Source organism: Eulemur rufifrons, chromosome 21, assembly GCF_041146395.1.
Source record: "Eulemur rufifrons isolate Redbay chromosome 21, OSU_ERuf_1, whole genome shotgun sequence".
In the NCBI taxonomy this organism is placed as follows: Eukaryota; Metazoa; Chordata; class Mammalia; order Primates; family Lemuridae; genus Eulemur; species Eulemur rufifrons.
The window spans coordinates 21,948,044-22,088,831 of NC_091003.1; the positions used below are offsets into that span (position 1 = coordinate 21,948,044).

Below are 140,788 nucleotides of genomic sequence, written 5' to 3' on the forward strand. Positions count from 1 at the left end.
CCCACCGTGGCCCGGCTCTCCCACCCTGTGAAGCTTTCTGTTATGCCCTGCATGCCGGGTCTTCCCCAGCACACCCCTGATGCCATCTGCACCCCCACAGGCTGCAGCTAGTGGACCAGGCTGGGGGCCACAGTCCAGAGAAGCGCCCAGCAAGGCCTCTTTTGGAAATCTTGAGTGTGCAAAGCTCTAAGTACGAGGATGGCCACTGCAGCACCATGGGTATAAGCTAAAAGCTGGATACAGACTGGATGACATGTTGGGCGGGTCAAATGAAGGTGACCTCCCATCCACATGGAGGAAAACTGGCCGCTGCTAAAGGAACACGTAGGCTCTGCGTGTGCCCACAGGGGGAGGGTCCGGGGGCAGTTCCCTAGGCAGGCCGCCGGGCAGTGTGTGAGCACAACGTCACTCCGGTGAAACGACAAATGAGCCGGTAACACTGCGGGGGGGGTTTCCACTCTGTATTTTATATGCTTTGTACTGTCTTGTTTCACAGGAAGCACACAACAACTTTAAAAGCAATTTGCATAAAGAAGTGTTTTATATATGGAAAAAAAAAGAGAGAGAGCTAAAAATACAGTGAAGCAGGAACGAACAGGAAGAGATACCAGTGTTTTTCACTAACTGCTATTTGGCGATCGCTGTGCGGCGATGGGCACTTGCGGGCACCGGCAGCGTGCCAGGCGCCGGGAGGGCGGCGCTGACCTGCGGGCTCCCTGCAAAGTGCTCACCATCTACAGGATGCAGGTGGGGACACTGGACGTACCCACCCACCTATGGCACGAGGTGGGTGGGGAGGAGACGGCATAGCCAGGGTGACAGGACCATGGGGCTGGTTCACAGCGGTGAGAAGACAAGCACTCTGGGCAGAGGGTGCCCCTGCCTGCTGTGTGTGCAGGAGGAAGCAGTGGAGACGGGAACATGCTAGACTCTGGAGGCCTCCGGAGCCTCCAAAGATGTGTGGACGCCATTACACAGGGCCTAAGAGACATGCAGGCCAGCGGGAGAGGGGGATGGGGAGGCGGCAGTGGGGACAGGCCTGGCACCAGTGCCAGGGCAGGGCAGGGCCACGCTCAAGGGCTGCAGAGGGAGTTAGCCCAGGGCAGCTGTGTAGCCCTCCTCCTGCAGGAAGGCGGGTAAATTCACCATCCAGATGCCTGTCCTGCCTGGGGTCGCCTAGAGCCTATGGCAGAGTGACAGTGGACAGCGGGGCTTAGCGCTCCAAGGCCCAGAACTACAAGCTTCCTACAGACAACAGAAAACTCGCGGGGGGATGGCAGGTGGGTTCTCCCTCGGGTGCCGACTTTGACAATGGCAGGTGGCCTGGAACACGGTGACGAGAACGGCTGTGAGGCCACACGCCGATGGCTGGGAAAGAGTGCTGGGGTCAACTGCCAACACGGGCCATGGGTGACGGGTGTGGGCCGGGGCAGGAGCATCCCCAGTTAGCAGTCCTGAGGCCTTTCAAGACCAAGGGAGACCGTCTGATGACCCTGCAGGTGGGACCAGCCTTTCAGGGGATCACTGCAATACCCCACCCGCCAGGCTGTGTGGGACCCCAGGCAGCCAGTGGGGGCCTTTCCTGGCTCCACGACCTGCCAAAGAGGAGTGGCCGAGCCCTGGGGCTCTGTGCAGTGGGGGGTGAAGGGCCCAGAGCACAGGCCCCCCCACCTCGGGGCAGACATGCCTCGGCGCTCGGGCTCCACGTCACCCCTCCACAGGTTCAGAAGTCGCTGTCCATGAGCGTGGGGGGTGTGGAGGCCTTGGACACAGGTCCCAGCTAACAGCAGCCCAGGCTGGAGAGCCCGCTGCCCTCCTGGCTCTCAGGTAAGCTTCCCTTCACTCCTGCAAGGAGGGGAAAAGTAATCTGGCATCAGCTAAGTGTTAGGGGCCACCCCAACCCTGACAGCCAGAGCTGTGAACTTGGGCTGTTGGTCAAGGCCTAGATGACTTGGCACAGGCCAAGAGGCCTAGGGTGCATTCCGGGTGGTGGAACAGAGTGGGCAAAAGCGCAGACTGGAAGAGCCAGAGCCAAGCCGTGTGTGCGGAGCTAGGATGTCCAGCCAGCCCACGAGGAGGCTATCAGGAGGGCCAGGGAAGGTGTCTGAGCTGGCAATGGGGTCAGGGAGGCTACAGGCCTGAAGGCAGGGTGACACTCAGAGAGGAGCATCAAAGGACAACAGAGGGAGGAAGTGGCAGGGTCACAGGTGACAGGAGAATGGTGGATGTGGATGTTAGACCCCGAGCCTGCCCCCCACCCGGCCCAGCCAGGCCTGTACGCACGGATGACGTCTCCCTCGCCGACCTGGAGCTGGGTGCTGCTCCGCCTCTCCAGGTCCTGCAGCACCGAATGCTCAAACGACAGGGCGGCCACTCGGCTGAAGAACGCCTTCACGTTCTCCCCTGTGGGCCCGCGAGACAGCCATGACCCCATCCACCTCCACCCTCGCCCCTGGTTGCATCCGGTGCAGGAGCCAGGGCGGCCCACCCTGAGGCCGGCTCAGCGCCCCTCCCAGAGCACGCGACAGTAACAGTAAGCACAGCAGGGTGCGGCCCCACCCGCCCTGTTAGGCAGGGCCCGCCAGCCTGACCTCCCACCTGGCTCCATCCCACTCCCACCCCCGAGTTACCTGCCCAGGCCGCTCCCTCAAACCTCTGAGCCTTCATTTCTCAGCATCTACTCTTCCAGCCAGCTGCTACTGAGCACCCGCTATGGGCCAGCTGCTGGGACGTGTGGAGCTCAGGACAGACATGTGCCTCTGCGCTCTTGTCACTTTCCATAGCTGCCCAATGGGGCCATGAGGATTAACGCGTTCCCACAAGGAGCCTTTGTGTCTCCTCCTCCAGGTGGAGGCGCTGGCCATCGGGGAGCAGGCTGGGCTCCAGCCCCCAAACATGCACAGTGCACACTGCCCTTGTGCAGCCGGCAACCCGAACATCTGCACGGGCAGGCCTGCTTGGCCCATAACAAGCTCTCTGCAAACTGTTACTCTGACAGGGGAGAGTGGGTTCTCACAGGGAAGAAGGGACAGTGTCGGGAAGGGCAACAGAGGGCACCAGGCATGGCACTGAAAGGTGTTTGCACTGGGCTGGAGGTGGCATGACCCTCAGTGCTCACTCAATCCCTGGCCTGATAGTCACTGTGCCCCCTTGCCTGGGGCAAGGACCACTGGGCCTGATTCCCGAGTCCGCAGAGCCCCAGGGCCCACTACGTGCTGGGCACTGCCCGTTATTTCATTTCATCCCCCAACGACCTGTGTTTTCAGTCTGCTCTTTGCGTCTCTGCATTTTCTAACTTTTCCTCAGTAAGTACGTGTGGATTTTTGTGATTCAAAATATGCTTTTTCGTTAACAAAAATGAGAGGGACAGCCTCAGCCCACTTCCCAGATGAGGGGATTGAGGCTTGGAGACGCTGGGCATCTTGCCAGGGGCTGGGATTGTAGGAGCCAGCATTGTAGGAGCAGACCGGGTGGGGAGTGGGACAGGTGAGAGCTGGGGGCCACAAGCCACAATGACACCCAGGAAGGAGCAGGAGCACCCCCTTACTGGGCCCTTCTGCATGTCACGCAGTGTCACACACCCGGCATCCGAGGGGCAAGGGTAGGACGCTGCCGTGGTTACAGGCGTTTGGATCCTGGCCCTGTCACCTCCTCCCCTGTGTTCCTGGAAGTGACTTCCCAGGGATAAAAGGAACCTGCCTCACAGGTGGCTGTGGCGGTTGCCTTGGAGAACATGCCAGCACGGCACGGGGCCAGGGTCGCTACACCCCGTCCACGAGGCAGGCCTCCCAGCCTCCTAGAGAAAAGGGGCGGCCTCTCAGGCAACAGAAGGCACTGCCAGTCACCAGCACGGCTGGCCTGTGACGCCAGCATGCGCAGGGCCACGGAAGGAAAAGCCCAGCGTTCTGCCCCCCCCACGGCGACAGCCCGGGCCCCACTCACCGGTCTTGGCGGACACCGACCAGTACTCAGCCTGCATCTCGTTGGCCAGGTGCACGGCCTCCGCTTCGGCCTGCTCACACGCTGCCCCTGACTGGAGAAGGGCCCTCGGTGACCCAGCGCTTGGGTGGCCCTCCTGCAGGGAGGCCCCTGGGGGCAGGCGATTGCCCACTTCCCACTGTGCAGGCTCCCTTCCTCCCTCCCTCCTCAAACGTGGGCCGAAGGTCGAGGCATTCCACCCCACCACCCCACCACCCCGGCCCGCCAGCCAGCCAGGGCTCGGCCCCTCTGCTCACCAGAAGGTCCTTCTTGGTTCCCACGAGGAAGATGAAGCAGGAGTTCGCCGCGTTCTCCTGCAGTGCGTCCGCCAGCCACTGCCTGGAGTGCGGAGGGGAGACAGGCTGAGACACGCCCCCCCCCCCCCCCCCCGCCCACCCAGAGCAGGGCACAGGGTCACAACTCCCCAGGGCTGGAAGCATCGGGCCGGGAGGTGCAGGGGGGGCGCCTTGGCCCACGCTGGCCGAGCAGGACGCTGGTCCCACAGAAGGGCCCTGGCCGGACAGGAGGGGATGGGAATACTAGAGCACCGGTCGGGGGTGGTGAAGACCCCACCCTGGCCCTGGCTCTGCCCCCACCCTGTGAGACCTTGGGTGAGTTCTGCACTTTTATCAACTGGAACGATCACCCCCGCCTCCCTCTTAAGGTTTGGAAGCTGCTGGATGCGAATGCCCCAGACAAAGGTAAGGTGAGAGGGCTTTGATCCATCAGCCGGACAGCTCCCGGCAGAAGCAGGATGGCCTCCCAGAATTGGTCACATTGCCAGTTCTCTCTGCCCAAGACAGCAAGTGCCAAGTTCATGTCCCTTCTGACTAGACTGGCTATAAAATTTTCAGGGCCCAGAGCAAGGTGACCATGTGGGGCCCCTCATTCAAAAATAGTTAGGACTTTCGAGATGGTGAAAGCAGAGCATTAAAGCAAGTGTGGGCCCTTTGGAGCACGTGCCCCAGTGTGACTGCGCTAGCCTTGCACTCACGGGCTAGGGTCTCGCCCAGCCCGATGGCCTCGGTTTGGGGGGCCCCGTCAGGCACCTTGCTGAACCCGGGGGGAGCGCGGGGGCCGCGGCGCCCGGACTTGCCTGGTGTGTGCCAGCGTCTGCACGTCGGTGAGGTCGAAGGCCGTGACGATCACTGCACACCCGGAAAAAGCCAACAGCCAATCAGCCACCGGTGAGGCAAACAGTGTGACAAAGCAGGGCTCTTTGTCAAAGGAGGGGCCCAGGGGGAGCCTAGCTCCTGAGGAACTGGCAGGGCAGCCCCCAGGCACTCAGCTCCAGACCCCACGATGGAGGCTGGGGAGGAGGCAGCCCATGGCCGCCCCCCAGGCCCCACCTCCCCACCGCCCCGTGATGTGATCTGCGCCCAGCAGCCCGGCCTCAGGGCAGAGCCCAGGGAGGGCGGATGAGGCGGGCGTGGGGCACATGGGCTTAGGCGTCAGAGACCCTCTGCCACTTACGGCTAAGGGGGCCTTAACTGCTGACAGCCTCAGTTTCCCCCTCTGTGAAATGGTGAGAATGATACCTCTAGCTCTCAGGGTTGCTGTGAGGATTAAACAAGAGTGGCTGTTTTCAAAAGCGATTAGTCCAGGGCCTGCTGGGGGCGACTTTCAACAAATGGCAGCTGTGGCTGTGACGATGACTAGCAACAGCCAGCTTAGGAGACTTCTGTGGAGCTGGGTGGGCAGGAAATGATGCAGTCCCCGCCCTCAGCTCCTGTGCTGTTGGGGTCCTAGGGGAGCCCCTTGTGGAGGACATGCCAGGAAAATGGCTGCTCTCTACTGCCCCCTGGGACGTGAGCGGGGCCGGACAGGGGCTTCCTCTGCACTTGGCTGAAGGTGGCAGGAGAGGCCGGTCCGCTCCGAGGCAGAGGGGAAGGGAGGGGAAGGAGGAGACCGAGGACAGGGATGACGGCAGCCAGGCGCCTCACGCCCCGTCCCCAGGAGAGGAGCACCCCCTCTCCCAGAAGAGAGAGGCCCGGGAGGCGGAGGGTGCAGGCAGAGCTGAGCTCCAACCCGAGGCCGAGGCACTCAGGGTTTGTTTCCTGATTTTGCTTCTTTCAAATGGTAATGAAGGTGTTGTGATTTTTTTTCTTACCACTACTGAGTAGACATAATGGCACCCTGTAATTTGAGTCTGGTTTTGGAGGCGTCTGGCAGTTCTCTCACATCTCCCACTGAGCTCCCTCTCTGCCTCCCCACCCCGCCCCCCCAGAAGGCGCAGCGGGCAGGGGGGCTTGCCCTTCGGCCTCCCGACGTCAGCCCTGCCGGTGCCTGGGCTGCCCTCGGCCCTGGAGGTGGGGGGGGGCCCAGCCCCACCGGCCCCCACCAGGGACCTGGCAGTCCTCGCGTGGCACCCCTGTCACTCCTCCGCTCCAGCCCAGCCACCTCTCCCCACCCCCGGGAGTCCGATGTGGCTCTTCCTTCCTGGGGCCTCTGGACAAGCACTTCCCTCTCTCGGGGTCTTTCTGAGCTGATAACTGGGGCTGAGACTTAAAGCTAGCACCCACCACCACGGGGTCCCCAAAGGATGCGACTGCCAAAGCCAGCCAGGCGTGAAGGCAGCGTCCCTGTCCCCAAACGGCAGCCCAGTGTTTTCTCAGCGGTTCTTGGAGGCCAGAAAATGGGTAGCTGCGCAGAGGACCTGGGCTTCCTGCTGTGCAGCCGAGCAGGGAGCCCCGCTGCATGTGGCTGAGGGCCCCGACATCACACGCTGCTCACCCTGGGCACCCCGGTAGTAGGTAGCCGCGATGCACTTGAACTTCTCCTGCCCGGCTGTGTCCCAGCTGTGCAGTGGGAGAGAAAGGGAAAGCGGTGGCAGGTTAAGCAGTCGAAGGGTCCTAAGCCAACAGGCAAGTGGGATTGTGGGGGGGAGAGCTGGGGGCCCACGCCAGTCTGTGGGCTTCAGGAAGTGTCTGCTGTGACCCTCTGTCCCTGCCTCCAGGTCCTCATGATCCTTTCCTGGGTGCCCGGGTGTGGGGGGGACTTCTCTCACTGCAGTCACAGAGCCTGGGGGCCGGAAGTTATGGCATCCGCTGCCTGGATGAATGGAGTTGCAGCTCAGGCTCTCCTGGCTGGGACATTAAAAAGGAGCATATGGGCCTGGCATGGTGGCTCATGCCTATGGTCCCAGGACTCTGGGAGGCCAAGGCCAGAGGATCACTTGAACCCAGGAGTTTGAGACCAGTATGGGCAGTGCAGTGAGACCTTGTCTCTACAAAAATAAAAAAATTAAAATAAAATGAGCCAGGCATGGTGGCATGTGCCTGTAGTCCCAGCTACTTGGGAGGCTGAGGCAGGAGGACGCCTTGAACCCAGGAGTTTGCAAGGTTACAGTGAGCTATGATTGCATGTGATTGTACCACTGTACTCCAGCCTGGGTGACAGGGAGAGAATCTGTCTCTAAAGAAAGGAGCATATGGCCTATGATGTGACTTGCTCTAAAGATGTGGACAACCACCTGCAGAGGAGGCTCTGTGAATGGCGCTGGGGCTCCAGGCCGGGCCTCTGCCACTTGCTTATGTGTGACTGGGGCAGTGCTTCACCTTCTGCCCTTCAGGTCCCAGATCCCTAACGGGGCACCAGCAGGTGACTCTGAGCAGTTAGCCCCAGCTCTCTGGAATACCCTGCTGAGAAGGACTTAGGAGCCCTGGATCCATGGAAAAGAATGCAACAGTCGATTAACGATGCCTGCCATGGGCACAGTCTAGTTTAGGGAAAGGCCCATGTGCTGAGATCTACCTGCCCTGGTCAATATGCAGGGATGAGTCTGAAAATCCATCCTATCTTAAAGTAAACAGATCAGAATTGAACTTTTCTCAGTAAACTGAAAAGTAGACAAACCACAAATAAGACATCAATGGTCTGCAATCTTTTTGAAGGGATCCAGCATGATGCAGAACTTTTTCTGCAGGCTTCGTTTCTTCTTTAATTCACTCATATTTTCTTTCATTTCTGAAGAAGACTCTGGGGGGAGGAGCTGGGGGTGGGGCCCGTTGGGAGGTTGGCAATGGCCTCAGTGTCAGGCAAGAGGCTGAGCTGGGACCATGTCCCTGTTTTGTCCTGGGCCCTCTGATGAGATACAGCCTGTGGTCACAAGGGTGAGCCCAGCCACCAGCCACTCACTCTCGTTCCCCCAGGCTGCCCCCATGGGTGCTTGCTCTCCCAGCTGTCCAGCTGCCACTGTGTTTTCACAGCCTCTTTTGCTCTGGACTGACCCTGTACTCTCCCTTGGGCAAGATTTGGTATCCCCCGACTGCAGGACCGTGCAGGGGCTGCGGAGGTCCTGAGCTAGGGGGGTGCTGTCCCGACAGAGTCAGGAGCTCACGTCCACAGGCTCCGCGGGCTCAGCCCAAGCAGGGCCAGAAGGCTGAGGAAGGACCCTGGGAGACAGAAAGGGGAAGGGGACCAGGACAGAGGCCTAGTGATTGCCAGCAGGCAAGTGGGGGACAGGGGCAGTCACGGAGGAGAGCACAGGGAGGGGAGGGGCCCCTTGGAGAGCGAGGTCAGGAGCCTGCGCATCCTCTGGGTGCTGGGGGAGGGCCAGGCCAGGTGCAGAGCAAGGTGCCAGCCGGCGTGGGACAGGGTGAGCCCTGGGGGGAGCCCTGGGCCCTTGTGAAGGAAAGCAGGGGGAAGGGAGGAAGCCAGTGGGCCACTAAGAGGCAGGTGCCTGGGGCTGCCAGGGAAGAAGACAGACAGACAGGGGTGGAAGGGAAGCGAGACGGAGGACTGGGAGCCAGGGCAGTGGTATTAGGAGGAAGATGAGCATGTCAGGCCGAGGGCTGTGGACGGTGCTGCCTCCACTGAGCCCTGCCTGCCTGAGCCTGGCACACAGGGACTGGATTTGACCATTTCACAGGTAGGGACAGAAGCTCAGAGCTCAGAAGGGACTTACCACCCTGCTGGCCTGGAGAGTGGGATCATGGGAGGCCTGGGGGGGAAGGGCCTGAGCCTGGGCACGGGGTGGGGGCACCAGGGGAGGTCAGGGGTGGGCGGGCAGTTCAGGCTGTGAGGACCTTCCCCAGATGTGATGACAGTGTGTGTCAGGATGGCCGAGTGGTCTAAGGTGCCAGACTCAAGCGTTACACTTCCCCAGATGTGATGACAACTGTGGGGACCGAGGGGCCTCCAGGAACTGGGGGAGCGGGAAGTCTGCTTTGTCCGGACGGGTCCTCACTGAGCAGCGTCACGGGGCGCAGTGGAGGAGGAGCTCCCCAGGGTCCCCAGGTGTCCCCTGGAAGCCCACCCACAAGCCACGGGAGAGCCAGCGACTTACATCTGGAGGCTGTAGGGAATCCCTGCGATCTCAAAGCGCTCGATTTCGAAGTCCACCCCAATGGTGGCCTTATAGTCTCGGTCAAACGCATTCTTGCAAAACCTGTGGGAGCGGGGAAGGCATCAGAGCAGTGTCCTCACAGAAATGTGCACAGAAGCTTCGCTCAGGACAGTGTGAGTCTGGAGCCAAATGCGGTCCACCCATGGAGGACTGACAAGGAAGTGACGGCCCAAGTGTCCATGGACAGACAGAGCAGCCACCAAGAATGGTGTGCGGGAAGGCAGGCTGCAGGAGCCCCGAAAACACTGCAAGTTAGAAACTGAGTGAATCTGAGCGTCCACTCATAGACAGGGCAGTGGAGGGTCAAGCCCATGGCCTCAGGGGGACAGTGTGACAAATGTCTGCCTCCTGGGATGCCCCACTGTCTGCCCAGCCCTGCCATCTCCCCGATTTCTTGGACCCCCTCCCATCTGGCTCCCACCAGGCTGAGCCACAGTGGTTTCGGGCAGCCACACGGTTCCCACATGACAGTGTCATCTGGGCTGCCCAGGCAGAGGTGTGACAACCTGGTGCTGGGAGGTGTAGCCGACGGGGCCTAGGAAGCTGCGTACCTGTGGATGAGGCTGGTCTTCCCCACGTAGAGATCGCCAACGACAACCACCTTGGAGAGTCTGAGCCTGTGGGAGACACGTCAGTGCTGTTCTCAGGCAAGGTCTTTGGACACTCACAAAAGGCCCTTCCTTTCCTGAGCTCCAGGACACAGGACAGGCCACCCTGCTGAGACACTCTGTCCTCCAACCCCCCGGCCCTCAGAGGGGAGGGTGTGAGAGCCTGCGTTTGTTCTGGGGACTCTGATGCCTCTGGGGTACACCCCAGACCCCACTTGGCCAAAGTCCCGGTCCTGAGGTGGGCATGACAAGAGGCTGAGTCACAGGCTGAGGGGGCAGAGGCAAAAGCGCAAGGTGGGCTGTGGGAACCGAGAGCTGTGGTCATGTCCAGGCCGGGGGGAGCTATGCGGAGGGTGCAGACACGCGGCCTGTGTGCAGGGAGGCACCAGCGCAAGGCGGGTGAGCAGCCCCTGCCCCTTCTATCCGGCCCTGGGGCTGCGTGCCGGCCTGGGCTCTGGCTCCTTGCAAGCAGGCACTCCCTGACCAGGACACCACTGTCACCTGCTCACTTGGAAGTGTCTGAAGGGTCAGAAAGGCCAAGGGGCATGGCATGGGCAGGACTCGGGGTTGATACATCTGGGCTGCAGCTTGAGACAAGTTGGCTCTGAGGTTCTTGGGCTCTCTGGGGACACCAGCCTCACCGAGTGCATCCTGCACTCTGTGCAGCAGCATTTCTGGGACTGGTTTGTTTGGAGACAGGGTCTCGCTATGTTGCCCAGGCTGGTCTCAAACTCCCGGGCTCAAGTGACCGTTCGGCCTCAGCCTCCTGAGTAGCTGGGCCTGCAGGTGCGCACCACCGCGCCCAGCTTCCTGGGACTTAGACTTGAAGACTTTCTGCTGCTCAACCCAAAGGAGCTCAACAGTTGCAGCAACCAACCTGGGTAAACAGCTGACAGGCACTTCCTGTGCCTGCAGACAGCAAGGGGGCACCTCTGTGCCACCTGGTGACCTGGCCTGCAGTTCACCTTGCCATGTCTGTGAGGGCGAGGGCTGTGTCTACCCTGCTCCCAGGCAGCTCTCTCGTTCTGGAACAGGCTGGCTGTCACCCCATTTCCCAGATGAAGGAATAAAGGTGCTGGCAAAGGTCTTGAGGCAGGGGCCCTCTGTGCCTCAGTTTCCCCACCTCCAGCGCTATTGTGCGTGTCAGAGAGATGATCTGCACGCAGCACTGGCTGTGGCACCAGCACGTCCAACTGGTGCCATTACTCTCATCCCACGACCACGGCCCCTTCGGCCATTCTGACCTGAGCTCTCCCTTACTCTGTGCAGTTTGGGGACCTCCGAGCTGGGCTGTCTTCCAGCCTCACCACCCCGTGTGACACCTGTGAGCTCAGCCAACTCCTTGAGCAGACTGAGCTCCTCAGGATGAGCGGCACAAGCAGGCCCTTGTACTTGTTTGTTAAAAGAAGGAACGAGCGTTGAAAAACCCCTGTGCTGGTGGTGGCAGGTGGTGGCAGGTGGTGGCAGCTGCTTCGGAGGCAGGAGCCCTCTCTGGCTAGGTCTAGCGAGGAATCCAGACAAGTAAACCTCCAATTCTGTGAGATACGCCTTTGGGGCACAAGAGCACACAGCCCAGGCTGGGGACAGCAGTTGTGGGGGGGTCAGAGAAGGCTCCCAGAGGTCCTGACATTTATGCTGAGACCGGAAGGGGAAAGGGACAGAGGAAACGAAGCTGTGCGGTGATCCCAGGCTGAAAAAATCACCTACAGGACTTGCTGGCAAAAGGGAACGTTGTTCCCCACGGCAGAGGTGTGTCAGGTGAAGCCAGATAAACCCAGCTGCCTTCAGGCCTGTAGTGGGTCGCACTGGCCTGGTCTGTGTCAGGGTTTCATTTGTCCACTCTTTCATCACGCATTCATTCACGTGCTCGTCCCTTCCTGCCCTCTTGTCCCCCATCCGATGCCCCGGGGCTCACCCGACAGTCCCCGTGTTCCTGCGCTGGCAGGCCGCGCTGACCTGCCCGTGGAAGTGCTCCTTGTTCTGCAGGCAGGCTTCAGGCGTGTACCACTGCAAAGAGACAGACGCACAGACAGACAGATCGGAACATCATCCTGCAAAGCTGCGGCTCCATCCCCAGAGCCGGGCAGCGAGGGGTGAACTTACTTCCCAGCCCTCCCTCCGGAGCCTGTGGCAGGCAGCCTCGTTAGCTTTCCCCACCCCCTGTCATGTCTGTCCTCGAGGCTCCAGGGTCTTGGGAGTCCAGAGGAGCCAGGCCACATCGAAGTGCCTAGGTGGGGACTGGGAGATTTGGGTCTCACCTGGGGGATTGTCCCCCTTGCTGCATACATGTGACAGGTCTCTGCCTTCTCTGGGCCTCGGCCCTCTTGGGATAAAACAAGAGGGGGACAATGAGGGCTCTTTTGGTTCCAAGATCCTCCCATACTGTCTGTGGATCTCTGATGCCATTTTTGTTTATAAAGTATGCATATGTGTGCCTGGAAAATGTCCTAGGAGGCACTTTCTGTCTCCCACATTTCTTGGAAGGTAGAACCGAACAGTGGTTTAAGAGCCTGGGCTCAGGGTCAGGAAGAACTGCACACACTCCACCCACCCTTACCTGCTTTGCCCGATTCCTCCAAACTTTAACTTCCCCATCAGAGACTTGAGGGCATAAAATGAGATAATATTTGTAAAGCCATCAGCACACAGCCAGCCTGGCATATACCAAGTGCTCGATAAATGTCTGTGGCTATTAAGACGTGATCACATGTGTTGAATGCACATTTTTTGTTTTTGTTTTGAGACAGGGTCTTACCCTGTCACACAGCTGGAGTGCAGTGGCACAGTCATAACTCACTGCAGCCTCAAACTCCTGGGCTCAAGTGATCTGCCCACCTCAGCCTCCCAAGTAGCTGGGACTACAGGTGTGCCCCCTCATGCCTGGCTAATTTTTAAATTTTTTGTAGAGACGAGGTCTCGCTATGTTGCCCAGGCTAGTCTTGAACTCCTGGCCTCAAGTGATCCTCCATCCTCCTGTCTTGGCCTTCCAAAGTGCTGTGATTACAGGCATGAGCCACCACACCCGGCCCACATGTGTTTATAATTAGAAAAAAATGATACTAACAAATTAAAGGTGACCGTTATTTTTTGCCATCAGATTGGCCAAGGCTAAGTATGGAACGTGGCAAGGGTGCGGGGAGAGTTTGCTGGTGTGATCTGTGTACGGCCGTGGTCCCCCAACCTGCTCTGTCTCTCTGGGCACTGCTTGTATCCACAGCTCCCTGACCCAGCCCTAGTGTCTCTTCCAGGTTTGGGGGCATCAGTCGGGCTCTGCCATGGCCCAGCTGCCCTCTCAGCTCCAGCTGTGACAGAGGCAGCAGGGACGGTGGAAGGAGCTTTGCAAAGGGCAAATGACAAAACCTCCCCGGGCCTCGGTTTCCTCATCTGTAAAACGAGATGCTCATCCAGCACCTTTTCATGTGGTCTTTGGAGGAGTAACTGAACAATGCAGGTGAACAGCTTAGCCCAGTGGTCTACTCTCGTGCAGGGGAGCGTCAGCGATCTCAGGAAACAGTTGGCTGCTTTTTCTTGTCAACTTCTATGACAGCTTTGAGCTGGGGGCAGGCCCAGACACAGTGGCCAGTAGAGGAATCTCAGTGTTTTGGACTAACTAGAGAATGTGGTAAGGAAGGCCACAGGATAGGAAATGTGAGCCACTTTTAGAGACAGGGAAACTGAGGCACACTGAGTGAAGGGAAGGACTTTCCCAGACAGCACGCTATAGACCCAGCCCAACCTGACCACAAATTTCTCAGGTCTGAAGCGGTGTGGCCCTAGGAAGCAGGATGAACGTGGCCAACAGTGGCCTGTGACCCCTGACTCCTATAGATAGGAGGGAGAGAATCTCACCTTCTGTGCAAACAGGATGGATGCCCTAGGCTGCCTCCCGGGGGCAGAGAGCTCTAGAGCCAGACACAGCCGGGTCAGATCCCGGCTCTACCACACCCAGCTGTGTGACATCATGCAGCCCTCCCTACCTCTCTGATCCTCACTGTCCCACTCTGTCAATGGGGTCCTTTGTCCCATGAGATCTGGACTGTTTTGTGCCAATCACGCTTCCTTTCCTTTTGGTTCATGAAACACCAGTCTCCGTCATCCCTAGTTACGCTGTCAATTGCCTGAGCCTCTGCTGAGATGGAAAGTCCAGAGGGAATTGTTCACGGATATGAGACACAAAGGCTTCCTCTGTGGGCGTGCGAAGAAGGAACTTAGGGAGGAAGGTAAAGACGGGGGAAGGAGGAATGGCCACAGAGCCCAAATACCCAGGGTCTATGGTCACCTCCTCCTCACCAGCCTGGGTACAGGATCCAAAAGATACAAAAGACCATTCATTCCACGGAGAGGCTCTCTCCCTGCCTGGCCCCAGCCATATGGAGGCAACCGCTGATCTTACGGGCTTATGTATCATTTCAAAAATATTTTCTGCATGTATAAACAGACATTTCTCCCCCCCCTCCCGTTTTGACACACACGGGAGTGTGCTACACACGCTCTATGGCACACTGCTCCACTCTTTGCATTCCTGCTTAACAATTTACTTTGGCTGTCACCGCACGGCAGCCCCCGAGGAGGTGCCCCCTTCTGCCTCGCGTCTGTGCCAGGAAGCAGCGTTACTTGTTTAACCAGCCTCCTCTCAGGGGACATTTATGTCGTGTCTGACCTTTTGCTGTTACAAACTGCTGCAACACCTGTCCTTGTGCACATCGTACACCCGTGCCAGGGTATCCACAGAGAAAATTCTCAGAAACGGAATGGCTGGATCAGAGAGCAGGGGGCAGCTGCAATGTTGGTAAATATTGGCCCACTGCCCCCTACGTTGCACTGATTTGCATCCTCTGCTGCAATTAACAGTGGATTTTAATAAAGACAGAAGAGAGCTATGAGTTTTCAGCAGAAATTGAAGGCAGAACGGCAAAGGGAGAGAGCCCTGGATTTGGGGTCAGGAGACTAGAATGCTGTCTTGACAGCAGTAATGACAATGAGAACAACAGCAGCCATGATTGCAAGGCAGCTCCTGTTTACCACGGAATTACCCTCACGTAGCAGGTCTGAGAGGCCGAGCCGCCTGCCCATGGACACACAGCTTAATGATGGAATCGGGATTCACACCCAGGACTGTCTGACGGCTAAACCCACGCCCTTATAAACCTCCTCGCCACACTGACACCCAGTGTCACCATCCACTTGCTGGCCTGCCTTGAGCAAGTCAATGCCGAGTGTCCCAGCTTCTCAAAGAGAAGCCTGGTAAATCTGGCGAGGGACAGACCTCCCTTGTTCATCTGCTTGATTTCTCGGGGTGAGTGCAGATTGGGGAGAGCTGGCGAGGCCGCGGCGTCAGGAGAGCAGTGCGGGCATAATATAATGACTGTCTACCTTAGGGAAGCTGGCGATGACGCGGTCCCGGCTCACAGGGAGCCCCATAGGAGACAGGGAGGACTTCATCCTTCCAGAATCCTATGGACACAACCAGGGGAGAAGGACAGTTAGGGAGCCATGCAAATCCTTGGAGACCCACCCACGAGTTTCTGCCTCGCTTCTCACCAGCTTTCAAACCAGATCCAGGCCCCCCGTCTCCCATTCTCTAAAGGACAAGGCTCCGGCTGAATCCCGGCGCCTTACACGTCAGCCCGTTCCCTGACAGCCCTCGGCCCTCCCAGCGTCTGATCCCTCAAGCCTGCTCAGCCGCTCCTTTTGCTGTCGGGCCCTTCTGCGCATTCGGCGGCGGGCCTCGGCCAATGTCTGCTGTAGTCCTCGGCATCTGACCGGCTCTCCTCGGGGACCTGCGCAGGCCTCGCTCGGCGCGTGAGCTCAGCAAATGTGGCGGCCCCGGGGCCGCAGGCCGCGCTCAGGTTCTGCGGGTGGGCAGCGTGCGGGCGACGCGGCGCGCTCGCGACCCCGCGCCTGGTGGGCCGAGGCTCCGACAGAGGGGGCGGGCGGACTCGCTCGCTGAGGCTGCCAAGGAGGGGGGCTGGGCGCGGCCTGGTCTGCCCAAGGCCGGCGGCGGCGATCACCATGGCAACGAGGGCCACACGGGACCGGCGGGCGTCTGACGGATCGCGGACGTCAGAGGCGGGGTCTGGGCGGGACTACAGCGGAACGAGTCCCGCGCGCCCCTTGCACCGAAGATCACCATAGCAACGAGAACCTTCCTGAAGTCCCAGCGGGGTGGCCGGAACGCCGGAGATCACCATGACAACAAGGGCGGTGCTGGATAGGGGAGTGGGCGGGCCCAGGAGGCCAGAGGGTGGAGGCTGGGCTCCGTGCGGGGCTGAGAGCATGCAGAGATTCGCGGTTCGGGCGCCCCTAGACTCGGAGCGGTGGTGGCACTCACGGTGTAAGAGCTCTTGCTGTAGTATTGGAGTCAAGCACCCTGCAGCGGCAAGGGATGGACATGTCTACCACCTACAGACCTTAATCTGCACAGTTCCTGAACCTCGGACCTCAAGCGATCCTCCCGCCTGGGCCTCGCAAAGTGCTGGGATTACAGGCATGAGCCACCGCCCTCGGCCCTAATCTGCGTAGTTCTGAATCCAATGTTGTCTGAATATCACATGCCTGGCTTCTAGAGCTCATGCTTCAAAATTGATTTCCGTAATGAATGGCTATGGAAAAGCTGACCCAAGTCACTGAGCTCCTCTGAGCTAATTTCTGTTTGGACAGTGAGGTATGTGAGGCCAGATGGCCTCCAGAGACCCTTATAAAACCGCGGAACCAGATTCAGAGAGGTCCTCTGGGGTTCCCAGCTTTGAGAACCTACTTGATTCGGCTGCCTTATTTCTCTGTATCACAATGTGGGATCCTTGGCACACAGATCTCAGTCAGTCATCTTCAGTTCAAAGCCAAATGTGCTAGAGGCTGATGTTTGATGCCTTTTAATGAGTTTCTCTCCAAAGGTCGCAGGCTTAGAGGATGAACTTAGGTGAGCTGCTCCACCTCCGGTAACTCAGTCTGCTTAGCTATAATATAGACCTGATTAACTACTTCAGAGGTTTGTTGTGAGATTCACGTGAAATGGTGAAAGTGCTTTTAGATTGTAAAACTTGATTCAAGTCCATTAACCACACATTTGTTCTACATTGACCGAAAGCCTCCTGGTATGTGCCTGGCACTGGGGAGGCGAGGAACTAGAACTGACCTGGTGCCCACCCTCGGGGAAGTTGGAGTCTGCTGGCGGAAACAGAGAAGTAAATGGAGAATTAGGAGGCGTGCCCACGGGGATTTAGGAGAAGGGAGGATTAAGCTCAGGGATCACTTACTAATTTGGATCTGGGGATGTAGGGAGACACAGATCACCTCCAACCCTCCTTTAGCTCTTCGTGGGCTCACCGGCTGGATTTAGGAGCCAGATTAACACCAGGCAGATTAACAAGAGAAGAGCATACAAATTTTAATAGTTTTACATATACGTGGGGATCTCACAAGACAGTGAAGTCCAAAGGAGTGGCCAAAGCAAGAAGCTTTTATACGTTTTAGACAAAGAATGATAAATTTGAGAAGAGATGACAGGACAAAGAAAATCTGGCTAGGGACAGTAAATTGCTAGGAGAGTCAACCAGGAGATATGTGAGGGGGTGGGAAACTAGTGGCAGATAAGGATTACTTTGGCGAGTGTTTTTTCAGGTCCATTGAAGCCCCCAACCCCCAGTCTCTGGTGATAAGGGCTGTTTTCCCTCCCTGGTGCAGGGAGGGCAGCCCTCCCAGAGGAATCTTTATGGCTTGCTACTGCAGGAGGAGGCAGGTCAGCTAGCCCTTTCTGAAACTGCAATTTCTCCTGTGTTGTCAATTCAAAATAATACATCCGTCCAGCATATTTTGGGATGGCATGTCCTTCACTCCTTCAGGGAGGAGGAAGGCTTCATGGAGGAAGTGTTCACCAAGTTGCATACTGAAAGACAAAGAGGTAGTTAATGTTACAGGCAGCTCAGGCCGTGGGAGAGAACTGGCCATCTGGGGGATTAAGAGAGAGTCCAGCATGGCTGGAGGAGGCCACCACCCAGGACCTTGAGCAGTAGGCTAGGAGTTGGACCCACGTCTGACATCAGTGGGGAACCGTGGGAGGGTTTGATGCCGGTGGTGGTTGGGTCTGGCTTGCTTTTGAGAACCACCACTCTGGCCAGCTGTGCGTAGAGGCCACTGTAGGAGCCGACCATTGTCATTACCAGGCAGTCAGCCTGCAGAGCAAGGAGCGTGGGCCAGGACTAGGAAGTCCTGGGATCAGGCCTGTGTGATTTGGGGGAAGCTACTGAACCTCTCTGAGGTTCTTGTCCCTAAACTGGATAATGCGACCGCCTCATGGGTTTACTCTGAGGGTCAAAGACATGCGCAAAGTATCCAGTACAGAGAAAGACATAAATAAGTCACTTCCCTTCTCTTCTGTACCTTGAACAAAGCCGAGACGTCTTTGTTCCCCACCGTAACCGGGTAAAGTATTATTGTTCCCACTTTGCAGCCGGCCCCAGCCTGGGGCCCTTCGCGCCTGCGCTGTGGGCGCTGAGTATGCACAGCGCGGCGTCGCTTCCGCTGCCTGCCGGGGTCGCCTGGCAACAAGGTCGCCTGGCAACGGGCGCGCGCTACCGGTGCGCGGGCGCTCAGGCAGGTGAGGCGGCGGCGGGGGGACAGGGCCCGGGGACAGGGGGACCCCGTGACCCACCCAGTCCCGCTCAGACGGGGCCCGTGTCTCCACACCCCAAGTCACTGTCTTTCATTCCCCGTGGGACTCCTGCAGTCCACGCCCCTTAGAGGAGGGCAGGCCTGGTCCCCAGCGCCCACCCTCCCCTGTGAGGGGAGCTCAAATCCGACATGGCCGCGCCCCTCCCAGCCCGGCCCCCTCCTCCCCTTGTCCTCGGTGTCAGCGTACTGCTCACCTTTTACTAGAGTAGGATTCCTGTAGGACTGGGGCCTGGACACAGGACCAAACGCGTAACAACCGTGATAATAACCACAGCCAACATATCTGGAGGCCTGGTATGCCAGGCTCGCGTGTTTCATTACTATGGCAACTCGGGGAGGGAGGGAAGGAGGAACTGTCATCACCTCTCCTTTGCAGAGGAAGTAACTTGTCAAGGGCCACCCAAGGCCTGAGTCTGGAGCCGGTTCTTTTAACTGCTAACCCACACTGCCTATAGTTGCTCAAAGTGTGTGTGTGGAATAAAAATAAATCACCCTTTAACCTTAATTCCTTTTCATGGATGTACTGCAAATATCTGAATATGGGTCCCTGGTGGTGAATGAGCTAAACCTGGCTTTGAACTTTGGCCCCTTGTCTTACCAGTTCTATGGTCTCTAGCAAGCTCCTTGGCCAAACCTCAGATTCCTCGTTTGTAAAATATGGTTAATACAAGCCCCCTCCTTATGGGATAGTTAAGTTGGATACTAGTTATTGTTGGCACAGGACAAGCACTTAATGGAGTGATCATCTCTGGGTTTGCTTGTTTGGTTTGTTTTGTCTTTTCAATGCCTTTGACTGAAGACCCAGCCTGTAAAGTATCGGTGGTTTCTTAAACACTATTGCATGGGAGAGCTCTAGAGTTTGCAGTTTGGGCTGCTACTTACCTTCACTGTGACCTTGAGCAAGTTTCTTCATTGCTCTCAGCCTCAGTTTGCTCATCTGTAAAATGGCAGTAAAAATACTCACCCACCTGGCCTCACAGCTTTGAAGATCAGATGAGAAGTAGCTTCTAAATTACAATAGTAATTACAATAGGTTTTTTTTTTTTCTGGTTCTTTTAATCAGTGGTTTCTGCAGAGCTTCACTTTGAAAGCCCTTTGCAGGTGTGGAAAGATGGCTCAAGCCCGGATCTCCATGTACCTGCCCCCCGACATCAACCCCACCAAAGCTGCCATTGCCCATGGCTGTCGGGCCCTGCCAAAGCTGAATGAGGAGCTGCAGTCAGAGGACCTGACGACGAGGCAGAAAGCCCTCATGGCCTTGTGTGACCTCATGCACGACCCCGAGTATGTCTACCAGGCCATTGACATAGGTGAGAGTGTCACAGCCCGAGCAACCATGACTAGGGTCCTAGCATGGCCTCAGACACTGGGTGGAACTTCGGTTATAAGGGTTGATATTGGTTGAGCCTGACCTGGGCCAGCTACCCTGAGTGTCGTGCCTGGGTTACCTTAGTCCTCATCGTGGCCACCTGCAAGGGAGGGAGCATCCCTCAACCAACACATAAGAAAACCAAGGTTCAGGGAAGGGGTGTGAATCTAGGGTTTCCTGATAAATGAAGAAAGCAGGATTTTTTTTTTTTTTTTGAGACAGAGTCTCACTCTTTTGCCTGGGCTAGAGTGCTGTGGCATCAGTGTAGCTCATAGCAACCTCAAATTTCTGGGCTCAAGCAGTCCTCCTGCCTCAGCCTCCCTAATAGCTGGGACTACAAGCATGCACCACCATGCCCGGCTAATTTTTTCTATATATATTTTTAGATGTCCAGCTAATTTCTTTCTATTTTTTTTTTTTTAGTAGAAATGGGTTCTCACTCTTGCGCAGGCTGGTCTCGAACTCCTGAGCTCAAATGATCCGCCCGCCTTGGCCTCCCAGAGTGCTAGGATTACAGGCATCAGCCACTGTGCCCGACCTAAAGCAGGATTTTTATTTGCTAATACTGGCCTCCCTAGGTTGTAACCCATTCAAGGTCACGGGACCAGTTTGGGACAGGGTTTTAAATTGACCCCATTTCTCCTGGGGTCAAAGACATGGCAAAGGCCATTTTCTTGGCCCCATGACAGCCTTTGAGAGAAGGCACTGATAGAAGTGTGCAGGGAGAATCATGCTGGGAGGGTGAGATGAGACGGTCCCTGGGTGTGAGCCCCTTCAGTGATTCTGAGATGCTGTGTAACTGACATGATTCCAGAACTCCCCAAAGCAGCATGACTTCTGGTACCTTCTTGTTGCCATGTTGGCTCACTTGTTGACTTCTGGGTTAGTTGGTTTCTGAGACTGGCAAATAGTCTAAGTTGTGTTTTTGTTTTTGTTCTTTGCCTTGTAGGCTGCCTGGAGAGCCTGAAAGCTTTGCTGAAGGACATCAACGACTTAGTGCGGATAAAAGCCACAGAGGTGCTCCACATCATGGCGACCCATAACGTGGGCAGGTGGGCAGCTGTTCTGCAAACCAATGTCACGCTTTGGAGCCACGCTTCTCCCCCTGGGTGGACGCCCTCAAACCACCTTGAATGCTCTGAATTTTTGTCTGTAGCATGGTCTTTGGCAGGACTTCTATTTGGCCAGAGCAGGCCTCTTTGTCGGATGGTTTGGTTGCCTCTGTGGGTATCTAATGGGGCTTTCTGTTCCATACTAATTTTTTATTTTTTGAGACAGGGTCTTGCTGTGTTTCCCAGGCTGGAGTGCAGTGGTGTAATCATAACTCACTGCAGCCTTGAACTCTGGCCTCAAGTGATCCTCCCGCCTCAGCCTCCCAAAGTGCCAGGATTATAGGCATGAGCTACCGCACCCAGTGCAGACTAATTTTTTTGTTAGTTCCTAGCTCTGAACTTCCCACTTTGAAGGTGGAAAGAAAGTTCAGATCTCGCATCTGCAACAATTTTGCTTTTTCTTAGCTTTTCGTGGGGAGCCCAGTTCCCTGTCCCAGACCTCCACAGAGCCTATAGCTTTGGCTCCTAGCTCCATGCTTGTGTTAGAATACCAGCCTCAAAGTGCACATCTGGTCTGGGCAGGTGGCCTCACCTTCTGCTCATGACCTTGAAGTTCTTGGTTTCTGGCACCTGGAAATGTCCCTTTGCATTTTATACTTAAAACCTATTTCAAGGCCGGGCGCGGTGGCTCACGCCTGTAATCCTAGCACTCTGGGAGGCCGAGGCGGGTGGATTGCTCAAGGTCAGGAGTTCAAGACCAGCCTGAGCGAGACCCCGTCTCTACTAAAAATAGAAAGACATTATATGGACAACTAAAAATCTATATAGAAAAAATTAGCCGGGCATAGTGGCACATGCCTGTAGTCCCAGCTACTCGGGAGGCTGAGGCAGTAGGATCGCTTAAGCCGAGGAGTTTGAGGTTGCTGTGAGCTAAGCTGACGCCACGGCACTCACTCTAGCCCGGGCAACAAAGTGAGACTCTGTCTCAACAACAACAAAAAAAAAAAAAAAACAAAAAAAAAAACACCTATTTCATCTAGCATTTTGGGTAGGAGTCAGGGCGGTAGAGGGAGGAGGGGTGGGAGGTACTTTCCCCCATCAGCTCAGCTCACTGCTTGACCAGGGATCACTAGTCTCACTTTGTGTTAAAAATAGAACCCCACATCACTAACACCCCCAAGCCCTGCCCTAGGTCTCCTGCAGAAAGGAGACCACTGCCAGTATGTGCAGGCCCAGAGAGAAGGGAGGATGACAGGAAGGACAAGATGCTGACCGCCTTCGGGCTTCTTTGGTGTAAACAACAGACACCCACTCAGGGAGGCTTCAAATCATGTGAAGAGTGCCAGGGCGTCTCTCAAAACCCAAAGCTGCCCAGCCCTGCCAGTCCCCAAGCTCTCGGTACCTTGGTACCTGACACCGTGTACATCCCCTCCCCCCACCCCGCCTCAGTTGGACACGGTGAACAGGGTATGTGTGGGGAGGTGGTGCCACACTTGGTGCCCTAATTCACACACTTTGCACCAAAAGGGCAGGCCAGTGCTATGGACCTACCACTGGAGTGGGGGCACGATCCCTGTCCTCTTGGGGGGCCCCACTGTTTGCTACTCTGTGACCTGGGCAAGACCCCTGGTCCCAGACTCACTTTGCTCATCTGAGATGACCCAGGGAAGGTGCTTTCAAACCTGTGGACACAGAGGAGTGAAGCATCTCTCATCCTTCCTGTTGTTTCTCCCTCTTTTCTGGACTCGATATGGACAGTAGGTAACCCCCAGTGAAGCAGGGACAGATGCTGAGAGGAGAGATCCTTGAAGCCTGAGCAATTATAACAAAACAAAATGCCTGGGGAGGGGATCAGAGATTGCTTCCAGCACCAGGAGAGCCTGGCCCAGGGGTCCTGGCTGTGCCCACATTAGTGAGGCAGGAGGACGTGGTGAGGAGACCGTCCCTGACCAAGGACCTGATACGGCCTGTACACTCCTTCAGTGTTCTCAGAAATGCGGCCAACTTTTAAATTTCCACAGAGTTCAGAGGTGATCTTATAACTAAAGCCAACAGCTTTCGGAGCCCATCAAGCTCTAAGGAACTGCCCGGAACTGCCCAGGTTGAAACCCCTCTGCCATCGTCTACCCACACAAGTAGTGACGGGAAGGGGGAGTGAGGATGGCAGCCCTGGGCTAGGCATCTTGTCACCTTGAGGAGTTAATTCACAGGACATCCTCCAAGCAGGAGAGCTTCCTGGGCAGCCTGGCCTCTGCCCTTTTGCTTGCCTCTGGTAAGGGGGCACACGCTCTGTGGGCAAACAGAACCGGCTTTCGGAGCATGAGTTACGTGGGGTGGGTGACTAGGAACTGACCAAGGAGGACCCCGAAGTCAGGGAGGCCCCTGCAACTGGTGTGTTCCACTGTGACTTTCTTCTTCCAGAATGATTCAGAACACACCATAAGGTTAGGTTGCGACCAATGCCACGGTAGCACAATTGGCCGGGCACCTCCTGGGTGCCACCTGGCTAAGGGCTTCACACGTGACTTCTCATTTATTCCCAAACCCAGCCCTAAGAGGTGTGACCTCAGCAGCCCTCTTTCCAGATGCATGTGGGCCCAGCAGTCAGTTGATTAATCAAAAGAAATGAAGAAATGATATATTTCCCTGAAACAGTTCATTTTAACCCCCAAAACACAAATGACAAGGCATTCACACAATCCCTGTGACATGGGTCCACTGGTTGGCATTTCCCGTCATCTTTTTTGCTTAAACCACACTCATAACATCATCTGATTTGCAGCTTTGGTCTCTTTAAAGTAGACCAAGAACTCAAAGACATTAATGAAATCATCTGTATGCAAAATACCTTCTAGAATCCTTTATAATCATCTCACTTCTTCTTTTTTTTTTAGAGACTCACTTTTGAGTCTTTGCAATGCATTCAACTTTTTCTCGTAAGAAAATAAAACACCTCATCTAGTTGGCTTGCCTCATATTTATTAGTCTATGAGGATAGCAACAAGCACAACAGGCATGCGTAGGCGTGGGGGCCGGGGCGACGAGGACGGTGAGGCACTGAGCTCGCTCCCCTGCCGCTGCAGGTTCAGGCAAGGCAGGTTCTGAGCTTCTGCTTGTCGTTCCCATTTCACAGACGATAGGACTGAGGCTCAGAAGAGTGACAATAAGGATCCAGGGCCACAAAGGGCCTCAGTCTGAGTTCCAGCTAGGAGGAGGCAGAGCTGTGTGATCCTTGCCACCACACAAGCCATACTGTCCTGCTCCCTGGCCTCTCAGGATCCGTAAGGTGTCGTCCACTTCTGGCCTTCGTCTGCTCCCACAAAGCCAGAGGAAGGTGGTCGGCCCCAGCGAGCGCGGAGCAGACCCCAGCAGGTTCTCATTTCCACCTTCCTTTCCCTAGGGATGGCTTTTTAGAGCACGGCATCATCCCTGCCCTGTCCCTCCTGCTGAACGACGCAAACCCCATCTGCCGGGAGAACCTGCACAAGGCGTACAAGCACCTGGCCCAGGTGCCTGCAGGTAGGCCTGCGTCCCCCGCGGACCCGCTGGACGTGCGGGTCACACACGTGCCAGGCTGCAGATCACAGCCAGAGCACCGTTTTTTAAAAGTTTACTTTTTATGAAAGTACAAAATGTATTTAAAAAGAACAAATCATAAACGAGCATTCGATTAAATTGTACTCAGTGAACGTGCCGTGTAGCCACTACCCAGATCAAGAAATGCAGAGTAGGCCGGGCCCAGTGGCTCACGCCTGTAATCCTAGCATTCTGGGAGGCTGAGGAGGGCTGATTGAGCTCAGGAGTTCGAGACCAGCCCGAGCAAGAGCGAAACCCCGTCTCTACTAAAAATAGGAAGAAATGATCTGGACAGCTAAAAATATATATAGAAAAATTAGCCGGACATGGTGGTGCATGCCTGTAGTCCCAGCTACTCGGGAGGCTGAGGCAGGAGGATCGTTTGAGCCCAGGAGTTGGAGGTTGCTGTGAGCTAGGCTGACGCCACGGCACTCACTCTAGCCCGGGCAACAGACTGAGACTCTGTCTCAAAATTAAAAAAAAAAAAAAAAGAAATGCAGTGTATCTCCAGCCCTCCAGAAACTTCCCACGTGCACCATCCCGGGTACCACCCCTCACCCAACGGTAAACAATATCTTCAAATTACAAAACCGTAGATTATGCCTCTTTTAAAACTTGACATAAATGGAAACGTACAGCCGGTACTATTTTGCTTCTAGCTACTTTTGCTTAACATTTTGTTTTTGAGATTCATGTGTGTTATTTATTACTGCTTTCTGTTGATTTGTGCTGGAGTATGGTAATTTGCGTTATGTGAGTATATCACAGTTTATTTATCCATTCTGTTGCTGATGAATGTTTGAATTGTCTCTAGCTTGTGGCTACCAAGAATAGAGCGCTATAGACAGTCTTATAGATGTCTCTTTATGGATTCGCACGTGCATTATTTTGAGATACACCTAGGAGTAGAATGGCTGGCATAGGGTAGGCGCACGTTCAGCCTTCAGAAGGAACTACCAAATGGGTTTCTAAAACGGCTGTGCCAGTTTACACTCCCACTGGCAGTGAATGAGGGCTCCAGGTGCTTTGCCATCCTCACCAGCAGTTGATCTTTTCTGTCCTTTAGCTACTTTGGTGGATGTGTAGTAGTGTCTTGTTTTGGTTTTAATTTGTATTTCCCTGATGCTTAAAAGGGGAGGCCCTTTAAGTGTCCTCTTTTGTGAAGTGCCATAGCACATTTTTGAGGAATGAAAAAGGCCCGCCCCAAAGGCAAGCTCGCATACAGTCACTGAGGGTCACCCCACCCCCCAGCCTGAGGTCCCCCTCACCTGACTGCTCCTGCTAATTAGATGGGGAGTCCAGAGTAGCAGCCATCGCCAAGCACAGCTAGAGGGTTGCAATTCCTGTCGCACTGACATCCGCCGGGTCTCATGATGCCATGAGCACTTTCAAACAAGGGGTTGTTCCAAGAGGCATGATGGGAGCCCGAGGTATGGACGAAGCGAGCAAACGTCTGCCACGTGTACAGCACAGCACCCTGCGCAAAGGATGTAGCATAAACACTCACAGCCAAGTGTGAGCACTAGTGTGAAGCCTGAGGCCCACACAGAAACGGCTCTGGGGTCAGGCGCGGAGCAGAGCCCCTGAGGGCCCACGGTTGCGGCCTGGCCTCCAGCTGGGTGTTGGGATCACAGTAGGCCTGCGGTCTTTTTAAAAGATCACTATGTTCCTAGTCCTATCCCAGCCAGGGGGATCCGTCTCTGGGAGTGCTTCTGAGATGCACCTTGGATGATTCTCACGAGTGCCTGGGGTTGAGAGCTCCTGGGGTATCGGGGTGACCAGTGGGGGACCAGTGCTGGGGCTAAGCTAAATGAATGTACTGTGCTCAGCACGCAGGAACCCGGGGACTGGGCGAGGGTCTTGTCCCCTCATTCTTGGGGTGTGAAGAGAGAAAAGACCCGCTGCTCTCGCTCAGGGCTCTTACAATTACTGTGACCTATTTAAAACATTCAGAGAAGTATGGAGACCATGAATGAACATTGGGTACCGTCCCCCGGCTTTGCCAAATCTAAACAGTCTACATCCATATTTCATACTTGCTTGAGACTCACAGGTGAAGTCCAAGCACCCTGTGAACCTCCCCCACCCAGCACCCTTCCCCCTGCCCTCCCGTGAACCACCCATGACTTGGTGACTGTATCCCCAGATGTATGTCTTTATATTTTACCATAGATGTAACTGTATATAGACTATAAATATAAAAATCTTGCTTTGCATATTTTAAAACTATATAAATGGATCTTGCTGTATGTATTTCTCTGCTACTTAAAAAACCTTGAAAAAAAGTAGTGTTATAATTTTGAGATTTATCCATGTCTCATCACGAGCTGTATTTAATTTCTTTCGACCGCTGCATGCTGTTCCCGCGTTTTAAGAGTATCATGATACACTCGCCCGTCCCCGGCTGGCAGGCACATCGGCTGATTCTGCTCCTGGGCCGTGGGAGGAATGCGCGGTGATCATTCCTGCCCAAGGCTTCCTGGCGCGCGCAATGGGGCGTCCCCCTAGGCCCTGTCGGGAGGGCATCGCCGGGCCTGGAGACAGCACCCTCACCCCAGCGTGGCCGGATATTGCAACTGCTTCCCCGCCAGCCTCCCCCAGCCCGCCGCATCCTTGCCAGCAGCCTGTGACATTTCACTGTTGTGTGGCTTTGCTGTCCCCGGTGACTGGTGAGGAGGAACAACTTCCCGCTGCCTGGTGCCTCCTCAGGCTCTCTCCTGCCCAGTGCCGCTGGGGCGCCCGCGCCCATTCTGCCACGGAGTTGTTCCTGCATGCCTTGCTGATTTCAGGGAGTGTGTCATTTATCCTGTACCCCAACCATTTGTTGGTGACCCACACGGCGAATATCATTTCCCGGCTGTTTGCGTGAATTTTCACTGTCTGTTGATTCATTGGTCCAGCAGTTTTCCGTTTGAATAATGTAGTCAGTTTCATCAGTCTTTTCCTTGGTGCATTTTGGGGGATGCTGTGTAAGAGAGTCCTTTATTCTGAGCGCATGAAGCTATTCTGCCAGATTTTCCTCTAAAACATAAGAGTTTTGCTTTTCACATTTAGCTCATGAAGGTGCCTGGGAGGGATTTTTGTTTGTTTGTTTTTAGCCCTTGCCAACCAAACCCTGCCCCAATTTTGAAAGCTCTGTGGTCATCTGGGTTCTGGTGGACACCCCATGTCCCCCCTGTGGGCTTTTCTGTAACGCACAAGCCCTGGGTGCATCTCAGGGGGTGGTGGTGGTACTGACAAGCCTCACGGGGGCCGGGTGGTGAGCCCCGGCCCCGGGTCACAGGACTGCCAGGTGCTGCTCACTGTGAAGTGTCCACAGGGAGGCCTGGGACACCTGTGAGGGCTACAAAGGGGTGGCTGGATGACAGATGGACACAGGGTGGGGGTCCATCCTGGGGGTACTCTGAGTGCTGTGGCCTCTGGGTCAGCCAGTGTGGCTGTGCCCCAGGTGGTGTCCTTGCTGGGCATCTGGGTGTGGTGAGGACATCTCTTTCGGTGGTTCTACTCGTACCAGCGTGTGGCCTTGGGCGGCGGGGTTGCCCATGGGAGCCTGTGTTTCATCACCTGCGTGGCTCGGCCGGGACAGTCTGCACACGGGGCTCAGCCAGCTCTCAGCACGTGCTGGTGGTCGTTAGTAGGATTTCCTATCCATGCCACACCAGAAGGGCATTTTTCACCATGGCATCCTCTGCGCCTGGCATGGGGCTGGCACTCAACAAATACTGGTTGTTTAGCAGGTTTTATGTCATATTTTAAAGAATCATTTGTTGTTTTCTTGCTACGATTCACTGACTCGCTTGTGCATTCATGCATTTGACAAATATGTGTAAGGCCCTTGCTCTGTTCCAGCCACTGTGCCTCAGTTTCTTCCCTGTAACATGGGGTATCTGCGGGAGTGTTTCCAAGGTCTTCCTCTGAATCCTCATTCGGGGTGCGACTTGCAGCATGATTTCCCAGAATGACCAGCAGGGGGCGCTCCACGACCGAGGGCCGCTCCAGGAGGGCCGTGGCCCGGCAGGGGACAGGGCGCTCGGCTGGCTTCTCTGGCCCCACCGTGGTGCCACACAGGAGAAGAGAAACCAGGATTGTGTAGGCAGAGGCCACGCAGGGGCTGCCAGCCCGGCTCTCCATCAGCCCGGCCCGAGTGACCAAGTAGGATTCTAGCCCCCTGGGAAAACAGGGCTCATTTTGTGGCCAGGCGTTCTAGTAATTGAAGGTTCTTCTCTAACCAGATTTTGGGGTGCAGCAGACAGCCCCCTGGAAGTGTCCCTCTGGCAGCCCAACGGGCCCTGACTGGGCACACCTGTGTGTCGACTGGGCCTTTCCTCCTGTCCCCCTGCCTCATGCCAGGCTCTGAGAGGCCAGCCCAGCTTTGGCAGCAGCATGGGGGGACCTGCTGTGTCCCTGAACGCACGTGTGCAGCCTGGGGGTGGAGGACAGCGCCGGCTGGGGAGGGGAGGGGCCCCGCCTGTGGAAACTGGCTCCTTGGCTTCAGAACGGAGCAGGGCTGGGCTGGGAGGGGCAGGGCGCCATGGGGGTTGGGTGCAGTTTTGATCCCAGTTATTCTGAAGCACAGGGACATCCCTGGAGTCATAGGGTCTGGGTTAGAGAAAAATCTGGGGCATTTATGGCCGTACTAGCCTGAACGCACACGGTCTCGCTTGATTCCCAGGCAGGGGGGCTGCTGCAGAAGCAAGGCAGGGGCTCTCCCCCTGCAGCGGGCCATGGCCCTCAGCCTCAGGTGGGCAGCCTCGGCCAGGCCCACTGCTGCACCCGCCCCTCCTCAGCAGCCACCTTGGAGGTGGCCCAGAGCAGTCCCCTGCTCCTCCTGGCCCTGACACAATGGGGCCGAGGGAGGAGGGCTGCTGCGGAGGGCGGGCCTCCTCCTTCCCCTCCTGCCCGCAGAGCGTGGGGTACCGGGACCCCAGGCATGTCCTCAGCCTGACAGCTGCCCTCCTCCCTGGACTTAGCAGGAACGATGGCCACCAACAGGGACACTGCCCACTTGGTTTCCAGCCCGTTGCACCTCCTCAGTGCCTTCTCCTCTCCCCTGCTCACCCACCTCCCCATGCAGCGGGAGAGCCTCTCCCTGCCTGGCCCCAGGCCCAGCAGCCATGTCGGGGAGGGCAGCCTTCCTCAGCCTGCCCCACGAGGTTTTCCTAATATTCCCAAGCAGTTGGGGACAGCTCGTTACAAAGGGAATCACCAAAGGGGACACGTCTTCCCAGGGGCACGCACTGGGCTGAACCAGCTGGCACTTGGCCTGCCACCTACCTCAGCATCGAAGCCCCTTGCCAGGCTCGTCTCGATGAAGTGAGTCCCCCAGGGTGTCATCCAGCCTCGGCGTGGCGCCGTCGTCCACCTGGTGCAGTGCGGCCCTTCTTGGGACTTGTCCCGTTTATCCTGGACGGCCAGCATTGGAACAGGGTGCCAGGGCCTGGCATGTCCGCTGTGGGGGTCTGGGGAGTGTGGGCAGAAGGAGCAAAGCCCCTGTGGTCCCGGCCTGGTTGGGTCACTTGTGACACATTGTGTGATGCTGGGAAGTCATCCCCTCTTCTTCCTCTTCTGTAAAACAGAATCACTAATTTCGGCTTCTCAGCAGTGTGGTTGGCAGTGAGCAGCCACTGAGGGGAGCGAGGATTGCGGTGACCACTGTCATCACCCTGTTGTACCACCTCAGTGACCACACAGGGAGCTGCATGTGGCGTGTCCTGGGAGCGGAGCCTGAGGCTACACAAATGGGACGGGGGCTGGAGTTAGTCACCTGCAGAGGGCGGGGCCCAGCCCAGCCGCCCCCAGCTCCTCCCTGCCTGCTCCAGCCTCTTCTCACCGGCTCCGAGTCCTGTCAGTCATCTCCCCTGGCCAGGCCGTCTGGACGTTTGCACTCAGTAGGCCTCTGCTGGAACCCCAGCTCAGCACGCGTCTTCCCGCCAGGTGCCGCATTTGGAGGTGGGGCAGAGCTGCTCAGCGGAGTTTGCCAACACCCCCTCCCACCCCAGCCTGGAGTGGGCGCCCCACAGGTGGGGTGTGGAGCGGGAGGGGCTTTCAGTGAGGCCACCCAGGTGGCTTTGGGCTGAGGCGGGGGAAGGGCTTGTCAGGCAGAGGGATCAGCGGGAGAGAGAGAGACCCGGCCAGACTCCTGCGCTGACTGCGCGCTGCGCTCGAGGACGCCCTTTCCCAGGGAAGGCCTCCTGTGATCCTTGCACTTGTTAGGAAGGGAGGCAGAATCCTTCTATTAATACTTCCCCTTTAGCTGTGTATTTTAAGGTTAAAGGTGCTCACGGTGAAATTACTGCTCTTTTCACAGTTGGCATTAAAAGCACAAAATTAAGTCTCAATGATTTTAAGTCACATGTTATTTCTTCTGAAACAAAAGCCCCTGTGGGTTCTTGCTGTTTGGTGACATGGGAAGGTGTGAAGGGAATCCCCGCCTGGGCTCAGGAGTGGGCGGGGACAAGAGAGCCAGGTCCCTGTGTGTCTGGTAAGTGTGTGCATCTGCACGTGTGCACGTGTTTGTGGGCATGCGTGTGCACGTGTCTGCCGCCCGCCCCCCACTCAGGGTTTTGCTTGAGGTCCTGCTTTGAGGGGGAGGCTGCAGGATGGCTCGGTGCTCCCAGCGGGCTCCTGCCCTGTCCAGGTGCAGAGTGACCGAGGGGCAGAGCCAGGCAAGGATCTGTCCTCGGGAAGGCACTGGGCCCGCGGCTCTGCTCCTCCCGGCAGGACAGCTCCTTGGCCTGGCAAATCCTGGCTCACCTGCTCCCTGACCTTGACCTTGGGCAGCTTCCTCATCTGTAAAATGGGGTGGGTCAGCTCTGATAACCTGCCGAGGTGGAGTGTTAAATAAAATGATTTGTAAGCGCCTGGCTCGGTGTCCGGCTCGCGGCAGGCACTTGGAGGAGGGCACCTCCTTGCCTTCTCGTCAGCACTTCCCCGTGACGTCAAGGCGCCTCTGACCACACGCCAGGCAGTGAGCAGTGAGCCTCGGTGTCCCCTCCTCCCCGGCACCCTGAAGGGTCTGCTCTACACTAATGGGGGTGCTTGCCTCCTTCAGGCTCTCGGGCGCCCCTTCCGCTGTGTGGGACGACCCTGACCTTGGCAGGTGTCTGCAGGGTATGAGGGGAGGGGTCCAGGTGATGGCACAGCCTGGGCCAGTGCTGGGCAGGACCTTGGGGACAGTGGGATGGGAGGAACCGTCACCTCGCCCTCAGCCACACAGGCCTGGCAGGTCTCCCCTCTTTTGTAGCTTCCTTCCTCTCTGGAGGTCGTTTATTCTTGATGTTCCCTTCAGAATGATTTTACCTGAACATGTGGAGGTGTGGGGATCGGGGGCAGAAAAGGAACCTCAGTGCACAAGGTCCCTGGCTGCCCTCCCAGGTGGCACCAAGTCAGCCACACGTCGGCCACACACACAGCACACTGGGACGAGGCTCGGCTCCATTCAGGGTATTTTATTTTCTTAAAGTAGACAATCTTTGACTTTCATACGACCACCAGCTCCTCTCTCCCTCTGTGCATCTCTTGAAGTCCTTGGCTGTGACTCTGCACACTGACCTCGGCTCACAGGTGCCGCACAAAGGGCGAGAGAGATCTGGCAGGGCTCCGCCTCCCCTCAAGGCTTCCTATGTACACGCAGCCCTCGGCCAAGGTTCCACGGGCCCTGGGGCAGGAAGGCCCATGTGCGGTCCCAGCAGGGCCTCCCCCGGGCCACAACGCCGGCTGTGCCGTCACAGGAGTTGGAGGCGCTCCCAGCCCATCTCAGGTGCGGGGCGTGTGGGGGCCAAGGGGCGCCATCTCTTGCTCCCCTTCTTTCACTCAGCAAAGCCACAGATAATTTACTCTTTAAATACCAAGACGTTTAGCTATTGTTCATTCGCTCTTAGGTGAAGGACCTTCTTTAAATACATCACATTTATTTTCTTAAATAAAAACAAAGCAGAAAACTGCACCAGTAACAAGAGGACGCTGCAGAGGCTTATGTACAACACGTGCCCCACGAGGCTGGCGCAGGACTGCCACCTACCCTAGGATTTCTTTGGAGCAGAGGGACAGAATCGTCCGGATAACAACTTTTACACTCAGCAAGCCAGACACAAAAAGGATCACCTAAAAAAAAATATGTTTTGAAAATCTGCATTTAAAAAAGAATACTCAACTGCGTTTGAAATTTTCTGTATTTTTTGTTTTTCTGCGAAACACCACGAGATTTGGCCAAAAAAAAGGATGTCAGAGAAGAAAAACCAGGTTTTGATTTATAAAACATCAGACTAGTAGAAGAAAAGCTGGAAGCCCAGCTGGCCTAGTTGGAAATAAATCGTGCCACTCGTTTTATTGTGTCGATTTTTGCTGCATATTTAAAGCTGTTTAAAAAGAGCTGTGAGTGGCTGGAGGTCGGGTTAGTGCTGCCACCTGGCTCCCGAGGTCCCAGGTCGGGAACAGATGTGGTGCAGAGCAGCCACGTGTAGGCCAGCAGCAATGTCCCCCGGCTGGGGCTCGGGCGGCAAGCTGGCCTGACCCGGCCCCAGCCCACGGCCACTCCCGGACAGTCCGATGCAGACCCCCATGCAGAGTAGGGCCACCTCAGGACGGCAAAGTGAAGGGGCAGGATGGGCATGTAGTGACCTGGTGACAGCTTCTTGCGTCCCCAAGAGACCTTGGCGCTTCGGAGGACTTTGCCATCTCCAGACATGTGCGTGTGTGCGTGTGTGTCTACCTACCTAGCAATCTATCCATATATTTTAATGTTTGCAGAAACACGGGGCCAAGGAGGTGGAGGCCGAGGGGCGGGGGACATTCCATAGACCCCCATTTGCTGACCCCGGTGGCCTCTCTAGCACGAGTCGGGGCGTGACACCCCACGGTTTCACCACAGGCAGGCGGGCCGGGCCGGCTGCTCAGCAAAGGCCAATGTACTTGAGATTGTTCTGTATGATGACGTCTGTCACCGCATCAAAGACAAACTGGATGTTACTGGTGTCGGTGGCGCAGGTGAAGTGAGAGTAGATCTCCTTGGTCTCCTTGTTGCGGTTCAGGTCCTCGAACTGCCGCTGGATGTAGACGGCGGCCTCCTCGTACGTGTTCTGGCCCTTGTACTCGGGGAAGCAGATGGTGAGCGGGATGCGCCGGATCTTCTCCGCCAGCAGGTCCTTCTTGTTCAGGAAGAGGATGAGCGAGGTGTTGATGAACCAGTTGTTGTTGCAGATGGAGTCAAACAGCCGCAGGCTCTCTGCCATTCGACTCTGCGGGAAGGAAAGTGCCGGCGTTAGGCAGGCAGAGGGCAGAGACCCCAGACCCGCAGCCCTGCCGGGAGGAAGTCCTCCCGCCGGGGTCTCCAGCCCAAGGCGGGTCCCCGCAACAGCACTCCCTTCTGTCGAGGAGGCTGTCCTCTGTCCCGTCCAACCTGCCTTCACCCGCCTCCCATGGTACCGCCGGCACCACCCTCCTTGCTCGTGACACGTGTTTGGAAGAGGCTCTCTGGCCCTTCTGGGTCCCTCTGGGTCCCATGGTCAGTGACCTCAATATGTGGCTTTGGGGCTGCAGCCATGCTGAGCACAGCCTCCTCCAACCTCACCCTGAGCACCCTGCGGTCTTCCCAGAGCCCACCCCCGCCTGCCCCACACCCTCACGTGAGAGCTCGTCTTCGCCGTCTCCCTCAACATGCGTGGGCACCCTTCTGCCGTCTGGGTTCTGGCCCAGTCCTTTGTAGCGCTGTGGGTCCAGAGTCTGTGAGGGGGTGGCCTTCCCTTCTGTGACCAAAGCTTCCAGCTGGGAAGGAAACGCCAGCCTGGGGCCAGGCTCCGTCCCCGCCCTCCCTGGCTGCGGTGTCCCCACCAGCTGCTGTGGGGCTCCTGGCTCCCCCATCCGCCCAGGGCAGGATGCTGGCTCTGCTGCCTGGTGGCCTGGGCTGAGCAGGTGCTCGGGATGTGCAGAAGACAGGAGGCGGCAGTGGCCATAACGGAGCCTGGCACCAGGCCACTCTTCCATCCTCTTTCTGAGGATCTTTAAATGTGCTATAGTAACTCTGGGTTTTTAAGGGCCACGAGGCTTTTGTCTGACTCTCCAACCCACCATTTCCCCACAAAACTGACAATTCTAACTTTTAAAAGAAGAAACTGCCTGGAACTACCACTCGGAATTGCTGCTGGTGAAAGCTGCCCCTCCTTTTAAGATAAACTGAGCCAAGTTTCCGGACAAAGTGTGGAACCAGTTTGATTTAGATCTGAGGGTTCAGATCTGAGGACTTTTCTGAGCAGATTGCATCACCCATGACCATGGTGATGACAGTGCTAACGCTGTTGGTATTGATAGCTTGGGCACGAGGCAGCAGCATTACCAACGACTGCGGTGACAATGACAATGGTAACCACAGCTGGACATGCAGTAACAGTCTGTTCCCTCCTCACATCTTCCTATTCCTATTTTACAGATGAGGAAACTGAGGCTTGGAGAGGCAGGAAATGTGCTCCAAGTCCCACGGCCAGGAGCCCTAGGGTGGGGTGCCCAGGAGGAGGCCGCAGAAACCTGCTCCCAGAGCCCCGGGTTCTCTGGCGGCCTGTGTGCTGAGGAGCCAGGTGTGGGGCAGGGAAGGATGCCCAGAGGTACCTGTCATTACGCTGGGACGCTGCGCTCCACCTGGGAGACCATGTGTTTCAAAACCAATTTGTTCCTTCTTTAGAATGCGCTTAGGAATAATGGGGGCTCTGGCAAGTGGGCAGTCTCAGGTCTGGGGGGAATGGCCCACTCTGCAGAGACAAACAGGGTGCACGATCCCGCCCAGCAGTGCCCGGAGCAGCCGGCACCTCCACAGCAGAACCAGTCCTATGTTCCCAAATGTGAGATAAGTGGTGGTCTAGGAATGTCACATCCTACCGAGGGACTAATTAGCTCTAATGGATTCCTGGAAGCCACCTCATAAAGACCGTGGTAATGGAGCTGTCATTTTTTGTAGAAATGATGTCACAACTGGGGGCTGTGCTTGTGACCCCAAATTTTGCATCTGATAAATAATAGATATGGCCATTTATACATGTTCATTAATTCATTCAGCAAACACTTGCTGAGCCCACCCTGAGTCCATAGGCCACCGACGGGTCACCAGCTCATGTGCCAAGTGATGGAGCTCCAGCGACGGGAGCCCTGGGGCTGCAGGGACAGAGGCCAGGCAGGGATGGCAGGAAGCTTCCCCCAGGGCCAGGAGAGGGGTGGACTGGGGCTCAAAGGTAAGTGAGCAAGCAGAGATGGGGCCAGGGCCTGCCTCCCTGAGCCCTGCTGGGTCACTTGGGGGTGACAGCCAGGGGGTTCTTGCACCCAGCTCAGTCCAGCAGCACTTGGGCAGGCAGTGGAGTCTGAGGAGGGGCAGGAGGGCCGCCTCAAAGATGCGGAAACAGTGCGCCTGTACTGGCTGCCAGCCACAAAGGGCCCGCAGGCCGGCGCTCTGCAGGGCACACGGGCACGGGAAAGCACAGCTGCTGAGCCCTGGGGAGCAAGCTCTGCAGGGCAGAGAGAGGGGCCGACAGACCACGTGCCCAAGGCCATCTCAGCTGCTCTTCCTGTTCACCACCACCCAAGACTCCTGACCCAAGCCCCCATGAGTCCCGGCATCCACCAAGCTGTCCCCAGGCACCATGAGCGCTTCCCCCGGTCCGAACTGCTTCCCTGCTGATGCCTTTGGACTTAGGGGACGTGGACAACTCTCTGAGCCTCAGGTTCCTGACTCAGAGATCACGGAATGAGGCACTCACAAGGCGGCAGAGGGCAGAGGAGGCGGGGCACGCCGCCACGCCCCCAACTGCTGTGGCTGCCTCCACAGGACAGGCGTCGCCTGAGCTCCCGACCCTCCGTCATCTCAGGCCCACGCTCCCGTCCGGGGCTCCTCTCGCTCTGCTGGCATTTTGGGGCTCAGCTTGCTGGTTTCTTCTCTATTCCTTGGGACAAACCATAGGGAACTACCTTGGCCATGATTTAGTGGGCGTCTGGGAGATGACGGGCCTCAAAGAATAACAACAAAACCAAGCTCTATGTGTGTAGATTCCCACTTCCCCCTCCCATCTCTCGGTCGGCCCCACCTGGCAGGAGTCGGGAGAGCCTGTGGGAGGCACGGACCGGCGGCTTGGGCTTAGAGACACGCGCTCCGCACCGCCAGGCGGATGGGGGCCCTCGCCCTGGGCTGGGATCCCTACAGGCCGGGAGGGCTGGTCAGCAGGCCCGGCCTCCAGGACCTGTCCACGTTCTGCTCACTCTGCAGTGCCTGGCTCAAGGCCCTTTCTTCCCAGAAGCCCTGCCCACCTTCCTGCAGCATGTATCTGGCTGTGCCCCCCGAACCTGTCTGGCCTGGGGGGCTCCCCTGGCACACTTGCCCTTGGTGGGTGTGCGTAGCCTGTGGCACACGCCAGCTGCAGCTCCATCCTCCTTCCCAGCCCGCCCCGGCCTGGGTGAGGTTTTTCCCTCACACCCAAAGGTGGTGTGGCAGGGCTGGGCACCATCCTCCCACAGCTCAGCTGGGCCCCTGGGGCAAAGCGGAGGCCGCTCTGCAGTCATCTGGCCCTGCCCCCTGATAGCGCATCCCCCGCTCTCCTGCATTGAGTCCCCCTCAGGCCTGACACGCACACCCTCCCCTCAGGCCCCGGAACCGGAGGAGCTGCCTCTGCAAACCACGGGCCCACTGCAAGCGGGAGGGCTTCCCACTCCACACACGGACCAAGGCCTTGAGCGGGGCTGACTCCCCAGGGCACAGCTGAGAACCAACTCCCACGACATCCTGGCAGGAAGCCCTCCCCTCCTCGCTGTCGCCTCTCCAGCTGCCAGGGCAGCAGCAGTCCTGGTGGAACAGCATCTGCCATTAGTTGCCCGCGATGCCAGCCCAGGGCTTCGATGCCCACCCAGCTCTCTCCAGGGTCTGCTCACCAGCGAGTCAGTACCTTCTAGGAGGCCAGGGTTTGTCTGCACAGTCATTTATGTGAACACGCAGAGCAGACGCCTCCCGTCAGAAGCCTCTGCAACTGGCGGGAGTCTCGCCGCGTGGCGGTGGGGACCAGAGATCTGTAACAAGGAGCATCAGCTGCTGGGCAGCTGGACACAGTCCCCATGAAAGTCATTGCTTGGCTGTTTGCAAAAAGAAAGCTCCTGCTCAGACCGGTCCACGTACACTCAATGCCCCAGAACAGACTTTATCTCGGGCCTTGGCTTCCTCACCACAGGAGGGGACCTGGGGGCCCAACCGTAAGGGGCTTCTCCACAGGCGGTGAGAGCGTCACCTCCCTACTGCTTCACGCAGCCCAGCGTCACACTGGTTCTGGACAGCCATATGCAAATACCTACTCACTCAGAACTGGCACCCTCGGCTAAGAGCCTCACCACGTGCTGTAGCCAGGTGAGGGCCCTGTGCTGTGCTGGGAAATGGGCAGGTGGTGGCCGTGTGGCTAGGGGAGGCTCCACACTGACCCGTCCTGTCTCCCTGTCCACTCACTCTCCACCAGGGCCCCACTCCACAGGGCGAGGCCAGCTGGCCCAACCAGGGTCTCAAGCTCGAGATCTCACATAAAACGAGGTGACATCAGGTTTCAGCTCTTCCGGAACCAGCATAAACCCTGGGGCAAGGGCGACCTGAAACCCCAGCCCTGCGGCAGCTCCTGATGCCCAGACAGCCCTGCTCTCGCCAGGGTGGCCGGCACAGGCAGGACCCAATGAAACACCAGAGCTGGTGGCTGTGCAGTGGCCAACGAGGGCCCAACTGCCTGCCCTGCCAGCCACCACCTCCGAACTGTTCTGAGCCTCAGTTTCTCCACCCGTAGAACAGATATGTAAGAGTACCTCCCTCACAAGGTGGCTGAGGGCTGCAGTGGGACATATGTGGACAGCTAAGTCCCCACACCCAGGCATAGGTGACTGTGAGCAGCTGGCACTGCCGCAGACAGCACCAACGGCTACGGCTCTGAGAAGCCACGCACTGCAGGAACGCAGAGGGGCGAGGAGGGGCAGAGGGGCGCGTGGGCGCTGCAGCTGGGCCTCGGCGGCGGCAGCACAGAGGGGAACGGAGTCGGGAGAGGGGCCAGCAAAGGCCCAGCGGTGCGGAGACACAGCTGGGCCTGCTGGGAGCGGGTGGGGCTGGGGCGGCTCTGTCCCTCCCTGGGCCTCAGTTTCCCCAGCATAGGACAAGGTCTCGGTCCTGTGACAGTCTAGAAAGCTCCAGTCGGTTGTGGAGAAGCCTGAGAGTTTGTTCGTGGGAACTGAGAGCTCCGCTCTCACACTGAAGCTGTGGACATGAATGAGCCCATTCACCGCGGACGAGCCACCCTGAGGCTGCCCGACCACAGCTGGGCCAGCAGGCCTGGGCTGGGCCACAGCGTGCCAGGCTCTGAGGGCGCGAGGTCAGTGCCCTGACTGCAGGGCCAAGGCGGAGGTTTCACACGGGGATGCGCTTCATGTCGACAACCTTCCAAAGTGACAGCCAAGCCCCTGGCCAGGAATTCCTGAGTTTACTCCTCTTTTGGGCTCCAAGCTCGTCCCAGGGGAGCTGGGAGGTACCAGACCCTGCCTGCACCTACCATCAGGCCAAAAGGGTGCGGCAGGAGCGCCTGGGAGGCAGCTGGAGGTGGTGGTGGCAGCTGGGAGCCTGGCTGTGCACGGCGGGCAGGCCTGCGACACAGGGAGGCAGTGCTGGCCAGAGTGGGGGTTGCCGGGGGGCAAGGGACTGGCCAGTCTGAGGACGGGAACCTTGGCGCCGGACTGCAGGCCGGGTGCCAGGCTTCCCAGGACTCGCTCCCAGGGCCATGCTCCGTGACTGGAGGCTTCTGGTCTGGAAGCAGGAGCGTGTGGCTCTCAGGACAGCCCACTGCCTCTGGTGTCTGGGGGCTGCTAGGGAGCAGCGCTGTCACAAATGGGATTAAGTCTCAAGGGGCTTCTGTTGGGCCACCTGCCCTGTGGGGCCTGGCTGCTCTCCCACGGCCCTGCCGTCTCCCTAAGGGGCCTAGGAGGCGCCGGCCGATCCGGGTTCTGGACCTCGTCCCACCACCAAAATGCAGTGGGACCCTGGGCATGCCACCTCCTCCTGAGGCCACAGCTCCTGCCTCGGTAAAATAAGCTACTCAACGCATAATGGTCACTACGTTCTACTGCAGTGACCCAGGGGACCCCGCAGTGGCCTGGTATCTGTGCCGCTGGCACCAGTCTGAACCTCGCCGCACCGGTATTCCTTGCCCTTCACCTCCTGGAGAGGCCTCTCCCGACGCCTTCCTGCCTCGGGTCCTCCCAAGCCCCACGTGGAGGGGCCAGGTGCCCCAGGCACTCAGGACGTTTCTGGGCCTCCCTTTGTCGCCAGAGGGGGCTGAGTCCAGCGTACTTGCCTCCCTTGCCTGGCCTGAGATTTGCAGCCATAGGCCCTGCCCAGTGGACAGCCGGCCCTGTCACCGCCCACCCTCCAGTCCTCAAGGAGCCTACAGTGCGTGGGGGCAGTGGCGAGGGGAGGCAGAGGGGCAGGACAAGAGCCAGCAGACAGCGAGGCCATTCCCTCCCAGCAGAGGCCTGGCGTGGGGATCGCCCTGCTCGCACTCATGGCCGGCGCTCAGGCCTCCCCAGCTACTGATGATCTGGACTCCCAATGTTATCCTGTCCCCTCACTGCAAGTGGCTCCTGAGGGCAGAGCCCTGTGCTCAGCTCACCCGGCACGTGGATGGAATCACAGCTGAGCTCGTGTGGACAGGAGGACAGACGTGGTTATGGTCCAGCTGCCCACAGGAAGACGGTGGGCAGGGAGGCCTCCGAGCTGCCCACCGTGTGCTTGCCGTCCCTCGGGTCCCTCCTAACACTGAGCTGCTGGGAGTCACTGACAGCAGCTGCCACCAGGGCCAGCTGTTCCCTCCCTCTGCTGAGCTTAGCACCCAGACTCTCCGTAGACTCACTGCCGTTTCCACGACAACCGGGGAGGACGCCTCCACCCTCAGAGCCTCACACAGCAACACAGACCAATGGCAGCAGGAAGCCGCTGATCCTCACGCTGGGCCAGGGGACCCTCCACAGGGGCGTGTGGGCCTGGCTGGCCAAACGCTGTCCACCGCCCATTACTTGGGGCGGTGGGAGGCTTCTGGAAGTTGGGGCACCCCACTCTCCCTCAGTGCCCTGAAGGACAGTGCAGTGGGTAGGGAAGAGGGGAAGGAGGCCCTTTTGGTGACCTGCTCCTAGCTGGGGTGCCAAGGGACTCTCAGGGCAGGGGAGGCTCCTTGTTACTAAAAGAGCATTGAATGGAGAGCCCCAGGGCATGTCTCGCCCTTGTCACCTACAGCTATTAACCTCCAGAGTTGCCCCGATGGCTCTGGGCCTCAGCTTCCTCTAGTGTGTGGGGGATGCCACGATGCCCTCCAGCTCTGCCTATTGCAGAGAAATGGCTGCCAAGGGCTCCTGCACCCGGCAGGGAGAGGAAGCCACGGTGGGGCTCAGAGGGGTTACCTGGCACGCTGCTCCTGCCTGAGGAGAGCCCCCGACAGCCTGAGCCACCCCCCAGCAAACGGGGAGGTATCTGGGGACACAGCCAGTTGTCAGGGTCACTTCCAGTCCAATCTAGTTAACACTCCCCCCTTCTTCCTCCTGCAAACCTAAATGCTGCCATCATGGACGGGAGAATTGGATTAATGAAGCTAATGACTCAGTGAGCCCCTGTCTGCCCTTGGAGCCGGTCTGCAGGGACAGCAGAGGGGCAGTGCTGGCAGCAGGAGAAATGGGGGTACCCGGGAGGTGGGGGCTGCTGCCGGTCCATGCTACAGTCACCCGGCATCCGCCGCTCCCACAGCTGCTGGCCAGGGCTGTGGCACCCACTCCCCAACCCTGGCCTCTGCGCCCACCAACCCCTGCTGCCCCATGGTTCTGCAAGCGCTCGGGATGCTGAGGCTGATGGCCGGCCTGGCCTGGCCACCACAGCTCGTGGCCCCCACGCCCCTCCTCACCCGGATCCCAGCCACACAGTGCTGGCGGCTCACGTCCTGCCTCATCCTGCGTCTCCTGGCCCAGCCGCAGGCTCCTCACATGCAGGCCCTGGGCACCCCTGCTCTCACGGCCTCCTGGTCCTGAGGCCCCCACTCAGCTTGGCGCCCACCCCTCTTCCGCCTGAACCCCCTTCTCACTTCAGTTTCGTGACTCCTAAAAGCCCGGGAAGGAGCAGCAGCCGATCCCTTAGCAAGGCAGGACGCAGCCCCAAAGGGAGGGGGCAGAGCAAGGGCCCCTGGGAGGGCAGGCCCAGGCCAGCCTCTGTCCCCCCGCAGGGCCGGCTCCCAGGGCTCTGCTGCCAGGCCCACCACGGGCTGCTGTGCTTCTCCCTGACCTCCCCCCTGAGACGTGGGTCCTGGCAGCCACGAGACAGCGGTTATTTGGGGTGACTGTGAAATGAGTCACAACAGAAATGTGGTCAACAGGCAATAATGAGCTGGGGCCAGTGCCCTCTACCCGGCAGGCACTGGCCAGGCCTCGCGAAGACACTGCTCTTCCTAAGAGGACACACTGGACTTGTGCTAGGATCAGGGCCAGCCTCTCTAGATACCGCACATGTCCCTCCAGCGTCTTTCCTCTGGACCCCAGGTCGTCACTCAGAGACACCTGCTAAGCTCCTTTTGTATGCAGAGCATTCTCCTGCCTAAAGGGAAAGACAGGAGTGAGGCACAGTCCTGACGTCAGAACACTGAGCCCACCAGGGGAGGGACACCTGTGCCACCACCCTTCCAGCAGGCAGAGGACATAAACACATGGGGGGGCCAGCACCACGCCATGCCATCAACGGTAGCTGGAGCCGACTTCTGGCAAGGGGGAAGGCACCCAGACTGCAGGCACAGCCCATGGGGGGCAGCCCGGTCAGCATGCTGGGGGTGCTGGTCCCAGGACACGGCGTGTGTAGGGCCCAGGGCTGGGCCAGGAGCTCTGCCTGGGTTCTGTCCTGTGACGGCATCTCTGGGACACTCTCCTTCCTGCTGCCACCATGGTTGTGTCTCACCAGGACCCATCTCCCTGCTTCTGTGGCAGGATCACGCCCCCGTCCCCCATCTCCTGCTCCACCCCCCGCCCCACAAGGCCCGTGCTGTGCTCTTTCCGCGTGGACTGCTCTTCCCCTGGGTTCACACAGCCGGTCGGCTTGCAGACCCCCCCTCTGAAGCACCCCCAGTGTCAACCTCGAGCCTGTCTTTTGATTCGCTGCACAGCTCTTAGCACCACCTGACGCAGGTCTTGTTATCGCTCGCCGTCTGCCCGGAAACACAGCTTGGCCTGTCTGGGGACTGCCCGCCCCCGCTCTGCCCAACCCGGGGCGGACGGCAGGCAGGGCAGGGCCGCGGTGGGCCGCAGGCGCTCAGTGTGGCAGCCGTGAACAGGGGCCGGGTTGCCTGGCTGCCCCCTTCTTCCCCTGTGTCCCCCTGCACAGGCGCAGCCACCCCTGGGGCTGCCCACAGACGGTCTGAGGGGGCCGGGCGGGCAGGGCCCTTCGCGAAGAGCCTGAGGTGTGGCTGGGGCAGGTGACGGGCACCCACTGGAGGCTCTAGGGGGTGGGGCTGCGTCTCTCCACCCCCCCGCAGGCCCTGGCCTGGCCTTCCAGTGACAGCTGGCCTGTCCTTGTTCACTGCTGCCTCGTGGTTCAGTGGTCAGTCTGGCAGAATAGACTGGAAAGGTGCTGAGAGATAAGCAAGTGCTCTTTGGCCTTAATGACCAGGAACTCTCTGAGCCTGCACTTCGGGGGAGGAAGCCTTGGGTTTTATCTTCGTGATTTAGCACCCTGGGGTCACTGCCCTGGGGTTCTGTGTCCCAAGGCCCCCGGCCCCGACGTCACTGCTGTGCTCCCCTGTGGGCTTGTGTGCTTCTAGGAGGGAACGCTGTGCGTGGGTCCCGCCCTGGCTCTGTCCCCTGACACCCCAGCCGTGACACCTGCAGGCAGAGCCCGGAATGCACAGGACTCGCCTGGCTAAAGCGGAGATTATGGAGTCACACAGAAAGATTGGCAACTTGGGGTGGCTGCACCTCGAGCCCCCAGGCCTTGGGTTTTCATGGGGCCCTTGACCTCTCCCCAGGGATGAGCGGGGAGGCCCAGGCCTCTCCCTTCCCCACCCGAGGCTCTCACTGTCAGCTTTCCCCCCGGCCCCTGCCCACCCCAGGCAGGGAGGAGCCCCCTTTGCAGAGTACTCAGCCCTGCAGCACTCAGGCCAGCGACAGAAGGGAATTCTCTGTGGTGGGGACTGGGGGAGGCGTGCGTTCCGCAGCGTGGAAGTCAGAGCCTGTGCCCCCCTCCCCCACGACTGTGCCTGGTGACAACTGCAGCGCTCATAGTAACAGCAGGGGCCAGGCTGCCACTTCAAACAGCAAGGGCTGTTTAAACAAGATAACAGGCTGCTGCTGAAGCTCAGGCCCCAGTGGCCTGAAACGCCCTTGCTCTGAACCTGCCAGAAACAGCAGGGCGCTCCACTTCCTGCCTCCCGCAGCGGTTCAGCCTTGGGTCGCCTCGGCGTGGAAGGGGCTGGGGTGAGCCTCAGTAGCAGCAAAGGTGGCTGCCTCCCAGCCCGCCCAGCACCCTGGGCAGGGGCCAGCCAAGGGTCCTCTTCAGGAGACAGTGGAGGGACCTCCAGATCGGCAGGCCCCAGCTTTGCCACTGGGGCAACTTTTCTTACAAGCAGTTTCCTCCTCCGTGTGGTCGGGGACCCTCTGCCAGGCTTGGAGGCTTAAAGGTCACGCACGCAGTGCCTTGGCCTGCCCTGGCCGGGCTCTGTGCCGACGGCTCCCATCTCTGGCCCTCCCGCTGCCACCTCTTCTGTCGTCAGCCAGCACACGTGCGCCACTCCACAGCTCTGAGCCCACAATGTACTCAGAATCACTAATTCCTCAGGAGCTGGGAGGGTAGGGGGCCCAGGGCTGTGCTGTGGGGCTGACCTGGACCTGGGCAGTCCAGATGGACTCTCGAAGGCCCCTGGGGCCCTCCATGGCTCCCAGGTGCTGCTGGGACTGTGTGTGTGGTACGGGGGCGGCCAGAGGCTTCATCCAGCCCCGAGTGCAGCAGCTGGCTCAGGCACGAGGGGCCCTTTGGAGGAGCTGTCAGAAGTGCATGGAGGGGTCACAGTGCCAAGGACAAGGGCTTCCTGCCTTTCCTGAGCAGCTGCTCCAGGAGAGAAAACAGTTTCTGCATCCCTGGACAACGATCTGGTCACAAGATGTACAAACAGTAGCTAAGAGGTCACTTGGGGAGGCCAGTGCACAGCTCGGCCACTCCCAAGCCCTCACCAGCAGCAGGGACCGCCTCACTTGGGATGGCCCCAGACTGAGGACTCCTGGGCTGTCTCGTCCCCTCTCTAGGCCTCAGTGGCAAACAGGCACCTGAGCCAACTGGTGACTATGGGACGAAACCTTCTAGAGAGTGACAAGGCTTAGACTCGACCATCCCCAGGGCTGCTGGGTTTACACTGCAGGCTGCAACCTGTTGGTGCATTTTGTAAAAAACCATTAAGTGGGTGGTGGGTAGCAATTAAAAAACAGACGAGAAGGCAGAGTGGCCTCTCTCAGCGCTGTCCCTGTCCCTGTCCCTGTCACGGGCGTGCCCTACACTCGGCACTGGTCTAGCAGCTGATGGCTCTCGTCCTGACCAGCACGGCCCCAGCCCTCTCAGCCCCATTCACAGAGAGTTCCTGAGCCCACGCTCTTCGCCAGAAGGATGATCTTGGCCTTCAGGTCATGCGGCTCAGGTGTCACTGCCTCCTGGCTGGGCCCCCCAACACCTCACCCACCTCCACACCGGTCTTCACCCGCATCACCCCTGTGGCTGTGCACACATCTCCTCCCAGGACAGGCAGTGTTGGGGGAGAACACAGGACAGTTCAGGGTGACACGCAGGCCAGGCCCCAGGTGGGCAGGATAGTCTATGCAAAAGGACGATGGTGAGCCAAGGACAGAGCTGGTGCTGAGTGATCTAGGGTGGCGGGGGTCTGCCTCGGCAGCTGTCCCTGTGGACAGAGCACTGGGTGGGACCACGGACACGGTGCAGGGACAGGGCAGGCCAGAGGCCAGGCTGCTCAGCATCAGATGGCCACAGCCTGCTGAGTCCAGGCTGAGGTCACACGGTGTCTCCTGCAGCTCTAGGGGGCAGGCCCACAGGGAGTAGGGGGGTCAATCGGTCCTTAGCCCCTGTAGGCTCCTCACTGTTGGGTAGAGGCCTCCTGCCCTGGGGGAGGCTGGGATGTCCCTGGAGGATATGGTCCTGTGCCAGGCCTGGCGGTTCCCCAGCATCCTTGCTCTGAGATGCCCAGGCCAGGACCCTGGTCACAGAGCTGAGCCACAGAAAACCTGTCTGCCAGGTCTGGGCATCAGAGGAGAGCATGACAGGCCAGGCTTGGATGCCTGCCGGGCGAGTGCTGCCCCATTCCCAATTCAGTGGGGGTCTCTGTCCCTCTGCGATGCCATGTCCTGAGGGGCACTTGCAGCCCGGCCTGGCGGAGGAGGCCTGCCCCGGGGCCCAGGCCTGCTCTGTGGTGGACTGGCCCTGGCAGGCCTCACACTGCACACGGGTTCACCCACTCGCTTGTCCCTTGGGGCTCGTGGCAGTGTCTTGTGAGAGGAACATTAAATGGCTGGCAGACCCTTAAGGATCCCCACAGTCTTCCCAGCCACAGGTGAGGCTGCTGGGGCCGGGAGAGGTTTGCTGGCATGCTGAGCCCCTCAAAGGCTAAACTCTAAGCCTGCACTCTCCTCTGTGACAGCAACACACCTGGAGCTTGGAGCCCCATGGGGGCCCGGCGCAGCCACAGGTTAACTGCAGATACTCTCACAACCCTGTCCTTGTGTCCTGGGGCTCAAACTTGGTCATGACCACAGAAGGGCAGATGAAAACGCCCACGCCAGGCCTTCTGTTTCTTCTACAAGCACTTTTTCCACCTTGAGCCACGCCAGTCGGACTTTACAGCCGAGGAAGCAAAGGCCAGACGAGCTTGTCCAAGCCGAGGCCGAGCGGGGGTCGGGCTCGCAGCTGACCCGGGACTGTGCCCTCTCACCTCCTGGGCCCCTCCCTCGGCAGACGAGGCTAAAGAGAAGCAGGACACGGGCCTGGGAGCCAGGCAGGCACTGAACTCAGGGTCACGTGGCACAGACGACTCCCCTTTAACTCCTGCCAGGCTGTGGGTGGGAAGCTGCCCGGGAACCAGTCACCTCGGTCAGCTGTTTCCACAGTGGTCTCTTCCCAGCTGGCTTCTTGGAGCCCTGGGACACAAGAGCCAGGCTTCTAGGGACCTATGAGCAGGTCACAGGCTTTCCAGCTCCCACCTGTTGCTGCTTGAGGCTGGGTGGCCCTGCTGGTGGGGATTTGCCCGGGGTCACTCACCCGGCCGGGTTAAGCTGGGTCTCCTCAGTCAGCACGCTGCTGGCATCTCCTGAGGTCACTGCAGGCCAGGAAAAGGTGTGCGGGGCTGTGGCCCTGGGTGGGCCTCAGCTGGGAGCCTCAGGACGTGAGGCTGACTGTGGTTTCATCACTAATGAAATTAGAGCAAGCGCATGAGCCAAGGGGGGGGTCACCACAGTGCAACGCAGAAGGATTAGGGCGAGCTGCAGGCCAGGCCTCTGGGCCAGCCTGAACTTGTCCTTTGTGCAGTCGAGAGTCAGGCGTGGGGAGAAGGGGCGCCTTTCACCCCATCCTGGCCAACACCGGCTGCTCCCCCAGCTGACTGTCCTTCCAGTCCCTCTACAAACTCTAGACTGTGGGAGCCAGGGGCCCCAGGAGCCCTACAGACGGGTGAACGGGGTGTGTGTGTGTTGGCACAGAGGCGTCGCTGCACCACAAGCGACCCTGATGCGGCCCCGCCCTCGCTATGCTCGTGTTGTTCAGGGCCAGTTGCGGGACTCCCCTGGGTGGCAGAGCCCCCCAATCTATGCCAGTCACCAGGAGCCCCCAAGTTGGTGAGGCCCTCAGGACTCTCAGCCTCCACCCTGGAGTCTGTTCTAGATAAGTGGAAAATTGTTTTTCAGTTGTTGGATTACACAAATCCCTTAAAACAATAATAATCTGTGTCTTAAAACCCAGAGCTGTTCTCCTGTGTGCGTAACAAGCAGAGCTAATGCGCTCAGGAAATTAATTACCCAGTGGCCCGGCAGGCTGAGTGGATGTGGGGCGGGAAGCAGCTCCGCCCTGAAGCTCTTGTACAACTCGGAGAGGGGCACTGCCGCGAGCATCCAGCGTGATCCCCAGGGCACAGCAGGAGGAGCAACACAGACCCAGGCCCGAACCCCAGCTCCGCCACCACAGGGGGCTCAGGCAGCGCCAGGCCATGCTGGGGAGTGGGCGTGGCACCTGGGGCCTCGCCCTGCCTGGTGTGACCTTGCCCTGGCTGGTCCCCCCTGGCCTCTGCTGCAGGGTACTCGGTGCTCCATGCAGGGAGGGTGCTGCGCGTGGTACTCTGCTCTCCATGGTCCCCCAAACGGTCCCCTTGGTCCTGCCTCTGCTGGCTGCCCCCCTGCCAGCCCTGACTGGAATCTGCAAGGTCCACATCAGACACTACTCTCACCTTCACCCCGATCCACCCACGCCTGCTCCTGCTGTCTAGGTCCCCCTTCTCTCCTGCGAGTGGGTCCCTAGGGCAGCAGGAGGCCCTCCCGGCTTCTCTGGACCTGGACAGCTGCTCCACAGGGCGGCCTCACGGCCAGCAAAGGGCCAGGACTAGTGGTAGCCGGGGAGCCAGCTGAGGCCCTCTTTGCCACTCAGAGGCCCAGGGGCTGCTCGATGCCATGCCCAGCTGTCCATTCCTCAGGAGAGGAAGGGACAGGACCATCTCTGACCCTAGACTACGAGCTCATTGGGCCCAGGGCCTGTACATACTAGGTGTGCAAGGACTGCTTCCGGAATGTCACTGAGCTTGTTCTCGCTCGGGGGAGGACGCAGTGTGGCGCCAGCCTAAGCAGGAGTCTCGTGTTAGCCAATGGGAGAGAGCAGAACTCCCGGCTCAGCCTGCTTCTCTGTGCGGTGGGATCTCTGCAACCTGCCCAGGGAGAGCGGGAGGGGACAGGACGAGTGTGGAGCCACTCCGGCAAATTCCCTTTCTCCAATGGGATAAACACGTGGTCACAGGGCCAGAGCTGGGAACCACAGAGGAGGACTGAGAGACAAGGACACTGGCTCTTCAAAAAGACATCTACGGTGACTCTAACACACCAGTAACCGACCCTGACCTGCGCTGGCTCTTCCGGCCCGGGCGTGGGAGTCGCTGGCTGTGCGCGCTGGCAAATGTTTAACGACCGGCTTGGAGGTGGGGCTGGGGGAGTAGAACTGACGCGTAGCATCTGCCAGTTTCTGGGGTGTAATTACTCCCACCTGCCTGATTTGAAGCCACGAATATGATGTCGAACAGCTCACAAATGTCCTAAAAATTGAAAAACTGGCTTTCATGAGCCAGTACGGGCCAGATCCAGCCCCAGCCCCTAACCCTGGGCCTCAGCACCCTCCCCTGCAGGGGAGGCCAGTGCTGCCCAGCCCAGAGTGCAGAGAACTCACTCGCTCTCTCTGCTCCCGGCTCATCGGCACAGGGCAAGGGACTGACCCCAACCTGCCTATAAAGGAGGACCCCCGCCAGAGCCCAGGCTGGCTGACCTCCTGTCGTGGTGGGGTCACTAGGTCCAATAGAGATCTGAGGAACACCACGGACATCCCAGCAGACTCTGCCAAGGCATCTGACAATGTCGTCATGGTGGAAAAGACAGCAATGGGCTGGTGTCCTGGCTCCTGCCCAGCTGTGCTCAGTGACAGCCTGTGCTCAGGGGGCGGCCTCTAGTGACACAGCAGGAGGGGACCACCATGGAGCGATGGCTAGTGCACTGAATGACAGAGCCAGGTTCTACAAGGATGAGACGGGTGCTAAATGCAAAGCCCACACAGGAGGAGCTGGCGTAGGACAGCGCAGCCTGAGCCCAGCGCCCTGCCTCCGCCTGCCTTGTGGCTCACGTCTGACCAAGGACCTACCCAGGACCAGGAGCCACAGCATAAAGGAGGCTAAGAAATGGCCCCGCTCTTAGAAGCTCCTAGCATGACAGAGAAGGAGGGATGTAAGAAGCTGCTGTTGACAGAGGCCTCCATGGCTGTGTCCCCAGGGAGCAGAGGGAAGGAGGTCCCAACCCAAGGACCTGAGGTGCCAGCAAAGGCTTCAAATAGGTGCCGGGACGCTGCCTCTTCCACCCCTCCCTGCCCCTCCCTCTGCCAATCCCGGGCTGGAGCCAGCACCCCGCAGGGACTCATGGGAAGCCCTGGGTGAGCAGACACCCATCATTCGCTGAGTGGGGACCACAGGCTGAGTGGCCCAAGGCCCCCGAGGTGAGCAGCAGATGGCCACAGCCCCAGTTAAGACTGAGATGAGTGCCGGGCAATGGAGCCAGGGACCCAGGGACCGTGGACAGGGAGCCTGCACTGAAGGCAGGGAGGGGCCGTTCCTAAGGGCTGGTGGCACCTCCAGGCCAATGGTGGTCCAGCTCTGGGTGCATGTCAGGAAGAACAACAAGCTTTGTGGGGGTGCCAGCTGGGGAGATCGGGTTGTGCAGTTGGCTGAGTCCTGCTCGCAGCTCTGTGCCTGTCCTGGGAAGTGCCACAGTGGCCCTGCCATGGGCCTGGCCCTCTCTGCCTCCTGCTCCTGTGGGCCTCAGAGCTGTGCTGCCTTGGGGGCCATACAGTTTGAGAGAACCCAGGCCCCTCTGCTGGCCCAGCCCTGCCTCTGGCTCTGGTCAGGAGGTCTCTGCTGCTCCAGGGTCATGACGACTTGCAGGTGTCACAGACAAACTGCATGTGTCCTTGGCACATGGTGGGATCAGGAAGAACTGCTTGGGAGACTGGCATGTGGTGAGGGAAGGGCGGCAGGCTCCTGGCAGGTGGGTAGCAGGCCTCCCTGGCACGATTCTCGGCATCAGACACTATCCTGGAGCTCTGCCCTCATCCGGGTCAGGAGCAGGAGGCAGCGGGGATGCGTTCTGCTGGGGATCCCACAGTACTACCACCGCCTGGGCTAGGGGGGTGGGGAGGGGGCGGTGCCATTCACCAGAAGGGAGGCTGGCCACACAGCAGCCCCCAGGGTGGAACCCAGTCTAGCCCCCCAGCCCTCCCTAGAGCAGCCCTGCACCCATGGGATGTGGGGCTGGTAGGGTGGGGAGGGGACTGCTAGAATCCCCGGGGGCCACGGCCAGAGACTCAGCCCTGTGACATGTGAGGAACCTCTCTGAGCCTGTGTCCTCAATTGCAAAGCTGGCTGGCTGAGGGCACTAAAGGGTACACAAGGCACCTTCCGAATGTGAGCCCCGGTGTGCCGGGGAGGGTGCCGTCCACAACTGGCTGTTTCCCATTTGTAATTCCTTTTGGACAAACACAACTGGCTGTTATCAACAGATGAAAGCCCACCTTAACCGCAGACACCTTGTGTCACCCTTAACTTGCTACTTTATGACACAACTGTTTAAACTCGATTTTTTTTTAAAGAAACAGCATCTCACTTTGTCACTCAGGCTGCAGTGCAGTGGCGTTGTCATAGCTCGCTGCAACCTCAAACTTTTGGGCTCAAGTGATCCTCCTGCCTCAGCCTCCTGAGTAGCTGGGACTACAGGCTCATGCCACTATGCCCAGCTAATTTTTAAATTTTTTGTAGAGACAGGGTCTCACTGTGTTGCCCAGGCTGGTCTCCAACAATCCTCCTGCCTTGGCCTCCCCAGAGTGCTGGGAACCACCATGCTGACCTAAACTGCAGTTTTAAAGCACTAAAACAAGCTCCCTTTTTGGGCTAAATGACAAAGCACAGTGCTAGGGTGGCAGGTACACGCTGTGTTTGGAGGAGAGCCTCAGGCAGTCTGCTCCTCAGGGCACACTGCACATACCTCTGTTAGCGACTGGCACCCATGGGGTCTCCCCCGGAAGGTCTGAGTGTCCCAGCAGCTCTGCACCCAGAAGCCAGGGCCCTGGAACTCCAGCTCTTCCCGAGCCTCCCACCTCCCACCCACTCCACAGGGTCCACTGAGCACCTACCGTGCCCCAGGCCCTCTGCCCATAGCGCGGGCCACGCAGGTGGGTACGGGCCTGCCCTCATGGTGTGCTGGGGCTGCTGACCTGCCGAGGGGAGGGGAGGGGCTCCTCGGGGAGCCAAAGGCCCCTGGACAAGGGGCCACTGTCCAGGGCTGGGCAGAGGCCATGTGCCTGGAGTCTGGCTGCTGAAACACCAGCACCTGCAGAACTTGCCCCCTGCCTAAAGGCATGTCCTTGTGTCCCATCCGTCCCCCTGGAGACCCTCCCTGACACACGTTGACTAGCTGTCTCTTGGATAAATGGCAGGGACTCCAGGTCTCCCACGGTGAGCCTTGTGGCAGCCCAGCCTGCCTGTGGGGCCCAAGTGGCCACTGAGGTTCCTAGATAAAAGCAGAATGGGGACACTCCTCGCACCAGCTGCCTGCCAACTCTGGGAAGAGGGGGCAGGTGTTGTTGGCAGCACAAGGGTTTGGAGAAGTGAAGTGTGGCTGTGCTGGTGTGACTGTCTCCCTGTCCCTGGCTCCTTGCACCACCAGGAGAGTCGGGCTCACCCTCACGCCTGGCTCCCAGCTTGGGCCTTGTGTCTGCACAGCGGGTACACAGCAGGCACACCGCGGCCCGCCACAGGGCTGGGAATGCTGACAGCTCCGTCGGGAACTGGGCGGGGAGCTCCCTGTGGGCTTCCACATGAGAACATTCGACACTTTACAGCCAGCCCTTCCAATCTGGGCCTCTGAAGAGTCCCTTGCTGTCTCGCAGCTGATCTGCAGGGCAGGGGCTGGGCAGGTGCCTGCCTCCCCACACTGCCCCAAGGCTCCCTGCAAAGGTGCTCGGGGTCCCCCGATGCCTGAGGTGCCTCCAGTGGGGGGAATGAGGCCCCGTGTCCCGCCGGTCACAGCCACCTGAGTTTATCCCTCCATGTGGGCCAGTGGGTGCTGGCTTCTCCACTCCTTTTCCACAGTCCTCCTGAGGCCACAGAGTGACCGTCTCTGTCAACCAACCCTTGTGTGAATGCAAAGAGGAGGGACAGAGCCCCTGCCAGGTGAGGGTGCACACCCTCTCGGGCTGTCCTCATGCAGGGGACTCGGTGGGGGTGCGTGGCCAGCCGGTGCCATCTCTATGCCTGAGCCTCATTGTCGCCACCTTCACAGAGATAACAGGCAGTGCTACCGCCCCACAGGATCAGTCGGGGGACGGGTGACCAAGAAAAGTCCCCATACGTGACTGGGCCATGTTCAGGCCTCCCAGGCTGTCTGGGGGAACCCCCCGGGGGAGTGGGCTTTAGAGCACTGGGGTGCCTGCCAGGACTGCAGGGTAGGGCCCTGGTCAGGCTGAGGATCCATCAGATCCTTCTGGACTAGGCTGGGAAATGCAGCCAAGGATGGGCGTGGCTCCACCCCTGGAAGCCCCAGGATCCGCCTCCCCTCCACTCTCGTTGCTGCCCTGTGCTCCCTGCAGCCCTCACGCCCGGAGCCCAGAAATGCTGACACTCTCCTTGGCAACGTGCTGACGCAGAAGCCAGCGGGTGGGCCGGGGGGCTGTGGCTCCCTCGCCAGGAGTGGGGGCAGGGAGGCACTGCCAGCCTCCATCAGGGAAGACGAGGCCTTGGGAGCACAGAAAGGGAGGAGGGCTCTGGAGGAGTCACATCCAGAGCCTTGGTGCTGGCCCCAAGGTTCATTCGGCTTTTGCAAAAACCAGCATGGCCTGTTCTTGGCTGATTTGCCTTTGACAGGGCCCAGGGAGGACGGTTCAGGGCATTCCAGGAGGAGAAGGCAGAGGGTGGCAGCTCTGTGCTGGCCCTGGCCGGGCTGCAGGGAGGGCTGGGCACGGAAGAGGTGGGCTGTCCTCACTGCTGGCACCACTCCGGGGGCCAGCCCAGCCGGCGGGAGGGATCAGAATCACGGGAGGGTATTGTCTTTCCTCGTAGCCTGTTTGTTTTCCATCCTCAGATATTACTGGTAGAGCATGAAAGGTCAGGACCATTTGGAATCCAGTGAATTTCCAGCCTCACTTGGGTTTCTCATCAAGAATTTCCTTTTCTGGTGAACAATCACTTCCCCAGGCCTGCAGAGTCCAGGGTGATGGTGGTGGGGGTGCCCGCCTGGCTGCCAGCCCTTCCCTTTGGAAAATGCCCTGAGTGCCCAGAGCCTCACAGAGATCCCCACAGCCAGGCCAGCAGCTGCTGTCCCTGCCCAGGGCTGTCCACTGTGGCTCCCCACAGGGACAAGCCAGGAGAGGGGAGCCCCAAGATGCAAAGCCCACGGGCACCCAGCCCATCGGGGCACAGCGCTAGAGACAGGGAAGGCCTCCTTGGGAGGTGTCGTTTGGGCTGAGACCTGAAGGACGGGGCAGGGGACAGGATGGTCACAAGCTGAAGGCAGGACAGAGCAGCACTATGGGAGCAAAGCAAGCTGACCACGGCTGAAGCAGAGAGAGGACAGAGGCAGCAAGGTGGTGGGCACTGGCCAGATAGAGCCTGAAAGGCCACTAGGAGGACACCTGGGCCATCTTCTCGTTGATAGGTTCAAAGAGCAGAGGTGACAGCCAAAGCCCTACATGAAACATGGGGCCAACCAAGGGCCCAGGCATCCTGCCTCCTGGGTCCCGGCACACCTGTGGGCACAGCCTGCCAAAGGGCTGGGGAGCCAGGCCCGGCACTGAGGGAATTCGCCACGCCTGCCCCGGAGTTGACAGATGAGGCAGCCACCAGCTCCAAACCGGGAAGGCTTCAGGGCACAGCAGCAGAAATGGGCAGAAACCCAGAGCGCCGAGTGCCTGAGCTCACGTGACTGGCAGCTGCAGAGTGGCCAGCAGACCTGCATGGCCTGTCCCTGGAGCCCGGCCTGGGCACCTCACTTTGTCTCGAAGCCTAGTCAGCCCCAAGCCCTCTGCTCACAGTGCTGCCTCCCCAAGGGAGCCTGACCTCACTTGTCTGCTGGGACATCCCCTCCACCCAGAACCACACATGGTGCTGAAGTGGGGCAGACGGAGGGCAAGAGGGGCCAGAACCCTGGAGACTACTCGCAGACACGGCGCTGGGAGCAGGTGGACCGCAGCTGGCTGCAGGCGTGCCCCACCTCCAGGGGACGCAGCGTCTGCATGCAGCCATCCCCCGTCCCTCCTGCCAGCCACACCACCAACACCTGCGCACAGTCCCAGGGAGGCCCCCATGCATGGAGGGGAGCGGGGCAAGCCCTGCCTCCAAGGCCACCTGATGGAGGTCACAGATCCTCTCTGCCCAGAACATGCAGACTCCTAGCACTGGGGCCACGGCCTGGAGCTGTCCAGGCCCAAAGTTAGAACCCTTCGCTGAACCCAAGGAATGAAGCCTGCCTTAGGACCAGGTGCAGGAGGAGTGACCCCAGATGCCAGTGCTCCACGGCGCGGCTGGGCCCTCATCTCCCAGCACGGTGGAGGCTCCATGTTCACAGGGTCACACCCATGAGCAGCCTTGCCCTCCCCTGAGCCCCTGGGTACCCACGGCCCCACTCCCTGCTCCTCAGGGGACTCTGTTTGTCTCCACTTTCTCCACCCCCAGGGTCAAAGGCCTCTCTCTTTAGGGCAGATCCAAGGTCTTTGTTGGCCTGGCACAAACTCCTGCTGCACAGGACAGCCTCTCCCTTGTCCACCACAGCCTCCACTGCCACTGCTCCTGGCCCTTGCCACCCTCCATGCGCTAGGCCTGCACATGCTGCCCACCCTCTCTAGCAACTCCCCTGTCAAAGCCCCACCAGCTCGGCACTGGGCCAGGTCTCCCTGAGGCTGTGCCCACCCACCTCGTGCCCGAGCCCTTGTCCCCATACAGTGGTCCTCAGCCTGGGCCAAGGGCTCAGAGGAATCCCGACACCTACCCTAGGCCACCCTCTTACTGAGCTCCCAGCACCGGGACCCCAAGCCCAGATCCTGCACCCCTGGGATTACACATTCCGAACAGTTCTTAACCCCATCACCACCAGACTCTTGGGATCAAGATGGGGCCGCAGGGTGGCTGTTGTTCCCAGGACCTACACGCTGGCAGGAGCTTCATGGATTTGCCGAGCTGCCACACAGACCGACACGGATGCCTGGCCAGGCCTCGTCCTCTCTCGCCTTGTGGCCTCCACACCCTGCATGCTTTAGGCATGGGATGTTGTCTGTCCACTGCACTGAGGTGGAGGCGACTTGGGCACATGCCCTGGGCACCAGGAGCCCACGAGAGCACTGCTCCCTGCAACCAGGGGAAGGCAGCCACAGCTGACGCTCGTCCCTGCCTGCTGAGCTGGGCCGCCTCTGTGGAGCCCAGGGGTGCTGTGGTCACTTGGAGGGTGTTGGAGCTGCACGGTCACCTAGGTCGGAGGAGGGCCCCAGGCCAGGGAAGCCATGAAGTCTCAGAGGGAACCTGTGGGGGCCCAGCATGGCCCTGCCCACCAGGAGCCCCTCTATCCTAGCAGTAGGCATGACCCTGAGGTCTCTCGGTGTCCGTGACCACCTACACACTCCGCACTCTGCTCTCTGTGCACAGATTGAAGATGGGCCCACCCACCTTGCCGGAGCCACCTTGGGACATCTCCAGCCAGAACCACACATGGTGCTGACATGTTCGGAGGCCAAAGCCCTCCATGAAACGTGGGACCAGACCTCCCAGGTCCTGGCACACCTGTGGGCACAGCCTGCCAAAGGATGGGCCGGGGAGCCAGGCCCGGCACCGAGGGACTTCACCACGCCTGCCCCGGAGTTGACAGATGAGGCAGCCCCTAGATCCGGGCCAGGAAGGCCTCAGAGCGCAGCAGCAGAAATGGGCAGAAGCCCAGGGCGCTGACTGCCCAAGCTCATGTGACTGGCCGCTGCAGGATGGCCGGCAGACCCCCATGGACCATCCCCGGGGCCCGGCCTGGGCACCTCACTTTGCCTTGAAGCCTGGTCAGCCCCAAGCCATCTACCCACAGCGATGCCTCCTCCAGGGAGCCTGAGCTCACTCGTCATCACACAGCAGGGCCAGCCTCTCCTCACCTCCACAAGTTCACCTGCTTCCAGGAGCCCGCGACAGCAGGAACAGGCAGAGGAAAACCCGGGCCCCACTCACCGTCTGGTTATCCTCGTAGAGCTTCAGGTCGTAGCCACTGAGCTCCACACAGAAGATGATGGCCGTGACGCCCTCGAAGCAGTGGATCCACTTTTTGCGCTCCGACCTCTGCCCACCCACATCCACCATCTTGAAGGTGAGCTCCTTGAAGGTGAACTTGTTCTCCACGATGCCCGTGGTCATGTCCCGGGAGCGCAGGATGTCCTCGACGGTGGGGATGTAGTCGGGCGCGGCGATGCGCTCCAGGTCGTTCAGGTAGTAGGCCGCGTTGTCCTCCAGGTGGTACTCGCTGGAGCGGCCGAAGCAGGCCTGGGCCCCGGCGTCGGCCCACAGCCGCCGCATGACGCCCAGCAGCTCGGGTGTGATCTCGCCCTTGCTCTCGGCAGGGCCCGTCAGCGCGAAGAGCTGCACGGCGTCGTAGGCGCGGTCGGGGTTGTGGAAGTCGATCCTGAGGGCGGCCAGGGCCCGGATGATGCGTGTCAGCGAGTCGATGGCGTTGTAGATGATGAGGGGCTTGTACTCCTTGCAGGCCTCCAGGTTGAAGCCGCCGCTGTGGATGATCTTCATCTGCTTGACGATGGTGCTCTTGCCCGAGTTGCTGGTGCCCAGCAGGAGCAGCTTGATCTCGCGGCGCTGCCGCTGGCTCTCTGAGCGCAGGTGGCGGTCGATTCTCCGGGACCGCCGCGCTGCCTCTTTCTCCTCTGAGCTTTGCCGACATCCCATGGTCCGGCAGCGGCGGGCCCAGAAACAGAGCACGGGATGGGGGCCTCTCCCTCTTGCCTGCTCTGCCTGGCCTCCGGGAGGGACGGCCGCAGTGAGGGGACACTGAAGTGCGGCTGGTGCACCCGGCAGAGGAGAGCCCAGCTGCCCTGGAAGCGCTCAGTGCTGGCAGCGGGGCGAGGCCGAGCCACACCGCAGCCCGTGCCCCAGCGCCTCTGCTCCGGCCGGCATGGTGCTCCGTGCAGCGGGCGGTGGCCGCCCCTCCCCTCTAGTGACACTCCACCTCCCTTGTCGGCAGCGTGGCCTGATTCGCTGTAGTCATTCCCTGTCCTCAGCCGACGGTGGGAAGCCGTCCGCTTGTGTCTGCCTAGGCTGTTGCCGTCTGGTCGCTGGTTGCTGTGGCGATGCTGCTAAGCACGGCTGGAGGGCCGGTCCCCCGTGCCGCGTGTGCTCCCTGCGGCCCCCCTGCCTCCGGCTGCTCCGGCTCGCGCAGCACATCCAGCCCTTTACCTGCCAAACAGAGAACAGTGTGAGCCTCCTGCCCGCAGCCCCGCCTCAGGCCGGGTGGGGAAAGCAGAGCAGCCACAGCCGGCCTCGGAAAACACCCAGAATGATCCCTCAGATCCCCTCTCCACGGAGCGCTACAGGGGCAGTGTCCAAACTGCAGTGTGACAAGCACACCTGCTGCCGCCTGGCCGGTCCGCCTGCAGCCAGGTGCATGGGAGAGGAGAGCACTGAGGCCTCCACCTGCCCGGCCCCTCGTAGCCTGGAATAGCCTCCACCGCCCCTCCCTGCCCACTGGCTCCCTGAGCCTTGGTCTCTGCGTCTGGCTAGGATTCAGTGAGGTGACCCTACTGTGGCACCCCCTGGGACCCTCTTCTCGGAGGGTGCTGATGGAGCTCACCCTGTTTTAAGCAGGGTCCTGGCCTTGGCCCTGCCCAAAGGAGGCCCAGAATAACGAGGTGCCGCCCCCACTCGCCATGACTGCAAGAGCGGGGGCCCCGAGGCTCTCACAGGGCAGGACGTGCACCAGGAAGGAGGCCTGGCCCTGCCTTTCTTCGAGGCCCCGGGGTGAGCAGACAGGCAGGGGCCAGAGCACGGTGGAGGCTGTGGGGTGTGCAAGGCAGGCAGCCGTAGCTGGGGAGCAGGGGCCCACAGGGCCTGGCTGGCACAGAGCACTGTGGTGACGTCTACCTGGGAAGGCAGAGGAGGGACAGGATGGAGCGGCTCCTAAGGGCAGTGGTCATCAAGGTGTGTAGGGCGAGGCAGGATGGGCCAGAGGCCTCCCCAGCTCCAGGCTGAATCTTCCACCGACCGACCCGCCTGGTCATCGGGAGGAACAGCTGTGCATACCCCAAGGCAGGGCCCAGCACCCACGCTCCCTGACCACCTCTGACCACACCCCAGGATGTCCCCGTGACCTTCTTGTGGCTGGGCAGACCCTCGCACCAGGGCAACCCCAAAGCTCAGGCTTCTGCCCCTGATTGAGCCCAGGTGGCAGCTGCCCCCACCCTATTCACAGGCACATCCCCTCTGTTCCTTCCTCCAACCTCTGTCCCCACCTGGTAGCTCCCACAGCCTCCCCATCCTGCCACGGCCAGTGTTCACCCCGACACCCCCATCACCTCCATGGCAGGCCCTGGGGTGGGAAGGCCCAAGGCAGACAGACCCTGAAGGGCCCAGGCCTCCCGTTTCCACTCCTGGGCGTGACCAGCATCTGAAACTCAACCTGCCAAACCAGCCTCTGTTCCAGTGTCCCCATCCTCGCAGCTGTCATCCATGCCCCTCGCTGCCCCTTACCCCGCACAGACCTTGACCACAGAGCCCAGCGATCCCGTCCTCTCCCAGCAACCGTGGCCTCCTGCATCCACCCCGCTCTCCACACCCACCAGCCTCTGAGCTGAGGACTCCACGAGCATCTCTGATGTTGCCTCTCCCTTGGTCAAACCCCGATGTCCCCCACAGCTCTCAGGGTGGTCAGTCTCATCCCTCCATGTCACTGCCTGTCTCACAGCCTGTCCCTCACCAGCCCATGAGGAGTAAAGCGTCCAGCACGGGTTTTGTACCTGGCAAGTGCCAGCCTGTGGCAGTCACTGCCCCACTGTCCTCGGCACTGTGTCACCTCAGTCCCTCTGCTGGCCTCCACTGCAGCCCTCAGCTACCGTGTGACCTTGTCCACCCCGACCAGAGTGCCAGTGGAGGAGGGCCGGGCCCGCTGGGAGCAGAGCAGTTCCTGGCACACAGCGGGTGCTCAGTAAGCGCTGGTGGCAGAAGGGACCAGACTCAGAGAGGCTGAGGAACTTCCCACTTCCCTGCAGTCCCACCCGCCGGCAGCCACGGATGTGAGGTGCACCAGGGAACGCCCCAGAAACGTGTCTGCTGAGAGCGCAGCCACGAAACGGTCATTCAGCCCGATCCCAGCGAAGCCGAAAATTAATGAGAGCAGAAGCCTCGAGGTGACCCCCAGCCCTGGCAGAATGGGGACTCGCAGAGCACCTGCTCAGGCCCATACGTAGGTCATACGTGTAGCATGTGCACATGCACGCGCACACACATGTGCTTTGTGAGCAGAGGTCTGGCAAGTCATTCTCCAAACAGCAATGAGTTCCGGGTTGTGAAATCAAAGGAATTTTTTGCTTCTTTGCATTCTACCATATTTCCTATACATCTTTCAATGAACTTTTGTCAGAATAAGGGTTTGTAAATAAACATCGTGGCGTTAACAAGGCCCTGCCTCCCCTCACACCTGGGACAGCACGTGCAGGGCAGGCCCTGTGGCCGCTTCCAAGTCTCTGGTGGTGACCGCACCATCCCGCGGGTGTGGAAAGGCACCCAAGGCCCCCACTGCACGGCTTGGGGCAGCTTCCTCCACCCCAGCAGTTGCCGGGGTGCCCAGGCTGGGGTCCTGGCCTGCCAGTGCCATCGTGTCAGCAGGAGGCCAGCACCCTCCCATCAGAGGCAGCGCCCAACCCATGGTGTCCCCCACGGCCATCACCGTTTTTCTCAAGTTAATGCTTTAAATCTGAGGCATAGCCAGGCCCCAGCTGACTGATCCTCCTTCAGCTGGTCAGCGTCAGGGACAAAGAGCACCCACAACAGGTTCCTCCTCAATGAGCTTCCCAAGCTGTTTGCTGCCACCTAAGAAAAGCAGGGTCCCAGCTGCCTTGGGGACACCTGCAGTGACCCCACTGTTGGGACAAGGTCTGCTCCAGGCAGGTGACAAGGGAACCCCAGACATGAGAGCCTGTGTTGGCCTCGGGGTCATGGGGTGACCCTGCCTTGGATCAGAGCTGCACCTGAGCAGATCGAGATGTTGCGACTTCTCACGGTACAGCGCGTGACTGCCCCCGTGGTCCCTGTCGGTGCCACCCCCACCCCCTCCAGCCTGGGCCTAGGGGAGCTCGCCAGGCCAGGCCCGGCACCAGCTGTGCTCTGCAGGGCTCACTGTCGCCCTGGCCTCTCCAGGGGCTGCTCCATGTCTGTGGCGGCTCTCGCCCGGCTTCTGTGCGGAGCCTGGCCTGCTCTTCACAGGTCAGCTCACACGCGGCTGCCTCCCTCGCCGGCTGGGTGCCCTCTCCCCCCTCCTGCTGCCTGCACCCTCCCTTCTTCTGGTCTCTCCTATCAGGCTGGGATTTCCTTAGAAGCAGGAAGGCCAAGGGGTGCAGGAGAAAGGGGCAGGCCTGTGCCAGATCCTGGCTTCACCCCAACAGAGGGCACTCTGGGCTAGCTTCCACCTGTGAGCGGGCCGAGTCCATGAGGGCAGGGCACCTGCACAGGGCCTGGCGCCAGGTGCCACGCCCCTCCCCCCCACTGTCCCTGCCCCGGGACGAGCCCTGCCCCGGTGGCCTCCAGCCTGGCACTGTGTCTGGAGGAGGGTGAACCACACCCACCCAGCCTTTGGTCATGAGCTGCTTTGTCCCAGGACGTGTGATTTGTGCTTTGGGAAGTATGTCCTCCACGAGCCCAAGGCTGCAGGGCTGGGCAGGCAGCCTGGGACTTGAACTGCCACTGTCTGGAAGTCCCAACCCAAGGGCTGGCCATGTAGTCTCTGATCAGCGTGCTCTGGCAACCACAGGTCCATGTGGAAGGAGAGAGGAAACCCGGGCCAGGGAGCGAGCATGGGGCAGGGCGGTGCACAGATGCAGGGAACCCTGCGAGCAGGTGCCAGCCTCGCTCCAAACGGGACCTCAGGACAGTCCCCACAAGGCTCCTGCCAGGCCTTTCTCTAAGTAGGCTTTACTGGACATCCAAGGACTCCCCAAGTCCTGGGGTGGAACCTGATGATGGTCAGCCCAGAGGCAAAGTCCAAGAGCTGGATGACCACATTGTTTCCCAGCTCAGAAACCACGGTCCCCAGGGCCCAACCCACGACTCCCCATCACAGACAGTGCGCTGGGTACGGCTGGAAATCTCAGAGGGATGGGTGAGGGAAAGAGTGTACCGGGTACAGGAACATGTGCAAAGGCCCTGTGGTGTATGTGTGGGGCTGCGTTAGGGACAGGAGAGACAAACTGCGGTGTTAGCAGGGAAGTGCAGGAAGGTCAGAGTGGCTGGACACAGAGAGAGGAGAGGGGCCTCTGGTGAGAGGAAGGGGCAGGGAAAACCAGAAGCCCACCCTGGGGCCTTAGTCTTGACTGAAGATCAACAAGAAGCCACTGAAAAGTTCACACACTGCGACAGTAGGTGTTGCCTCTGTACAGATCTGTATACAGGTGTGTGTGTGCACACAGGGGTCCCTGTGCATGTCTTCGAGAGTATGTAAGTGCACATACATGTCTCTGTGTGGCTGTGTGTGTGCACATCTGTTCATGTGCATACACAGCTCCATGTACATGTCTGTGAGCAGGTCCATGCCTGTGTGTGTGTGTGTGTGGTTGTGTGTGAGTGTAGACCCACCTGTATGTGTCCGTGTGCAGCTGCATGTGAGCGTCTGTGTGTGGTTGCAGAGGTGCCCATGGAGAGGAGGGATTGGCTGTGGTGTGGAGCCCAGCTAAGGCGCCCGGGGCCAAGGGCAGCTGAGTCAGGGGCTCTTCGGTACCCTACACCTACTTACAGAACCGTGGCTTTGAGCCGTGGCTTGGGAGGGGCCTGCTGAATGAGGCAGAGACCCAGTCCCCGCACTTGCTCAGGCGGGAGGGCAGGAGGCGGACCAGACAGTAAATAAACAGCGAGTGACAGAAGGTGCCGGTTCTGTGGTGGAAATGGAGCTCCTGTCGGGCTGCAAGTCTGCGTGAGTGGGCGGGGCCAGCCTCCTGATCCATGGAGAAGAGTGTGGACAGGTGGTGACAGAGCAGGTGGGCCAGTGCAAAGGCCCTGAGGTGGGAGCACACCTGGCCCGTCTGGGGGACGGGAGGGAGGCTGTGTGGCTGGTGCTGAGTTAGGGTAGGTGGTCACTGAAAGGGCAAGTTGGGAGCCAGCCAGGGTTTGGGCCAGCAGCACTATGACCTGCCCTAAGTGTCACCAGCATCCCTCTGGCTGCCCGGCTGAGGCCAGGCCAGGGGAGGCTCCTGTATGCAGACATCCAAGGAGAGGGGGCAACTCAGGCGAGGGCTCGGGGGAGGCAGACAGAGCGGTGGCTCCGAGAGACGCGTGGGCTGTAATGGACAGGGCCTGGTGCTGGAGTGGCGGTGTGGGAGCAGGGAGGTGTTCAGGGCACCCTGGGGCCTGGCCAGCAGGCTGGGAGCAGGGGCTGCTCGGAGAGCAGCAGGCATGGGAAGAGCTGTCTGCTGTCCCTGTAGTACAGGGCCCTGCTGTGCCCACGGCAGGGCTCGATACAGGTGTGTGGACTGCATCGGGGAGCACCTGCCAGCCCCCTGCCCCCACCCCTCCCCAGCCCCATAGGCTGGGCTCAGGCCAGAGTATGCAGCCACCTGCCTCCTCCCAGCGGTCTCGGGAAACAGCTCCTCTTGACGAGCTCCATCCCGGCCCCTAACAGGCCTCCCTGACTCACCTCCCCACCCGCCGCCTGGCAGGCCTCGCCTACCCCAGTTCCACGCTGCCCCTTCCCCCAGAAGGTGACAGTCCAGGGCAGGGGGACACGGACATGGAGGGACTGTGTGGCCACCTCTCTCAGGGCTTTTGCATCCTGGACACCCTCCACGCCGGGAGCCACTACCTTGCCCAGGTGCAATCCCTGGAGGCTGAGCCCGCGTGGGGCACAGAGCTCGGGTGACCCAGTGCCCATGCCTGTGTTGGCCTGAGCTCTCCAGGGCCCTCCCCTGCCCTGGTGCCTCCCACCCTTTTCCCAAAAAGCCTCACCCAGGGCTTCCTCCACAACAACCAGCACACAAAGTCAGCACCCTCTGCCCGACCCCGGCAGGGGAAGACAGCCCACAGCCAAGGTCACCAAAGGTGTCACTGCCCAAGCTGGGCTAAGCCAGGGGAACTCTGGGATGGGAAGATTTATCAGCTTATGGGAGAGCTCCCTCAACACTGTGCCCCACCTCCCCAGAGACAGCAGCCCAGCCCCTCACTCCCAGACCCCTAGCTGCCTGCCTCCCCCTCCCACCTCACAGGAAGGCCTGCCCCATGCTGAGCCGGGGCCACCAGAAAGGGTGAGGGTTCAACATGCGGACTCTGGGCTCCATGAGATGACAGACGATACCCAGACTGTGGATGGGTGGAGAGGCTGAGTCATGTCTCAGGTCCGAGCAGAGGCCATACAGATGGCCAACCCTGCTGGGGACGGAGGTAGGACCCCAGGAGATGGCAGGCAGCCCAGGCCACGGGGCCAGCAAGGCAGAGCAAGGCCGTGCCCCCAGTGCACCTTCAGGCTCCCAGGGCTCCCCAGTTATGACACACCCTGAACCCTTGAGGCTCCTGGCCATCCCTCACCCCAGCCTTAGGCCCTGGAGCTGCAGTGTGGCGGTCAGCAGGGTCTGCGGTCCCAGGCCTGTGGGTGGCAGCAGGAGTCACAGCCCATTTTGGACCATCCATCAGGCCTGCTCCACCCCACCAGCAACCCCAGGCTGCCCTTTACCCTGCCCCAGAGTCCCCGGCGGAGGCTGAGCCGCCCGGTGTGCCCCGAGCAGGGCCATGACTCAGCACTGCCCACCCCCCAGTTGCTCAGACGCCTTCTGCCCTGGCAGCAGTGGCCCTTGCACCTGCCAGCTCCGCCCTGGCAGCCAGCAGCCGCTCTGTGATGACCTGGGGACGGGGAGGAGCAGGCGGGTCGGCGGCAGACCCTCATGCTCACCGTGCCTGTGACCACAGGCCCTTCCTCACACGAGGACACCGGGCAGGGCAGGGAAGCCTCAGCCCCATGGCCAGCCCGTCTCAGGAATTGTGTTTGGGGTACGCTGAGCCCACACCTGGGGCTCTTGGGCGGTTCACACTCGACTCTGCGGCTGGCTGGGGCACCCGACTTACAGGTCGGGAGGTGGGAGCTTGCGGCCCGTGCTCAGCCACAGCGTTTCTACCTTCTTTTAAAGACGGGTCCTGTCCCCCGCCCTCTGGAACCGCCGTCCCCATGTCAGCTCCCACTGTGGCTCTATTTTAGAAACCGAAGGTCTGGAAAAGCCTGTGCCTGTGGCCACCGCCGATTATCAGCCTGTCTCCCTCTTACTGAGGAAACGTTTCCACTGCCCTTTTACGCCTGGCTGGCTGGAACCGAGTTTGCTTTCAGCCGACATCCTGCCTGCTCCTCTCCTGCCCAGGCGTCCGTCCGTCATTAGCTTTCCCCAGAGCCTGGCCCGGGCCACCGGGGCCCTCCTGGCAGCAGCTCCTCTGTGGTCTCCAAGGAGCCAGGTGTCCTCTGTGCTGCCTGTATTTTCTGTCTGTTCTGACTGAATTCCCTCCTCTGTCACACCCAGCCTCCACCCCGTGTGAAGTGCTCCGCAGACGCTGCAGCCCGATGACTGTGCATCTCTCCCTCTCCACGGCGGTCCCGTCCCACACACGTCGCCCTCATGGTCTGGTCACTGTCCAGGGCCCCCTAGACTCTCCATGGAGCCGTTTCCAGCGTGTCCATGGAAGATCGGAGGCAGCTGTGGGCTGGGCCCCAGGGAGTGGCTGTCCCAGGGAGCTGGGCACGGTGGGGTTGGGCAGGGGGCTTTGGATCTGGCTGGGCCTGGGCGGGGGCGCCTCCTCGGAGGAGGGGAGGGACCACAGGAGACCTAGGCCCAGAGGCCTGTGGCTGGCGACAGAGGGGGATGCTGCACCTGCACCCCACACCTGTCTGTTCCTCTGCTGGGGCGAGTGCCTGGACCACACACGTCACCTCTTGAGAGAAGGCGGGGAGGGGGCCGCGGCTCTATGGATGTAGAAACCAAGGTGTAAAGACGGGAGGAAGCTTTCTTGGGGCCCGGCCGCCGGGAGTCCGCAGGGCTCAGCTCCCACGACACCCTCTGACCCGAGCACCCCCAGACTTGGCCACATCTGGGTATCGCCTGCTGTTATGTACTTGTTTTTCCTTAAATTGACTCGCCTTGTTAACTTAAATAGAAGTACTTTAAAAACAACTTCACATCCCTACTTTAAATGGAAAGCCAGAGTCACTCACCATAGACAGAAATAATCTAAAATCTGAAACAGTGTAAGGGAACTGCTCTTGCTGCTGGCCAGAGACCGGTGTCTGCGAGGGGCCAGGCAAGGCCGCTTGCTGTTGGTTAAACAGCGGGGATTAGCGCCTGCTAGACAGTGTGAGAGCCACGCTGGCATCAAACTGGGATTTTCTCCTTGAAGGAAAAGGATTGAGAGAGAAATAAAAAAGGATTACCTTCCTCACGGGAAGGGTTAGTGCTGCTCACAGCCGCGGCCTCAGGCCACCTGGTATGGTCTGGTGGCCATGTAGCCCTCTGTTCCGTCCCCACTGTCCCCTGGGGACGCAGGTGGGGCGCACAGGGAGGCTGGGACCAGAGGCCCTCTCTGCTGAGACAGCCAGGGTGAAGGCAGTGGTGCCGGCATAGGAGCTCTTGGGCTGTGGTGGCCACACTGCACCCCTGGCCCTCAGCCCAGAGGCCATCTCATCAGAAAAGTGGGTCACCCCCCCAGCCCAGTTCCATCTGCCTGTTCAGCAGAGCGCCCCCCACTGCTTCTGTTGCTCCTGCACCACCCAGCACGTGCGCCCGGCCCTCTCCCCTCCGATCCATACAGGCAGGCGATCCGTCACCCAGCCACCCTGATCAGTACTGTGCCCTCTCAGAATGGAGCCTCGGTATGTGTGGCCCTGCTAGGGGTAAGGGGGCCGCGGTGGGGAACAAGCTGAGTCTGTGTGTCAAGGAGCTCATATTCTCGTCGGGGAGCAAACAATGCAGCCAGGTAGAATGGCACCGCTGAGGAACCACTGAGGACACCACGGGGCCGGGTCATTCCCAAGCCACCCACCAGAGCGGGCAGGCATTCTGTATACTTCCGGTGGGCTCCGCGCAGCCTGAGGGGAAGCTGCCTGGAAACCAAGGCTGCCTCTCTGAGTGGGGGTTCCAGCCAGAGAGCTGCCCCCCAAAAGCTTGAGGGTTCTGGAAGAGGCTCCACACCTGGGGGCAGGCAGCCAGCAGGGGACGCATGACAGGATGGCAGTCGGCACAACCTCCTAGAGCAGCAGCCTTGTGGGCCGTGGGAGAGGCACTTCTGCAGCACCTGGATGCGCGTTGCTAGGGCTGAGCAGGACACCACAGACCGCGTGTGCCGGGGCCAGTGGGCCAGGTGGGCGTCCACACCCATGCTGGTCTGGGAGGGCGGGACCCGTATTCCCTGCCTTGCCGGCAGGGCACTGCCTTGTAGGCTCCCTGTCCAGCTCCCCCTGGGTGGGGAAGGGCGGGGCTGTGGCTCTCAAGGCCTCCCGGGCAACTGCTCAGGGCGAGGACACACCCACATCCACGCACTGCACCAGGGCACCCCAGTGCCTCTTCTTCCCGCCCAGCGTGGCCCCGGAAAGGACGTGACGGTTTCAGGCTTTTGATACGACATCACATACAGATGCTCCTGGACTCACAATAGGTCACATCCCAATAAACCCATTGTAAACTGACAATATTGTTAAGTCGAAATGTATTTAATACACCTACCCTAATGGACATCATAGCTGAGCCGAGCCCACCTTAAACGTACTCCGTCACTTGCGACAGCTACAGTTGGGCAGAAGCACCTGACACCTGTCTCATGGCGCTCACGGAAAACTGTCCTGACAGTGAGAAACGGAATGGCTGGACGGGGACCCCCAGTGTGGTTTCTGCCGAACACCATCGTAAAGTCTAAAAACCATGAGTCAAACCACCATAAGTTGGGGCCCGTCTGTATTTTGGGGCTAAAATGCCACATCTTCTCGAGGACCTAAAACCCCTGCTTGCCTTGATGCCAGTGACACAACCTGGGGCAGGGACAGACCACCCCCCCCCGGAACTGCATCTCCCACAGTGCCCAGGCCCACCCTGCCTGGCTGACAGTGCACTCTTGAAACCCAGGGAGAGGCTCCTTCCCCACAAAGACCCCCAACCACCGCCAAGTGTGGCGTGTGCTGGCTTGGCAGTGGGACTTGACCTCCTCTAGGAACAGACAGGCAGGACGGCCACAGACTGGCCCTGCCTCGGCCTCGGGGCTGCTGGCCCCTCCTGCCGGCGCCTCCCCTGACCCCCTCTCGGGCTGGGCTGGGCTCCTGCTCCGCCTCCTCCCCCAGTTGCCAGCTCTGCTTCCCTCGAAGCAGGTGCTCTGTGAAAGATTTGCAGAGCAGATGGATGGGTAGATGGATGAACACCAAAAAATATTTGTACAGGGCTCAGAAGCTTCTCCAGCACTCCCTTTTGAGTGCGTTACCTAACACGACCTTTCCCGGTAGCCCACAGAGGGGTCGTGCTGCAGTCCACATGGGGCCTCAGGGCTCGAGGTCTCTGTTGACCCACAGCCTGGTCCCGGAGCCCCTGACGCCCTGAGACCTGGGGCCCGGCTCTGCTGGGATTCCCTGGGCCCCTCCGTGGTGCCTCCCTCCACACCCTGGGCCTCCCACACCCTCTCGCTCCTGCTTTGCACAGACCCTCAAGTGCACATTTCACCTGCCCTTCCTCAAACGGCAGGCCGCCCCTAAGGACCCCAGCCGCTCGTGGTTCCCAGGTCCTTCCGTGTGTGGCCAGCATCCTCCTCTTGGAACTTTTCCTGCCCACCCCTCCTCTCTTACTCTCTCACCCCATCTGGGGCCTCCTCCCCCGTCCCCACCTGCCCCTCCCATCCCAACCAGCTCCGCCCAGCTTGAAACGCAATCCTGACCACTTCACACCTTGCTGAAGTGACATGGGAGCCTGGGCCCAGCCAGCCTCTGCAGAAATCAGCCTCCCCAGGTCCTCGTGCCCTTCCCGCGCATCCCCTCATGCCAGAAAACCCCTAGCTTCCCTGCAAATTGCCCCCAGACTTCCCCCTCAGATGGGCTGGGCCTCCGAGGACCCTTTGTCTCCCTAGGCCTAGGGCAAGGGGATTCCAGGGTGGCCTGTCCCAGGAGCTCTGCAATGTCCTCCAGCCCACTCCCCACCCTCGCCCTCCTCCCTCCGTGGCCTTGACTTTGTTGTAAATCCAGGGTTTACAACCTTTTCCGGTAGGATGACCTTCCCTATGTAAAACAACGTCATCAACAACAAATCACAACAGAAAAGACCAACCTGTAGAGTCCAACATAATTACAGATGTGTTTCTAACATCCATTAGTGACCAAAAATTGCAACCAAACTTGGGACTGCTGGCTGGTTGCTGGTTGGTCTACTCAAAAGTGAGTTAAAGCAGGGATTCCTAAGAAATAAAAAATACTTTTTACCTAAGACAGATAAACGTACATTCATTCCCCAATCTTGGAGAGGGCTATGCCCTTTTCCTGGAGCCTAGGTTCTCATTCCGGACTCGCCGGCAGTGCTCTTGCTTAAACCACAGCACACCTGTGTGGCGTCTAGTTTACTCTCTCCCACTCGAGCGAGGTGGCAAGGTAACTGAAATCCAAACCCTAGGCGGCTGCGACTCTCTGTCCCCAAACTTACGGTTGTCTTGTCCACACCAAACCTGACCGCGACTTCTACTGAGGATACAGTGGAATAGCCAAGTTTGGGACAAGCACAACTGACTCAAAGGGGCGCGAGCGCAGCAGAAGTGCCCCGGGCAGGCGTTGTGATGTCCTGGAGGGTTGGGCCTGCCGCAGACACAGGCTGGCATGCTTTACAGGGAAGGGAGAGGGCAGCCACTAGTCCAGCGAGCCAGCACTGAGGACAGAGGAAACAAGGGGTTCTGTGCCCCAAGATTTCCGTAAGGCTTGTAAGTGACTCTGCATTTCATTTATCACGACAGCTTCTGCAAATATTTGAAAAATGACAGCATGTGCACATGCAAGACATTAATGATTCAGGGCTTGGGGACGTGTGATTGCATGTCTGTGGGTTCTTTGCAGTCACTCCGCAGTGACCAGGGCCCAGGACACTGGGCTGGCATCTCCATGCCACTGGCCACCCCCCGCACTGCTGACCTGCAGCAGTCTCCTCTTAAAAGCAGGCCCCTTTGCCTCCTCCAGGCACCCTGCTTATTCTGAAGCCATGGTCCAAGTGCATGGGAGGAAGACCAGGGTTAGCACAGTGCCCCCATCTGTACACGGGCCCAGCCCCACCAGCGGCCCTGCCTTGGCTGGGCCTCTCAGTGCCCTTCTGCTAAAGGAAGGGGACACAAGATGACCAGGGAGGCCCTTCCCTGTGGCCCCAAGCTGTCCTGGCTCCAGACACACCCAGCCATGTGTGCAGTCTTCTGGCCCACAGCCACCACAGCCACGCACACCGGGGCCACAGCACTGCCTGAGGAATACTGACTCAGGAGGAAATCCGGCCAGATATTTCCCTGGGCCAGGGGTAAATAAATAAATAAATAAATAACGGGAAGGTTCCACCTACAAGGGGAAGGCGGTGATGACAGCAGGGAGGAGGCAGGGCCTTCACGGGAGCCACATCAAAGGTGCTGCTGCCTCGGGCAGGCCTGGGTGGAGAACCTGTGGCACCCTTCTGGGTCTCTGTGGCTGCAATCTCCTCCCCCTGCCTGAATGTGGCATCCTACAATCTCATCTCCACCTCTCACACCTGGCTACCCCAGGCCAAAGCCCCTCTGGGGAGGGCTCTAGGAAGCCAGACAAGCAACCTGCTCCTTCCAGGGTCCCCCTGTCCCCTGGGCTCCTTTGAAGGTGGGCACCCCCTGTCCGCTCCCTCCTTCTTCCTTGCCCTGCCCTCAGCCTCTGTGCAGAGCTGCCGAACTCACACCCACATGCTCAGAACCACCCCTGCAGGCCGCCGGCTGGTGTGGCTCTGAGAAGCCACACCATGTCTGAGGGAAGGGCCCAGGAATGTGCACTCATTCTGTCAAGAGCTGTGGGTCCTCCCGAGGCCAGCGGCCTGGGGCCCCTGCACTAAGAAACTGCTCCAGGTGACTCCTGGCTGCTGGCACTGGTCCATCCATCTGTGACGGGCCACGCCCGAGTTTCCAAGCCCACAGTAGCCTCCAAACCCCGTCTTGACTGGGTCCTTCCTTGAGCCTAAGCGGGGGATTCTCGTGAGGGAGAGAGGGAGCATTTCGGGAGAAACCTGCAGGGGACTGAGGGACGCAGGATGGGGCCAGGGAAGGAGTTGCCCCACAGGGAACTCAGAAAGGAAAGGACATCGCGGCTGTCCTCCTTGAAGGAGGGGGCAGAACCTCCCAGGCATTTCCAGGAAAGGGGGCCCTGAGGGCCCAGGGCAGATCTCAGGAGAGATGCAGAGCTGCTGAACCACAGCTGGGCTAGGTGCACCAGCAGGGAAGGCGACCTGGGGGCACTGGTGGCATCCACTAGATGCCCAACATGCAGTCCTTCGGCAGCACCTTAAATCAGGGAGGTGCTGGCCTCAGGGGAGCCCTCAGGTGACCTTCTGACTCTCTCCGAAATCTGAACACTTACCCCCGCCCTGCCAGCCTCAGCTTCTCATCTGCACGGCAACAGTGACCTCTCTGTTCTTGCTGTCCCCAGCCCTCTGCACTGTCACCAGCAGCAGCCAGGGGGATCCTTGTAAAAACAAGGCACAGCGCATCTCTCTTGTGCTTGAAAACTTCTTGCACTTGCCACCCAGGGCAGGCCCACAAAGTCCTTCCAGGGCCCCAGGGCTCTGAGACGCCTGGCCCCTCTGACCGCCCCCTGCTCCTGCCGGGCTGGCCTCCTGCTGACCTCTGCTGACCCCCGGCACCATCACGTTCTCTCTACTCGGGGCTCTGCGCCGGCCGTTCCTTCCGCTTGAAAAGCTCTTTGTCCATAGCGCCAAGTGGCTCTCTCCACCCCTACGATGGCTCAGATGTCCCCTCCGTGGGAGGCCTTCCTGCCCATTCTACCTACAATTGAAAATGAACCCCAAACTCCCAGACAGGCACACCACGCACGGTGTCTCTCCAGCAACTGCCTAACTCACTTGGGGGGCTTACTGCCCCCCAGTGCACTCATAACAATGGACGCACCGCAGGGCGGGGCCGCTGGTCCACTTGTTCCCTCACGTATCCCATGTGCCTACAAAGACCTGGCACCAAGCAGGTGTCCGTTGTCAACCTCAGCCCCTTGTGGTGACTGAGGGGAGGGATGGGTCACCACGGAGCAGGGAGGGGCAGCGGGGACTTCTGCCAAATCTCCTGAAAAGGCCATTGGCCTTCTCCAGATGGACATGGGTGGATGTGCAGCCACCTCTTGCCTGGACTTGGCCAGCCCTGCCCAGTGTCCCACCGCTGAGCCCCCAGGCCCAGGGGCCAGGCTGCCCCTCATCTTGTAAGCCATTTGGGACTGGGCTTGTGTTGCTGCCACTGAAAGCCTACCCCACACCCCACACAGGCTGCATGGCCCCACCCTTGCCCCCTGCCCAGCCTTCTTCCTGTGCCAGTGGCCCCCAAACCCTGGCCCGCCCGGAGCCTGGGGTGCAGCCCATCCTTTTGCCCAGGCCCCTTGGGGCCGCAGTGGCCACGCCCTCCACCCACTCCACACTGTCCTCGTCCTCGGGGCAGGAGGGAGAGCCCCAGGACAGCCAGTGAGACAAGACCAACACACTGGAGGCCAAGTAGGGGGACTAAGCCCAGCCAAGGACTCCAGGAGTCGGGGCAGGGCCGGGGGGTGCCGGCAAGGCCAGGAGGCTCCCTGGAGGAGGTGGCGATGTTGGGGGGACAAGGACACCCCCATCAATGCCTCTGCGCCATCCCAGCCGCCGGGCAGGGGCAGGGCGGGGCATGTCCTCGTGTGCGCGTGGTGTTATCATAGAGGAAATCGATGCCTGGCACTGGCCCAGTGTTTAAGGGAAATGAATAGATTTTGGCCGAGGACAAAGAGAGTTTGATTAATCAGAAATTGGATAATGGAAGCAACACTCTAATTATTTTTCTTCCCGGCATTTTATCAAGAAATATGTTTGCACAGCATATCAGAGGTAACAGAGTGGGTGAGGGGGTGATCGAGCTGGAAGAAAGCCCAGCTGCACCCACCCTCGCAAGCAGGGGCCAGATGGCCGGCCGGGGTCTGGCAGCCACTCCCAGGGCCACAGGAAGCAACAGGGGCTCGTGGGGCAGGCCTGAGGCCACAGCAGCCAGGCAGCTAAGGCTAGAGAAGACATGCCACGCAGGGCTGGGCAGGGCAGGCAGGAGGGCCAGGCCCTCATGTGGATCCTGCTCCTCACCTGGTGCAGCCACAGTCACCGCAGCATGGGGGCCTAGGAGTTGGGGATACCCCCAGCTCATGGGGGGCCAGGGCCTGCTGAAGGGAGGGTGAAGGCTATAGGTGTCAAGTTCTCCAGCCCTCCATCAAGGAGGGTCTCCAGAGGGTCCCTGGTGAAGCCTGGTGAGCCACCCATGGCCAAGGTCAGACAGGACCACTGGGCCCCCTGCAGGACCCAGAGCCTGGGACTCACATACGTCAGCCCTCCCTAGTCATTCCCCCTCCTTCCCTGCTGACTCCACTTCTGCAGCACCTAGAGCTGGAACCACACGGGTTAGCCAGCACCCCGTGTCGGTGCTCATCTGGGCTGCCCGTCCCAGGCAGGCTTCTTGGGACTCCTTGCCGGGGCAGAGCTCAGCACGGGGTTTACACCCAGGAGGAAGCTCCCAGCCTGGCCGAGCAGTTCAGTGTCTGCCTCACTCACGCACTGGCTCATTCATTCAGTGTGCAGAGAGAGGCTGCCACGGGCCAGGCGTGGGGCTGGACCCTGGGGCCACTGCAGGGAGCAAGGCTCACATGAGCACGGAAGAGACATTCAGCAATGACTTGAGCTGTTCCCAAGGCTGGGGGGCGGGGGGGCAGTCCTCACCTGATGGGGGCAGGGTCGGAGTTGCCGAGGAGGGGCGTGTGAGGAGAGATGGGGATGCGCTGAGGCTGGCAGGCAGGAGGGGGTGCACGGTGGGGTTGGCCATTCGCCGGCGAGCACGTCTATACGCTGCCTCCTCTGTGCTGCAGACACCACCAGTCACCTGTGACTGTTAGCCCTCTGGGCCGGACACAGCCTTAGAAATTTGGGTAGCCACTCCGGAGTTGGGGTGAGACGTGAAAACTATCCAAACCCTTGACCCGGCCGAGAGCTTCCGCTTTAAAGGCAAGGAAACTGAGCCCTAGAGAGCGAAAAGAGTTCCCCAGGGTCACCATTACAGGCATGGCCGAGACTCCCACTCAGGCCTCGTGCCTCCCTGCTGGCCTGACTGAGAGGTCACTTCCTGATCCTGGGGCTCAGGGCCATGTGGAAGGGCCACTCAGTCGTCTCCATGTTCCTTTACTACCATCAGAGCCTTGGCTCACCCTCGTAGGCCAGTTTCCCACGGACACACCTCTGCGTGTCACGGCTGTGTGAGTCCCCAAGTCTGACTGAGGCCCCCCTAGTCATGCTGTGTCCCTGAGGGCCGGTGTCAGCCCGAGGCATCCGACTCAGGGAGGGAAGCCAGGCAGTCCACCTGTCTCTGGCCGGAGAAGGAACCACAGGCAGGCCTGATGGGACCCAGCTAGTGGTGTCCACCTGTCGGTGGTTTGTGTTGGGGGCCAAACCTAAGGCCCAGAGGCACAAGCTCTTAGGAGCAGAGGGTTGAGGTGGAGCAGCAATTCTCTGGCGTGAGAGCACACAGCCCAGCCCTGGCTGGGAAAGGAGCTCGACGGGACCACGTGGCCTGTCCGCTTGTCAACACTCCCCTCAACAGTGAGGTCCGGGGGGCCAGTGCTCCGCGGTGAATACAGCCTCCGCCCTTGTGGAGCTCACGGTCAGGTCCAGGAGAGAGAAGGTTAACAAACACGATAAGTAAATTAAATACGGAGCAGGTCATGCTGTGGCGAGTGCTAAGGAAGGAACATCAGCGGGAAGGGTCACAGAACCGTGTGGCAGGAACACGCGTGCTGTTCTAGATAGAGGCCTGGACAGCCTCGCGTGAACAAGCAGTTAGAGGCTCTGCAGACTCTTCCCACATGTGGCCCTGTCTGAGAACCATGAGTGAGAAGAAATGGCAGCTACAAGGATAGCTGGTCCCTCCAGAGACCCTGACACAGGGAGACAGTAGCTAAGCAGCCAAAGGAAAGAGATTCAGGCAGAAACCAAGGAAGTGCGAAGATGGCGGTGACCACCCAGTCTCCTGTGCCGTCTCTACAATAAGCCTGACCTTGGCAGCCAGCTCGCGGACCCCAGCAGGGAGGGAGCCCCTGTGCCACCAAAGAAGGGCCTCACAGCCCACCCATTTCAGCCCCCTGCTTTAGAGAAAAGGAAACTGAGGCAAAAAAAGATGATGTGCCTGCCCAGGGGCACATGGCTGCGGGAAACAAACCCAGCCCCCCGCGCTGCCTCTCCCAGGGGTGTGGAGTGAGAAAAGGCACGGCTGGATGGAAAAGCCGAGGGGTGGCTGCAGCCCACCAGCCTTGCCCAGAGCGGGGGCCAGAGCCCAAGAGCTGGCCCCAGCCGCCATGCCGGCCTCCAGCACAGCTGGCCCAGACAGTCCTCTGCGACCACCCTTCCTGTGACCAGCCGGGGCCAGGCCGCCGGGGGGAAGCTGGGCCGCCCCACGCTGCTGAGACAACAAGCCCTCAGGTTCCTGGACACACTCCCTGGGGCCTGATGAACTGGACCCAGGGGCTGGGTTGGACCCACTGAGGCAGGGGAAAGAACCCACCTCTCCAGGGCTCAGTTGCCTCAACCACAGAACCAAGGTAAACAGGCCCCTTCTCAGTGGCACTGGTTGTAGGAGGATAAAGTGAACTGCGACCCCTGGAAGACACTTGTCTGCGTGACCCAGAACAGATAGATTCCACGTGCCCTCCTTGCAAGTGCCAGCATCTGGGCGCTGGGGGAGGCACGCACACCAGGGCCACTCTCCTCCATGTCTTGGATGACCTCTGCCTCTGAGGCCAGGCCCCTCCCAGGGAACCCTGTCCTGGCGCCTCTCCATCCCAGGGCCAGGGGGGGCTGCTCAAGGGGGCAGGGGTCTCCTGAAAGGTTTGCTCTGACCACAGCCCACACTGCAGGAGAGGCCTGGCTGGGCCCTCGGGAACTCGTGTGTTTCTGGCTGAAGGCTGCTGAAGTAACACCACCGGGCTTGACACCATTTGTAAGGCCCCTCCCTGCACTGTGGCTTTTAACAGTCTCGCTTCTTAGCACTTTTTGATGGATTCTCCAGGGACGTCTCTAAAAGAGAGTTATACCTTAATTTAGAAGCAAATAACTCAAAACTCTGTGATGTAGCAGGTTCTTTTGGAAAAGAGATGAACTCAAGGAAGCCATTGCTGTGTGAAGCTGTGGCCATACTCGCCCAGGGCCTGCTGACGGGACCACCTGGACCTCAGCCTCGAGATGTGCTTCCTGCTGCCTCCTGCCTGAGGGGCCACAGCCAGGAGGAAGAAGTGACAAGTTGCAGCAGGCAATTCTTCACTTAGCGCGTGGCTTTGGGCTCTCTGGGCCAAGAGGCCAAGCGAGGCTTACAGGCTGGGTCTGAATGACCCCAAAAGCAGCCCCAAGGGTCGAACTCGACCCACCCGCCCACTCAGAGAAGGGAGGAGAAACGCAGTGGAGAGAGGGCAGCAGGCAGGCCGTGGGCCCACGCTCTAGGCCTGCCTTCTCCTCGGGGACCACCACAGCCTCAGCACTGTCTCTAAGGTCACCACATGTCTGGGCAGCCACATGGGTTTAATGCTCTGCTGTCACTGTTCTTACCTGCTTAATGGTTTTTACCAAGGGGCTCCACAAGTCATGTGGCCGCCATGCCCATGTTGCTCAGTCCCCAGGCTCCGGCCCTGCGGCACCGTCACAATCACGCTCCCGCCTCACTTGCTCGCCAATCCTCAGTCTCCTTTTCTGGATGCTCCGTCCCTATACATGCTCAGAGCAGTGGAGGGCCTGAGGCCCAGCCTGGCCTCTTCTGGTCCCATCTGTCCTCAATGCCCAAGTGACCTCGGCCAGTCCCTGGCTTCCTGCACACCGTGGTGCCAAGGACTCCAAGTTGCTACCTCCAGCCTCGCTCGCCCCACTGACCACCATGAGCACCGTTCAATGGCTCCCAGGGCCTCAGATTCAACACCCAACTCCCTGACTCTCATGAACGGGGCTTTTCGCATCTTTCTTCCTGGCCTATGCCAGCTCTGTCTTTCCACTGGCTCAGACCAAAAATCTGCAGCTGTCCTTGCCTCTATCCATTGCAGATCTGACCTGCTACTCTTTAAAATAAATCTCCCATCCAACCACTTCTCATGGCCTCCAATGTACCTACCACCAGCAGCCTCTGCCCCCAGAATGTTGCAGCAGCCCTTGACAGACCCTTGGTCTTGCCCCCACCCCAGCCTATTCCCCCACATCAGCAAAGAGATCTTTTAAAAAAGTACAAATTAGCTGAAGTCTCTCCTTTGCTCCAAATCTGTCAAGGCCTTCCCACTTCACCAGGGCCTGCGGAGCCCTGCTGGACCTAGCACCAAGACCCACCCATGCCCCCACACCAGGCTCCAGCCGCTGGCCTTCTGGGGGCCTGCAGCAGCTGGGCAGCGTCTGCTCAGTGCCCCTGCACCTTCCTTCACGCCCCGGCCAGCCGTGCCACTTGCCCATCGCTTCTCCACGGCACTGCGCCAACACCCCCTCCCAGGTATCTCCACTGTCTGCTTTAGTTTTCTCCATGGCACAGCACTCGGTCACTCACATTACCGTCAGCCCCTGCCCATCTGAGGTAAGCACCATGAGCAGACACCACGTCCCTGCTGTGCCCCTGTGCTGAGTGTAGCGCCTGGCACGCGGACAGCGCCGATAAATGTTAGTTGAAAGAATGAATGGATGGGTTGTGTGAGGTTCCGTTCCTCAGGCTGACATCTCCTCTCACACGCTCCAGGATCCGTACGACGGTCCCTATAAGTTAGTCCCTATCAGAGGATGCCCATGATGTGCCTCCCCTGCCAGCCTGGTCTCATGAGAGGGGCCTAGCTTGTGGGAAGGGTGGTGCAGGGATTGACGGGGCACTCTTGGCACTGTGTACAGATGAGGACAAAGAGGCTCAGGGAGGATGGGCCTGGACCGGGGACTGCAGGGCCAGGGCCTGACCCCAGGTCTTCTGCTACCTAGACCAGAGTCCTTGCCTCACCACCCGGGTGCACGAGAGGCTGGGGGCTCCCATGCCCCTGCCCAATCTGCACAAGTTGCGCCTGGGCCCTGCTCTGGGTTTCTGCCTGAGGCTTACCCTTGGTGTATGTGTTAACCCTTCCGTCCATGTCTCTTGGCGCTTGCATGCTGGCAGGCACCTCTGAAGGCTCGACTACCCCAAGTTTTCTTCTTGGGGGCTTCGGGAGAGCAGCATGCTAATCTGCCTCCTCCAGGGTTCCCAGGAGCTGGCCGTGGTCAGCAGCAGCAAGATGCCTTCACCGCCGCACAGCATCTCAGATCTTCTGCAACTAGCATGGGACAGCACAGGGCTGCCTTATCCTCACCTCCACGGGAGGAAGTGGTACAGACGCATTCACACACCCGACAATTACAGTCAGCACTCCTGAGAGGCAGCCCTTGGCCCCAGCGGCTTCTCTGCAGGGGCCCTGGGCAGGCTTGTCAAGTTGTGGAGTTACCCGGAAGTTCCCAGAATCGCCTTAGAAGCTCCTGAGGTCCAGACCGAGGCACTTCTTGGACTCCATGAGACAGGGCTAGAGGTTGGGGACAGGGAGGAATCCATTCTGTATCCCAAACCCAGAGCCCCATGGCAGGACCCTGGAACAGGCCAGGCGAGAGGCACAAAGTAAGGCAGCTTGTCCAGTTCAGCGCAGACTGCACAGCCCCTGAGGGCAGGCAGGCGCTGTTCTCGCGCTGCACAACCCGAGCCTCAGGCGCAGCCCAGCGTGTGTGTTTGAGGCTGGGCGCGCTACAAAGACAGCTACAGCCTCTTTAGGGGAGAGCAAAAACATCCCCAGGAAGGAGCGAGCAGATCTAGGGCAGAAGGTGACACTGGCCTTCCGAGGGGGAGGAACTGTCTTATTCACCTCCTGTCTCAGAAACTCAACGTCTGTTAGAGGAACACACAGGAAGAGTTTTAAGCCAAATGCCAGCATCTCATCGTCTCTGGAAATAAGGTATGCTCGAGGCACACTTCACCCAAGCTCGGTCGGTGGCCGGGCCCTCTGCACCACCGGCGGCCCCTGATGGATGCTCCCAGGCTGCCTAGGTTACTGCTCTCAAGCGTCCACACCCAGAGGGAGAGTCACCAGCTAAGCATCATTCCCGAAACAGGCAGCTCCCCTCCGGCTAAGGGGGCTTGTGGTGGCGGGGGTAGTTACCCAGTGCCCTGGCTCTGCCCAAGGGATAAGGGGCATGGAAGTGCAGCCCCAAGCTGCAAGGAGCCTTCCCTGGTCCTTAACGCTCTTCCCCGGGCTCACTCCAGCTCACAGGGTCACAGAACTGTTCCCCTTTTACAGATGAGGAGGCTGCAGTCTCCCACAGCCTCGGCTACCAGGCAGTGGGGCTGTTCCACTTCCCAGCTCCCTCGGCCCTGTGCGGCCCCACCCGCCTTCCTGCTCCTGCTCCTGCCCAAGCACACCCAGTGCTCACCCCAGACCCAACTGCCCCTCTGTGCCTCCATTCACTCTCTCTCCTCTGCCCGCAGTGCCACCCCAACTGTGCCCATGTCCTTCAAGCTCTAGTTCAAATGTCACGTTGCCCACATTGCCTGATCCCCAGTCCCAGCGCCTCTCCCCAAGGCCCCTGCACCCACACTCATGCGGGACTATCTGGGTGGCGGTGAGTCAGTCCTGGGAGGGCAGGCCCAGTCCACTCCCACCGTGTCCACCCAAGCGCCAGGCCCTGGGGGAACAAGTGCTCAGTAAATATTTGCTTAATTGAATTTGGCCAAGGAACCTTCTCCAGACAGCTCAATCCCTAGGGCAGGGAAATCACTTGGGCAGAAAGGAGCCGGGCAGGGGCTCAGTTGCCTCCCTAAGCCAGACAAACCTTGTCTCCCAGGCGGTCCCTCCACCCTGAGCCGCCGACTCCAGGGAACCCTGTCTCGCCTGGCACCGCCTTTCCATCCTCTTCTCTCAGAAACAGGAGCCCCAATTCTCGGCCTAGGCCGACTCCTGCCATCATCTCCCAGAAAGGCTCAGCACCGCCCTAAATGCAGAGTCCTCTCGGATCGCCGCAGGATACCGAGCCCAGCCTTGAGGCCCTCACACCCCTCCCCCAAACACCCCCACCTCCTTTTAAGGGAAAAAATATTGAGCCGGGAACGTATTACAATCACAGCGGGTCGATACTCATCTTTTGCTCTAAATGCCTCCAAGGAACCTGCTCGCTGCAAGAGCAATGACCGAAAACTGCGAGCTGTCTGTCGCGGGGTCCAGGCCTCCGGGGCCCTCCCCTCCGTCTCCGCCAAGGCAACGTGTCGGGGGTTCGGCAGCCCGGGGTCCCCGCCGCCCCCCGGTTCCCCGAGGGAGAGCTCGCCTCAGCGCCGCTCCTCAGGTCGCCTGGCCCGGCCTGGGCTCCGCACCAGCCGCTGCTCGGGGGCGCCCGGCGGCCCCGCGCGACATCCCCGCACCCCCTGCACACCCTCCCGGGCCCGCAGCTGCCCCTCCCGCGGGCTCCTCGGCCCGGCGGCGTCACCCTCCCGCAGCCCCGGCGGGCCCGAGGCCGCCCCTGCCCCTCGCAGGCATCCGCACCCTCGCCGCCCTCCGCCCCGGCCGGGCATCCCGGACGCCGCGCCGCTGCGCCCCTCGCCCGGTACAAAGGCCCCGGAGGGGTCCCAGGTGAGGGTGGGGCGGACGCCCGGCCGCGCCCCCGACCCCCAAGGCGCAGCCGCGCGCGCCCCGGCCACGGGTCCGCTCACTCACCTCCGGGCCGCGGCGCCGGGCGTCCGCCGAGCTGCTCAGGGCGGGGCGGGGCGGCGAGGCGAGCGCGGGGCCGCGGCGCCCTCGTTCCGCACGACGCGGGCGGCAGCCCCCGCGCGGGGACGTGACCGGACCGCGGGCGGCGCACACGCTCCGGCCGGCCTGGCTCGCTCCGCCCGCCCTCCCGCGCCGCCCGCCGCCCGCCGCCCGCCCGCGGGTCCGCCCGCCCCGCGCCGAGCGGCCGCCGGCAGGGGGCGGAGCCGCGAGCGCAGCGCGTTGCCAGGCCAACCGCGGGCGGGGGTGGGGGGGTGCCGCGCGCCCGCTGGGCACCACGCGCCAGGCGCCGCCGCCCCACCACGAGCGCCGGCTCGCTGCCCATTGGGCACAGGCAGCTGACGGACGCGCCAGCGGCCCAATGGGAACGGACAGGGGGGCGGGGCCGCAGCTCTGCCTGCGCCGCAGTCCTGCACGCGCTAACCGCGCCGGCATCCCCTGGGCTACGCTGCGCCGAGGCCCGGACACCAACCCATTGGGCCCGCGTCTGGCAAGCCAGGCGGACCGGGCTTGAGAGCAGCGATGGCCCTGGCCCCTCCACCTCAGCTTGTCCCTGCTTATCTTCTCACCGAGGGCCGAACCCAGCTGGGCCCCTTCTGAGCTCTGCGTCCTTGGGCAACCTGCTGACCTCTCCCAGTCTTTCCGTTTGCAAAGTGGGGCTAGTGGCACCTGCCTCCTGGATTGTCGCAACAGAACGCTAGAACGTGTGAAAGGCTATGCAAACCCTACAGATTTACAACGGTGAGATTTGTGCAGCGATGGGAGGGGCATCAGTCATCTCTGCTGCTCTGCCCCCAGCGTGTAGAGGCTCTTTGGAGTCCCCGGCAGCCCTGACCCAGGAAAGGTTGCCTGGGAAGGGAAGGGAGGGTGAAGGGCCCAGGAGCTGGCCCCTGGCCCAGAGAAATGGGACGAGCCAGTTCACTTAAGGCCAGGCCCCTGTTGGTGCCTTTGGGAATCTCACAGCAAGCATCAGACCCTCAGCTCAATGTACCGCAGGGCAGGCTGCGACATTCTGCTTTCAATTTCAAAGCCTGTCTGTGCGTATTGCAACCTACAGCATCCCTGGTAAAATGCAGATGCCTCCCAGCTAACATCTTCCTTACCACTTTACACCTTGGTGGTCAAATCACATGGGTGACCCTGTTCATTAAGCAGAAGCACTGGGACTGACCATTGGCAGAGGTCAGTGGTGTGGCAGTTGCAGCCCAGCTCCGTGAGCTGGCAGACCCTCCGGGTTACAGGACAGGGGCAGAAAGCAGGATAATAATCGGCCATTACAGTCATGTGACACTACTGGAGGAGACCCAATATGCTCTGGGGGCATGTAGCAGGGGAGCACTGCTTTCTGAAGGAAGAGATGAGGCCACAGCAGGAGTGGAGGTGGCCAGTGATGTGGGGTGGGAGGGAACTGTGTTCTGAGGCGGGGATCACGCTGGGCATGAAGGAGCATGAGGCTTGGGAGAACCCCGGGAAGACCAGCGTGGCCGGGGCCAGCAAGCTTCAAGGGTACTGGGAACAGTGGTATTGGGGATGTTGGCCTAAGAACCACTAGAGAATTTTAAGATGCCTTTTACGATGAAGCCTTTTTTCCCTCGTATTTATTTGCAGTAGGCATGGTCCTACAGACAATGTGAGTTGTCCTACTGGGTATAATCAAATAACAAAAGTATCAACTAGGCAGTCCAGAGACAATGAGAAAGAGCAGAGAGTCAGTCCATGAGGCTGAGTCCAGGGTAGGGCCTGCTGTGGCCATGGGACCACGGGGAGACCCAGCGTGTCAGGAGACAGTGGCTGGGCGTGATCAGGGTGCCCATGAGAGGAGCTGCCGGAGGAAGGGACGGCACTCGCCAACAAAGTGGAGGAGCAGTTGGAGAGGTGGTCGGGAAGCAGAGTGGAGGGAAGAGAGCATCTCAGGAGGGAAGATGTGATTGATCAGTGGTGTCATGGCTGCTTTGAGGCTGAGCAAGGAAAGGACAGAGAAGCATCCCCAGGGGGAGGCAGCCACGGTGGGCATCAGTGTGCCAGGAGTCTAGGGACCGAGGCTGCACAAGGCTCAAGCTTGACAGGTGGGTCACCTGAGGCATGGTGGGCCCAGGGAGCCAAACGGAGTCACACAGTCCCTAGGGAAGGAAGCGGTGTGACTGAGAGCAGAACCCGGGGGCTGGCGCTCTATCCTGAGTCCTCATTGACAGAGAGATGGCAGTTGGGGCTCCGCAGCAGCCAGAGGAAGGGGGCCCTGGTGACCGAGCCTATCTGGCACCTCCCCAGCTCAGCAGGGACAGCTGGCTGAGGAGTGGCCCCTGGAGGTGGTGTCCCCCCAAAAATGATCAAACCTCAACTGCAGGTGGCTCTAGCTGTGGGTGTCATGACCTCTCAATCCCAGTGGCTCCTTCTGGGTCATCAACTAGTGACCCATCCTGGCCCCTACATACCCGCCAGGCCAGATCAGGGGTCCCCCCAGACACACACCTTTGACCCCCTGCCAGTCTGGACTCCTCCACTCCATGAGGGCCGCTTCCCTGGGCCTCCCCATAGTGCACTTCCAGAGTGCCAGGACTCTGGAATTCCTTGTCTACACACACACATGCCAACCTGTTCTGAAACGACCTGTCCCCAGCTGACTCTTCCACTGGTCTTCCCACTTGCTGAGGGACGTGTGGGGATGTCTCACTTGTGTCTGAACCTCCCGAAGCCCAGGCCCTGGCCTGCTCGGGTGCCACCCCACCCTGGCTGGCTCTTTTCTGCACCCACCTGTCCTGCACCCCAGCCCTCACTGCCTCTCAGGCTCCTGCCCAGCTGAGTGGGCTCTTTCCCTTGGGGTCTTTCCCTTGCTTTCTCTAGCTCTTTCCCTTGGGGTCCGTGTGCCCCACCCCCACTGGAACAAGCCATCGCAGATCTGGGTTAGTTATAAATAGCCAGGCCCGAGACTCTTCTTTTAGCTGAAAAGAAGCAAAGTGAACGAGCAGAAAGGCACACCCGGCACGCGTTTTATTTTTAATCTTCTCCCTCTGTCTCAAAATGAACCCGGGTCCCAGTGCTGAGCATTTCTAGGAGCAGAGGGCCAAATGCCTGAGAAACAAAACTGGAGGAGCTGAGAACCCTGCCTGACTTTTCCCCCATCTGCTGTGTGACCTTTGGCATTTGAGTGACCTTTCTGGGCCTCAGTTTCCTCATGAAGGGAGAGGGGGGACAGTGGAAGTAACCACCTCTGATGTTCTGACTTTTGTGACCTCAGCTCGCTTCCTCTATCCTTCCCCCAGCCTGTGCCCGTCCCAACTCGGGAAGCAGCTTCCGGTAGCCCCAGCAAAGACACTTGTCCCTGAGATTTCCCAGAAAGCTCAAATCCAGGTGCAAATGAGGCCCCAGTTTGATGATTCACAACTTCCTCACACCTAGGCCTTTGTTCAGGTGGTCCCCAGCCCAGAACCTTGTACCCCCATCTGCCAACAAAAATCCTTCTCGAAAGGTAAATTGTCACCTCTCCACTGTGAGCTGGGGAAGGGCCATGGCGATCATGGCTGTACCTGAGGGGGAGCAGGGTGGGAGCAGGAGGCCAGCTGTGCGGCCTGGCAGTGGCCCGGCCAAAGGGGAGGGTGGAGGGGGAGAAAGGATCAGGCCACCAAGAGAGGCGGCCGGGGGACCACTGACAGGCTCGCAGGGCTTGGACTGTGTCCTGCTCCTCCTCCCCTGACCCCAGCAAGCGCTTGCTGGCGGCTGGGACTCAGTGTCGGTGGGACGCAGACACCTCTTGCCACCCTGCCCAGATGTTCCGGGCACACAGTGACAGTCCCTTACGTGGATGTGGAAATCTGTAGCACAGGAAGCTCCCACCCCCACGCCCGCTGGTGGCGTACAGCCCCCCGCCAGGTAGGCTGGCTTCAGTGATGAGGAAACCAGCCATAGAGCTGGGACGCGATAGACCTGGGAGCCAAACTGGGCTGTTTTGGAAGTCTGTGTCCAACACACCCGAAGCAACAGGAAACTGCTTGTCCGGTGTCATGAGAGCCCTGAGAACAAAGCGGGCAGAGCTAGCTGCTGCACCCTGGCACCCCAGGGACAAGCTGGTCGGGGCACTGGGAGCTGCTGGACATTAGGGGACATGGTTGGGGGCCAGGTAGGAGCCACTGGACACCCTGCCCTGCGTCTCCACCCTCACCGCCCTCACCCCCAGCACCTGCCATTTGATGTCCTCAGGGAGTGAGGGAGGAAGACTGGGGTGATGTCTTCAAAGAGGAAATCCCTGGTGCTAATTGGCACTCAGAGACCTTTAGGCTAATTAACCTGTTTATTTGTCTCTCTAGAGTAAATTAGAGGGTTTAGCTTCGGCAGGAGGAAGAGAGAGGTGTTTGCTGGTGGCCACCTCCCTGGGGGGCTACGGATGGCTTTGCAGTGGGTGGCTGGGCTGCAGGGCAGTAGTGAGGGGCTGTGTGTGGGGAGGGGCTGCCCTCCCTGGAGCTCTGGCACGTTCCCTGTGCTCATCTTGGCGACTCGGGCCGACATCTGGGCCCCTTAGGATGCTGCCTGTGACGGGGTTCTGGGTTCCCTTCTGGGCAGCCACGTGCGGACATTCTCAGGCGGGAGGGGCAGCTGGAGGGGCGAGTGGACCCTGTGTGTGGGGAGGCCCGCTTCGTTGTGCCTCTCCCAGCACCTGCACCCCAGCTGTGCGAGGGAAGCCCCGCTTCCCATGGGGCACCCGGTCCCTTCCAGACAGACCCCTTGGCCAGACCCTATGGGCTCCTGTCACCTTTAGTTGGGGACGCAGCCCTTTTTGGTATATAAGACACTGGCTACACTCTAGGTCTTCTGTCTCGGATGATTCCAAGTTCTTCTCAAGGGCCGGCCAGGCCAATCTGGGGGCTCCAGCAGCTTTGAGACATTTCAGGTTGGGGCGGGGCTCGACTGGCTCCACTGCTCTGGGGCGGGGAGGGAAGAGAGGAGGGTCCCCTCGTGTGCCTGGGCCCCTGGGGAGTTAACCTGCGGGCTCTCCTAGGCCCAGCCCTGCAGGCCAACCAGCAGGGTGGGGGCGGCCGGCCCACCCTCGGTGCCTTTTCTGTCCCGCAGGGGCCCAAGGCATCGTCAACAGCGGCCTGATTCCCTCGCTGGTGTGGAATCTGCAGAAGGAGCAGATGGCCGTCCAGGAGCTCATTCTGGACACGCTGGCGTCCTGCCTGCAGGAGGACGCCACGGAGGCCCTGGGCAGCCGCGTGGTGCCCTTTCTAAAGCAGCAGCTCCTCAGTGGCAATGACAGCATCCGGGCCAAGGCTGCCTGCACGCTCATGGCCATCAGGTGAGGCCTGGCCTGGGCCCAGCCCTTCGGCCGCACCCTTGGGCTCGGAGAAGGCAGCTGAGCTGCCACTTGGCCCAGGGCTCCAGGGCGCCCACCGAGGCCTGCTTCCTCTCACCTGCTGCTCCCCTGGGGAAGGGGGGAGCTGGCACAGAAGACGGGTCTGCACTAGGGTGACCCCTGTCCCACTGGCCTGAGGGTGTCTTGGATCCCGGGAAGCCCCCTAGCCTGGACGAAACCAGGCGGTTGGTCACCCGCCTCCACGAGGAAGGCAAGCGCAGAGGAACACTGGTAGTGACGGTGGTGCCCACTGGTCACTAAGTGCTTCCTATGTGCCAGCTGTTGTCTGCAAATGTCCCATTTAGACAACCCCCAAGAAAGGTGATGTCTCTCTTTACAGGTGAGGAAACTGAGGCAGGGAGTCTTGTCACTTGCCTGAGGTACATCGGAGCACAATCTACATCCTGGCCTGGAAACTGAGGCAGCGCAAGCTGCAGGGCTGGGGTGAGGGCTGGTGTGCGTTCCCACGTTGGCCCCTCATCCCAAGCACGAGCTGGTCACCAACCCGAGTCCCCACCTTAGCTATGTCCCTTAGTGAGGGCCCTAGGTCCTGGCTACCTTCCATCCGGGGTTCTCACTGGAGGCCTGGCCAGTATTTCTGCAAGTGCAGCCCCTGGGAGGCCCGTTAAATGCAGATTCCCAGGCCCCAGCCAGCCCCATCAGGACAGCAGGACCAGGACAGAGGCTTTCCAGGAGAGAAAACTGCAGCCTTCCCCCTCCCTCCTGCCGTGTACTGATCAACTGTCCCTACTATTTTTTGTGTCACCTCTAATGTGACCTCCCAAGAACAGGCTTTGCTCTGTTTGCTGCTGTAGACCAAAGGTTCTCAGTGGGCGGCTCTGGCCCACTACTTGCTGTATGAATGAATCCAGGAACCCCTGCAGAGGGGGCCCAGGACTCTGCATCTTTCAGGCCCACAGCGCTGAAAGCTCAACAGCCTCACAGTGTCCCAGTGAGTGGCTGGCCAACCCCATTTCCCAAACTGTATTCCTATGGAACACCTGTGTCTTTGAGGTGTTATTAAGAGTGCTGGAAAAACGTGGGTTCTCTGGGTGGCTATGTTTGGGAAAGGTTGATTCAGCTAACTGAGTAGAGCTGGGCGTGATGGTGTAGGATGCGGTCCCAGTGACACGGGAGGCCAAGGCAGGAAGATCACTTGAGCCCAGGAGTTCGAGGCTGCAGTGAGTTATGATTGCACCACTGCACTCCAGCCTGGGCAACAGAGCAAGACTCCATCTCTAAAAAATAAAAAATAAAACTAAGTAAGCAACACAGGGGTCTGTCCTGCCCTGTGACTTTCCCATGGGGCCCATGGACAGTGTTTCCTGGCCCAGGGAGCCCTTCTCTTTTGGGGTACAGTGTTGGCCCTCCTAAGTTGGGAAACTCTTGGGGAGTCCACAGCTTCGTACAGTGTCAGAATGAGAAGTGAGCCAAGGTCATCTTGTCTCAGCCTCCACCTGAGTTGCCCAGCGCCGGCAGCCTGCTGCGGTTTGGAGCAGCCTGGGTGGACTCTTGGGTGGAGTCACACAGGTCTCCCTGTGGCTTGCACCCCTGGGTCCTGCTCTTCCTAATTTTGGGACCAGGGAGAACATGTCTCATTTCTTTTTCTCGTGATGGCTTAGGGTGGGGCTCCGGCACCCCTGGAGCTCACACCAGAGCTCCTGGGCACCCGGGCCATCCCGGACCACCAGGGGTAGTCCCAACACAAGCCCTTTCCTTTTGGGGGCATTCCTGGGCCTTGCCCCCTCCTACTCCCAAGCAGAGGTCCCGACTGTCCCTTCTCTGCTGCAGCATCCCCTTGCAGGGCAAGAACCAGGTGTGGCAGTATGACGTCATCCCCCTCCTGGTGCATCTGCTGAAAGACGACGTGGACGAGGTGCAGGCCAACGCCGCCGGGGCCCTGATGTACGCCACCGTGACCACGGAAGGTGAGGCGGGGCAGGAGCGTGCTGGCAGCCTCAGTGAACTTTCCAAAACTCAGCCTTCCGGTGCCCAGGGGCCGGGTAGTGCTCCCCGGCTCCCCGTGCTCTGCCCAAATCCTCCTGCTGGCCTGTCACCGAAGTCCTTTCAAGGGTTGGTCCGAGGCTCAGCCTTTGCTCTTCTTCCTGGGCACAGTGGGCCACCTGTGCCCCCTCACCGGTGACTCTCATTAGGACCTCAGGGCCTTCGCACCAGGCTGTTCCCTGGGCCTGGAATTCCCGCCTCCCACCCAGGCCCCTGCTGAGCGGTGATTCTGGGATCGATTAGCTTGCCATCTATGACTCTGTTATCCTGAGCTCTAAGCAAGCCCTGGAGCGCTTGACTCCATGGTGTTTCTTGATCATAGTGACTCCCCAACTGGGGAAGGGGGCAAATCCCCCCCACCGAGCCCCCAACCTCAAAACTCCCAGCCAGTCAGGCTTCCCTGTGAAGTCACCCAACCCTGGTTTCCACGTCTGGCAGCCTGGGGCGCGCCACCCCGGGGCCCTGGAAAAGCTGTCTGACCTCCCCCCTGGCCCACATGCACCCCCAGCCCATGCCCTGTTTCCTTTGCGGTCCGTGGAGGACCGTATGGGCTCAGATTTGCAATCAGTGTGCTGCAAGGAGCCTCCCAAAGACAGGTCCTCCTGGCCACTCTCCACTGGACCCTAGTGGTGGGAGTCTGAGGCACAAGGGGGGGACAGGTTGGGGTCTTCTCAGAGTCCACAGGCCCCTTTTGATTGCGCAGTCAGGGAGCTCACTGTGTGTGGCAGGGGCTCCCCCTGCGTGTTTGCCTCGGGGCAGCTGTGGCCCAGTGTTCTCCTCACCCCGCCCCGGCTTCCTGCCAGAGCAGCTGGGGGGTTGGGGGCTCGCTAGGGGCCTGGCCAAGGGCCAGAGACACAGGACTCTGGCACCCAGGGATGTGAGGCTACTTCCTGCTGAGCTGGCACTCCAGCCAAGGTCCCTGAGCCCATGCCACGTGCCAGGCCTTGTGCTGGACTGTGGGGACCCAGGGGCTCAGCCTTGGGAGAGGCAGAGTGAGGAGCCAGGTGGAGGAGGGGCACGGCCTGGCTGGGCACAGGACAGGCTGCGCCTCCTCCGGAAGGGGTGTGGGATCGACCCCAAGGACAGCGGGAGTCAACAGGGCAGGGCTGAGGCTGAGTTTGATGAGCACTGCGGGAGGGTGGGGCCGGTGAGGACGGCGGGAAGGGGCAGTGCGCATGCGCTTGTGCGCGTGCGCGTGCGCGTGCATGTGTGCGCGCCTGGTGCAGAGTAGGTGCTCAAGAAATACCACATAAACGAACTGTCAGATTTACAATTTGAAAAGATCATTCGTGTTGCCTGTGAGGACTGGGTTTTGGAACAGGAACAAGGGCGTATGGGGAGAAGCCAGCTGGGGGCTGGAAGGGCAGGAGATGAGGGGGCCTGGCCTAGGCTGGACTCGGCAAAGGGCGTGGGAGAGGTGGGGGTGGGGAGGACAGGGGGCCAGGGTGGCGCCTCCCCTTGAGGCAGCGAAGGCAGAGGTGGGAGGCCGGGGGAGGGTGGGGTGAGAGAGGTGGGAAGAGGCCCCCTCGGGCTGTTGGGGACGCCCTGTGCTGGTGACCTGCAGGGAAGTATGCGGCCCTGGAAGCAGAAGCCATCCACCCGCTCCTGGACCTGCTGCGCTCGCCCTTCAACAAGGTGCGCCTGAATGCCACCAAGGCCCTCACCATGCTGGCCGAGGCCCCGGAGGGCCGCAAAGCCCTGCAGTCCCACGTGCACAACTTCCGTGCCCTCCAAGGGGAAGCCATCGAGGCCAGCACGCGGCGGGCCGCCGAGATCGCCATCAAAGTCATTGAGTGGAAACCCTGAGCCGCTCACGGGGGAGACCTGCTAGGCCACCTCCATCCTGAATAAAAGGCTGAATCTCTTTATCTTGGGTCCGAATGGCACTTTATGTTCCTGGAGCACGGTCACGTCTCCGCTCTTTCTCTTGCCAAACTGGAAATGCCAGGCCCAGAAGGACTGGGTCCTGGGCACCACAGGCCAAACCCAGAGTGGGGGACAGGTGGGAGGTGGCCTCCAAGTTCCACTGTCTGCTGGGGCCAAGGGTCCCCCTCAGAAGGTAGAGAGCAGGGCTGAGCCCTCCAGGGCCTTCGGTTGGGGGAAGGAAGGGACACAGCTGGGCCAGGTACCACCTGAGCTTCGGACACTTGAGTGACCAGGCTGTTGGGGTGTGGCTGGGCACGGCCCTCTCAGCCTGGGTGAGGAAGGGAGGTGAGGGGCTCCCTCAGGGCCGAGTGCTCCAGACAGGGACAAGTTCTGGTGTCCTCACGAAGATCTTCCCCCAGACAGCTGTGTTCCTCTCCAAAGCCAGGAAGTTGGCTGAACACACTTGGGGGCCTGCCCGGACCTGGGACAGCCCTCTGGGGAGCCTTCCACCTGTGCCTCCGCTGCCTCTTGTCCCCTGCAGCGAAGCTGGCTAAGGGGGCTGGAGAGCTTGGGGAAGGAGACAGAGCTGGGCCGAGAGGACGGGCGGGGAGCAGCCAGGCTGCAGGGGGCCTGGGGCATGGAGATGAGGCTGGGGAATGACCTGGAGAGCCCCTTAATCTCCCCCCACCCATCCCTGCCTGGCCCAGCAAGTTCCCCAATTTGGGGGAGGAGCGGTTCTGGCGTTGGTCGGAGGAGCTGCAGGAGCCTCGAGAGCTCAGCTTGGGGGCCGGGCCCTTCCGTCTGGGGCTGAGCTGGGGCCTTAATCTTTCCCAGGGGCTTTCTGAGCCTCCCTGTCTCAGACGGGGTTCCCCTTGTTCACATCCGTACCCAGCAGTCCTGTTTCCTGTGGGATGCCCGCTCCGCCCAGAATAAACATTATCAGCGAAACCAGAATCCCAAAGCGAGCCTCTTCTTGCCATCCTCTCAGTAAGCCCCAGGGGCCCTCACTTTCTGGGAAGAGACAGAAGTTTGTATCCCTGGAATGAAGGGCTTAGCCCAGCTAGGCCCTTTTGTTCTGGAACGGACTGGCTGCTGGGCCCAGCTGGGGTTTCAGGTTCAATCCCTTCCTCAAAATAAGGCCCCTTGAGAGGAAACCTTTTCTCCTTCAGGAAAGGAGGTCCTCAGGGAGCTCCACTTGCTCATGTCCCAGTCCTGCCTCAGCACAGAGCAGGCCAGCCCCACCTCTACCCCAGGCTCCAGCCATGGTCACCCTCCCTGCTGCCAAGGCCCTGGGGCCTGGGATCCTGTAGAGCCCTCTGTCTCTGCATGCCCAGGGGTGTTGGTGTTTCTTATAGTTCTGTCCTGGCCTTTTCTTCTTCCAAGTTCCCCAAACGATCTCAGCTACCTGGCTGGAGACCTCCTCCACCAGGCTCCCTTCTTAGCTGGGCCTGCCCTCTGCCCTCTTGCCCCCAAATCTGGGTCTCCAGCCCCAGCCTCTCTCTTGAGTTCTGGATCCTTATATCCAACTTGACATCTACCCTTAGATGTCTCCAGGCAAGAATTAACACCAAACCTTCACAAACTGTTCCAAAAAATAGAAGAAGAGAGAACATTTCCAACCCATTCTATGAGGGTAATACCACCCTAGTACCAAAACCAGACAAAGACATCACAAGAAAAGAAAACTACAGACCAATATTCTTTAGGATTATAGAGACAAAAACTCAACAAATATTAGCAACCCAAATCCAGCCACATATTCAAAACACTGTACACCATGACCAACTAGGGTTTACCCCAGGAATGCACAGTTGGTTTGGCGTACGAAAATCAAACAACATAATACAACAGGCTGGGCACAGTGGCTCGTGCCTGTAACCCTAGCACTCTGGGACGCCGACGCAGGGGCATCACTTAAGCTCAAGATTTCGAGGCCAGCCTGAGCAAGAGCAAGACCCTGTTTCTCCTAAAAATAGAAAAATTAGCCAGGTGGTGTGGCGTGCACTTGTAGCCCCAGCTACTTGGGAGCTGAGGCAAGAGGATCGCTTAAGCTCAGTTTGAAGTTGCTGTGAGCTAGGCTGACACCACAGCACTCAACTCAGGGCAGCAGAATGAGACTCTGTCTCAAAAAAGAAAAAAAAAATATATATATATATGTATATATATATATAATACAACATATCCATAGAATAAAGGACAAAAAAACCACATGATCATCTTAATAGATGCAGAAAAAGCATTCCACAAAACTAAGTACCGCATTCATGATTAAAAGAAAAACAGGCTGGGCCTGATGGCTCAAGCCTGTAATCCTAACCCTGTGGGAGGCTGAGGTAGGAGGATCGCTTGAGGCCAGGAGTTTGAGGTTGCTGTGAGCTATGATGATGCCACTACACTCTAGCCCAAGTGACAAAGTGAGACCCTGTCTCAAAAAAATAAAAACAAAACAAATAAAATAACAAAAGCAAACTCTCAGCAAACTAGGAATAGAGTCGAGCTTCCTCAACATGATAAATAACATCTTCAAAAACTCAGCTGACATCATATTCAGTGGTGAAAAACTGCTTTCCCCAATATCAGGAACAAGATAAGGATGTCTACTCTTGTCACTTCTACTCAGCATATTACTGGAGGTTCTAGTTAAGGAAGTTAGGCAAGAAAAAGAAAGGCATCCAGATTGTAAAGAAAGAAGTAAACTGTCTCTGTTCACAGATCACATGAACTTGTATAAAAAAAAATCCCAAGGAAATACATTTAAAAACTCTTAGAACCAATAAACAGATTCAGCATCATTGCCAGATACAAGATCAATATACAAAAAAATTAATTGTATTTCCATACATTAGCAATGAACCATCCAAAAATGAAATTGAGAAAACAATTTCATTTATAATAGCATAAAAAAGAATAAAATACTTAGGAATAAATTTAATGAAAGGGTGTAAGATTTGTGCACTGAAAACAAAACAGTGTTGAAAGACATTAAAGAAGACCTAAATATACAGGAAAGACATCCCATGTTCATGGATTAGAAAACAATATTGTCAAGATGGCAATAAGCATTTTCACGCAGCTCAACCTCTGTATGTCAGAAATAAGCTCATCTTTTCCTCATACTTGTTCTTTCTCCAGTGTGACCTCTCTCTCAAATTAGTGTCTTTGTCCACATGCTCAAGCCAGAGAGTCACCTCTCTCCAAAGTTCCCCTTCTCTTTGCCACTCACTTGCCTGCGTGCCCTAACAGGCTCCTGGTGGCTGTTCCTGCTTCCTTTTCATCGTCCCAGCAGTAGCCACTTCCCTGCCTAAGCACCCAGGGACGTAGGCCTCCCAAAGCACACAAGGCCCTTGCCCTCCCCCTCCTGCTGTTCTCCATGCACATGCTATGTCTAAACATCCTCAAACATGCCTTGCACTCTTGCCTCGTGTCTTATGTGTCCCTTCTGGTATCCAGGCAACTGATCTTCTCCTTACCTGACCCGGGGCCAGGTGGGGCTCCCTGCTGGGCACTGCTCAGTGGCCACACTGCATTGTGGGCCAGCATGTGGCCTGGGTGTCAGGCAGGGCGCTGCAGGCCTTGTGTCCGCCCCGTTGCCAGGTTCCCTTGCTGAGCCTCAGTCTCTTCCCTGTGAAATGTGGTTAATTCTCATCCTTCCACAGGGTGGTTTTGTGGCTTGACTGTGATAATGCATTTACCCTGGGCCTGAAAACAGCAGGCCACACGACATACTGGCCAGCGCTGCGATTGTTTGTTTTCCCCTGTAGACACGCCAGAGACCAGCCCCCAAGTGCTCTGTTCACAGCTACGTCCTTGGAGCTCCACACAGAGGCTGGCACCTAGCGGGAACTCAGAACTGTCAGCTGAAGGATTAAAGAAGGGATGAGGGCTGGTCATACGACTGACTGTACCTTCAGAGAAGGATTCTTGTGATGCAATCACTTCAAGGCACTTGAAAGATTTTCCCTAAAGACACAAATCCTTTATTTTTGGTCTAGAAAGAAGGAAGAGGAAGAAGAGGTTTAGGCGGCCTCTACAGAAACACAGCCCAGGAGTGGCCTATGTTGACAGCTAACGGGATCGACCCTATGGGCCCAGCTCCCGAGAACGGCCCCATAGCAGCAGGATAGCATAGGAGCAGGGCTGGGGAGAGCTCTGCGGGCGGGAGTTTCCTCTCCGTCTGCCCTCCAGGGTGTGGTGCGCCAGAACCTGCCCTGACAGTGCTGAGCACTGTTCTCTTCCAGCAGAGCCTGGCTCAGGCCCCACCCCTGGTCCAGGCAGGGGCGGAAGCGTCCGTCCCCGAGCGAGCCACTGCTGTGCGTGGCCTGTGGTCATCAGCGAGACCCCCGGGACGGGGCTCGCGCGACGTCTTGGCCAGCAGGGCTGCCCCTCTGAGGGTACGGAGAGAACAAAGCAACGGAGGTCGGCTGCGGGAAAGAAATGGTGACAGTGAAGTAAACACAAGCAAAATCCCAAATATATCTAGAGATGAAAAGACAAAATTAAATTTAAAGTGAAAGTCAGTGTTTATGCAGTAGAGCCATTTGGAGAAAATGACTCATTTCATAAAGGAACAGATGTTCCCATTTGCATAGTCTCTGTAATTGCGAATGGACTTCGCCCCGTCCCGCTTGGCGTGCTGTCCTGCAGCTGGTGGCGCTTGGTGCAGGACACCAAGGGAGCGTTTTCATGAGCGTGATCCTCGGCCCCAGACCCGCGGGTCTCCCCGCAGGAAGCGCTTGTTGCCCTTAACGAGGAGGGAGTCTGGGCGGGCGCAGCTCCGCCGCCCTCTGGGCACACCCAGGCCGAGCTGCTTTAGGAGTAGTAGACGTGGCCGAGGATCACGAGCACCATCAGGATGACAGCGTTGATGTTGACAAAGTGCCTCCAGAAGGGCTTCTCCGACGTGTCACCCCATTCTCTACTTTCTGTCTTCTTGGTGGACCTTCCTGGGGCCAGCCCCTCTGTGCCTTCCGACGTGTCACCGTGCTCCACTGTCTCCTTGGATGTCTTCGCTGGGGCCACTTTGGGGCCCATATGTGGCTCTAGGCCACAGAACAGGTCCCAGAACATCCTGGGGCAGCCCTGGGCCTCCTTGAATACATCTGGAACAGAGGGAATAGGCAAGGTCAGAGGGCACGTTGGGGAGGGCAGCCCTTGTGGAGAGTCCCTTCTGGGAAGGGAGTCCTGTCCTCAGCCCCTGGCTGTGGAATGCCTCCAACCATCCTCAAAGACACAACAGTGTCGGAGTGGGATGAGGGGCGTGGGGAGTGTCTTGGGGGTGGCATGGGGCTGCCTCAGCTGTGCCCAGATCACCTCGACTGGGTGCCAGAGGTGGCATCACTGAAGCACAGCCCTTCCTGGGGTGTTCCTGGTGTGCTGTGGCACTGCCCACCTCTCTGTCTCTATGGGTCTAGGGCACCACTCTCTTTGGTGACCTCTTGGGGAGTGTCTTTTCCAGGCAGCTACCGGTCTCACTACTTGTCCCTGGGCCCGCGAAGGCACAGCCCTGGTGTGGTCCAGAAGGCAGTGCAGGAATGGCAGGAAGGTGCCGCTCATGTCTCCAGGCCAAACTAATGACAACGCTGAACTCTGAGGCTTGAACACTACTCTGGTGTCCCTGCCCCTTGGGGCCTGCTCAGGCTCTGGTCAGCACCACGGTCAGCTCCAGCACAGCCACCGCCTGGAATGTGACCCTGGAGCTCCTCCTGGGAATGGTTCCCTCCTGGATGTCAAGACAACCGTTCTGTCGGAGCAGGCTCCCGGCAGCGTGTGCTGTGACGTCTTCTGTGTCTCATCCCCTTGGACGCATCCACGCCCGCGTCTCCTGGGCTCCCGTCCCCGCAGCCAAGGCTGAGGAGGCATCAGGGATGACGGAACTCAGCAGCCAGGCACGGAGGAGCCTCCGTTACGAGGGGAGGGCCAGGGACACAGACAGCCGGCGCTGGCGCTGAGAAGCCCTGAGCACCACACCCTCGCTCGCGTCCTCACACACCCACATTGTCACGCCCTCACGCAGCTTCCGGGACCTGAGAGGCTGCTGCTGGAGAGGCGTTGGAGCCAGTATGGAAGAGGCAACTGGACATTCAATCGCAGCCCAAAGGTACAACTGTCACCGCAAACAGCAAAGGCCAGACAAGGCAGTGGGACAGCCCAGTGGCTCCGTGCCCACACTTGGGAGTCAGACTGCCCGTGTTCAAATCCTGGCTCTGCCACGCACCGGCTACGGGGCCCAGGGTGAGTCGCTTCACTGCTCAGTGGCTCAGCTTCCCTGGCTCTAAAATGGGGACAGTGACTGTGCCTCTCACGCGTGGGTGAGACTGTGGCAGGGCCTGGCACACTGTGGGTACCCAGCGAGCCAGCTTATACCCCCCGAGAGGAGAAGAACCAAGGCAGGCATCCGGGGGGCTGCAGCCCTGCACCCTCCAGGGGCGTGGGGTCCCATGCCCAGGAGAGGCCACTGCCCTGTCCCACAGAAGCCTATGGAGCCCACCCTGGCCAGGTGTGCACCTCCTGCTGGTGTCGGGAGGCAGCCCCAGGCCTCTCTGGGACCTGAGTTTCCCTGGCAGGAGTGCAGAGGGGCCCAGGACCCTGCCTGCTCCCAGCCAGGCCCCTCCCTCCTTCCCCTCCTTCCCCCAGACTCAGCCTCCCCGCACTGTCCCCTCAGCCTCGGGGCTAATCTCATTACACCCTTTATCCCCGTGTGCGTCAGGGCCGAAAGCAGCTCAGGTCACCCTCCCCCGTGGCCCTGAACACCCCTTTTCTGACTCTGTCTGCTGAAACCCTTCCTCCTGGCCCCCTGGATGTCCCAGGGCATCAGCCTGTTCCTGGAACATTCTCTTCCTTCTTGCTGGGACCGAAACCTACTTCTTCCGCAGACCCGCTTCCCCCTGGCGCCCTCCTAGGTGGGGCTGTTTCCCGACCCACACCCCCCGGAGACAGGCAGGTTCTCACAGACCGCGTCCCACGCCCCTCGTGAGGAGCCCTCTGTGGCCGCCAGTGCTCCCTTCCCAGCAGCGCACCCCAGCACGGTCTCTGCGTGGCCAAACCCAGCCAGTCCTCAGGCCCTGCCTTTCCTCGCCTCAGCACGAGCCTGACTGTGCAGCCATCCCTGCCCGAAATGCTCGCTTTTGTGACATCAAACGCTTCTGATTCCCTGCCCCTCCTCCGGCTCCTCCTCGTGGCCTGGGGTGCCCCCTGCCTCAGTCCCACACCTCTCCTCTGCCCGCTCCACGCAGCTCTCGGCCCGCCAGGGCAAGTGCTGCCCCCTCCCACACCCAGCCCTCACCCATGGATGCACCATGGGCATTGGCACCTCCACGTGCCCTAAACACATCTCCGGAAAAGTGAAAGACGGGGCCTCTGCCTGGAAGCACATTTCTGGGGGTGCAGATCGCGGGGCAGCAGCACAGAGCAGGCCGCACAAGACCCCTGCCCGGGGCTCTGGGTCTCCCCTCTCACCTGACTGTGACTTGGGCCTGGGGAGTCTGTTCATCTGCAGCTCTTCATCCAGGTCTACCCTTTCCTCTTGGCTGTTGCGTAAACTCCAACACAGCCGGTGCAGCTGAGGAGGGAGAGCGGGAGAGGAATGTCGCTACTCAGGACCCTGCCAGGGGAGCCACACAGTACCGTGGCCTGCAGCTGGGCACCAGGATCTCCAAGGACCGAGAAGAGATCGAGCTGTTAGACTCCAACAAACGACAGGAAGAACACGGGATGGGAAAGTGTAGGAATAGGGACCTCTGGACTTTAGTACTGGCTCTGTCACCGTGTGGTTGTGTGACCTTGGCAAAGGGTGAAACAAGTTGCCTGGTCTCAGGGTCTGTCACCTGTGAGGTAAGGGGCTGGAGGCAATGAGCTCAGGGCTCCTCGATCCGAGGGTCCAGGAGCATGCACCCCCTCAGGGTGGGAGGAGCCCCCCATCACGCAGGGCCTACTTCTGCTGGTGGTCAGGGGGAGCCTGTGACCTGGACGGGCAGGGCAGCCCCACAGCTGCTTCCAGCCCAGAGGCCTCCACTGGATGTCCGGGCCGAGCACTGACTCGCCCAGCCTGAACCTGGCCCAGGGACACAGGTCAGCGGGGCCATTGCAGACCGGGAGGGGCCACTCCCTTTCCCTTCTGGTCTGTAATTTTTCCTCTCTTCCTAAAAACACATACGGAAACTTTGGGGAGTAAGATAACCCCGTTAATAGTTGTCGCTTTTTTAGAAAATTGTTATCGTTTGTGAGACAGGGTCTTGCTTTGTTACTGGCGCATGGTGGCTCCCTGTAACTGCAACAGAAGCAAGGGCCTGAGACACGGCAAAACCTGTTACAAGTTCTCTCCCCGCCCCTCACTGTTTTGGGGATTTTAAACCTGCATTCCTGCCTGAGGCCAGTGATCAGAGGCGCGGGGGAGTGTCCTTTGTTCTTGGCACCACAGGAGATGGCTCAACGGAATTGTCTGGGCAGAAGTCACTAGATTGTCTGCACCGGAGATGCTACAGTTGAACAACCATAGCCGGAAGCTGAAAACTCCCTTTAAAAGCTCTGTATTTCTGCTTATAGATAGGACAATTGGTGTTTTTTTTTTTTTCTTTTTCAGGTGAGAGTCTGCCAACCTCCTCATTTGCTGGCAAATTAATAAACTTCTCTTTCCTTCTCTTCAAGCCACTTGTCCTCGTTCTTCATTTGGCTGCAGAGACAAGTACTGAACTTTCGGTAACAGAATTTGGCATCCCTGGGTGGGCCCTCGGCACCCTGGTGGAACGGCGCCCGTGACTGCTGCTGTGGCTGGAAGAAGCAGGGAGCAGCCTGGGTCAAGCCATGGGTCTTCACTAGTAGGAGCAGCGTCTCGCTGGGGTGACAGAGCAAGGAAACGCCCAGCAGCTGCTGGAGCCTGTTTAACTCTGGGGAACTCCCGTCTCTTTCTCCCCGAATTAGATGCAACTCCAACCAACCTGAACTTTTTAAGGAAAAGGAAATGGATTTTGGAAGTGTCATGACATTTGGGGGAGGTTTTTAAAAACCTTCCAGCCCTGTGGCCGGCCATTTGTTCCGAGGTGCCATTTGGGGGTGGAAGTCACAGTCGAGTGGAACTAGGGAACCTGGGGAATTCATTCCCCTTTGGATTAGGAGATGTTGGTTCTTGTTTGTGAGGTTCCCATTTGTCTGGTAAGGACTTGGCATTTGAGGGTGTTTGCATTGGGAATTCCCTGTATTGTCTACTTGTCATGCTGTGTTCGTTGTTTGCCAACATGGGAGGCTCCATTCTATTCCATCTGAAAGCCCCTTGGGGACAATCTTGGCTGAATGGCCAATTTGTAGCTATAAGTCTATGTCTAAAAGGGAATGGTGTTATTGTAATCCGATGTATGTGCTGGAGTGTGGGGAGAGGTGGCCGTTGAATGGTACCTTAAATTATTATGCTATCTTACAACTGTAATTATTTTGTCAAAGGTCAGATAAATGGGACAAGATCCCATGTGTACAATCTTTCATGCAATTGCATAAAAACAGAGGCTGAAAATCTGGGTGATAAAATTGGGGAGGAATTAACCAGGTTGGATCACATGAGCCCTTTACCTCCTCCCCACCACCAGCTTCCCACCTGCTGGGGAAGGGACCACAGTCTCGCCCATGCTCGAGCCTGCACTTCTGGGGACCTGCTGCCCCACAGCTGGCCTGGGAAGTGGCCCTGTGCAGAGCCATAGCAGGGGCCACTGCCACTGCCACCGCCCCCTGCTGCTGCTGCTATCTTAGCACCATGAGAGGGACCGGGCTGGGCGCAACTGGGACCGATTCTTCAGGCCCACACCCACTAGGTCATGACTCGAAGTGAGAATGATCTCTCCTCTAAGACCTGCCAGGGAACTCAGTTTGGCCAGAGGCCACCCATAGCCGAGGCAGGGCAATTTCCACTATGGCAATATCAAACAGGGGGTTTGAATGCACAGGGACAGCAGGCAGAGTGTCACTGGACTGACACAAATTAGGACCCTAATGCAGATACAGATGGTACAAGAATAAATCATTACTGGAAGTGTATTCTGGCAGGCCCCTGGAAGGGAGTGCCTAGACAGAAGAGTTTAAACAAGGTCCAACAATTACAACAAAAAGCTAACGAAAGAGCCCTCTGAATTTCTGGAATGCATCTATCAGGCATATTGGAAATATACAGATGTGGATCCGGGGGCCCCGAAAACACGTGCATGACAACATGACTTTTACAGGGCAGAGTGCTCCAGATACACAGGAAGCTGCAGTGTGTGGAAGGGACAATTGGCAGGAATCCCTCACAGTTTCCTGATGTTACCTTTGAAATATACAACGCTCAGGAAGAACAGAACTGAAACCTACGTGTGTTCTGTTAGCTGGGTGGAGGGTCCTCTGAGACAGTCCAAAGCAAAGGGCGGAAAAAGTCACCCCAGGTTGAAGTACTTTTTGTAAAAAGGACGAACACCGGAAAGAATATTGCCCCAAATTGCAAAGGGCTCCAGGTAACAAGAAACCTCCAGGAGAGCAAATGGTTCTCTGAGTTCAGGACTCAGATGACAAAGCAGGGGGCCCAGGGCTCCATGCCTCACTAGTGGCTCCAATCCAAATGTCCCCACAGGAGCCCCAGGTACAACTGACAGTGGGGACTTGATTAGCGGGCCTTTTAATTGGCACAGGAGTGCCACCACCGCCAAGCTATGTGCGCAGAAGCGGCCTGAGGCCTCCCCACTGGCTACTGCCTTGGGCCCTGGTACCAATTGCACATGGCGCTCTGGGAGCCAGGCAGGGGCTGGGGGAGGCCAGGCAGCGGTGAGGCAGCCTTTGGCAAGTGGCAGCTGAGGAACTCATCGATGCAGGCCTGGGAGGCAGAGCCTGGAGAGCCACTGCCAGAGCTGGAGCTGCTCCTGCCGCTGCCTCCGCTGCCAAATCTGGCTGACCTAGGCAAGCAGCGGGAGCACTGGCAGCTATTCCAGAAGTGGCAGAAGCCGACCTCTGAGGGCACCGCCAAGCTCCTGCTGGATGAATACCAGGGCCTGGGGAAGCGTACGGGAGGAGGCTGCCACTGTGGAGCAGTTTGCTTTGAAGTTTGGACCTCAGCAGACCTGCACACTGTTGTAGCATTTGTAAGAAGAAAGCTACCAAAAAGTGAGTAAGGCCGTATGGGCGACGGGACCCAGGACATGCAGAAAGAATTTAAATTCCCCGTAGCAGTGAGTATAGATTTGTGCAGGATCTACGTGCCATTAATGGTATTTACAAGTGACTATGAATGACACTCAGTTGCATTTGAATGGCAGGATCCTGGGACTAGGGTGGCTTCATGGAGCTGCTGGACTGTGTTGCCTCAGGGTTTCAAAAGGCTCTCCTGCCCTGTCTGGGGAGGGCGTAGCAGAGGACCTGTGGGACCTGCAGCTGGACAGATTTGCAAACAGCAGGTTACTTATCAGGGATTCCAAGTTAGCAAGGGAACCCGTGACAACTGTGCAGCTTCCTAGGAATGGCAGGGTTCTGTCGCATCTGGATCCCAAACTTTGGACTAATAGCAAAGCCCTTGTATGGGGCCCTTAGAGGAACACACATGGAGCCACTGGTCTGGACCACAGACTGTCAAAATATCTTTAAAAGAACTAAAGCAGAGCTTTATGACTGCCCCTGCTTTGGGGATGCCTGGCTTGCAGAAAGAATTTAAATTATATGTCATGAAAAACAATGGCCTGGGGCTTCAGACAGATGCTGGGAGACATCCCACAGCCAGTGGCACACTGGTCAAAGCCACCGGACGACATTGTGAGAGGATGGCCTCCTTGCCTCCAGGTGGTAGCGTTACTTGTGAGTTACTGTTAAAGACCGTGTCTGCCCTCAGTCCTGCCACGCTGTTACTAGCGAAGAGAAGGAGCTTTTGCAGCACGACTGTGTGGAGGCTCTGGAGGCTGCCTGTCCTAGCAGGATGGATCTGCAGATCAGCCCATGCCAGGGCCAGATTGGGATCCTTTCGCTGACTGGAGCAGCTTTATGGGCAATGGCTAACAAAGGGCTGGGTATGGGGTGGTCACAGAACAACGGGTACTGGAAGCAATGGCACTGCCGCCAGGGACTTCAGCCCAGAAAGCTGAGCTGACTGCTTTAACCTGAGCTCTTCAGTTATCCAGAGGAAAAAAAGGTAAATATTTATAAGGACTCTAAATATGCTTTTAGGATTGTGTGTGCTCATGGTGCCATTTGGAAGGAAAGGGGGCTCCTGACAGCAGGAAATAAGGCTGTTACGTACGCCACTGAAATGATGGCCCTGATACAGGCCCTGGGTGAGCCCCAGTGGGTGGCCATCATGCACTGTCCTGGTCACCAAAAAAGGAAGACACTTACGTGGCAAAAAAATCAGGCCACTGACAGGGCTGCTAAGAAGGCCACCAAAGGTGATCTGTTCCTTAGGGCCTTGATACCCCTGCTGGATTTAAATCAATATCAACCCCACTACACTGATGGGGATGAAACAAGAGCTAAAGACTGGGCTCTGACATTGGGATGGCACAGCCAAGTGGAGACAGAATTATCATGGACTCGTCCTCCTACCCAGACCCTTGGTGCAGCCCCATGAGGCACCTACGTGAATGCACACAGGGGCGCGAAGCCTTAATGGATTTGGTGGGACCTCATTTAAGAGGATCCCGTTTGCAACAAACTGTTTATGTGCTTGCAACAATCCAAAGACAGAAAAAACGACCTGCTGCACAGGGAACCCAACACGTGGGGACCTGCCCTTTCCATGATTGGCAGACCGATTTCACTCAGATGCCAGAACTTGTATTAGTAGATACCTTTTCTGGCTGGGAAGAGGCTTATCCTACCCAAATGGAGAGAGCATCTGCAGTGACCAGAATCCTTCTGGCGGAACTCATTTCATGGTATGGGCTGCCTTCCTCCATACACAGTGATAACGGACCCTTCCTTTATATATCAGAGATGACTCGGTAAGCAAAGCCCTACAGCTAGGATGGAAATTGCATGAAACCCATTAAAGGGGGACAGGGCATTGCCACTTGCCCTCCTCTGGATAAGGGTAGTCCCCAGAAGCAGGCTTAAGTTAAGCCCCTATAAAGCAGTTTGTGAGAGAACCTTCCCAGCACCCCGAGGTAAGTATGGTAAAATAACCATGAGTAAGGAAAGCAGAGTAAAGCAGTATGTCAAACGGGTGGGTCAGATGCCAACCACTGTGCACAAGTTTGCCTCGTCCAGGTCCTTGCCCCAGCTGGAGCACCCCTCTGCCCCTTCAAACCAGGAGACCAGGTATTGCTTAAAGCCTGGAAAGACAAGGACCTGAACAACCACTGGCAGAGAAGTGGAAGGGACCATATGACGTGCCTCTAACAACTCACACCTGTCAGGGTAAAACCTTCGGTCCATCATACTAAAGAAGTGTCCCACAGAGGAAGAGGACCCAAGCCCCCAGTGGATAGGACAGCCTTTGAGCCATCTAAAGCGTCTGTTTAAGAAGAAGGAAAAACAAAAATGCTGACTTTTTTCTGTTCTTTCTTTGGCTACTTGTTCCGTCTGTAGGATGGAGGGACCGGGATTTCCTCTTCTGCTGATTGTCTCGCTGCTGGGTTTGTCACATTCCTGTATTTAATTTACCTTCCTGCACTCTGAACTTGCAGAAGCCAGTCTCTCGGGTCACCTACAGCGTGAGACTAACAGCTCCATACTCAGAGGCCCCTGTTTTTTTCTTGCCCAGCCCTGCCTCAGACATTATGTACCAGGTGACAGGAAAGACCCGCAGTCCGACCGGTGTCATAGATATCAAGCCGGCTAAAATCTCTTATCAGGTGTCCTCCATGTCGCCTTGTCAGTCCTCATGGTTGTAGTTGTTTATGCCCTTCTACTGCATTCTTTTTCTTTTTTTTTTTTTTTGAGACAGAGTGTCGCTTTGTTGCCCAGGCTAGAGTGAGTACCGTGGCGTCAGCCTAGCTCACAGCAACCTCAAACTCCTGGGCTCAAGCGATCCTCCTGTCTCAGCCTCCCGAGTAGCAGGGACTACAGGCATGCGCCACCATGCCCAGCTAATTTTTTCTATATATATTTTAGTTGGCCAGATAATTTCTATTTTTTTAGTAGAGACGGGGTCTCGCTCTTGCTCAGGCTGGTTTTGAACTCCGGAGCTCGAGTGATCCACCTACCTCGGCCTCCCAGAGTGCTAGGATTACAGGCGTGAGCCACCGCGCCCAGCCTATTGCATTCTTTATTTTTGTAAATCTACTGCCAAAGCTTTGCAATGGCATAAATAAGTACAAACCTTCCATCTAAAATATCGCACCAAATCAGCAGGAAGTAGCTCAATGACACAGGAAGTTGGAGCCCAGGAGTCTGAGAGACAAACTCGCCCCTCCTCCCATAGATATGGAAGGGCAACGTTGACAGTGGGGAATATGTAACCGAAGTAACTGGAAAAAGGGCAAAATGTATTACAAGTTGTCTCTTTAAACCACCCTCCCCCACTCTTTTTGGGATTTTAAACCTAGTTCCTGCCCAAGGCCAGTGATCAGAGGGGCAGGGGAGCATTCTTTGTTCTTTGTATCATAGGAGATGGCTCAAGGGAATTGTCTGCGCAGAAGTCAGGAGATCATCTTCACTGGAGATGCTATAGTTAAACAGCAGCAGCCCAAAACTGAAAATTTCCTTTTTTTTTTTTTTTTTGACACAGAGTCTCACTCTCTTGCCCAGGCTAGAGTGCCATGGCGTCAGCCTAGCTCACAGCAACCTCAAACTCCTGGGCTCTTGCGATCCTCCTGCCTCAGCCTCCCAAGTAGCTGGGACTACAGGCATGTGCCACCATGTCCGGCTAATTTTTTCTATATATTTTTAGTTGTCCAGCTAATTTCTTTCTATTTTTTTAGTTGAGATGGGGTCTTGCTCTTGCTCAGGCTGGTCTCGAAATCCTGAGCTCAAACGATCCACCCTCCTCGGCCTCCCATAGTGCTAGGATTACAGGCTGTGAGCCACCATGCTCGGCCTGAAAATTCCCTTTAAAAGCTCTGTATTTCTGCTTATAGGTAGGACGATGCTTTTTCTTTAAGATAAAAGTCTGTCAACCTCCTCATTTGCTGGCAAATTAATAAACTTCTTTCTTTCTCCTCAAGCCGCTTGTCCTCATTCTTTGTTTGGCTATGGGGACAAGTACCGAACTTTTGGTAACATAATCTCAAACCCCTGGGCTCAAGTGATCCTCCCGCCTCAGCCTCGGAGTAGCTGGGACTACAGGAGTGTGCCGCTGCGTCCAGCTTGCTTTTCTGTTTTGAAGGGCTGGGGTCAGCATACGTACAGCTAATGAACATTACCACAAACCAATCCTGGAATGGATGCATTTGAATCTACCGTCCCAGGCTGGGTGGAGGATATTTGAATCTGCCTGCCTAGTTTCCTGCTAGCACCCAGCAGGGGTGTTCAGGAGCCTCGTGGGGTTGGGCTGCCACTCCTGCCTGAGCCCCATCTCTCAGACTGAAATGTTGGAATTAAAATTCTGTTGTGTTGATGACAGAGACTAGGCTTGGCCTTTACTTGCTTCCTGATGATGCCATATGTCCACATTTTGCTTTCCCAAGGACACGGGCAGCCTCCCGTGGAGGAGGTCACCCGTGTGCTGGAAGAGCCTGGGTTCCAGGGCTGTGCTGCGACTGTGGGCAGAGAGCGTCCCTCCCCGGCAGTGGCAGGCAGAGGGGCTGGGTGTGAGGGCCCTGGCACATCGTCCCTGATCCATAAACACTCCTTCTTCTCTTCCTCGCTCCCTCCCCTTCTGGCAGCTACTCTGTGCTCTCCAGAGCATAGTATGCTGCTAGGCAGGTGGGAACGCTCAAAAAATACTATGCTGACTAATCGCGAAGTGGGCAAGAGCAAGAAGTTGAGAGTAAGAGAACAGCAGAAAAGATGCAGACAATACCAACTGTGAACTAAAATAAAATCTTAAGCCCCCCAGATGACTGAATGGACCCCCTCTTGGCCAAGGGGACCCCAGAAATACCCTAAACTGAGTTGCTGGCCACGAGAAGGGAGGTCAGACATGCTTTGTCATGCCCCCCTCCCCTCTTCTTGGAGATGGCCCTTGTAACTCATTACCAGGCCTAAGGCCATACAGGACAAAACTTGAACCACACCTGCAGGTCCTCAACTTACCCAACAGGTCTCATGAGTCTATGTCCCGTGGCTTGTCTCTGATTAGCAGACTTCCTTATCTTAAAACATTCCAAGCCTTTAGACAAAGCTTCATTTCCTTGACCAATTACAAATCAAAGAATCTTTAAACCTACCTATAACCTGTAAGCTCCTGCTTCGAGATGTCCTGCCTTGTCAGGCCAAACCAATGTAGGCCTTCCATGTGCCGAATTATGACTTTATGCGTTAATTCCTGTCTTCTTGAAATGTATAAAACCAATCTGTAGCCCAACCACGGGGACACCACTTGCTCAAGGCTTCTTGGGTGTGGCTTTGGGCCGTGGTCACTCATACTTGGCTGAGAATAAACCTTGTTAAATAATTTTACAGAGTTTGGGTTCTTTTCTATTGACATGACTAAGACCCTGAGCAGCAGGAAACTGCAAGTCAGCCACCCTCAGCTTCTCAAGGTGCCAGGAGCAAGGCAGTCTCCCTGTGCTGTGCTGCTGATGGAGGTGGCAATTTGAGGTTGGACATCTCAGCTCTCGTGCCCATGTGCTCCATCCCTCTTCCAACTGGGCTGTGTGTGCAAGAGAGGAATGAACCAAGTGGAGGATGCTGAGCAGAAAGAGTGGCCAGAGAGGAACCCCATGGTGGAGATGGGGGACCCTGAGGCTTGCAGTTTTCCAAGGGCCAGCTCTTATCCTGACCCTGGGCAAAGCTGTAAGGAAGGCACAGGTCTTACGTGCCTGAAGCTCAGGGAATTTCACCCCACAATATGACTCCTAGGTATACAGAGTATTTTGAATTAAAGGCCCTTAGAGATCAACAGGTGTTAGAAGGGGCTTTCCCTATATCTAGGTAAAACCTGAGGGACCCATCTAAAAGAACAACTGCTTTTCCTTCCCCTGATATATTGCAGGAAAGAAGGTCAAGAATGCAAGCAGACCTGGCCCATATCATTTTAAATATAGTACCTATCTCTCAGGTTAATTTAATTTCCAAAGAGAATCATTTACAAGTCAATCTGTTTCCCCCATCCACTCATTCCCCCAGTATCAGAATCTCGTCCTCTGCTGTAGTAACCTTTTATTGTCACTCAACAGAAATACCTAAGTCCTCATCTCCCGTCCCCTCTAAAATCAAGGCATATGAACCTCTGGACCCCACTGGGAACTGGGTAATCGCTCTGGTTCTCCTTGTGTGCACAGCAAATAAATCTCTTTCTCTTATTAACCTGCACGTCTCCCCTCCCCGCACATACCCGTTCCCTGAGCTCCCTCTCTGTTGCCAGATGAATGCCCAGGACTCTCCCTCCTGCTGCTTCCTGGCAGGGCCCAGCCCCGGTCCTGCCAAGGTACCAAAACAGGTGACGTGGTGAAGCCAGGATGAGCTCCAGAGCCAGGCTGGGGCCCAGGCCTGCCACTTACTTGTTTTGTTGTCTTGGACAAGTTGCTTAGCTTCTCTGAGCCCAGGATTTCTAATACATATTCAAAACAGGGGTGACTGACCCTGCCTCCTGGGAGGTAGGAAAAGGCTTGGAAGGAGAAGGCTGCAGAGCGCCCAGCCCAGCTGGGGGCCCAGCCACTAGTTGCTGGAAATGCTGTCCCCTCCCCCTTCCCTCTGGCTTCATTCCCTCTGGGTGGGTAGCAGCTGGGACTGTCCTGATTATATTAATTCATACTGAAGTTAGTGAACTTAACACTGCCAAGGGAAATTTGCATTTTAAAAGCCAAACTTCTCAATCTAAATGAATACCTAACTGGCAGGTCCAGTGAAGAGCTTTTACTTTAGTTCAGCTTTGTTGTGTTGCGCAGGACCCTGTCTGTGTTACTTCCCTGTCTCTGGACCCACCCCAGCTCCACCCGTGGACCCAGGTCCGCCTTTCCAAAGAGAATGCAGGAATCCCACCCCTATTCACCCACCCACCAGCCGCTGCTGGGACTGCGGGGTTGACCCCAGGGCATCCTACAGGCAGCTCTTACGTGTTTTTCTGGAATCGGGGCTGTGAGTAGGGAGATCCCCAGCATGCTGAGAAGACTGACTAGGAAGATGATCACGGCGAAATAGAGGTAGTGCAGGCCGCAGATGACCACTGGGCACTTGCTGTTCCCCATGCAGCTCCAGGGTCTGTAGACCAGCTCGGCCACCAATCGAAATGAGCCAGTCGTGATCCCGAAAATCAGTCCCCAGAAGGCACCCTGCCAAAGAAGGAGCCCGACAGAGTCACCTGGGAGGAAGGTGGGTGGTGAGACAAGCCATCTTCATCCTCAGCCCCCTGACTAGCTGAGTTCCAAATGTGTCCTAAAGAACTCCGTCTTCCCCAGTTCTCTACGTGGCACCTGCTGTTCCCTGGTTGCTCAGGTCAGGACCCGGGAGCCATCCCTAGTTCCTTTCTATCTTGCCTTGCCTGTTGGCTCTACCCACAAAATAAATCTGGAATCCAACCACCTACCATCATCTCTGCGGCTGCCCAAACTGCCCCAAACTGCCACCTTCTCCCACACAGGTAGGGCTCCCTCCCTGCTTGCCCACTGTCCCCACAGAAGCCAGAATGGCCTCTCAAAGCAGACACTAGAGAATGCCATGCCTCCACCTAGGCCCTCCAAGGGCTGCTCAAGTCTGGATTCTGCACCACAGCTGACTTCACCTGGCTCCCTACTCTCCCCCTGGTCATTCTGCTTCTGCCATTGTGACCTTCTTCCTGCACCTGGAACCTGCCCACTTTGCTCTTGGCTGGGGCCTTTGTACTTGCCCTTCTCTCTGTTTGGGGGTCTCTCTAGACCTTGGTATTTCTGGCTCATCCTTAGATTTCAAATTCAAGGTCACCTCCTTAGAAGAAGTCTCCCAAGCACCTTAGCTAATGTTCTTGTCCACCTCCTGCCCCAGCACCTGTCCTGCCAACCTCCATGATCCCTTTTTTTTTTTTTTTTAATTTTTTTTTAGAGACAGGGTGTCTCTCTATATTGCCCAGGCTGGACTTAAACTCTTAGGCTCAAGCAACCTCCTACCACAGCCTCCCAAGTAGCTGGGAAATAGGCATGCATCATGGCACCTGGCTCCCCCCTTTTTTTTTTTAAATCTTTTAAACAGCACTGCAACACTATCAGAAATCGTCATCTGCTCACTGCGTGTCATCAACCAGGCTGTCTACTCCATAAGAATAAGGACTTGGTCTTGGCTTGGGAACAGTGTCTGTAGCCTCATGCCGGTGGGGATGGATGTCAGAGGAGTTAGAGGAGATGGTACGTGGGCAAGCATTTGGAGAAAGAGCTGAGACCAAAAGCCAGACATAGGATTCGTAGGAACCATTTACTGGAGGAGACGGGCAGAAGCCAGATGCGCACGGCATTGGAAACCGGGCGGGAGAGAGGGCCGAGAGAGTTCCCCAGGCAGGAAAGGCTACACACAATATGCTGCAACCGGGGGACCAGGGCCAGCAGGAGAGCCCCTGACCAGATCCCCGTTTTCCTTGGGGATAGGCCAACACCTGAGGGTGGTGCCAGAGGTGGGAGGCAGAGTCCCATGCCGTGGCTGCCTGCCCTCTTTCCCATGCCCTACCCAGAGAGCAACAAGAAGCAACTTTGGCATTTCTGGAGCCCAGCGCTCTCCCCACACACTCTTGGTGCTAAACTGAGTCCTGGTGAGCTAGGTGGGGCAGGGAGCAGGCCTGGGAGGTAGCATCACCTGGGTGGAGGAGTAGAAAGATATTCCTGGCAAATCGAACAGTCTCTGCAAATGAGGGAAGGCCAGAGAGGGCAGAGGACAGCTCAGCACTCAGCCCTGCAAACTGCATAGAGTGGCTGAGACCCAGGGCTGTGCATGGAGAGGGCAAAGCCCAGAGGCAGGCGGGGCAGGCGCGCAGGGACTGTGTGAGGCCCAGCGACTCAGTGCTGTTAGAGAAACACCACTTAAGATATGATTCCAATAAAAAAAAAAAATCTGGCAGACTACACTTTCCAAGTTTTATTGATAAAATGATTGAGCCATTAATTGGGACCTTTATTTGGTCTTCAGAGTAGCTGAAAGAGATGGTTGAAATAACTAATCCTCCCCACTGCAGGGAAGGTGGAAGGAGCTCACTACTGTATATCCCCACCGGGAGAGTGAAATCTCTCAGCATGACACATCCATGTACAGAGGAAACAGAATATTTTCCTGCAGCCAAAGATGTGTGAGGGAGAATCACTCACAATTTTGCACCATCTATGGCCTGGCTGAAAGTGGATTACACTATAAAGGGAAGGAAACAAATGAGAGCTCTCCCTTTCTGTCCATGCACAAAGGAGAGCTTGGACCAAATCTGCCCAGGAAGAAATTAGCTCCCAGAAAGCAAATGAGGCCGGGTACAGAAGTTCATGCCTATAATCCCAGCACTTTGGGAGGCCAAGGTGGAAGGATCACTTGAGGCCAGGAGTTCAAGACTAGACTGGGCAACATAGCAACACCCAGTCTTTAAAAAAAAAAAAAAAAAAATTAAAAATTAGCTAGGCCTGGTGGTGCACGCTTGTAGTCCTAGCTACTCAGGAAGCTGAGGCAGGAGGATCACTTGAGTTCAGGAGTTCAAGGCTACGGTGAGCTTTGATCACGCCACTGAACTGCAGCCTGTGTGACAGAGCGAGACTCTCTTAAAAAAAAAAGAAAGCAAATGAAGCTCCAGTGTCAACTCTTGAAGCACAACAGAACTCTTGCAAAGACAACTACAATGTGAAGGCCACCCCTTACCCTGTTCTGTGCAGTGGCCACACCAACACCTACCTGCTCGTTGACTCTCTTGCAAAACATGGCGAGCAGGAATACGGCAGCAATGGGAGGTGTCATGTAACTCCTGACTGCCTGCATGTACTTAAACAACTGCTCACTGTGACTCATTTGCATAATAGGGACAAAGGCAACGGTGACAGCAAGTAGGATTATAATAAAAAACCTGTCAATTAAATTAAACCAACAGTCAATGACAATTTGATGAGTTTTTTTTCTTGTCAATAAAATATCTACAAACCATACATAAACTATAAACTCAATTATTCCTTAGTTTAAATTCAGGTGCCCATTCATAAGTGTGGGGGCAGAGGAGACAGCCATACCCTTGGACACAAATGGGTACAGCTGCACGGGGCTGCACCAGGTATCTGTTTGCCTGTTACTGGGTAATGAATAAATAGATATTATTAATACATGGCAAGTATTAATTTCTTGAAGGGCAACACATTTTAAAAAATTTCAGATAGGTTACTAGGGCACATGATTTTAAAGACTTCAACAAGTTCAGAAACTTATTTTATTATTTAAATTTTGCTGAAAAATTTAAGGAACTGGTTAGAGGCTACAAATGTTCATTACTATTTCTAAGTAAATGATTTTCTAATGTGTATCCATATGTAAAACCATACTAGATCAAGTGTTGCCCCAAAGATGAAGAAAACTTAGTTCTAAGTCAACAAGGGCTGAAAATTTATAATTTTGAGAGAGTGAATGTAAGCTAGAGAGGACTAACTCAGTGATAGTCAAAGAAGAGGCAAAGAAGTGAATTTCAGCTCCAATAATGATGGAATAGCTGGTAAGGGACTGACCTTATCACAGATGACAATGACAAACTCTGAGCCAAATATAAAAAGAATTTGAAGACTTTGAAGAGTATCCAAAAGCAGGCAGAATGGGAGGGGATTCAATCCTTGGAAGAAAGGAACCACTCTAGGTGATACCTGCATTTGTATAGCTTCTCTCCTGAGACTAGCTCCATGGTATGGGGAAGCCAGAAGCTGAGCATAAAGCCCCACTCTCACTGAGATGAGGTGATAAAGGACAGAAGTTGGGGATTCAGAGTGGTTGAAAATTTGGGAGGAAAATCCCAGAAAGGAGGGAGCTACAGAGCCAGGGGGTCCAAACTAGTGTACAATATAAACTCCCCTTGAACCCTTGGTTAATCCCTGAACTGTACATGTGTGGGAGAATCTCCAAAGAGTCCACCAATAAGCAACTGTTGGAAGGCAGAAAAAGCTGAGCAAAGATTGGAGGTGGAATCCCATTAAGTTAAAGGGGCTATGCAACCACCTCAGGCTTTCTGCTGAAACCCTAGAAGGATCATGCCGTAGAAGTAGAGACTATATCCCAGGACTAAGAATTTAAGAACAAAACTAAAACAACCTACCCGAACAAAGTATAAAACTAGACCTCCACAATTTGAAGATGATCAGCTAGTAATTTACCTGAATGCTAGAACAAAAACCAGAGGAACATGATCCAGAGACTCTACAATGTATTATCTACAATGTCTAGTATACATAAAATTTACTAGGTATGTGAAGAAATAAGAAAATGTCACCTGTAGCAAAAAAAAAAAAAAAAAAAGCAATCAATAGAAACTAACACCAAGTTGGCTCAGATATTAAAATTAGCAAAGGACTTCAAAGCAGCTATTATAGTTATACCAAAGGACTTAAAGGAAATGATGGATTATGAGTGAACAGATAGGCAATCATGGCAGAAAACTGGAAACTATAAATACTTTAAAAAAGAACCAAATAGGGCATGGAGTGGTGGCCCATGCCTGTAATCCTAGCACTTTGGGAGGCTGAGATGGGAAAATTGCTTGAGGCCAAGAGTTCAAGAACAGTCTGAGCAAGAGCAAGATCCTGTTTCTACAAAAAATAGAAAAATTAGCTTGGCATGGTGGTACATGTCTGTAGTCCTGGCCACTCAGGAGGCTGAGGCAGGAGGATCGCTTGAGTCCTGGAGTTTGAGGTTGCTGTGAGCTATGATGACACCACTGTACTCTGGCCTGGGCAACATAGTGAGACCTTGTCTCAAAAAAAAAAAAAAAAAGAAAAAAAAAGAAAAGAAAGTCCAGAACTGAAATTCCAGTGCCATATCTAAAATGAAAAATTCACTGCTTGGCCTTAACAATACATTGGAAATGGCACAATAAAGGGCCAACAAACCAAAAGACATACTGATAGAACTAAACTGAAGAACAGAGAGAAAAAAATTTTTTAAGAAACAGAGCCTCTTGGCCGGGCGCGGTGGCTCACGCCTGTAATCCTAGCACTCTGGGAGGCCGAGGTGGGCGGATCATTTGAGCTCAGGAGTTCGAGACCAGCCTGAGCAAGAGCGAGACCCCACCTCTACTAAAAATAGAAAGAAATTATATGGACAGCTAAAAATATATATAGAAAAAATTAGCCGGGCATGGTGGCGCATGCCTGTAGTCTCAGCTACTCGGGAGGCTGAGACAGGAAGATCACTTGAGCTCAGGAGTTTGAGGTTGCTGTGAGCTAGGCTGACGCCACGGCACTCACTCTAGCCTGGGCAACAGAGTGAGACTCTGTCTCAAAAAAAAAAAAAAAAAGAAACAGAGCCTCAAAGATCTGTGGGATAATATATGTGTAAGTACAGTTGCAAAAAAAGAAAACAGAATGTAGTAGAAAAATATGCAAAGAAATAATAGTCAAAAATCCCCCAAATTTGGTGAAAACCATTAATTTATAGATTTGAGGAGCTCAGCAAAACCCAAGCAGGATAAACACCAAACACACACACACACACACACACACACATGCACACACACATCATAATGAAATTGGCGAAAAACCAAAAATGAAGAGAAAATCTTTAAAGCCATAGGAAAAAGGATGTGTCACATATAGAAAGCAACAATGTGAGTCATGGCCAAGTTCTCATCAGAAACAAGAGGGTAGAACAGATTAGAACAGAATCTTTAAAGGGGTGAAGAAAAATACTGTCAACTTAGAATTCTATATTCTTCACCAAAATATAGGTGAAGACCAGGCACAGTGGCCCATGCCTGTAAACCATCACTTTGGGAGGCAAGGCAGGAGGACCACTTGAGGCCAGGAGTTCAAGACCAGCCTGGGCAGCATAGCAAGACCTCATCTATATATCTATGTATTTATATATCTACATCTGCAACTGACTGCTTATATATCTACTAATATATATCGATATTGGCAACTGCTTGAAGCAAAAAATATCACTATCACTGTAGTGTGAGGTTTATCATGTATGTATATGTAAAATACATGACAGCAAGAACACAAAAGATGGAAGGACAAATGGTGTGTACGTTGCAAGGTATTTATATCTTACACAAAGTGGTGCAGTATTAACTCTAAGAAGACTGTGAGAGGTCAAGAATGTATATTGTAATCCTCAGTGCAATCAAAAGAAATTAAAATGGAATATTAAAATTATTTCCAGCCATATTAGTGATGACTTTAAATGTGAATTGAATTAACACTCAAATTAAAAGGTAGAGATTATCAGACTAGATTAAAAAATAAAGATCCAACTATATGTGCTCTACAAGGGACTCACTTGAAATATATTTATAGGTTAAAAGTCAAAGGTGGTTATAAACATTAAGCATAAGAAAGCTGGTGTGAGTTATATTAATAATGAAGGAAACCTCATGACAAGGAGTATTAGCAGAGATAAAAAGGGACAGTTCATAATGACAAAAGGCTTAATTCTGCGGAAAGCCACAACAAACATAAATGTGTAAGCCCCTGATACCAGAATGTCAAAATACATGAAGTAAAAAAATGACAGAACTATAGAGAGGGAGAAATAGGCAGCTGCACAATCATAACTGGAGATTTTAATACCCTTCTGTCAGGACAGAAGACACCAAACGCTTGTACAGGTTATGATGTTATAATATATCACAATATTCTTAATGAATTTGTCTTGTTCTCCCAGTGTTACAAAAGTACTGAAATTTCAAAAGTATAGTAAATTTCAATCACAGAGTGTGTTGGATCACAGTGGAAGTAAATCAGAAATCATTAACAATAAGATAGCCCCAAATACTTCGAAATCAAATGGCATACTTCGAAATAATCCATGGATCAAAGAAAAAAAATCACAGGAAATTAGAAAATATTTTCAGCTGAATGAAAATGAAAATCAATATACACAAATCAGAGGCATTCATATATGCCAATAACAGTCAAATGGAGAACCAAATTAAGGACTCAATACCCTTCAAAATAGCAACAAAAAAAATAAAATACCTAGGAATATATTTAACTAAAGAGGTAAAAGGCCTCTATAGAGAGAACTACGAAACACTGAGGAAGGAAATTGCAGAGCATGTAAATAGGCGGAAAACCATACCATGCTCGTGGATCGGAAGAATCAACATTGTTAAAATGTCTATACTACCCAAAGTGATCTACAGATTCAATGCAATCCCTACTAAATTACCAACATCATTTTTCACAGATATAGAAAAAATAATTATACACTCTGTATGGAATCAGAGAAGACCTCATGTAGGAAAAGCAATTTTAAGCAATAAAAACAAAATGGGAGGTATTAATTTGCCAGACTTCAAACTATACTACAAGGCTGTGGTTCTTAAAACTGCCTGGTATTGGCACAAGTGCAGGGACACAGACCGGTGGAACAGAACAGAAAATCCAAATATAAAACCATCCTCATATAGCCATCTAATCTTTGACAAAGCAGACAAAAACATACTCTGGGGACAAGAATCCTTATTCAATAAATGGTGCTGGGAAAATTGGATAGCCACATGTAGAAGACTGAAACAGGACCCACAGCTTCACCTCTCACAAAAATCAAATCATGGTGGATAACAGACTTAAACCTTAGGTGTAAAACGATTAGAATTCTAGAAGAGAATGTAGGAAAGACTCTTACAGACATTGGCCTAGGCAAAGAATTTATAAAGAAGACCCCTAAGGCAATCACAGCAACAATAAAAATAAATGAATGGGACCTGATTAAATTAAAAAGCTTCTGCACAGCCAAAGAAACAGTCACGAGAATAAACAGACAACCTACAGAATGGGAAAAAATTTTCGCACACTACATATCAGATAAAGGACTGATAACAAGAATCTATTTAGAACTCAGGAAAATCAGTAAGAAAAAATCAAACAACCCTATCAAAAAGCGGGCAAATGACATGAATAGAAATTTTTCAAAAGAAGATATAAAAATGGCTAACAAACATATGAAAAAATGCTCAACATCCCTAATCATCAGGGAAATGCAAATCAAAATCACAATTAGATATCACTTAACTCCAGTGAGAATGGCCTTTATCAAATAGTCCCAAAACAACACATGTTGGCGTGGATATGGAGAGACAGGAACATTCATAGACTGCTGGTGGGACTGCAAACTAGTGCAACCCCTGTGGAAAGCATTATGGAGATACCTTAAACAGATTCAAGTAGACCTACCATTCAATCCAGCCATCCCATTATTGGGCATCTACCCAAAGGAACAAAAGTCATTCTATCAAAAAGACACCTGGGCCGGGCGCGGTGGCTCACGCCTGTAATCCTAGCACTCTGGGAGGCCGAGGCGGGTGGATCGTTTGAGCTCAGGAGTTCGAGACCAGCCTGAGCAAGAGCGAGACCCCGTCTCTACTAAAAAATAGAAAGAAATGATGTGGACAGCTAAAAATATATATAGAAAAAAAAAAATTAGCCGGGCATGGTGGCGCATGCCTGTAGTCCCAGCTACTTGGGAGGCTGAGGCAGTAGGATTGCTTAAGCCCAGGAGTTTGAGGTTGCTGTGAGCTAGGCTGACGCCACGGCACTCACTCTAGCCCAGGCAACAGAGCGAGACTCTGTCTCCAAAAAAAAAAAAAAAAAAAAAAGACACCTGTACCCGAATGTTTATAGCAGCACAATTCACAATTGTAAAGATGTGGAAACCACGCAAATGCCCATCAATTCATGAGTGGATTAGTAAATTGTGGTATATGTATACCATGGAGCATTACTCAACTATAAGAAATAACGGTGATATAGAATCCCTTTTGTTCTCCTGGAGAGAGTTGGAACCCATTCTATTAAGTGAAGTATCCCAAGAATGGAAAAACAAGCACCACATGTACTCACCAGCAAATTGGTTGCCCTGATCATCACCTAAGTGCACATTTGGGAATAACACCAATAGGGTATCGGACTGAGGTGGGGGGTAGAGAGAGGGGATGGGTGTATACCTACATGATGAGTGCGTTGTGCACCATCTGGGAAATGGTCACGCTTGAATGTTCTGACTCGGGGGGATGGGGGTGGGGGAGGGGATGGGGGGTGTACCTACATGATGAGTGCAATGTGCACTGTCTGGGGAATGGACACGCTTGAAGTTCTGACTCGGGGGGATGGGCGAGTCATGGGCAATATACATAACCTGAACTTTTGTACCCCCATAATAAGCTGAAAAAGAAAATACAACATATCAAAATCTGTGGGATGCAGCTAAAGCAGGGCTTAGAGGAAGATTTATAACTTTAAGTGGTTATAATAAAAATTAAGAATAGTTTTAAACAAATAATCTTCTTTCTTTTTTAAGAGACAGGGTCTCTCTCTATCGCCAAGGCTGAGTGCAGTGGCATGATCACAACTGGAACTCCTGGGCCTGTGTCATCCTCCTGCCTCAGTCTCCTGAGTAGCTGGGACCACAAGTGCATGCCACCATGCCTGGCTAATTTTTAAATTTTGTAGAGACAAGTTTTTACTACGTTGCTCAGGCTGATCTCTAACTTCTGGGCTCATGCGATCCTCCTGCCTTGGCCTCCCAAAATGCTGGGATTACAGGCATGAGCTACCTCATTGGCCTTTAACCAATAATCTTAATTTCTACTTTAAGAAGCTAGAAAAGAGAGCAGAGTAGTAAATCCAAAGTAAATAGAAAAAAGGAAATCATAAGGAATAGAAATCAGTAGAAAAAAGAAAAAATGTTTAAAGTCCTTGTGTGCTAACGTCACCTGTGGGTCTGCTTTCTCTCTCCCTCCCTCTCTTTGTCCAACTGTCTAAACACAGCGGCGAGGGGGACACTTTCTTTGTTCCTCTCTAGTTTATTAAGTGTAACATATGATTTTAGGGTGATGTAGATGTTTCATGTTGAAAAGTATACATATTATCAAATGCCTTTTCATCATCTCTGAATACATGCATATGATTTTTCTCTTTTGATATGCTAATATGGTGAGTTACATAACTATATTTCCTAATATTGAACCATCCTTGTATTTTTGGAAAAAAATCATCTTGTAATGAGATATCATCCTCTTTAACACTCTTTTAATGTTTTAATGCATTGTTTGATTTGTGTCTAATATTTCATGTATAATTTTTGCATTGATATCTAAATGTGAGATTAGTTTTTTATTGGGTATTTTCCTGTGCTGTATTTCTTAGGTTTGGGCATCAATATCTTGAGCTTCATAAAATGAATTTAAGTCTTCTTTTTTTTTTTCTATATTCTCTAACAATTTAAATACAACTGAAATCTGTTTCTTAAAATTTCCTAAAAGAATGCTTTTGAAACCATGGAATGCAAATAGAAATGTGAAGGCAAACTCAAACACCTGCAGGGCTTAGACACATAGAAGAGGTAACAAGGGCACCTTGACGGGAGGTGAAGGTAGTGAGTTAGACACTCCATAGGCCACGTTAAAGGTGCGTGGCTGGACGTGGCCCGTGGGCAGCCAACATAGAACCCTGTGGAAGAAGTCCTTTAAAGACAGGGACCTAGCAGACAGGTTCCCCTGCTGACCAGGTGATCTCAGGTGAATCATTTCCCCCCTCTGAGCCACTGTCTCCCCACTTGGGCAGGGAGAGTAAGAACAGTAAAACTTAATTTTAAAGGTTCTCATGAGGACCAAATGAGATAACAAGATAATTTATGTAAATTTCTCCAAAAGGACTATTTTGGGGGTAACTAAACTATGCTGTTTCATAAATCACTGTGATTATCACTTCATTTTTTCCCAAATGAAAACAATTTTTTTTGTGATAATCAAAGCAATACATCTTCATTACAAAACTGCAGCAAAACCCAAATAGAACAACAAGCTGACTGTATAAAAACAGAATAATCCTATATACTGTATTACAGCCTCAGTTTTCCCCATAACAACATACTGTGGGCACCGTTTCCCTGACAGCAGCGGTCACTCCTGTGATTGGAGGTACTTCACCTTCCTGTTATCATGAGCTCCTTCTCCGTGGCCACAGGCCGCATCACGGTGTAGATGTTCAGTGTGAACAGGGCGCTGGCGCTGTTGAAAATAGAAGTCACGGAGGACATGAAAGAGGCGCAGAAGGTGGATAGCATCAAGCCTCGTAAGCCTGGAAAAGAAGGGACATTTCCTGGACCTCCGGCTCTCTGACATCGCCAGGAGAGGACGTGGGCCTCCTGAGGAACTTTTCCACATACCAGATTTTCTCCTACAAAAACCTTAAACTTTATTTGGAGTAGAATTCCACCTAAGGTAGACGAATGCGTTACATTTGTCCTCACTTTGTGACAAGACTTGATAGTTTCCTGCTGTGTCTTTGTATAATGATGGGGCTAGTATCTCCTGGGTGGTCAGTCTGTGCCAGAACCTCTTTTCAGGCCGGCACCATCCTCCCCACCGTCCTGTGCGGGGGACGCCATTGCTGCTCCCCTTTGACGGACGAGGAGCTCAGAGAAGGTTCAGACCATGGAAAAGTGATATGGCTCCTTGTGCCCCAGTGTCCTCATCTGTAAAGTGGGCATAACAGTACCTACCACGCAGAGCTGTTGTCAAGATTAGGATACATTAAGTAGACGGGTTAGCACAATGTCCAATATAGAGCAAGTGCTTGGCAAATGTCAGTCACACATGTGACAATCTAGTATTAGTGCCTGGAAGGCCACCATGTGGCAGGGACGTTAACTGCTGGCTCGAGAGATTTCTATGTTTCTGTGTGTCATTGGGAGACGAGGACCTGAGCTGGGAGCTCACTGTAGCAACGCCCCAACTGGACTCAGGGGGGCCACTCGGGCCAGGCATAGACTGGGGACCTATGACGTGCCTTCCTTCCACTGCCCGTTGTCACTCGCAGGCCTGGCTGGGTAGTCTAGACAACTCCCTTCCTGAACTGTGGGATGGTCAGTGTTCCCCTCTACCTGATTTCATCTATACTGTATCTTATGGAAATGTCTCAACTTTTCCAACCTGTTGTTCTCCAGAGCTAACAATTGTAATATTCCTTTGGCCACTTCAGTGGGATTTGGGAAAGAAGGTGAGATAAATGCACAGGCTCCTGCCATCGCAAGACAAAAGTCATCTGACTGTTGGGTGCCGGCTGTCTCCTTGCCTGTTCCACTGGACCGTGAGCTCTCTGAGGGCAGAACTAGGCTCTGCTCACCTTTGTATTCTCATGGCTCAGAACAACGCCTAGCACGGCATGGAGCCCATTTCCCGAATGAGCAAGTAAAGGCAGGAACTGAGCAGGTGAAGTGAGCAATGCTAATGGCCATTCCTAAGAGGACGTCCCGTCCCAGTTTGTGAGGAACAGGGGGAGACCCTGCTCCTTCCATCAGGCCAAGCTGGGCCCCTCTGAGCACTGCCACCCCTCCCACCCTGCAGCCTGCATTTCTACCTGGAATGACGGGCTGACGGTGGACAAGCCACTCCGGGCCCTCGCTCCTAACCATCCACTTACAGTGCGAGGGCAGAGGCTCCAATGGGGACACAGACCACGGGGTTTCTATGGCCCTCGGCGACAGGTCCCACTTCTTACCACTGGGTAGCAGCTCTATCACCAGCAGGGGGTAGGCGATGGCGCTGCAACCAGTTTCCATGTCACAGTACTTTTGACATTCTGAGGGTACAACACATGCCACTTTATCTGCAAAGAGAGATAAGAGTCACATAGACACATTGGCCTTAGAGCTCTAAAATCTGAGCCCAGGGAAAGGGAAGGAAATTAGGAATCACGTATTCATAAGTAGATGCTAGACTTTGGTCCACCGGAGACTGCGGCATCGTATCCTGCACACTCTTCAGGAACCTGGGAGTAGGAAAGGGCTTGGAGTCAGGCACCGAGCAGTCAAATGAACAGGTGATTCTGCAACCCACTGCGTGACCCAAAGCAAGTTCTGTGACCTCAGTAAGCCTTTCAGTGATGCCAGCTAGGTCTTAGGAAAGCAAACAGATTATCTGTCCATGTGCTGATGTGAGAGCAACTCACAACCTCACTCCCTTAGCCCTGCTAGGGGTGTTATTTCCGAGTATTTGGGACTCTGAGGTCTTGCAGAGCGCCGGGGCCGATTTTCTAACCTATAAGGAAGCACCACCTGTAGACCTAACAAAGCCCTGCTTGACAGCCGAAGCCCAAATCTGGGAAGGTTGAAAAGGAGCGCTTCTCTCTGTTGAAATCGGGAAGGGATTAGGATAAAAAACAAGAGGCACATCTCAGAGGCAGACCGAAGGATGAATTAGGGTTAAAGATGTGTACTGCCTGTGTTACTTAGCAATAAAAAGTGCCCTGCATTTTGTTTGGCCTTGTCAAAAGCACTGCAGCAAAAGCCTCCTATGGAAGTCGCCTGCTCTGCTCCTGCAGCGCCACCTCCCGGAGTACGTGCTCCTGAAGTTTAACCAATAAACAGACCTGTTACATGGAGAGAGAGGACAGGCTAGTGAAACCAGGTGGAAACGGGGAAGATGCACGTCCATGGAATTATGGTAGCTCATTAAGGGAAACAGGGATGTTTTAACGGTATTTAACGAAAGGGTCAGGCCCACTTTGGGGTTACATTGAGCTCCAATGTGCCTGAATTCAATGAGGTCATGCAAGGCCACCTCCGGGGCTGTGAGAAGCAGTGACAGCATCTGTGAGATCGCAGCACCGTGCCTGGCACACGGGGCGTGTCCAGCGTGATGGCGTTAGTGATGTGATGAGGCCAACCTGACCTTCCTGCAGACTGTGTCTCAAAGTCATGGCAGAGGTGGGCTCCTGCTGGAAGGAGTGAAGCTGTGACCCGGGAGAAAACGCACGGACCTCCTCTTCCCCGCCTGAATCCATCTCCCTGGCATTTCTCCCTGGCTGCCTATGTCCACGGTTCCTGCCAGACTTCTGCTTGGCTGCATCCCAAGCCTAACCCACCAGCTCCCGAGGAAGCGCTCTGGGGCACCTCCAACCCAGGAACTCTTCATGGAACCTAAGAAAGGGAAAGCTGATTGGTGTGAACACCACCAGAATCAAGAATTTACCCGGGTACAAGATGCGGCTGATCATTCCTGGCATCACCATGCTGAACACGGGCAGTAGCTTCAGGTACCCACACAGGAGGCAGCCGCCTTTCACATGAGATAAGTTCTTCCCTGCCAGGCACTGCTGGACAAAAATCTGCCAAAGAAACATAGGTGGGTGATGGCTTCGTCAGGGTGTGGCACCTCAGCACAGACAGGACAAGTGTGACCTGCAGCAGCAGCTGGATGTGCCCCCTGGTGGGTTTTTGCTAAGCTGCTTCTCCCTCATCTAGACATCTTTGGGGCAGCCAGGGGCAGGGAGATGCACGTGACCGATGACCATGTTTTGCCCAGTGCACAAACACCGGAAGGGGAAGGGATGGTGCCTGTGACTTTGGCCTCATTGCCAGTGATGCACACCAATTACAGCAGCGCAGTGCTTACAAGCTGCCCCCTGGCAAGGACGAGACTCCCTCCTAGAGGCCACAGACCATCTCTGCCAGGTAGAAAGAGGCCCTTGTGATATCCATCAAAGTCAAGGTGGATCCCTGGCAAGAAATGAGTGTTCAGAACAGGGACCAATGCCATTCATCTAAACTGAACTACTTACTATAGACCTGTCAAATGCAAAACTCTCCCAAGAGATGTTGCAGGACCCATCGGACGGTCCTAGAGCTGTAAGAGTCAGTGTGCTCTCAGGCCGAATGGAATGGTACCGGCAGGTAGGAGAGCACTTAAGAAAATAAAGACATGGTCCAGTGCACCAAACAATGCGCTGAAAATTATGCCCCTGAAGAACATTTAAATAGTTCACAAAAATGCCCACAGCGTGACTGTGATTAAAAGGGACAGGGTACAAAATAGCATATACACTGTGATTCTATATGTATTAAAAAGTCCGCAAAAGGCCAGGCGCAGTGGCTCATGCCTGTAATCCTAGCACTCTGGGAGGCCGAGGTGGGAGGATCGCTTGAGCTCAGGAGTTCAATGACAGCCCCTTGAGCAAGAGTGAGACCCTGTCTCTACTAAAAATAGAAAAATGAGCTGGGCGTGGTGGTTCGTGCCTGTAGTCCCAGCTACTCGGGAGGCTGAGGCAGGAGGATCACGTGAGCCCAGGAATTTGAGGTTGCAGTGAGCTAGGCTGACTCTATGGCACTCTAGCTCCAGTGACAGAGAGAGACTCTGTCTTCAAAAACAAAACAACAACAAAAAAGTCCGTAGGAATAAACTAACATGATGATAGTGGTTAGTCCTGGTGTGGGAGGATTAACAAGCAGGACTTACATTTTCTTCTTTTCATTGTCTTTACATGATTTTAATAATAGGGGGGAAGAACCCAAATAGGATCCTGCCCCATGACATGCACTGACACTCGGACGTCTGTTGGCCATCCCGCTCCTGACTGTCAGTGCGGTCGGCCGCTGCTGAGCAGGTGGGGGCAGACATGCTGCATTCTTCTGGTCTTTGCTGAGCCCTGGGCACGGAAGGGCGTCTCCACAGAGGGCATGATGCAGCAGGGCCAGGCCAGAAATGGAATGCATTTTGAGGACAGGCTGACATTACAGCATTACATCATTCCACGTGAAAGTATTCAGCACTTTGGCGTATTGTCACATATTATAAAAGGGAAGGATTTTATTGCTTAAAATGGTAGTGGGCCAAAAGATAACAATTTTCCTTCTTTCTGTTTGCTTCTTTTTTAATTAAAATTTTTCTTAAAGCGTTTCCTCTACTAGTAGAGAAGTTATATATTCTACTTGTATGCTTTTAATGATTACCCTTAAAACTTTTATTTTATTATTTATTTATTTATTTTTGAGACAGTCTCGCTCTGTCACCTGTGCTCACGGGATCCTCATGCCTCAGCCTCCCGAGTAGCTGGGCCTATAGGCACGCACCACCATGCCCGGCTAATTTTTTCTATTTTTAGTAGAGACGGGGTCTTGCTCTTACTCATGCTAGTCTCAAACTTCTGACCTCAAGTGATCCTCCTGCCTCAGCCTCCCAGAGTGCTAGGATTAGAGGCGTGAGCCACCACGCCCAGCCTACTCTTAAAATTTTAATATGGTTACAACTTAAAATTTAAAGTAAATCAATATCCCCATCCTTCTGAAGAATTTAAGGTCTATAGACAGATTTAATTCCAAACTGTGGTCCAATATTTTAATTTTGTCGTTTTTTACTTCCTGTATTAGTATTGTTTTTAGCCAATGCTTTAGATTTACTCATGTGCCTATCACTTTCTTTGCTAACTATTCCTTCTTGCTCATCAGCATTTCCTTTTTCTCTCTATACATCCTTCAGTTTTTCTTTAGAGCATGTCATGTCTTTATTTTGCCACCTTTTTTTAAAGACAGGGTCTTGCTGTCTTGTCCAGGCTGCATGCAGTGGTCTCATCACAGCAACCTTGAACTTCTGGGCTCAAGTGATCCTCCTGCCTCAGCCTCCCAAATAGCTAGGACTACAGGCGCACAACACCATGCCAGCTAATTTTTCTGCTTTTGTAGAGCTAGGGTGTCTCTCTCGCTCAGGCAGGTCCCAAACTCCTGGCCTCAAGCAATCTTCCCACGTTGGCCTCTCAAAGTGCTAGGATTACAAACGTGAGCCACCATGCCCAGCCTACCCTTGGTTTTGATTAACACCTTAGCTGGGCATATAATTTGAAACTGACATTTCCCCCAGTATTTTGAAAAATTTCCACTCTATCTTTTGGTTTACATTGTTGCTGCTGAGAGGTCTGTTGTCAGTACAACTGTCTTCTTTTATAAGCAATCTTTTCTCTCAGGTGGCTTTTAAAATCTTGTCTTTGATGTTTTGAGCTTTCATTATGTGTGTCTTTGTGAAAATTTTTAAATTATTTCTCCTTGGGATTCACTGTGATTTTTCAATTCACAGGATTCACAGTGATGACGCCTGCTCTTTCAACTCACTTCTCTCTCCTCTTCTGGAACTCCAGTGAGTTGTATCTAATACCCATTCTGTCTTCCCTGTTACTTTGTTTCTTTTTCACACTTAAAAGTTTTATGCTTTCTGGGCAGTTTCTTCACTTCTCTCTTCCAGATTACTATTTTTTTTTCCTTCAGCTGTGTTTAACTTACTATTCAAATAGTTACTGAATTTTATATTTCAATAAATATATTTTCCATTTCTACAAGTTTGAGTTTTCAAATCTGATCTTTTTTGATATAATTTTGTTAATGTTTTCAGTTTCACTTTTATTTCTTCAAACACTTTTTTGTATTTAGTATCTAATACTTCAATTTTCTGACACTGGAACATACTAATTGTGCAGTATCTTGCTCATAGTAGGTTAGATTCTTCCATGTTTTCTAATTTGGGTTGAGGGCTCAAGTTGTGCAGTGATTTATTTATAGGAATCCTGCAAGACTTTGGTTGAGGATTGTCTTCGTCTGTTCCTGCTGCTATAACAAAATGCCTTAGACTGAATACTTTATAATTTTTTTCTTTATCTTTTTTTTCTCACGTACTCACGTACTCACTCTCTGACTCCTACACTAATTTAAAACAATAGAAATTTATTTCTCACAGTTCTGGAGGCTAGAAGGTCCAAGATGAAGGTGCCAGCAAGATTCAGTGTCTGGTGATGGCCCCAATCTCTGCTGCCAAGATGGCTTCTTGGAGACTGTGTCCTCACATGGTGGAAGAGATGGAAGGGCAAAAAAAGGCCCAGCTGGTTCCCTCCAGCCCTTTTATAAAGGCAAAAATCTCATCCCTGAGGGTACAGTCCCCATGACTTAATCACCTCCTAAAAGGCCCTGCCTTTTAATAATGCTGCATTGGGGATTAAGTTTCAACAGGAATTTTGGAGGGAACACAAACATTCAAACCATAGCAAGGGCGCAACCCTGCAGAGAGCATTTGCCATTACTCTTGTTAGATCAGTGTAAAATACATTTTGGATGATTTTATGTTCATTTGTTCACACGGGATTTACCAGACAGGTAAATTAAAAATATAGAGGAAGGCAGGCCTGCCATTATGAACCCAGAGGAGACTTTTTTCTACTTTCTGGAACCTAGGTTGAGGCACTTTTTATTTTTATTTATTTTTTTTTTTTGCTATTGTTCTTTCTCTTTGCTGGTGCCAGATTTTTTTCCTATTCCACCTTTTCACTGAGGCTATAGCCTTTCAGGAATCCAAGTTCTACATGGAGAGTTTACTCTTCACTACTCACTAACTTATGGCCTTTCTCCTTTCTCACGTGGCCACTCAAACCTAAGTCTTTGAAAACCAAGCACAGCAGATGTAAGGGTGATGTTAGGATGAGGAGTTCACTGCATGGGTAGAGAGAGAATTTTTAACACAAAGATTAGGATAGAAAGAAATAAAAGTTTATTTTAGTTTTTCAGTGAGAGAGAGAAAAGGGAAAGAGGCATGGCACGTGAAAGAGAGAAGTGTCAGCCCGAGTAGAAGGAGCTCAGATTTTTACGGGGAAAAGGGAAAAAAAAAAAAAAAGAAAAAGTTATTGTGGCAGATGATAGTAGGAAAACAGCTGTGGAGCTGCTGTGCCTGGCTTTGTCCTTTTTTGTCTTTTCTTTTCCGTGAGGCCTTCTTATCAGAGTCCTTGGAATCTAGTCTGGCAGGAACTAAAGCTGTGAGTTTGTACTCCTGTTGTCCCTTAGGGCTCTTTAAGGCTGTGAAAATGGACTCTTGGAGATACTGCAGGTGGTTAATCTTAAAGACAATGAGTTGAGCCCCAGGTGGTTAATTAAACAAAATAAAGGGGGAAGTTGTGCTGTGATCTTGCTCTTCAAAGGGGCAATTTATTTTGTGAGTTTTTCTTTTTTTTCTCTGTTGGATGGTTTATTATTTTGTTAGATAGTTTATCACTAAGGCCGTCTTATTAGCTAATGCTGGCAGGGCACTGTCAGCTTAGCTCTCTTGACTTTAATTCTCTGTTTTCACCTTCTGGAGATTTTCTTCCTCTCTTATGAGCTCTTCTATGACTGTAAAAAAATGTTTGTTTTACTTTACCCAGCATTCCTAGCTGCTTTTTTATTGGGGAGTAGTTCAGGAAATCTAGTTTACCTATTGTCAGAAGTGGCAGTCTCAGGAGCAACTTTGGAAGTTATGGTTATAGCCGGGCACTGTGGCTCACTCCTGTAATCCCAGCAACTTGGGAGGCTGAGGCAGGAGGATCACTTGAGCCCAGGGGTTTGAGGCTGCTGTGAGCTATGGATGCACCACTGCACTCCAGCCTGGGTGACAGAGTGAGACACCATCTCTCTAAAAAATTAAATAATAAATTTGAAAAAGTTATGGTTATAGAAAAAATTGAAAAGAAAATAAAAGAAAAATAAAGTTTTTTATCTTGTGAGCAGCACAGTGAAAACAATCAATAGATGGGAAAGTCTACAAATAAAAAATGATAGCTCCATCATAGAGAATACCCACGCGTTGTGCTCTAGAGCTCATCTTGTTTCTTGTTCTTCCATTCAGTACATTTTAAAGACCCATCAGTGTGCTGTGTGTACATCCCCTGATAACTCTGAATTATATGCTTGTTAGCATTTACACTCATTTGGATTTCCTTTTCTGTAGATTGCCAGTCATCATTTATTGCCCACATTTCTATTGGAGCTCCTTTTTCTTGTTGATTTTGCTATTAGTCTCTTGTTCATTATAACCATTTCTAATATTCTCTGTCATGTGGCAACTTTGTCTACTGTATTCTTTGTTAAAAAGTCCTTATATGTAATATGATCAAATTGGTATGATTTATACTTCTTCCTGTCTCAAAAATATTCTCTAACATTCCCTCCTCTTATAGTTTTACTTGTCACCGTCATTCATTCATCTGAAGCCCACCTTTATGTGTTAGGTAGAGATGAAGGTTTGTTACTCCAAAAGCAAGCCGGTTTTTCTAACATCATCAGAGAGTTAGCATCTTCCCCCACTGACTTGTGGAGCCTTCTTGAATATATAGTGAATTCCCATAAATACCTAGTCTGTCTCTGAACTCTTTATTCTGTTCCATTAGTCTATGTGTCTATTCATGGTAATTTCAAAGTGTTTTTATTAATGCTCCTTTGTTTTAATATCTGGTAGGGTAAGTTCTCCCTTTTTGTTCTTCATTTTCAAACTTGGGTTAACTATCTGTGGCATCTTCTTTTTCCACAGTGTTTAAAGTGTACTGTGATATAATGCGTGAAAGTACATTAAACAAGTACATAGTTGTGTAGTACATGACCTTGTAACCATCATCCAAATCAAGAGATGGAACACTGAAGGTACCCTGGAAGCCTCCCTGTGACTTTTTTTTTTTTTGAAATTGAGGTGAAAGTCACATAACATAAAATTAACCATTTTAAAGTGAAGCATTTAGTGCATTCCCATCTCTCCCTAGTTCCAAAACTTTTTCATCACCCGAAAAGAATAGCCATATCCATTAAGTAATCATTCTCCGTTCTGCCTTCCCTCACTCCCTGGCGAGCACTAATCTGATTTGTCTCTATGGATTTGCCTATTCTGGACATTGCGTATAAAAGGAATTATACAATAGGTGCCACTTGGGTCTGGTTTCTTGCACATAGCATAACGTTTTCCTGATTCATCCAAGTTGCAGCACATATGAGTATTTCATTTCTTTTTATGGCTGAGTAATATTCCAATGTATGGAGACCCTTTTTTAACCCATTCATTTGGTGATAGACATTGGGGTTGTTTCCACCTTTTGGTAATTGTGAACAGTGCTGCTATGTGTGCTTTTTAAAATTCAAACTCCTTCCCTCACTTTAGAAATGATTGCTTTCATGACTGTTTTATTTCTTCCTTGCCTTTAAAAAATAATTTTGCTACTTAATGGTGTATCCCTAAATAGCGTAACTTAGAATTGCCTGTGTTGAACTTCATACAAACGTAATCATGCAGTACATAGCCTTTTGTGTCTAGCTTTTTAAATTTAGTGTCATAATTTGAAGATTCTTCCATGATGTGTGTAGCTGTATTTCCTTTTTATTACTATATAGCCTTTTCACTGTATGAATATTTCACAATTTATTAACAATCTACCATTGATTAGAGGGCAATATAATTTTTAGAATAAGTTTCAGTCCTTAAAAAATCCAACTGAAGTATTAATTGGTTGCATTTAATTTACATACTAAATTGGGGGGGACTGATATATTTACAATATTAAGTTATCATATTCAAGAATATATAATCGCTTTCCACTTACTCAGATTACCATCTATGTCCACTAATAGTTTAAATTTTTTCCATAGGTGGCATGTATTCTTAAATTAATTCCTAGGTTGCTAGTGTAAATAGCATCATACTTTCTAGTTTTATGCATATAAAACTAGAATATAGTTATATATTCTAGTAAGTTAGTACTAGTGTAGAGAAATGTTATTGATTTTTGTGAGTTGATCCTGTTCTTGTCAACACTGCAGAGCTCACATTAGTTCTTATAATACAAATTCTGTTGCTCCTTCCTTGCATGCCTGGATTAAACCTGATTTAATCACAGTGCAATAGTTAAAAATTATCTGTGTAACTCAGCTGATCTTTTATTTAGAATTTCTGTGTCAATGTTCATAAGTGAAAGGCCAAATAAGTTTCTTCTCTTGTATTGTATTATAGCTTTGGAATCAAGATTACACTGGCCTCATAAAGTAAGATGGGCAGTTTTTGATCTTTTTTATTTTCTAGAACATCTTGCAAAAGATTAGAAATTTAGTAGAATTTCTTTGCAAAGCTATCTGGCTTGGGACTTTGGGAGAGATGTCTTTGATTATCATTTGTAGTCTAATTGCTTTATTTGTCCATCCAAGTTTTCTATTTCTTCTTTTGCCAAAAGTGGCATAATTTCCTAGGAATTTATCCATTACACATAAGTTTCAGAAATTTGTTAGCATATACTTATTCATAATATTTAAAAATAATTTCTAAAAACTTATAATTTCCCCTTTCTTGGTATTTTACATGCATCTTATTTTTTTTCTGATCACTCTAAGAAGATGTCTATTTTATTAAGCCTTTTCAAACACCCAGCTTTTGGTTTTATTAACCATCTCTACTTTTTTACTCTCCACTTCATTGATTTCTGCCATTGACTTTATATTTTATTTCTCTTTGTATATCTGTCTCTCACTTTCTCTATTTTAACCTGTTGTTCTTTACTCAACTTCTGGATTTGAATATTTAGCTCACATGGTTAACTTTTCATGTCTCCTGAAACGTACACTTAACATACTGCTTGCAATATGCCCTAAAAATCGACATGTAGTGTTTTCATTAGCATTTAGTTTTGAATATAATTTTTATATAAATGACTTTCCAACTCACAAGCTATTTAATTACATACTATGTTACTTAATTTTCAGATATAAGGGATTTATAAAACTATCTTTTTGTTATTTTCTACATTTTGTATTAGGCTGAATATACTGTTTTTGTATTAATCCTTAGTAGTGTAATAAGTCTTCTTTTATAGCCTAATTATGGTCAATACTTATAAATGTGCTTGAAAAGAATGTTTATTTTCTGTTTTCTGGGCACAGAGAACTTTATACAATTAAGATATACAAATTTATACCACTACATAGCTAAGCCAGTTAATTGCATTGCTTAGATTCTGGGTAGCTCTTTCTTTTGTCTGCATTATGACTTTGTTTCTGGAGGGGAATGCTCCAATCTCCAATCACAGCTGATGCTTTGTATGTTGCTATATGCTGAAGTCTAAGTCGGCACAGTGAGAAAAGACAAATAAGCAAAATGGTCAAGGACAGGAATGGAAAGAATAAACCTTTCATCATTCACAGATGATATACTACTGTGGTCCCCAACTCCCAGGCCACAGACTGGTCTGGTCCGTGGCCTGTCAGGCACCAGGCACAGAGCTCCGACATCCCGCAACCTCTGCCTGGTCTGTGGAAAAACTGTCTTCCATGGAACTTAGGAAACGAGGAGTGGGGCCCACACAGCAGAAGGTGAGTGGTGGGCAAGTGAGCGAAGCTTCATCTGTATTTACAGCCGCTTCCCATGGCTTGCCTCACTGCCTGAGCTCCACCTCCGCCCCCGGGGAAAAACTGTCTCCCAGGAAACAGGTCCCTGGTGCCAAAAAGATTGGGGACTGCTGATATGATATGTAAATAAAAATTTACATAAAATTATTAGAATTAATGAGATTAACAAGGTGGCTGGATATAAGACCTATATCCCAAAATAAATTTATATATATAAATATACATTTATATGTATATATACATACACATATATAAAAATAATAAAGAATCATGAAATGTAATTTAAGAAGTATTGTTTATAAAAAGTACCATAAATATAAGGTAGCTAGCAGTTAGACAAGTGCTATAGAGACGTATGACCAAGAATGGTCACAGCATCAGTGTTTGTAACAATGAATACTGGAAACTACCAGAAGTTAGTCAACTGAAAACCAGTTAAGTACATTTTTGTACACAGACATAGCAGAGAGACTACATTGCCATTAAAAATGAAAATGTTGGCCGGGTGTGGTGGCTCACACCTGTAATACTAGTATTTTGGGAGGCTGCGGCAGGAGGATTGCTTTAGCTCAGGAGTTCAAGACCAGCCTGAGTGAGAGTGAGACCCCCATCTCTTCTAAAAATAGAAAAATTAGCCAGGCGTGGTGGTGTGCACCTGTAGTCCCAGCTACTCAGGAGCCTGAGGCAAGAAGATCGCTTGAGCCCAAGAGTTCAAGGTTGCAGTGAGCTATCATGAAGCCACTGCACTGCAGGCTGGGCAAGAAAGTGAGACCCTGTCTCAAAAAAGAAAAAGAAAAAAAAAAAAACTACAAAAACCAAACAAAACCAAGGGCAAAATAAAGACATAACCTTTCCTGAAGAAAAAGTGAAGGATGGATACAGAGAAAAAGAAAATACTGAAGCGCAAGAAAGAATATTTAGCAAAGAAACTGACAGGCACATGAGTAAGCAGACAGGAAATCATGGCAGAAAACTGGAAACTATAAAAACTTAAAAAGAACCAAATAGGGCCAGGAGTGGTGGCTCACACCTGTAATCCTAGCACTCTGGGAGGCCAAGGTGGGAGGACTGCTTGGGACCAGGAGTCCTAGACCAACCTGAGCAAAAGCGAGACTCCGTCTCTACAAAAAAAAAAATTAGCTGGGCATGGTAGCGTGTGCCTACAGTCCCAGCTATTTGGGAGGCTGAGGCAGAAGGATCACTTGAGCCCAGCAGTTTGAGGTTGCTGTGAGCTATGATGACACCATTACACTCTAGCCTGGGCAACAGAGCAAGACCCTGTCTCAAAAAAAAAAAAAAAAAAAGAAAGAAAGAAAGAAAGAAAATGCCGACACTTATTTACTGATGTGAGGAGATGTCTGCAACATATATATATATATATATATATATATATATATTTTTTTTTTTTTGAGACAGAGTCTCACTCTGTTGCCCTGAGTAGAGTGTCATGGCATCAGCCTAGCTCACAGCAACCTCAAACTCCTGGGCTTAAGCAATCCTTCTGCCTCAGCCTCCCAAGTAGCTAGGACTACAGTCATGCGCCACCATGCCCGGCTAATTTTTCTATATATATTTTTAGCTGTCCAGATAATTTCTTTCTATTTTTAGTAGAGAAGGGGTCTCACTCTTGCTCAGGCTGGTCTCGAAATCCTGAGCTCAAACAATCCCCCCGCCTTGGCGTCCCAGAGTGCTAGGGTTACAGGCGTGAGCCACCATGCCCAGCCTTGCAACATATATTTGAGTAAAAAGAAACCCAAGAAATGACAGAGAGCAGCAGTAGCCTAATTTCATTTACGAAAAATAATTCATGCATCGATTTGCTTACATGTGCAGAAAGGTATCTGGAAGCACATTCACAAAAATACTGTTGTTATCACTTCTTGATGGGATTTTGGTGATTTCCTCTTTGAACTTTTCTTTATATTGTGACTTTTTATAGTAAAGGCTTGTCACTTTTATTTTAAGGCAATGGCTATATTCAATTTCTTACCCAGGGTAATGGTCACACAGATGTTCACAGTAACATTCTTCTTTGGAATGCACACATATACATTAGACAACTTTCTGACACGTGCTTCACAATACAATAATGCTATTTTAAAAGATGTATTACTGTTACAATGAGAACAAAAAATAATGCTATTTTTCACTTCCAAAAAAACCCTGTGCTTTTTAGACAATGATAAGGAAGAAGAAAAAAATGAAAATAGTTGATGTGTTTGTTCTCTATGAGACTGCAAGAGAAACTGCTTAAACAGCATTTCTTAAGAGGTTATTTAGGCAAAAGTAACAATGGGAAGGGAAACCTGACCACGGAGAGCAGACAGGCACACAGTTGCCTACGGCTGCAGAGGCTGTGGCGGAGCCTGGCGCGCACCCCATCCCCACAGGCAGTTGCTTCCACGACAATGTCGCTGATTACCTGATTAGCACACCAGTAGTAAGTGGAGAGGATCGGGAGGCCAAGGAGGAGTCCGGGCCACGGGAGGTCTCCAGTGACGGGGTCTCGGATGATGTGGAAGGCATCTCGGCGAGGGAGGTAGCACTGTGGCTTGGCAGTCCAGTTTCCTTCGCTGATCATATGTGGCATGGCTTGGAAGTACTGGCGCGGCAGCCCCTTGTATCCTCCCACTTTGTTAAAGGCTTAAAAACATCATGATATTTATTAGTTCCTTAAAGAGCACAGTAACACGTGACTGAAGAACCAAGATTGCAAAGGCCTGGTTTGATTAACTGTCTCATCTATTAAGTGCAAAGGAGTGACACATAGTCAAGACCTCATGTGCCTAAGGAAAGGACAGCTCTTCCAAAGAGAAGGAAGAGTATAATGGACATTGGTGCTTGTGTGTCTGGTGGCCCCTCTCTTGCTTCTGGTTGCAGAACCGCTCTTGCCAGTTGTACTCCATTCTGTGTGGTTTGGGTGGGCCTAGTCAAACTGTCTCCCATTCCGATCTGGCATGTGACCTGGGTCTGGCCAACATTCCCTGTTGCCTGGGCAACAACTGATGTGTGACAAATGGACATGAGACCTAAGCTAGGCTACACAGAATTTGCTCCAGGATTCTTCTGCTGAAGGAACTATAAAAGACTGCTTCCTTCCATTGGGGTCTAAGCTAGTATGGCAATCTGCAGCTCTTTTGTCTACCTGATTCATTCTGAACCCTGGATCTAGCCATGCCTGAAGGTAGTGTGCCCCTGGAATTTTTAGCTACGTGAGCCAAGAAAGTACTTGTTTGCCTATACTAGTTTTGAACTAAAGTTCCACTACTACTTAAAGAATTTTGATTAAAACATAAGTGAGTATTCTTTTTCCTACAATGCCAATAAAACATTTATGAACCATCGTAGTCTAAATTTTCTTCAGAGCCTATAGCATTTCTCCCCCAATGTCCTAAGTGGTATAAAAGCTTGACATTAAAGAAAAACATTTTAAAAAGCCACCAAAACAACTACTTAGCAAAAACAAACAAAAACCCTTTTATTTCCACATATTAAACCATATTCCTTTGAAATAGAGTTGATTTTTGAAATGGGTTCAGAGTCATTTGGGATCTAGTCAATGAGAGGATACTGAGGGACTATAAAATTAAGAGAGCCACCTCATGGCATTTATAAAAATAAGTTCCATGTGTATTTTAAAAAGGTGAAATGCAGGGCTGGGCATGGTATCTCACACCTGTAATCCTAGCAAGTTGGGAGGCTGAGGCACAAGGATTGCTTGAGAACAGGAGTTTGAGACCAGCCTGAGCAAGAGTGAGATCATGTCGTTACAAAAGAATAGAAAAATTAGCTGGGCATGGTGGTATGTGCCTGTAGTCCCAGCTACTCAGGAGGCTGAGGCAGGAGGATTGCTCAAGCCTAGGAGTTTGAAGTTGCAGTGAACTATTATGATACCACTGCACTCTAGCCTGGATGACAGAAAGAGACTGTCTCAAAAAAAAAAAAAAAAAAAAAAAAAAAAAAAAGTAAAAAAGAAAAAAGTGAAACACAAAACTACAAAGTTATTAGAAGTAAACAGGACAATAGATTTATAAACTTTGACTAGAGAGTACTTTTTTAAACAAGACACGAAAAGGCTGATAAATCTGACAAAATTTAAAATTTATATGACAAATATCAAATTAAATTTGTTAGACTGAAAGAAGAGATCGGCACCACATATCAAGGGATCAATAATCTGCATCAACAATCAAGGGAAACTACTGGAAAGAAATACAGTAGAGAAGATGAGCAGGTCATTCACAAAAAAAGGAAATGCAAAGAGTAACTAAGTATATGACAAGATGCTCAACCTCACCAGTATCTAGAAACTTCAAATTAAAACAAAAATGAGGCCGGGCGCGGTGGCTCACGCCTGTAATCCTAGCACTCTGGGAGGCCGAGGCGGGTGGATTGCTCAAGGTCAGGAGTTCGAGACCAGCCTGAGCGAGACCCCGTCTCTACTAAAAATGGAAAGACATTATATGGACAACTAAAAATCTATATAGAAAAAATTAGCCGGGCATAGTGGCGCATGCCTGTAGTCCCAGCTACTCGGGAGGCTGAGGCAGTAGGATCGCTTAAGCCGAGGAGTCTGAGGTTGCTGTGAGCTAAGCTGACGCCACGGCACTCACTCTAGCCTGGGCAACAAAGTGAGACTCTGTCTCAACAAAAAAAAAAAAAAAAAAAAAATAAAACAAAAATGAGAAATGAGATGCTTTTAAAAAATCTGTGATAAGGGTAAATTTCTAAAAAGTCTTAAAACATCAAGTGTTGGCTGGTGGGGTTAGGAAACATATTCTCATACACTGAAGAGAATGTAAATTAGCACAGCCACTTTGGAGAGGAACTTGGGATATCTGTTGATAAAGCTAGGTTTAGTCCACAGATGCAAGGTTGAATTAATATTAGAAAGCACATCAGTATAATTCCCAATGTTAACAGAAAAAAGGAGAAAAATAATATAATCATTTCAGCACATGTGGAAAAAATGCTTAATACAAAAAATTCAAAAACTATTCATGACAATCTTTTGCAAACTTGGAATAGAAGGGAACTTTGTTAGTCTGACAAAGGTGTCTACAAAAAAGCCACAGCAAATATTTGTATTTAATGGTGAAATAGTCAAAGCTTTCCCTCTATGACTGGGGATGAGGTAAGGATGCCTGGTGTCTCCATTTCAATTCAACACCATATTAAAGGTCCTGACCAGTGCAATAAGGCAAGAAAAAGAAACAGAAAGTAGAAAATTTAGAAAGGAAGAAAAAAAAAGGTAATTTTTTTACCTTGATGCCAGTTAACAGTACGTGTTTACTTTGTGATATTTCATGGTTTTACACTTTGATTTGTGCACTTTTCAGTAAAAAGTTTATTATAATACAAAAGACAAAAAAGATGCAATAGATCTTTACTCATTGACATAGAAGTTTACCTATAATATAGTACGAGTGGTGAAAAAACAGGCTGTAAAACTTTGTTTTGATTCTATTAAATATATATCTCACAGATTAAAAAATATTTGTATATGTGAAGAATATTTTTAGAAGGTTATACACAAAATGTGTAACACTGGTTATCTCTGGGGAGGGTGACCAATATTTCATTGTGTATCTTTTTGTTTAGCTAAAATTAAAAAATAAAATTGTATGTGCGTGGGTTCCATGGTAACTAATTTAAAGGACAACACCTATTTGGATATATATGGTATATATTTTCAAAAGATAATTATTTCATTACTTTATAATAGTTTACTTACCAGAAAAACTAACCTGAATACCCCAATTAAAAATCCCATTAACTTTCTCCGTAAAGAATATATAATTATTTAGAAATATATTTGCTGATATTAAATGGAATTTTCCACCTGATTCTAAAGTTTATTTTATTTGGATGCCATTAGCAACTTTTAGGGAGGACTTGGCAGATTTTTAAAATGTTGATATTTAGCATTAGCACACAATTAAACATAATGGCTTACTGTGTTTTATAGTTTATAGTTTTGTCACTCAAATTAGTTATTGCTTCCTAGAGCATTTAAAAATGATTTAAGTCCTTGGACAATGCCTGGCATGTATTTTGTGCCTTAGCAGCGCAGCACTGAGAACGCTTCACACAGTGTACGAATGCTGACTGCAGGGTAAGGCTGAGGCCTGTGTGATTCTCTTTGATCCAGTGTGTCCTCATTCCATGAGGCTCACCACATGCTCTATGGAACCATAATCCTTCCACTGTACTCACGTCATTTCAATGATTTTCCACTATCTCAGCTAAGAGCTTTTCCTTCTAGATTTCTCAAGACCCATCTGTGCCCCATGGAGCAACAACACCAATCTCAACAAGCTGACACTCCTAGCTGTGGAATGAAACTTCCGTTTTAAGGGGAGTCTACTCGCCATTACCGGTAGTGTAATACGCTAGTTCACACGTCAGGCTTTTGCGTTAGAGAGACCTAGCTCTCGGTGCCTAGCTTTTGGTGTGTTTCATGAGCAAATTACCTGAGACTTAGTTTCCTCATCTGCAAAATGGGGATAACAAAAGTAATTAATTATGCCTCATGGCAACTGTGATGATTAAATGAGGGAACATAGGTAAGTGCCTACGTGGTACTTATACTCAATTCATAACTGCTACTGTTTTCATTCTTATAACTTCATAAACATCTACTTTTTAAGTACAGTCGTGTCACATAGTGACATCTGGTCAATGATGGACCGCATACATGATGGTGGTCCCATGGGACTGTACTGGAGCTGAAAATTCCTTTTGCCTAGTAATGTCACAGCACAACGCATTACTCACGCGTCTGTAGTGATGCTAACCTACTGCACTGCCCATCATATAATAGTATAGCACAAACAATCATGTATAGCATGTAATACTTGATAGTAATAATAAGAGACTGTTAATGGTTTATGTATTTACTCTGCTATACTTTTTTATTGTTAGAGTGTATTCTTTCTATTTATTAAAAAAAAGGTTAATTGTAAAACAGCCTCAAGCAGGTCCTACAGGAGGTATTCCAGAAGAAGGCATTGTTATCATAGGAGATGACAGCCCCATGCATGTCATTGCCCCAAAGACCTTCCAGTGAGACAAGATGTGGAGGTGGAAGACAGTGATATTGATGATTCTGATCCTATAGGCCTAGGCTTGTGTGTTTGTGTTTTAGTTTTCAACAAGAAAGTTTAAGAAGACAAAAATAAAACATTTTAGATACAGAAAAAAAGCTTATAGAACAAGGATATAAAGAAAGAAAATATTTTTGTATAGCTGTACAATGTGTTCATATTTTAAGCTAAGTGTTATTACAAGAGAATCAAAAAAGTTAAAAAAAAGTTAGGCCAGGCACGGTGGCTCATGCCTGTAATCCCGGAACTTTGGGAGGCCAAGATGGGAGAATCTCTTGAGGCCAGGAGTTCAAGAGAAGCCTGAGCAACAGCAAGACCCCATTTCTACAAAAGATAGAAAAATTAGCTGGGTGTGGTGGCATGTGCCTGTAGTTCCAGCTATTTGGGAGGTGAGGCAGGAGGATCGCTTGAGCCCAGGAGTTTGAGGTTGCCATGAGCTATGATGATGCCACTGCACTCTAGCCCCAGCAACAGAGTGAGTCTCTGTCTCAAAAAAAAAAAAAAAATTCATGGTAGTGATGACCGTTCAGAAAAGGAAGATATGTTGATGGAATAATGATGGAATCACATCTTTGGCGGGGTGGGGGATCTTCCATTGACCTTGATGGATAGATTTAACTGAGTTGACAAAGGGAAGAGGGGCTTCTAACTGGAGAGGAAGAGCATGGATGAAGGCCCAGAGGTGGGGATGAGTGTGCTGTACCAAAGCACTAGAGTTTGTCATCTCCACTCCTATTCCTTGACTCCTCTTTCTCCTGAAGTCAGATGTTTCTTCCTCAACTTTGAGCATGACTTTTAACAATGTTCTTGGGTCCTGAGCACTTCAATCTCATCGTCTGTGAGATGAAGGTGCTGAAGGCCCAGTGTTGAGCCTAAGAAATACTGATTTATAGAAATGCCCCTTGTATTTTTAGAGACAGATATGATTTCAGAAGTCAAGCAAGGCTTTGCCCTAAAGGAAAATGTAAACATATTAGTTCGCATATCAAAAGCTGCCTCACCTCAGGAGGGTGTCTCAATGGTCAGTAGCAGCTGCAATCTGGGTCTATGGCTCTCACCTGTTTTGAAAGACAAAGCAGGTCTTGCCTAGAGCCATAGGTTGCCAGAGCTGATCAACAAAGACAGACCACCGGGGAGGAGAGCTAATCATAAAATATGCTGAGAGCTGATTAAACAGATATGCTACCTGAGCCAGGCCCAGACGGAACTATGCATTTAAAGTAAATAGCTTAAGAGACAGCTTATGCTTCCCTTCTGAAATCTCTGTTCTAATTCACAATAACCAGAGCCACAATGTCTCTATTTTTGCTAAATTAATAGCCATATCATAAACCTAGACATTTACCCTAAGAAGATTTTATAACTCATTGTTTACCTAGGTAGAGTTAGTTGAATGATCTGTAGTAGCCTTTTAGAAGACTTTTGACCCTGAACCAAACTATCTATCATTGTGTAAATCCCACTGCCCTTGGCAACCGAGAACCTGTATCTGCCCTATAAGTATCTGTGTGAAACTTCAGTCTCTGTTGCTTTTCCGCGGGAAGAGATGTAACCATCTGGGCACCCTCCTTTGTCTATCTTCATAAATCTTTACTTTATAAACTATACCCATGGCTCTGCATATTATTTTTATTTCTGTTTCCTACTATTTTTTCATCCTTTGCAATGACCCCTGTCTGAGGGACCCGAACCTTTGTGGGGAGTGTAGCTAATTCCCCGCAGCCCAGGCATCTCTGGAGTCAAAGATTCCAGCCATGGTGCCCAGTCTTCTCAAGTTTTACTTACCATAACACATTAACAAGACTGATCCCAAAAGCATAATGAAAACATGCAAGACACCAGTATAAACCACAGCTACCAAACCACCTGGACAGGCAAAGAGAAAGAGAAATAATGCCACGTTTGACTCTCTCTGTTGAAAGTTACTTCTACATCAACTATTCTATATACTGACCGCCCCCCACAGCACCCCCATCTCCACATTCAGACTTTTGTCCCTTTAATTCAGTGGGTCTTACAACTACTTATGCTTAGTTTTGGTACATCCTGTCTTCTCTCTTTAACATCCTTAATAATCTTTTGTTGGATTCTCATCTTGCCCTTCAATGTCCCAATTTCCCTTTACTTCCCATTTTTTGAATGAATGAAAGTCTGGTAGTTTTCCTAAGCCGAAACTTGCATCTTTAATCACAAAGGCTCAGTTTGGAGGCAACAGTTAACAGCCTCCCTGACTCAGTTGTGACAACCACAAACGTCTCCAAGCATTATCAAACGTCCTCTGGGAAGAAAAATCCCATTCCCACCCTCCTGCACTGTGGACCATTGATGAGCACATTCCTCCTTCCCACTCTGATTCTCTCCACTTGGACTCTGGTGAACTGCCAGGGACACACACCAGCATCCAAGCTTTGCACTGTGGCTAGAAAAGACAAGTGGCGAGAGTTCCCACTCTCACAACATAGGCAGAGGCTGCCTAGGACAGAACTGCCTACATAAAAGATATCATCTTAAGGCCTAACCAGGTGGCCTAAGGCCGCTGCCACTCCCTCATTCCTTTTCTATGCATACACTCTGGTAGCCCCGCCCCACCCCAAACACAACCACTGTTGTCCCTGTTGGGCCCCTTAGAGAAACCCTACCAGCCTAATCTGACGATGATACCACTTAGGCATCCCAGCCTCTCTTCTTTTCACTGTTCAGCCCT

General features: G+C 54.6%; 3 protein-coding genes across 3 annotated transcripts; 1 reads left to right on the forward strand and 2 right to left on the reverse strand.

Moving 5' to 3' along the window:
- Positions 1–1,354: 1,354 nt before the first annotated feature.
- RAB36 (RAB36, member RAS oncogene family) lies at positions 1,355–15,398 on the reverse strand. Its single transcript, XM_069497230.1, has 10 exons — positions 15,307–15,398; positions 11,849–11,940; positions 9,877–9,942; positions 9,266–9,367; positions 6,712–6,776; positions 5,071–5,126; positions 4,236–4,313; positions 3,943–4,033; positions 2,284–2,403; positions 1,355–1,845 (listed from the first exon to the last, which is right to left on the reverse strand). Exons 1-10 carry the CDS (start codon positions 15,373–15,375, stop codon positions 1,781–1,783), a joined length of 804 nt encoding a protein of 267 aa, XP_069353331.1. The 5' UTR covers positions 15,376–15,398; the 3' UTR covers positions 1,355–1,780.
- Positions 15,399–19,708: 4,310 nt separating this feature from the next.
- RSPH14 (radial spoke head 14 homolog) lies at positions 19,709–89,809 on the forward strand. Its single transcript, XM_069497460.1, has 6 exons — positions 19,709–19,913; positions 20,922–21,024; positions 24,425–24,543; positions 85,717–85,942; positions 87,791–87,927; positions 89,568–89,809. Exons 1-6 carry the CDS (start codon positions 19,715–19,717, stop codon positions 89,807–89,809), a joined length of 1,026 nt encoding a protein of 341 aa, XP_069353561.1. The 5' UTR covers positions 19,709–19,714.
- Positions 33,129–57,813, reverse strand: GNAZ (G protein subunit alpha z). Its single transcript, XM_069497186.1, has 2 exons — positions 56,640–57,813; positions 33,129–33,836 (listed from the first exon to the last, which is right to left on the reverse strand). Exons 1-2 carry the CDS (start codon positions 57,360–57,362, stop codon positions 33,492–33,494), a joined length of 1,068 nt encoding a protein of 355 aa, XP_069353287.1. The 5' UTR covers positions 57,363–57,813; the 3' UTR covers positions 33,129–33,491.
- Positions 89,810–140,788: the final 50,979 nt, after the last annotated feature.

Excerpts from the sequence above, each read along its gene's own strand:
- GNAZ (XM_069497186.1), bottom strand. The coding sequence starts at position 57,362 with ATGGGATGTCGGCAAAGCTCAGAGGAGAAAGAGGCAGCGCGGCGGTCC. Across the intron at positions 33,837-56,639 it reads TCTACGAGGATAACCAGACG|AGTCGAATGGCAGAGAGCCT; the intron begins GTGAGTGGGGCC and ends TCCTTCCCGCAG.
- RSPH14 (XM_069497460.1), top strand. The coding sequence starts at position 19,715 with ATGGCTCAAGCCCGGATCTCCATGTACCTGCCCCCCGACATCAACCCC. Across the intron at positions 19,914-20,921 it reads CTACCAGGCCATTGACATAG|GCTGCCTGGAGAGCCTGAAA; the intron begins GTGAGAGTGTCA and ends TTTGCCTTGTAG. Across the intron at positions 85,943-87,790 it reads TGCACGCTCATGGCCATCAG|CATCCCCTTGCAGGGCAAGA; the intron begins GTGAGGCCTGGC and ends TCTCTGCTGCAG.
- RAB36 (XM_069497230.1), bottom strand. The coding sequence starts at position 15,375 with ATGAAGTCCTCCCTGTCTCCTATGGGGCTCCCTGTGAGCCGGGACCGC. Across the intron at positions 11,941-15,306 it reads TCATCGCCAGCTTCCCTAAG|TGGTACACGCCTGAAGCCTG; the intron begins GTAGACAGTCAT and ends GTCTCTTTGCAG. Across the intron at positions 9,368-9,876 it reads AAGACCAGCCTCATCCACAG|GTTTTGCAAGAATGCGTTTG; the intron begins GTACGCAGCTTC and ends CCGCTCCCACAG.